The following is a 144179-nucleotide window of genomic DNA, read 5'->3' on the forward strand; positions in this document are numbered from 1 at the left end:
TTTCATAAACACCCTTACATTAAATACCCTTCTTTCATTTCACTGCTTTTGGAGGGAAGTCTGAGTGGTAAGGGACATGTTGCAAATATTTTAAAAGTTCAAACTGAGAAATTTTTAAAAATATATATTACTGGACACACTTAAATATTAATGAAAATAAAGCACATTGCAAACACAGGAACGACAACTATAGACTTTCTTCATCCAGGCAACATTGGAGAACCTTCTCAGATTCCTCCTAGATATTAACGTGGGCATCAGTTCAAGAGTGCCTCAACAGGAATTAAGCGCTTGTTAACATCATCTGTAGAGGCAGAATAATGTAGTAAAGACTACTGAATTAACAATCGAAAACCTGAAGTCTTGTGCCATATCTGTCACTAACTAGTAATGTTAGCTTCAACAAGTCTCATCATTTCTCTGGGTCTGCTCCCTAATTGTAAAATGAGTATTGGACTAAGCGATCTCTAACGCCTTGTTCCAGCTCAACATTTGCTGATCAGACTTCTGTCTGTGAAATGTTCCTGCTTCAAGGATGTTAAGCATCTTGTAAAGAATTCGGTCAGCCTGTTCATCAGGGCTAATTTCACAGCAATGAGGTTTTTTGCCATGTATTTTTGAAAACTGAACATTTTTAATTTTCTATATTAGCAACACAGGAAATATAATTCTTCAATTACATGTGCAAATTGTAGGAAAACAGGTGTCAGTACCATGAGATTTCACTGAATTTGCAATAGTTACTTTTTCATGGAAGACAGAAGATATTTATTTAAAATTAAATTCTTTCCAATAGTATGGTGACCCTGATCATCCCCAAAGCTACTGCAAATATGTTTTCCTGCAGTGAAATTTCAACAATAGTGTGTAGTAGGCTACTTTGATTTCCTACAGGTACTACTTTTAAAGTGGCCTCTACTGTATTATTTCAATCCATAAGAAAATTATTACTTAATGATGCATAAAACTAATTATTATGAAACAAGACTAAATTTGTATGGCAGTTGCTCACAATGTGGAAAATCACACTTTTTCATGCTCTATTTTCTTTTAAGATGTGTGCCCTTTCTCTATCATCTAATGTGTTCTGTATATATAAAAATAAATACTCTTCACAGCAGGGTCCTGGCTTGGAGGCTTCAGAATCCAATAAAAGAGTCCTGTAGTTTAATGGCCCTTAAATGCTCAACATCTTTTTCACTTAATGTAAAATCCATCTGATCTAATAGCTGTGACTGAATCATAGATATATAATTTTTTCTATTAAATGTTAATTTTCTGACTTGGCAGAGCAATAGGAGCTATAAATTATTAAGAAGGCAATAACCTCTATAAACTCTTTGCAGAATTCACAATATTCCCAAGGCTGCTCTTTGAAGGAAAAAAAATTGTGAACCAGCTTTAAAAATAAAATAAAAATTGGGTCCATTAAGTACAACAACTTGGTGCCAACTATCAATTATAAGAAACATTATTTTTATTGATGTTTCTTCCACTGTTTCACTGAATAGAATAAAATACACACACACACACACACACATATGTATGTATGTATATATTTGCTAAGAAAACAACCCTCACTAGTCTGGACTGTATTTTATTTACATGTGACATTTTGTGACCTTCCCTTTTTGCTTGAATTCATTCATCACTGATGTTTGTTCAGGAAGCCATAAATAATGAAAATGCCCTTTAATACATAGGTGACGCCACATACCTAATTATGCTAAATATATGCATTACTCCTGCAAAGGAAGGCTTGTTGGGATGTCACTGTCACCACAGAAGCCTGTTTTTTTTTTACACTCTGCATTCTTGATTTGAGCTAAAAGTCCAAATAGAAAGAATCAGACACTATGCAACAAGAAGCATGTGAACATTTAATTGATGAAGGTGGTTTAGACACTCCTGCACATCACTGAATCAAAGAAGAACTGAAATATCAATTTTTTTTTCTATTTTGTGGTTTCTAATGAACAAATTCTTCAGTGTACACAGTACCTGTTTCCAATTCTAACTTTCGCTTTTTCTGTCATTAATAAAGGACACTGACCCTGACTAGGAAGAGTGCATTAATTTATATCCTTCCGGGGGGGGGGGAGAAATCCATGCAAACATACAACCACAATTTTATATCAAATGATTTTAAACTCTGCAAATAGTAGCTTTCTTCCAAATTCTCTAGAGTGACTACTAGTTAATAAGATAGAACTTGGTGGGAGGAGGAGGGAAAGGAAAGAAGGAACAAATAAAAGCTTTCACAATAGAGTGTGTGTGTGTTGTGGTGTGTGTGTGTGTGTGTGTGTGTGTGTGTGTGTGTGTGTGTGTGTGTTTTAAGACATTAGGAAGTATTGGTTTTTCTCTGGCCCTGAGGTAATTTAAAATAATTAATTCAATGGTATTACTCAGTCATCAAGACCTGAGAAACCAAATCTTAAACTCTTTCTTTTTCAATATTAGAACAAATAAAATGAAGAATAGTGATGGCTTGATAGGTACATAGCTATGGATAAGGATTGTCATTAAGTCCTCATAAAGGAGCCCCTCTGAGATAGAGGGTTTTAAAAGCAGAGATAAGCAAATACATTTGGAATAACAGGAAAATTCAAACGATGTGAAACTGTCAATATACAGCAAGAAGAATAGCCCATTTTAATAAAAATTCCACCCCTAAAATGGAGCCAAATTCATTTTTAAATTAGAACAGCACTGGTAGAGTTAACACACACATTCAGCACAGTACTAGAAATTACTGTATTTTCTGATGCAGGTGTTTGATCTCTTTATTGTATCAAACCCTTCTTTTTATAACACTGGCTTGCTAACAAAGAAAATCAAATTTTTTTTCTTTCGGGTAGGAAAGGGAGGAAGAAAGACACTAGGGAAATTTTTCATGAATGTCCTAAAATAAAATGGAAATTTTGCAGCCTTTAGTGAACACTCACAAAAATCTGGTCAATGATTTATTTTACTTTTAACTCTATGCTCACAACACATGATCCCTCTAAAAGATAAGGGAGGAAAAACTAAAACCATCCATTACATGTGATCAGTTTCTTTTACAAAAAAAGAGTTTTATGTTTCAATCTTGTAAGTGGAGTTTTAAACATAAACATAAAAAAAAACAACAAAGGGAAGAAGTACAGTTGATCCAAGTACAGCAGGTACACATGTTTTCATTTTGGGTGGCTAACACTAGATCTTAAAGTTGATTCCCACTTTGTTCTAATCACTAGGAGGCTATGAGGAAGTTATTTTAATCAATCTATCTGTTACAAAGATATTAGAGCCATAATTCATTGAAAGCAGCATTTTATTGATGGATACAGGAGAAATAAAATACACAGTTTCCCAAAAATTAGGAAAATACAATTTTGAAATGTCACTTTCAGTTTAGCAACTTCTCTCTAGTAAGAGTTTCAACAAAATTACAAAAGGCAAATTAAAACTTAAATTTAACATATGCACCCTTACAATTTGTATTCTAAGAGATTCCACTTAGATGTTAGAACAGAAGAGCAGCATTAATCATGCTAATAAAAGAGTTAAATATTCCTTATGAAAAATTTAACACTACATTAATGAGTTTTTTGAAAAATACAGCTTAGAAATTCCTATTCCAGCTATAGCCCTCCATTTAGCAAATGAGGCCAGTTTTCTCTAGGCGGCAGTTTCCATTTTGATAGTTTCCATTTTGATGGCATTTGGCCCTGAGCTTTGTCAGACACCTAGACCCACAATCTGTCTCAGAAAGCACTAACCCTCTAGGGAAAGTCACATTCTCTTTAATGCAAGAAAACTTGGCTTGAAATAGTTATTCTTTTGGCCTTGTTTGGTATAAACAGGGAAACTCCCCCCCCCATTTGAAGAGTAAACAATATTAATAATAAAATTATGACAGTTAAGCTTTTTATAGTGAGATATATTAAACAGCTGGTTCTACTAGACTGTTTACTATCAGCATATCAAACTTTTTTGATATAGAGAATTCTTGCAATTTTCACCTTTAACAATTGTATTTTCCATTAAAATCACAAAGGCAAGTTTTTATGTTTAATTTGCAAAAAAGGTAGATGTCAAAATATAATCGCCTCTCGGTGCAACTTTCCTATAAATAAACTTGAAACAGTTGCAAGACACTTAATATCTATTTTAGTTATTATAGTGGCAAAATTTTAAAGTTGTTGCTAAAGATCTGACACTTTAAGGAATCTAGCACATAATTTATCAAAGAGTTCTTTAATCATCAGAGCATGAAAAATCACTATTTTAAGTAAAAATTAAGACACTGTACTGGAAATTAACAGATAATTTTGAAACTCCTGATAAGATCCAGCCCAGCTATTCCTAATCTAAATATAATCAGTTACAAAGCATTAAGGCAAAAATATCTCTGTAAAAAAAAAGCATAAAATTTATTAGTGTATGAGGAGAAAATCTGTACCTCTAGTAAAAGAAAAGGCACTTAAATTTAAGTTACTTAAATAGAAATGCAACTTGGCCAGCCAAGTTACAATACATTTCTCGACACTACATCACATCTTATTTGACACTGCTCTACTAAAGACCAGAAGGAGGTGTCTTGATTCACTCAAAAGTAGCTACCAACTTGAATGCTCTAAAAGAACTCTAAACAACCTGTTTTAGCTGGAAAAAAATTTATATGGACTCATTTATAACTGATTTCATGTTTTCTAATGGGCACCAAAGTTTTTTTTAAAGTAGTCACTATGACATCAGTAGTAGCAATCAACTGTGTCATTATTTTGACTATAAAATTTGTAATAATTTTAAATATTCTAAATTTCCTCAAAATACACAATAAATACATTTGGAATATAACATAAATTGATGATACTGTAATAGCAACAGACATCTTTCTCATTTCATTTTTTCCTACTAGAAAAAAAAAGTACATTTAATTTCAGTTATGCTAATACAGTAAGACCCATAGCAAGAAGGTAAAGCAGTTGTTCACCACATCACGACTAAGTACTCTAGCAAACAAGCCCCTGCCTCATGCGGATGATCTGTAGTAAGGCAGCTTGAACATCTTCATCCATGTGACCCTTCAAAGTAGAGCAGTAAAGCTTTAAATCACCTTCATTTCCAAAAAATGCTAAAACTGAAAAGGGCTTTAGAAGAGTGTAATATGTTGTGTGACTGATCAAAAGCCATATTCTTGGCATGAAGAGTAAACATGTAAACATGTACAGCTGTAGTATGAACATATTTGCAATAACGTAGCAATAACAGTAAGGTACTATTACTAATCACTGGAAGCAGGGGAGCAATATGAACATGAGAACAGAGACTAACAATACAGTTTCAGAATGTGGATTTTTTTCCTACCTCTAAAGAAAGAAAATTATCATTATTATCTTTTTGAGTAAGCAAAGTAAGGTGTTAGGGGCAGCACGAAGTTATAAATTAGGGGAAAAAATTAGAGAGAGAAATTTTAAATTTAAAAAGAGTTGTGTGATTAAATGCAAAAAGCCAATATGGCCTTCATCCCGTTTTAGGATTCAAAACTTAAATAGATTACAGCACAACACTTCCTATTAATATAAAAGGTTTCTCTTCCAAAATCTGTTTCTGTAACAGCAGGATGTTTAAATTTCAAACATTAGCCATAGTTGACTAAACTGAATTTCTTAGTTAACTTTATGTGCCAGAAGGCAAGATTTTTCAGACGCCAATTGCTTTTGTTTTGTGTTGCATTAGTAGTCAGCACAAGAAAAAAAAAGTTAAAAACAGAAATATAATATCTAAGATTCATTATTACTGCTTCAAAAGAAATAACCATGAAATCTGGGGTGTTAGTTTGGAAGAAACTGTTGTGTCTACTTTAGTCAATACCCAACCCAAATGACTCACTCTCCCCTCTAAAATACATGTCTTTTCACTCAATTCATACCTCTTCCTCCACATTCCCATTACAAAACCTTAGCTCACTTGTTTATCAAGCTCCTGTATCAAATACTACAATGTGTTCAACTGCCACATTTTCTGTGATTTCAAAACAGTATTACCAAAAGTATCTATCTCCTATAATATTCATTCTTCAAGTTCAAGGTCTTTCTTTTTAAGGGCTCCTTGTCATCTGCTCTGCTTGTTCTTGTTTATACTACTCACCTAGTGCCTTTTCTTTATTATCTCCATCATCACTTTTCTTCTAATCTTTCCTTCCACCTCTACTACCCATGTCTCCATGATCTGATACTGTCCATTTATGAAAACAATTCCTATTTTTTTTTCATCTAACATGTAATGGTTTTGCCTTTTTAACAAGCCTTCCTCAAAAACTATTGGGAGGAAAGGTGGAGGATATGGCAGATAAAGTATTGGTTAAAGAGTTCCTGTGGTGAATGACATACAGTATTCACATACAACCACTTTTCTGAGTATGTTATTGCAAAATGTTTTTCTCATTTTCATATTAATTTTACACAGATAGAAAATTTTTCTATCTTGGGCTTCACTGAGCTCAGTAGTAAAGAAAAAAATTTTCCAAAGTCAAATTATTCTCTTATTTAAAATCCAATGTAGTGCTGTGCACGTGCTATTTTTCAAATGATCAAAGCCCTCTGCTGAAATATACAGGACTTTTCTGAACTCCCAAGAAAAGCCTTAAGTTCTTTTGACTCCATTTTTTCAGCATAAGGAGATATGTTGATGGCAATGCATTATCTCCAGATAACACCATTAATGTGTGTCACCACTGTATGTTGCCAAACTGTCTATAAACTAAGCGATGAGCAGATGGAGACAACGCTAAATTTAATATGCTGTGTAGCCATATAGCTTTTAAAATTTCCTCCTGAACATACGCAAGCATGGCTAAAAGAAACACAATTATTTTTAAATAAGCATATGGGGTTCAGCTACTCTAAACATCAATTACTTTTACAGAGTTTATTTAACAAAAGGGGTAGGAGGAAGGGGCTACTTACCTGTGCAGCACTAAGAAGATGCGTCCTATATATTGCAATTACTTCTTGGTGCTGTCTGTCGGCATCCTATAAAAAGAAATGAGAAAATGACTAGAAAGTAATTTATTTCACTCAACTTTCCAATAGACCCTGGAACCTTACTCTAATATTGCCCTTTGACTCCATGAGGTCCTCAAGCATTTATAGTAACCAACCAACCTGGACCCACTTAATATACAATTATATAATAGGCAGAGCTCTAGCAATGGTAGGATGACCTGAACTTTGTCCCACTTCATCAAAATACAGTGTCCCAAAAGTCACAGTGCAGTTTTAAACATTAAGTAACTCAAGTAGTAGCAACACTACAACTTTTGATATACCTTGCATGCAGGAAGTGCTCACAGCATTTATATTCCTTCTAGTTAAAATAGGAAGCTCCAGATGGTACAGCTCACCTCTCTCATCCCCATACTCCATACTCGTGGCCACACTGGAGAGCAGCAACATCTCTCTTGGCCCCTCTGAAGCAGCATCCTTCCTCAACCTTCAGCAAAGGCCTTCACTGTTCCACATCTCCCCAATTCCAAATAAACTAGCCTTTAAATTTTATTTGAGAGTATCTTGTGCTGCATTGTATGAGTATTTTCTCAGGGACCAAAACTGCTAATACAGTGGATTTTTTTAACAGTATCTTATTTTTTCCAATTACATGCAAAGATAATTTTCAATATTCATTTTTTATAAATTTTGAGTTCCAAAAATTTCTCCCTCCCTCCTCATCTTCCTCCTCCCTAAGATATTAAGCAATCTGATATAGGTTATATATGTGCCATCATGTAAAACATATTTCCATATTAGTCATGTTGTAAAAGAAGAAACAAGAAAAGGGAAAAAACCATGGAAAAAAATAAGGAAAGTGAAAACAGTATTTCGATCTGCATTCATACTCCATCAGTTCTTTCTCTGGATATAGATAGCATTTTCCCATCACGAGTCTTTTGGAATTGTCTTGGATCATTGTATTGCTGAGGAGAACTAAGTCAGTCATAGTTGATCACTGCACAATGTTCTTGTTACTGTGTACAATGTTCTCCTGGGTTCTGCTCACTTTATTCAGCATCAGTTCATGTACGTCTTTCCAGGTTCTCTGAAATCTGCCTGCTCATCATTTCTTATACATAACAGTATTCCATTACATTCATATACCATAACTTGTTCAGCCATTCTCCAATTGATGGGCATCCCCTCAATTAAGGGATTATTTTATAACATCATTCCAGTATAATTTCAATAATGCTACAACTTTTTCTAAAAAACAGTAAGTAAAATATTTAAGTTTGTATTTTTAAGGAACATACATTAAAAAGAATTTCTTCTCTGACACTTTTTCTTTGACTGCCTTAACTTGAATTATTTTGTTTGAATTTAAGATACAGTGAAAATTATGTAAACTAAAGCCATGTCCTCAGCCCAAGGAAGGATTTGATTCAATTCAACAAATCTACACATATCAAATCCCTACACTATGCTTCATTACTATTGTAACCAATTCAGTCTTGGCCTTCATAACCTCACAGCTAAAATATTGTAATTCAATTCAACAAACTTTTTTTAAATTTATTTTTATTTCACTAAATATTTACCAATTACATGTAAGAAAAATTTAACAATCATTTTAAAACATTTTTAGTTCCAAATTCTCTCCCTGTCTCCCACCCTACCCCCCTCTTTGAGATGGTGAGAAATTTGATATCACTTATATATGAGGTCATGCAAAATATATTTCCATGAGTCATGCTTCAAAAGAAAAAACAAAAATTAAGAAAGTTTTTTTAAAGTATGCTTGTTTTTTGTTTGTCTTTTAATTTTATTAATTTATTTTGATTTATCAACAATCACTTCCATATGCTTTTGAGTTTAAAATTTTTCTCCCCCTTCCTCCCCACCACTCTCCCCAAGACGGTGCACAATCTGATACAGGCTATACATTTACATTCCTATTAAACATATTAGTGAGGTTCTGAGTAAAAATTAAAAGCAACAGAGGAAGCATCAGAAATAGAAAACAAAACTCAACAGAAGAGAAAAAAAAAGATGGCGATTCAACTTTCACAGTTATGATTATCTGTGTCTTCTTCTCCATCCTTTTTTCCCCGTTTATGCTTTTCTTTCTCCTCTCACACTTCCCCCCCTTACCAGTACTTTGCTTTTGACCACCGTCTCCTTCAGTTTCTCCTCCCTTCTATTATCCCCTTCCCTCCCTTCCCCTTCGCACCCCCTCCCTTTCTTTCCCCTTTTCCCTCCTACTGCCCGTAGGGCAAGTTAGATTTCCATACCTGATTATGTTATTCCCTTCTAATGAGCCAAATCTGATGAGATCAAGGTTCAAACAATGCTCACCCCCCTCCCTTCTTTCCCTCTGCTGTAATAAGATTTTCTGTCTTTTCCTGTAATGTAATTTACCCTTGTCTGCCTCCTCCTTTCTCAGTACATTTTCTAAGATCAGACTAATCCACTTACTTGGATCTCTTTAACCCATTTGATTAGATTTTTTTTTAAATCAAAGTCAACTAATATCTACCCCTTTTATGTATACTCCTTCAACATGGCATAATAACAATACAGTTCTCAAGAGCTGCAAGTGTTATCCTCCCTTGTAGGGATGTAAACAGTCCACCTTATTAACAACATTTTGTATCTTTCTGTCCCATTTACCTTTTTATGTCTTTCTGGAATCTTGTATTTGAAGATCAAATTTTTTGTTGAGCTCTGGTCTTTTTATGAGGAAGGTTTGGAAGTCCCCTATTTCGTTGAATATCTATCCCCTCCCTTGAAAAATCATGCTCATTTTTACTGGGTAGTTGATCCTTGGCTGCAATCCAAGCTCCTTTGCCTTATGGAATATCATGTTCCACGCCCTGTGGTCTTTTAATGTAGAAGCTGCAAGGTCCTGTGTAATCCTGACTGTGGTTCCATGATATTTAAATTGTTTCTTTCTGGCTGCTTGCAGCACCTTCTCTTTCATCTGGTAATTTTGGAATTTTGCTATTATATTCCTTGGCATTGTCAATTTGGGATCTCTTTCAGGTTTTGAGTGGTGTATTCTTTCTATGGTTATTTTACCTTCTGGTTCTAGGACTTCAGGGCAGTTTTCCTTTATGATTTCCTGAAAGATACTGTCCAGGCTCTTTTTTTCATCATGATTTTCAGGTAGTCCAGTGATTTTTAAATTGTCTCTCCTGGATCGATTTTCCAGGTCGGCTGTTTTACCAATGAGGTATTTTATGTTTTCATCTATTTTTTCATTTTTTTGTTTCTGTTTGACTGATTCTTGCTCTCTCATAGAGTCATTAGTTTCCATTTGTCCAATTCTAGTTTTTAACAGATTGTTTTCTTCTGTTAGTTTTTGTACTTCCTTCTTCAATTGGCCAATTGTATTTTTAAGGGATTTGTTTTCTTCAGTGTACTTTTTTTCCAGTTTGCCAATTGTGTTTTTTAGGGACTTGTTTTCTTCAGTGTACTTTTTTTCCAATTGGCCAACCTGTATTTTTTAAGGACTCTTCTACCTCTCTCATTTGACTATTAAAATCCTTCTTGAGCTCTTCTAAGAAGGCTTTTTGGGCTTCAGACCAGTTCATATTCCCTTTTGTTGTTGCAGATGTGGGTTTGTTGACAATGTTGTCCTCTTCAGAATTTCTGTCTTGATCTTCATTCTTCTCATAATATGAATCTATGGTACACTTCTTTTTACTCAGGGTGTTTCTTTATTCCCTGGCCTTTAAAAAGATTGAGCTCTCCTGCTGGGGAACAGAGGGCACTGTACCAAAGCTTCTTGTGTTGGAAGCCTAGGTCTTGGTCACTGGCTTTGTGTGCTGGAGCCTCTTACATCGGCAATTGGAGGCTGTAGGGTTTTGGCAGCTGGAATCAGCAAGGCTGGAACCTTCAGGCAATTCTAGGTTGCCTGCTTTTCCTTTCCTTTAGCTTTTTTTCAGCTCCTTTTAGATGGGTGCTGCAGGGTGTTTATCTGCCTGGGGCCCCTTACTATGCTGCCTCCCTCCTTTCTGCTAATGCAGTGGGAGATTCCTTTGAGGTATAGTGCCGAGGCACCTGGTGTTTTTCTGAGCTGGTTTCCACCGGTTCCCCTGCCCTCAGTGAGGCACTCAGAGGTCCAGGTGTTGGTATTTGCCTGCTCTTCCACCGAGGCTTCAGGATTTCCTCCTGGTTGACAGTTGGAAGCTGTATGGTTCTGACAGCTTGCCTGGTGTTGAGTTGGAATCAGCAAGGCTGGGACTTTAGGAAGACTCTAGGTTGCTTTCTTCAGCTCCTTTCAGATGAATGCTGCAGAGCGCTTATCCACCTTGGGCCCTTTGTGGTGCTGCTTCCCTTATTTTTGCTGAGGCACTGGGAGATCGGTTAGCTGGGCTGCTGCACTGTTGTTACCCATCTTCTAGTTCAGCTGTTCCAGGTTTTTTTTTTCCTAGGGTGATATTTTCTGGGTTTTCAGAGGTTGATAGGGGAGGGTGACAGCGACTACTTTTTTATTCTGCCATCTTGGCTCCCATAAAGTAAGCTTCTATCTACATTCAGAGTTCATCAGTTCTCTCTCTGGAGGTAGGTAACATTTTTCATTATGGCACCTTTAGAATTGCTTCAGAACACTCTCTTGATCAAAGCACCTAAGTCTTTCACAGTTGATCATCCTTAAAATACTGTTGTTACTATGTATAATATTCTCCTGGTTCTGCTCAATTCATTTTGTATGAGGTCACAGTCTTCCCAGGTTTGTCTGAAACCACCCTGCTCATCATTTCTTCTAGCACAGTAGTATTCTATCACAATCATATACCACAAGTTGTTTGACCATCCCCAATTCATGAGCATCCCCTTGATTTCCAATTCTTTGCCACAACAAAAAGAGATGCTATACATACTTTTGTACATATAGGTCTTTTTCCCTTTTCTTTGATCTCTTTAGCATACAGACCTAGCAGTGGTATTGGAGGGGCAAAGGGTATATGCACATTTTTATAGCCCTTTGGGCAAAGTTCCAAATTGTTCTCCAAAATGGTTAGGCCAGTTCACACTATCCAGAGTGCATTAGTATCCCAATTCTTTCACATCTCCTCCAGCATTTCTCATTTTCCTTTTCTGTCATGTTAGCTAATCTGATACATGTGAGGTAGTTACCTCTGAATTGTATTAATTTGCATTTCTCTAACAGTGATTTAGAGCACTTTTTCATGTAACTATAGATAGCTTTGATTTCTTCTTCTGAAAACTGCCTGCTCATATCCTTTGACCATTTGTCAATTGCGGAATGACACATATTCTTATACGTTTAACTCAGTTCTTTATATACTTGAGAAATGAGGCTTTTATCAGAAAAACTTGCTGTAAAATTTCCCCCAGTTTCCTGCTTTCCTTCTAATCTTGGTTACATTGCAAAACCTTTCTAATTTAAAGCAATTAAAATTATCCACTTTGCATCCTGCAATGCTCTCTATTTTGTTTGGTCATAAACTCTTGCCTTATCCATAGATTTGACAATTATGTTTTTTTATGCTCCCCTAATTTACTTCTAATATCATCCTTTATATCATTTATCCATTTAGGTGGTGTGAGATGTTGGTCTATGCCTACTTTCTGCCAAAATGCTTCCCAGTAATTTTTGTCAAATGTTCAGTTTTTACCCCAAAATCTTGGATCTTCAGATTTATCAAATGCTACATTATTATGATCATTTACTACTGTGTATTATGTACCCAATCTATTCCACTGATCCACCACTCTATTCCTTAGCCAGTACCAGACTGTTTTGATGATTACTACTTTAATATTTCTCCAATTGTTTAGATCTATTTTTATTTGTGAGAAAAGTATTTTGTGGTTGTGTTCACATAATCCCTGGGTTTGTCTTGGCAGGTAAATTCCCAAGAGTTTTATACTGTATGCAGTTATTTTGAATGGAATTTCTCTATTTCTTTTCACAGGGTTTTGTTGGTACTATACAGAAATGGTGATGATTTTTTTGTGGGTTTATTTCATATCCTGCAGCTCTGCTAAAGCTGTAATTGTTTCTATGAGTTTTTTAGGTGAAGGTCTAGGGGTCTCTAAGTATGCCATATCATCTTCTAAGAGTGATAGTTTTATTTCCTTATTGCCTATTCTAATTCCTTCAATTTCTTTTTCTTGTTTTATTGCTGTAGCTAGCATTTCTAGTACAATATTGAATAACAGTGGTGATAATGTACACTTTGCTTTACACTCCTGATCTTACTGGAAAGGCTTCAAATTTATTTCCATTATAGATAATGCTTACTCTTGGTTTTAGATGGATACTACTTATCATTTTAATAAAGGATCCATTGATTCCTATGCTTTTTTAGTTTTTTAGTGTTTTTTAACAGGAATGGATGTATTTTGTCAAAGGCTCTTTCTGCATCTATTGATATAACCTTATAATTTTTGTTACTTTTGTATTGATATGGTCAATTATGTTGATAGTTTTTCTAATATTGAACCAGCCTGATATAAATCCCACCTGTTCAAAGTATGTGATCTTTGTGAGATACTGTTATAATCTCCTTACTAGTATTTCACTGAAAAATTTTGCATCAATATTCATTAAGCAAATTGATCTATAGTTTTCTTTCTCTATTTTTGCTCTCCACGGGTTAGGTAGCAAAACCATATTTATGTGTCATAAAAGGAATCTGGTAGGATTCCTTTCAAATAGTTTATATAGTACTAGGAACAATTGTTCCATAAATGTTTGGCAAAATTCACTTGTAAATCCATCTGGTCCTGGGGACTTTTTCTTAGGGAATTCATTTATTTTTCTAAGATAGGATTATTTAAATATTTTATTTCCTCTTCCATTAACCTAGGCAGTTTATATTTTTCTAAGTATTAAACTGTCAGTTTTACTGGCATATAACTAGGTAAAATAACTCCTAATAATTGCTTTAATTTTATCTTCATTGGTGGTGTATTCACCTTGCCTTTTTTGATACTAGTAATTTGGTTTTCTTTTTTAAAAATCAAATTAACTAATGATTTTCTATTTTTTTTAAACTAGCTCTTAGTTTTATTTTAAATGGTTTTTACTTTCAATTTTATTAATCTTTTCTTTGATTTTCAGGATTTGATTTTGGGGTTTAATTTGGAGATTTTTAATTTGTTCTTCTAGTTTTTTTTAGTTGTCTGACCAATTCATCGATCTGCTCTTTTTTTAAAATTAATGTACATATTTAGAGATATAAAATTTCCCCTAAGTACTGCTCTAGCTACATCACACAAATTTTGGTATTTTGTCTAATTGTCATTCTCTTTAATGAAATTATTGTTTCCATGATTTGTTCTTTGCACCACTCATTCTTCAGGACTGAATCATTTAGTTTCCAATTAATTTTTAATCTATGCTTCTATGACCCTTTATTGAATATAAGTTTGACTGCATTTATATCTGAAAGGGGTGCATTTAACATTTCTGCTTTTCTGCATTTGGTTGTGAGGTTTTTATACCCTAATATGTGGTCAATTTTTGTGAAGGTGCCATGTGTAGCTGGCAAAAAGGTATTTATTCCCATTCAATTTTCTCCAGAGATCTGTCATATCTAACTTCTCTATGGTTCTTTTTAGCAAGATGCAATTTCTCTGCTTATTCCTTTTAATTAGGTCTATTTTTGCTTTTGCTTTGTCTGTTGAGCTGAAGCATAATATATTCTGCTCCAGACCCTTATTTTTACTGCGTGTGTGTCTATTTCAAATGTATTTCTTGTAAACAATACGTTGTTGGATTCTGGTTTCTAATCCATTCTGCTATGTGCTTCCTTTTTTATGGTGAGTTCATCCCATTCACATTCATAAATATGACTGCTAACTGTACATTTCCCTCTATCCTATCTACTTGTTTATCCTTCTCTTTTTTTCTTGTCCTTCCTCTGAACTCTGTTTTCCTCATGACCATTGCCTTCTTTTATCTGCCTTCCCTTTTATCATTCCCCTCCTCTCACATCCCCTACTTTTCCTTATCTCCTTCCCCTGCTACTTCTCTTTTGGGTAAGATAGATTTCTATTACCAACTGAATATTTATATTTTCCCTCTCTGAACCAGTTTAGATGTGAGTGAGGTTTAAGCATTGACTGCCCTTCCTGCATTATTTCCCTCTCCACTATAAAAGCTTTCTTTCATGCCTCTTTTATGCGCAATAATTTTTTCCATTCTTCCTCTCCGTTCCCCTTCTCTTGGGGATCCCTCTTTCTCACTTACCTACTTTTTTTTACATCATCCCAACATAATTGACTCATTTCCACATCCTCTTGCTATGTAGTATCCTTCTAACTGCCCTAAGAATGATAAAGTTCTTAGATGATACATGTATTATCTTCCCATATAGAAAGGTAAATTTGAGTCCCTTATAATTTCTCTTCCTTAGGGCTTGTATTTGAAAGTCAAATTTTCTATTCAGCTCTGGTCTTTTTATCAGGAATGCTTAAAAATCCTCTATTTGATTAAATATCCACTTTTTTTCCCTTGAAGGATTATATTCAGTTTTGCTGGATAGGTTATTTTGGTTGTAATCCCAGCTCTTTTGCCTTCCAGAATAGCATATTCCATACCCGCCACTCCTTTAAAATGGTAGCTGCTAAATATTGTGTAATCCTGACTGTGGCTCCACGATATCTGAATGATTTCTTTCTGACTGCTTGAAGTATTTTCTCCTTAACCTGGGAGTTCTGGAATTTGGCTGTGATATTCTTAGGAGTTTTCATTTGGGGATCTCTTTCAGGTGGTGGTCAATGGATTCTTCAAGGTCTATTTTACCTTTTGGTTCTAAAATATTGAGGCAGTTTTCCTTGATAATTTCTTGAAATAGGATACCTAACCTCTTTCTTTGATCATAGCTTCCTGATAACCGAATAATTCTTAAAATATCTTTCTTTGACGATTTTCCAAGTTATTTCTTTTTCCAATGAGACATTAAACATTTTCTATTTTTTTCATTCCTTTGACTTAGTTTTGTTTTTTGATGTCTCATGGAGTTACTAGTTTCCAGTTGCCCAATTCTAATTTTCAAGGAATTATTTTCTTCAGTGAAGTTTTGTGCTTCTTTTTCCCATTTGGTCAATTCTGGTTTTTTTTTTTAAACTATTTTGATCAGTGAATTTTTGTCCCCCTCTTTTTCCATTTGGCCCATTCTTTTTTTTAAGGCAATATTTTCTTCAGCATTTTTTGTACCTCTTTAACCAAGCTACAAATTGTCTTTTCATAATTTTCTTCCTTTGCTTTCATTTCTTCACCTAATATTTCCCCTACCACTCTTGATTTGGAAATTTTTTTTAAGCTCTTCCAGGAATTTTTGTTGAGATTATGTCTAATTTTTTTTTCTTTCAGGCTTTTCTTACAGCTGTTTTGACTTCATTGTCTTCTTCTGAATTAGTGTCTTGATCTTCCCTGTCACCATAGTAGTCTTTTGTAGTCAAGTTCTTTTTTTGTTTGTTTGCTCATTTTTCCACCCTATTTCTTGATTTGAAACTTTATGTTAATGTTGGGCCCTACTGTGGGGCAGAGGGGCACTATCTCAAGTTTCAAGACTTTTCACACAGCTATTTTCAGAGCTAGTTCTGGGAGGCTGGAAGTTTTAGGTGCTTCCAAAGTGGTGTGATCTGGGGTAATATGTGGTCATCACTCTCCTGGTCAGCACTCTGGGCCTTACCTAGGAAGGACCCCTGATCCCCGCCTGCCTATGCTTCTGACTTTCTGTGCTTCAGTACTATGCCCAGTAGTACTTTTCTTCTCACCTCCCCACTCTCAACTTTTCAGCTTCCTTTTGTATATTATCTTCCCCTGTTAGAAAGCAAGCTACTCGTGGGCAGGGATTGTCTTTTTACTTATGTTTGTATTCCCAGTCCTTAACACAGCTCCTGGAACATTGTAAGCACTTAGTGTTTATTGGTTTGCCTTGCTATACTAATAACCCCTCACATTTCCCATAAAAAGGAGAGACATGGTACAATTCTTATTCCCTAGAACCAAACTATTCATTGCAACTAATTCAATTACCTTTTAGTGTGATTTTCATTCGAATTACTGTAATCATATATAGTTCTATTGCTTCTGCTTTCTTCCAATCTACAGTAAAATGTCTTTCCTCAAAACTCACAGTATTTATTCACTTATAGTTATATAATGACATGTAATATTTCTCATGGAATTGTTTTACTTTCCACAGGATTTTGCCTTGTCTTCCTATCTAGATTACAAATGACCTGAGGACCATGTAGCATAACTCTTTGTGTCCCCCACAGAACCAAATGTAGTGTAATGAATACAGTGGGGCAAATACACCATTTTCAAGTACATATAAAGCTATAGGAACTGTCTTCTTAATAGAGAGCAGATAATTCTAGGAGTTCTCTTAACTTTAAGATACCTTAAAAGGGGACTATATTTTAAAGAAGGAAACTTAGAAAAAGATGGCAGAGTGAAAACAGTGACTTGCTTGAGCTCTTCCCCAAACCCCTCCAAATACCTATAAAAAATAGCTCTAAACAAAAGAAGGAAACTTAGAAATCTAATTAAACTTCAATATTATTGTCACCAGAGTATCTGAACAAGGCCTCAGACCTTCTGACTTCTGAATACGCTGTAAAACCCTAAAGAAGACTAGCTATATCAATATGCACCATGACTAAATTTCATATCTTATCAGGTACTTACAGCCAACTGCTGTTGCAGAGATTTCACCTGGTGCTGAAGTGTTTCTACCTGTTGGTTCTCTTTCTTTGTAGAATTCCCACTTGTGTGGGTAAGCTGTGAGAGACCATTAAGGGCCTGTTTTAGTCGTTCCACATCATTAAGCAGTTCTGTTATCTTAGAGAAAAAGTTAAGAGGAAGAAAACAGTTTCTATTATCCACTCATTAACTAAATACTCATTTAAAAATATTGCAGATCTCACACATCTGTGAAGCTTTCCTTCAACTACACTCAGAACAATTTAGAATACTAGCACTTTGGACACATTTATATGACAGGGCAGGAGTGGGGAGTGGAGGGAGGGGTTAAAGGTATGACTGCTACTCTCTGTGCTTGAGATAGATTGGAGTCAGAAAAGCAATTGAGGAACCAACAAACAAGGGTATTTGAAGGGAGCAGGGACCCAGGTAGAGAATAAGACTGTGCTTCAAGTACTGTTTATTAGGGAGAATGGAGATAAACTTGTAGGTCTGCAGATAATAGCAATAAGGATCTGGACAGACTTTAATAAACTTTTAGGGAGGTGACTGCTGAATGATGGTGGCAGAAGGGTCTGAAAGTGGCAGTGGAGAACAAGGAATATACCAATACCTTACCACTAGCATGGCACAGTGGATAGAGTGGTATACTTGAAGCCAGGAAGACCTGAGTTTAAATGTCACCTCTGATATTTAATGGTTGTATGACTATAGACAAGTCACTTAACCTCTCTGAGCTTCAGTTTCCTCATCTGTAAAATGAGACTAGATGTAATGACCTGTAAAGTCCCTTCCAATTGCATATCTGTGATCCTCCTCCTGGCTCTGTACATCATAGAATGTGAAAGAACAGCTAATATTAGAGAGTCTCAAGAGATATGGTATCTCCCACCATTTAAGAGGGAACCCAGGGAATTCACCCTATCCTTTCCCACTCAGTTATTTTCCTGGACTTCATGGTATCCAGAAACTCATCATTCTGTAAGATGAAAGTAACTCTGAAACTCACAGTTCCTCAGGACCCCCTCCCCCTGCAACCCCCCCTCCCTTTGGCTTGAGAAAGGGGGGGAGGGGTGGATTTTGAAGAGCTTCTCCCAGATGCTCAATTTGACGAGGGTACCTCAGGAATTTACCTCATTATTTCCCAGCCCAGTTACTTTGCTGGACTTTATGATCTTTAGAAACTCTTATTTCTGTAAGATGACATCAACTCTAAAACTGTTACTTTCTCAGATCGTTTCCTATCCTGGCTACAGGACTTCCATCACGCCCCTGCACAGGGTAACCTTCCCCTATCCCCCTTTTCAGCTTCTTTTTTTACATGCTGTCTTTTCCCATTAAATTTTGAGCTCTTTGAGGGCTTGGACTGTTTATTCCTTCCTTTGCATCCCCAGTACTTAACAAAGTTCATGGTACCCAGTAGGTGCTATGTTTATTGACTGACTCCAGTATCTTCAAGAGAAAACCAAGCCCGAGTGAGCAACAGTAAATGTAAGAAATTCAAGATAAAGAGAATTTATAGATCATAGATTTTCAACTAGAAAGGACCTTAGACAGTCACTGAGTTCAACATCTTACTTTTACAGATGAGAAAGAGTGATTGGCCCAAAGTCACACAGATAATAGCTGGCAGAGCCAGGATTCAAACTCAGGTGCTTTGAGTCTAAATCCAGTGATCTTTTTAAAAGAAAATTCTGAGGGCACAGTGAGAAATAAGGCAAAAAAGGTTACTGATTAGGGAAAGGTGAGATATGAGTTGCATAATAAAGGGTGTGATGTAGTGTGCTTTACAGAAGAGAGAAAGCATTCTGGAAAAGAGATGCAATATCCAAAGGACTCAGGGTGGTTGGCAGCCAGTGCTGAACAAGGGAATGAATGGGCCATTAGGGTAACTGGTGTTGGAAGGTGACAGAGGAACTGCATCCCCTTGGATGTCAGTATCTAGAGAGCAGTCCCAGTTACCTTGTGCTAATTCTAGCTGTCACCTCAGCACATAACAGCCTTCTCTTCTTCTGAACTATGAGAGTACTAAGTGTCTTTCATTTGGCACTTAAATACTATCTTCTTAGCTACAGTTTTGGAGGGGAGTAGGGGGGATGTAGATATATCTACAAAATTTCCTAAATGAGACTGCAAAAACCTGAAATCAAAGCCTTTCATATGGCTTTGCATCCTCCACAAAATGAAGCTTAGTACCTGGTTGCTGTAAAAAGTATATTTAGTGCATTTTTTTTAATTGCCCAAGACAATTAGCATTTTATGTACAAGGAGTCATCATAATAAATCTGAACTTATTATCATGACATAATACTGGGTTTCATTTTCCAACTTATAATCATGAAAATTTACTTATTGCCTACCTTATTGTCTTTTGATTCTATTTGTTTGGCAGACTCCTGCATTCTTCTTTGTAAATCAGTAATTGTTGTTAAGGATTTGTCACATCTCTCTTTCTGGTCCTTAATTTCTTGTTCAATGCTCAAGCTCCTCAACTGTATCAATTCCTTTTCATCCCTTGCAGATAGTTCTGCCTTTTTGGCACGGGCAGCCTCTTCACAAACTTCCTCATACATTTTATTCAAGGTGGTCATATTTTCTGTTATATTGGTAATTTGTGCTTCTAAGGCATTCTTCACTCTGTTATATTCTGATAAATCAATAACCTCTCTAGATTCTAATTTCTTAAATGCTTGCTTCAAATTCTGAATCTCATCCTGAAGTTTTGAGATCTTTTCTGTTTTGTCTTGACTTTCTTCTTCTTTTTCACTCAGTCTAGCTTTCATGCACCCAACTTCTTTCTCTAACGCTTCCTTTATCTGCACATGTTCCACCAGGGACATAGAAGAGTGCTTTTGATTCTCTAACATCTGTTGCCATTCAGCCACTTCCCGCTGAGCTTCCTCATGGTGCCTCTGCTTGTCCTTAAGCTCTTCTTTCAGAGCCTCAATTGTGCCATTAAGCGAGTTTTTCAGCTCTTCAACCTGCCCCAAGGGAACATGTTGTTTCTGCAAAATTGCTTTTACTGCAAGTACTTCAGAGGTCTGTTTGGCATTTTCTTCCAGAAGTTTCTCTTTCTCACTTTTTACCTCTGTGTACTTCTCAGACAAATCCTTTAGCCGTCTGTTAAGCTCTTCTGTTTTTTGGTTTAATGTTTTTTCCAATTCACGGGAATTCTTGATGAGAATATCCTTATTCTTTAAATCTTTCTGGATCATGAGGATTTCATTCTTTAACTTTTCATTTTCTTGCTGACATTTCCAAGCCTCCTCTTCCCCTACACTGCATCTTTGTGTCTGTGCCTGCAATTGATCTTTGAGTTCCTTCACAGTGGCTTTAAAGGTTTTCTCTCGCTCTTCAAAACTAACAATTGGCGCATACTTTAGCTTAATGCATTCTTGTATTGTATCAAGTTCCTTCTTCTGGGCTTCAATCTCAACAAGCAATGCTAAAATCTCTTCTTGACCCTTATTATATTTTGCAAGTACTTCAGCATTATTTTCCCGTGTTTCTTTTAGACTTTTGTTAACAGCATTCATTTTATCTTCATGCTCTTTTATGCTGATAAACTCAGCTTTCATTTGGTTCTTAGAATCTGCTAATTTTTTTTTTAATGTTCCATTCTCATCTTTTATTTGGATAAATTCTTGTTTTATACCTTCAAGTTTTCTTTTCACATCTGTCAATTCTCTGTTAGTTTTATCCAATGTACTACTTAATGCTGCTTTAATTTCTTCATGGGTTGTAACAGGCACATACTGCTCAGTTATAGCCTTTTTCAATTTTGCATTCTCAGATGTGATTACATGCAACTTTTCTTTTCCATCACCACATTTTTTATTAAGTTCTAAAAGTTCTTTTTTGAGTTCAGTGATATTGGATTTTAGAGCCATTATCTCTTTTTCATGCTTTTCTAGAGGGATATATGTAGCTTCAAGACGACTGACATTCTTACTTAAATTGGTTTTTTCCACCATCAGCTTCTCAGTTTCCATTTCTCTTTCTTTACACTTCTGTGTCACATCCATTACTTTTTTGTTCAAATCATCAACTGTCAAAGCATGTGATTTTTTCATTTCTTCATTCAATTTTAAAGGAATATAATGAGTTTTCATCTCAATTGTTAAGTTCTGCAACTGTTGGCTTAGTAGCTTATTATCTGCACAAACCTTCTCAAGTTCTTTCTGTAATGTCTGATTCTTAAAAGTTAACTCAGTGATCTTCTTTCCAAATTCACCTGACTTTTGTTCAAATTTGTCCTTAAGTTGTTCATGTTCTTCTGGCCTTACATGTTGAGAGAGTTTAGCTTTATAATTCTCAAGTTCTCTCTTTAACTGTCTAAATTCAGCCTGTGATTTTTCATATTCTCTTTCCATCTCTACAAACTTTTTTGCTTTCTCATTCACTTCATTTGATAATAAGCTCTTCATGTTTTCAAATTTTTCTGGGGGGATGGAGAGGGCCAACTTTGTTGCTAATTCTTTTAGCTGGCCTTCCATCTCCAAGGCTTTTCTTCCTCTCTTCTCTCGCTCTATTTCAGACATGCTAAATTCTTTCTGCAATCGCTTATTTTCTTCTACTAGTCTCCCTTCACCCTTTTTAAATTCCTCTACTAACATTTCATTTTGTTTGATTTGGTTCTTCAGCCTTCCCTACTTCAGCAGAAGCCCCCTCATATTTTGCTTTCATTTCTTTCAACTGCTCCCTTAGTTCTTCGGTTAATCTGTTACTTCCTGAAGCTGCTTCATTCGTCAAGTGCTCCTTCAGAGCAAGAAAATGAGTCTGCATTTGCTTTACTTTACCTTCTGAATCGTACATTCTCTTTTGCACATCTTTTAAAGCATCTTCCAATTGCTTTATCTGTTCATCAGAATCCTCCTTGACTCTTTCACATTCTAATGCCAAAGCCTTGCATTCTGCCACTTTATGGGCCAGTTCATTTTGGAGCTTAATCTTCTCTTGTTTAGCTGAATCACAAAAGGCTCTCATGGCATCTAACTCTTTCTTTAAAATCTCATTTTCAGAAATGGCAGTTTGACTGGATAAGGACAGTTCCAATGGTCTTAGCATGGACCTTGTTTGTATGTGGGCTGGCACTGGAATACCTGAAGATGTATACTAGAAGGAAAGAGAGAAAAAGATATTGATTATATAAAGCCTAAAGAAAAAGTATTAATATACTTGTTTGCTAGGTTTATAAAAGTTCATGGAACTATTTATCCAAAAAGTTACTAGTCATAACAAAAATTTATTTGAGGTGGTAAGAGAAATTTTTTGTTGTACAGTTGTTTCAGTCATTTCAGACTCTTCTGTGACCCCATTTGGAGTTCTCTTGGCAAATATACTGGAGTGAGTTGCCATTTCCTTCTCCAGATCATTTTACAGATGAGGAAACTGAGGTACACAGGGTTAAGTGACTTGCCCAGGGTCACACAGCTACTGTCTGAGGCCAGATTTGAACTCAGAGATGAATCTTCCTAACTCCATCCACTGCTCTACCTAGCTGCTCCCAAGAGAAATTCTACAGCAAAGTAGTAACAACTAATTCTATTCATTAGTCTAATATAGTGATTCTTAACCTTTTTTTCTGTCATAGGCTCCCTTTGGCAGTCTAGTGAAGCCCAACAACCACTTCTTAAAGTAACGTTTTTAAATGCATAAAGTAAAATATATAGGATTGAAAAGAAAACAATTATATTGAAATACAGTTGTCAAAAGATTTTGAAAACAAAGTTGTGGACTTTAGATTAAGAACCCATAGTCTAATACCTCACAGGGATACAAAATGGTCTTTTTTCCCTTCTGCTCCCTACCACACACCACAATTCAGTTCCATATATGAATACACAAATCATTTTTTGTTTTATATTTTACCCATTTTAAAACACAGAACATCAGGTTTGGAGTGCTTCAAGATACTGACAGAAAGAGAATCTTTATATTTATTAAATAAATTTCCAAGTATAATGTGTTAACTCAAAATTTTCATAGGACGGATGACCAAAATCTATCCTCAACTCAATTTTATTTTTTAAAAAATATCAACTATGCATGACAATTATAGTATTTTAGAAAGTAAGGTGTGTACACAGATTATAGCAGAAAGTCTGTAACCCTAAATCTAGTAAAAAGGAAGAAAATGGGGATTTTCTTAAAGAAAAGAAAAAACATATTTATTAGAAACATTAAAGGTTGTAATTAACAGTGCCCATCAACTAGAGAATGGCTGAATAAAAATGAAATGGAATATTATAACACCATAAGAAATGATGAAAGAAACGTGAGATCTATGTGAATTAGTAGTGAAATAAGTAATACAAGAAAAATAATTTATTTGAAGGATATATGTAACATAGTAAAGAAAAACAACGTTGACAGACTAGAAGTACAGAATGAGACATGTGGCCAATGGGTAGCTTTTTTTTTTTTGCTTAAGAAAGGAAAGAGTGTCTGAGTATTTTTTTAAAAATGCTCAGAACAGAGCAGAAAGAAGTTTAAAGGGAGACACAAATAGGTACAACTTTGAAACTAACATGTTGAATTAATTTAATACTTGTAAAAATAAACTTTATAAACTTATGGTTTCATATATAATCTTTTTATAATTTTTGTATATGGAAATGTTCATGTTTTATCAAATTTTTAAAAATGAAAAATAATTTTTAACCGTTTACTTTGATTTCTGTTTATGCCTGGATCTGGGTCAGTCTTGTCTCCTAGAGCTTGTGCATGGGATCATAGATTTACACCTAGTGATACCACTACTGTATGTACAACAATGAGTTAAAAGAAGAAGAAAATGGACATATATATGTATATACACACACACAAACACATATCTATATGTCAATAACTGCACTTTTATCTTTTAGCAAAAAAATGGAAACTAAAGGGGTGCCCAATGACTATGGAATGGCTGAACAAATAGTGGAATATTATCGTACCATATGAAATGACAAAAGGATGGATCATTTGTTAGGAGGGTTGTATTTATTTTTATTATTATAATTTAGGAGGTGGATGGTGATAGTGATCCAAAGAGAGAGATAAAAAGAGAAAGAGACAGAGAAGGAGAGACAGAGAGAGACAGAGAGAAAGAGAGAGAAGCTCCAATGAAGCATTTAAAAAGAACACACAGAAGAGAACAGAAGGAGATTCAGACAAGCTGAACAAGTTTCAAACTAACGTGCTGAATTTATAACATACTTTTAAAAACACAGCTTGAAACTGAAGATTCACAGTATCATATGCAATTTCCCCTTTTTATTTTTCTTTGTATATGGAAATATTCAAGTTTTTAAGTATGGTGTGTTTATAAAGTTCAGGATAACAAAATTTTTTGATGAATTAAAAAAAGAGCTATAATTTTACTTCATTAAGAGTTTTAATATATTAACATCTTACAAATATCAGTAATAGGACAGAGTACAATTATAACAAGCTGCCGATTTTATATTCCTCTATCCCCAAGAACAAGCATAAAATTGGGAGGGAAAATGGGTGTTACAGATCTATGATTTCAGCAAAAAACTTCTTTCTCCAGAAGCAGAACAGCAACTCATCCATGACTTATAGTCTTACTCAACTGCTTCATGAATTTTGAGGTTAAGTGACTTGCCTCTAATCTGTATAAGGTAGAATCGGAACTCAATACCAGGTCTTCTTGACTACAAGGCTAGCCCTCTAGAAGTTCACTATGCCACAGGGTCTCTCAATAAATATTTAATAAGTAACATGAAAATGATTTTAAGCACTTTGTTTTAATACGATTATAAATGCTAATCAATTAAATTTGAGCTATCCTCAAATAGACTAAGAGAAAGGAAGCCAACAACATAGAAGCAAACATAGCAGTAATTTTCTCCAAATGTGCTTATAAAGCAAATCTTAAGCTATGATGTCCTGGTGGAAATTTATCAGTAGCTAAAATTATTATTAAGTTCATTGACAGCATCTACACTCTAAGTATTCATTATTAAGAGTTTATGGGGGCAGCTAGGTGGCGCAGTGAATAGAGCACCAGCCCTGGATTCAGGAGGACCTGAGTTCAAATCTGGCCTCAGACACATAACATTTACTAGCTGCATGACCCTGGGCAAGTCACTTAACCCCACTGCCTAGATAGATAGATAGATAGATAGATAGATAGATAGATAGACAGACAGACAGACAGACAGACAGACAGATAGATAGATAGATAGATAGATAGATGAAAGAAGAGTTTATGCCTAAGATTCTTAAGTATGTCTCGTTGACATTTTACATTCCTTTAGAAATCATAGAACATAGCTTTCCTGTGTGTTGTCTCCCTCATCACGATGTGAGCTCTTTGAGAACAGGAGCTTTTACTTTTCTATTTACATCCGTGGCACTTAGTACAAAGCTTTATACGTTATCAAGTACTTAATAAAAGCCTTATTCATTCATTCATAAAACTTACAGCAAAGAACTTGTAGCTTACGTAATCTAACACAGTTATTTTATGGTTGAGAAAAACTGAGGCCAAGAGACATTAAATGACTTACTCAAGGTTAATGGCAAATAAAGGTCTCTTCCCATAACAAAATGTGGGGAAAGTAGAAGAATAAACAGAGAGGCATATACTTTAAAAAAAAAAAAACCTAGATCACTTTCTCACTTGAAATCTGATTTTCATTAAAGTTAAGTCTCTGGAACAGCCTTGTTTTAAAATGCAAGTAAAAAGTACACTAATTCTAAAAATAAAAGATTGTTTAAAAACTGTTCATGCCTCAGCTCCTCTTCATATGTACAAATAATTAAGAGCTGACTGAGGGGGGCAGCTAGGTGGCACAATGGATAGAGTAACAGTCTTAGAGTCAGGAGGACCTGAGTTCAAATCCAGCCTCAGACACATAACACTCAGTAGCTATGTGACTCTGGGCAAGTCAAGTCACTTAACCCCAATTGCCTCGCAAAAAAAAAAAAAGGCAAAAAAAGAGCTGGGGAGTTATTAATGAAAACATGTTAACAACAAAGAAAAAGAATCTTGACTCACTTAAGTTACTCTCAACAAAATTACTTCAGAGAGCACCAGAATGCTAAATCTTTTTAAGCCAGCCTTTGCAATGGACAACAAACCTGTTACAAAGCACTAGAACTTGTTTCTCCAGCAAGTAATTTTATAAATACATAAATTCTGTTTAACATAAAATGGCATAAAAGCATAAGTAAATAAGAGTGTATTTTTTATTTTTGTTCAAGAGAAATAGTTACCTGTGATTCTGTAACAAAAATTTGATTCTGCTTATGAAGCATATCTTCTTTTCCTAAATTAACAACAAAAAAAGTAAATTATAATCTAATCATGCAAACATAAAGTTTAAATGTTAGACTGGTTCTATAATCTCAATTTATTACATACAAAGAATAGAAAAATGAGAGAAATATAAAAATATACTTAATCCTAATAGTTTTTACATAAAATAATCTATTCTGAAAGGTAAAGATATTAAAATCACAGAATAAAAGAACCCCGAATTAGAAAGGGACATAGAAGATATTGGTGCCAAGAGTCTAGTCTATATTCTAGCTAACAAATCATCCAGCCTTTTCTTGAAGACATACAGTGAGAAGAAACCTGCTACCCCCAGGGCAGTATATTCTGCTTCATTCAACCCAATTCAGTGAGAAGTTATTAAGCACTTACATTGTGCTAGGCACTAGTGATACAAAGACAAAAATCAAATAGTTACTGCCTTCAAGAAGCTTATATTCTATTTGTTAGGAAACTTATCCCATGATCAACTCTAAATCTGTCTTTCTACAATTGCTTCTCACTCTGCCTTCTGGGACTGAGAAGAAAAAAGTTCAATTCCTCTTCCATATGACAGTCCTTCCAATATTTAAAGATCTCTAAAAGCATGATAGAGAGAAAAAATTGTTGGATTTCAAGCCTGAGAACCTGGGTTCAAATCCAAGTTCTATTATACTACATGTAGGGAAAGTCACTTGACCATTCAAATTCTTGTTTCTTCAAGTATAAAATGAGGGGCTTGTATTATATGATCTCTAAGGTCTTCTTTCAACCCTAAACTTCTAGTCTTATGTCTTTTCTTCAACAGGCTAAACATCACCACCATCCTTCAACTTATATATGGCCAGATCAGGCCTGCTCCCACCCTGGTGGCCATCCTCTTCAAACTTGGGAGATGATGTTGGCTTGTAAATGTCATTTCTAAAATGAGGTGCCTAGAACTGAAACACAATATTCATAACGTATTCTGATCAGAGGGAAAAACAGTCACACTATCACCTCTCTAGTCCTGGACACAAAAGCCTCTTGAACTCAGCCTAACACTGCTTCATTTGCCTAATAATGAGCTTCTGATTCATTAAAAAGCCCAGATCTTTTTCAGGTGTAGCTACTCCTATACAGCCTGTACTTCAAAGTTGATTGTTTGAACACGTGCTATTGGGTCTTATCTCATATTTAACTGGCTATGTAACACTGAGTAAGTCACTTCAGCTACTCCTCTCACACTAGAAGTTTTTTAATCTGTGTAATGGGGCTGATAATACTTTCACTGCACACTGCTGTGAAGAAGACAGTTTTAGTAAGCCTTAAAGTGCTATAAAATGTGTTATTATTAAAATTCATGACAAGAGGGAGTATAACTAATCATAACTAAGTTGAATTGAAATAAAAAAGGATTAAGAGACATTAAAGGTGTATTTAGCTAGAAGACTATGCAAAATAAAAGTACATCAATTTTAAATATGTATATATATGTAATTAATAACTTGGCAACAAGTTTTTTTTAAATCGATTTTTAAGGAAATGCTATCTGTCTCTAAAACCAAAATACACACTCCCTAAAGGATCAGTGTTTAGGGGACAGAACCAAGCCATTTATGAAGGAGAAAAAACAGTTCAAAAGCCACACGAAAAGTTAGAGGACTGCAGATTTAGAGCTTAGAGATCAACTAGTCTAAACTCCTCATTTTACAGATTTTACAAGAAACAACTCCAGACACTTGCCCAAGGTCACACAGGTGGTAAAAGGCAGAGCTAGAATGTGAACCCAAATTTTCTGACTCTAAATCCACCACTCTGGCTACTATGCCATTCTACCTTTCCAAAAGAAAGTAATCAAAACACTTAATAAATGAAGAAAAGCAAATCAAAACAAGCTTAAGATCCACTCTACATCACTAGAATATGCAAAATATTTTTAGATAGATAAAATCTAAGATTAGCAGGACTATGGGGAAACAGGCACTTAAATACATTATTAGTGAGTCCAAAGAATAATCCAAGACATTCTGGACAGCAAAATACCATATATAGTAAGAACACTAAAACTGATCATACTTTTTATCCAGTGGCTCATTGATTGGATTCTATCCTCCCAAAAATCATTAGGAAAGAAAACAGGTTTTATCCATACTAAAAAAAAAAATCTGCTTTAATTGTAATAACAAAATATTGGAAACTATGTATTAAAATAAATTATGGTATGTTGATATAGTGAAATATTATGTGGTATTAAAAAAACAAGAAAATTTGGACTTACATAAGTTCATGCAAAGTAGAGGAAAGAATGAGAAAAGAGAAGGGTTAGGGAGGCAGTAGACAGTAGGTTTGTGGTGGGTGGGGGTGGGAGAGAAGGAAGGAAGAAAAGAAAACAGGACCAAAAATATGGAACTTTGGGCTGTTCTAGAATGACAGACCACACAACATCATTCTCTCTTTTTAGTGAGGCATTTAATGTCCTCTGTAATATCCTCCTGCCAATCTTATTTTCACATTATACCCATCAAGCATATCCCAGAACAACTAGACTACCTCTGTTCCCTCTTGGTCCCAAAAGGCAGAATTAATAGCAGTGGGTTGAAACTACTCCCCCTATGGGGCAGCTAGGTGATGCAGTGGATAGAGCACCAGCCCCAAATTCAGGAGGGCCTGAGTTCAAATCCGACCTCAGACACATAACACTTATAAGCTGTGTGACCCTGGGCAAGTCACTTAACCCCACTGCCTAGCTTAAATGACAAAAAAAGAAATGTTTTAAAAAATGAAATTACTCCCCCTACCACCAAAAAGGGGGGGGCGGGGGCAAATTCAAGCTTGATTTAAGAAATAACTTCCCAATAATTAGTTATCCAAAAGTGGGTTTCTATGCCTTGTTTTCCTCATCTCAAAAATGAAGATGATGATGATGATGATGATGATAATAATAATAATAATAATAATAATAATAATAATAATATAATAATAATATAATAATAATAGCACCTAGATCCCAGGGTTATTACAAAAATCAAAGGAGACAACATATGTACTATGTAAATCCTAAAGCCCTATAACTGTTACCTATTGTTGTCATTATTATTGCTGCTGTTTCTTCAAAGGGCAGGAATTTGTTCGGTATATAATAAGGAGTTTTCTATTTCTATTTTCTATATTCTGTTTTCTATTTCAGGTGTGGGTTAGCCTGGAAAATCCCTGAAGTCACTTCTACCTCTGGAATTCTGTGACCTCATTGAATGTAGTCTCACAGGTTATCCCTTATGCCTGGAACAGACTTTCTATCCATTAAATTCTTTTCTCCTTTTAAAGCCCAGCTCATAGAACTTCTCTTCCAAGTTCTAGTTCCCATTCAGATAGGTCACTTACAAACTTTCTGAGACTCAGTTTTCTCATTTGTAAAACATATTTCACAGAAGTAATAATAATAACTGATATTTGTATAGTGCTTAAGGTTTGTCAAGCACTTTACATCCATTGTCTCTTTTGATCCTCACAACAGCCCTATGGGTCAGGTATTATTACTCAGTTTTCTCATCGATAAAATGGGAATCCATGACTTGCCTATTGACAGCTAATAAGTACCGGACACAAAATTCAACCACAGGCCCTCATGACTCCAAGCCTAGTCCTCTTTCTACCATACCACACTGTCTCTCTTCAATTAATCAATCAACAAGCACTGTGCTAGGTAATGGGGCTATAAATACAAAGAATGAAATAATTCCCACTCTCAACAAGGACATATATAAATATGAGAATAATTACAAAGTATTTAAATGCATGGTAGTTTGGGTAGAGGGCACCAGCAAATGGGTAAGAAATCACAAAAAGTTGCACATAGAAGATGATGCTTGAGTTGCATCTTGAAGGAAGAGACATGTCCTATGAGGCAGAGGTGAACACATTCCAGGCATGGGGGGTGGCCAGCACAAAAGCATAGAGATGGGAGACTGAGTCACATGTGAGAAACAGAGACAGGGGCAGTTTGGCTGGATTGTAGAGTATAGGAAAGGGAGTAGTAATATACAATAAGGCTGAAAAGATAAGGTGGGTCCAGGCTGTGAAAGGTATTAAAAGTTAAAAAGAGGCATTCATATTTGATCCTAGAAGGAACAGGGAGCCAAAGGAGCTTACTGAGTAGGGAAATGACATGGTTAGACCTGCACTTTAGGAAATTCACTTTGGCAACAGCATATGGGATGGACTGCAGATTAATCTGGAAGCCATTGCAATAATTAAGGTGAGAAGTGGTGTTAGCTGTGTGAGTGTACAAAATGCCTCCAACAATGTAAGAGATGGTACGAGAGGTAAAAACAGTAAGTTTTGGCAACTAATTAGATATGTTTGGGGAGAATAACTGAGGTGATGACAACAGCAACAAGGTTGTGAACTTAGGAACCTGAAGGAATGATGAGGAAATGCTCTGTTCCCTTATGAGGAAACATTCTGAAAAGCTTTAGGTGCTTTATAAATATAAGCCATACCATTACAATGAAGCATGTCCTGATTCCCCAGCAAAAATATACAGTAGATGGTTTGTTCACTTGTTAACAAAAGATGTTTGTTCATTTTCTTAAATGATCGAGTTATAGCTTGACAATCATAAAACAAAATGACTGTAAAGCTGCTTATAAATATTTTAGATTTATCCTATATAAATACTGACAATTTCTTAATATGTATTTTCTCTGTTAAATTACATACAAGTCTTTTTTTTTAATGTTACCTCTCTCTTACTATTACTTTTAGAACTTCGTTTAGAGACTTAACTTATTATTTCTTATGCCCTCCTTGAGAGGCAGGGACTGGACTACTGTTTTTCCTTTTTGTATTCCCAGCAATTAGCAAAGTAATTTGCACACAGTATGAGTTTAATACAGGTGTAGTAAGTCATAAAATATACAGAAGCGCTAATATATTATCAGAATATTAATAATTTGTGTCTCTAAATATAACTAGTTAATTCTCCATTAATTTTAATGAGGTTTTTTGTGTATAAAACGTACAATTTTATACATTAAGGTTTCAGAATTTCACTAGTATGGCTATTCCCTCCACCAATACTGATCATAACCACTTCAAAAAGCCGCTATACTAACTCTGAAAATTACTGTGGCCAAAATATTCAATTAACCTATAGCTAAATTGGGGATAAATCTCTCCAAATAGGACCTCAGAAGCCAAATTTCATCATCAAGTCGATACTCAAAGCCTTTCCAGCTTGGTGGAAAGTGTCAGAGCTTGTGCTCTGATGACAGTTATTAGAAAGCCAGGGCAACGTCCATACCAAAATGAGCCAGTTGAGAAGAACATTAGTAAACGGGAAAATGTAGGTATATGCATACTTATTGTGTATGTGTATATGTTGCATATCAGGCAGTTTAAAGTGGAGAACAATGAAAAAACTTGGAAGTTACACCATGCATGGCTTCAAGTTGTATTAGTGGTTTCTTGAAATTTCAAGAAGTTTTAAAATATTTACTCATATTTCTTACAATCATCTTCAGGAATGTATGTAATAATTTCCCCTAATATGTGAGGGAGTGTATCTTCCTTTCAGTTTAAAAGAAAAAAAGTCTCACTTCATAATCTCCAAAGTCAATATGGTAGAACAGACACTGACTATACAAAAATGTGCTTTATATAAATATAAAATGTTAAGTTAAAACCTATAAGTAACACATTTAACTCTGGTTGTTTCCATCTAGTCTTAGAGAAGTGCAATATATTGGTAATTAGATTAAATTTAACAACATCATCAAGAAGAATTACATTGAGTAAGACCAAATAACCTTTTTTCTTGTTATAGTCTAAATATGAAGTATAACTAGTATTTAGGTACTTACGATTATTGAAGGTTCCCCCATAGTCACTCTGAAATGAGAAACACAAATTATAACATTTTAAATAAGAAGCTACTTTATTTTACTCATTTCTACATTGGTATGATACCTAAACAACCACCATAAAACCTTCTTAATGTCAGTATCAAGAAAATAATAAAAATAATAGCTCACATTCATTTTAATCTTTAGAGTTCAGAGTGTTTTACTTAGGACAGTGAAATTGGTAGTTCAAGTGCACCTTCAGTCTACTTTACAGGGAAAGTAGAGCCTCAAAGAGGTTAAATGATTTGTTCCTGGTCACACAGTGAGCAAGTATCAGAACTAGGATTCAAAACCCAGGTCACTTCAGACCAAATTTAATGCTCTTTCCAAGACATTAGGCCATCTGATATACTTCACTTATTTCCACTATAAAACATTTTGCTCCAAATCCTCTAAAATTACATGTATTTAATAATTTATTAGGAATAAAGAAATTTACTGCACTTTTTTAAATAAAAGCAGACAAAATTATGAGAAATGCATATTTCTGGGCATAACTCATATACTTGCCTACCTAGAAGAAATAGACTGGAAATAACTTCAAAACATCTTTCAATATACTTGCTATTTTCGTTATCACTGTGGAGATAGAAGGGTGGAAGGCCACCTAACTTCCTATAACTTTTCATGATGAGTGACTCAATTTTGAAAACTGTCCTTCATTTCATCCAAAGCAAGAAGGCAAACGCCTAGTATTTTAAAACCTTTTCCATCCTTTGCCTTGTCACTAGACAATAATGAAATTCTTACAGCAAGGCTGAAATGCAGATAAGCCTGCCTCTAAGACTAATGCCAACGGTTATGGGGCAACTATGGGGTTATAGGGCAATACATGGAGAAAGTAGCTGGGCCAGCAGTCAAGAAGGCTGACTACTCAAATGTAACCTTAGGCACTTACTAGCTATGTGACCCTGGGCAAGACACCTGTTTTCCTTGGTTTTCTCAGCTGCAAAATGGGAATAATAATAATAGCACCTACCTCCCAGAGTTGTTATGAGAAACAAATGAGATAATATTTGTAAAGTGCTTAGCACTGTACCTGGCACACTGTAGGTGCTACATAAATGCTATTATTATGATCATTATTATTATTATTAATAGCAACTAGCTATTATTCTAAGGGGTATATAAAAATCCTTTAAGCCCTATAAAGAAGCTTCCATCTGCCTGTGTCTTAAAAAATAAAGTTTCTATTAGCCTACTCTGGACTTCACGCAATCTACTATCTCTATGTAAAAAAATGATAGGTTTTCTGAAACTTGAAAAATCAAAAACACACTTCACTTTGCAAAGAAATACTACCTAGAATTATATAGATAACAGAATTTTAAGATGGAAAGTGAACTCATAAATTTTCCAATTCAACTCCCTTATTTTACAGATGTTAAAACTGCAGCCCAAAAAGGTTAAGCAACTTGTTCAAGATCATACATTTAATTAGTGTTAAGGGCAGTACAACTACATCACGTTTTATTATATTCTAATGGAATCTCAGAGAGCCAACACTTTGTCAGTCTATTTTAGTCTATTTTAAATACTTTTATTTTAATATTTTATTTAATATTTTATATTATATTAAATATTTTATTAGCATTGTTGTTTATTATTTATTAATACTTATATTAATATAATCTTATGTATTAATTTATATTAATATTTCTATATTATTATTTTTATTATATTAAATATTTTAAATACTTTTCTAGCTAGACAAAAGTAGCTGGGAGGATGTAGACAGTCTTGAGTGGAGCCAATAAGGAGAGCTTTCGTAAGTCAAGTTGGGACTAAAAGGAGGTCATAGAGAGATTCCCAAAACTTTAAATTTCCATATATTTGAATTGTTCTTGATCCCACAAGATACAAATACATAGATATAATGTACATCTTGAAATGTTACTATAAAAATAGCATATGTGTGTGTACATGTATTTATATATACTTTTGTGGGTGAAAACACATACTAATAACACTTTCAAGTCCATATTCTGATGTGAAAATCATAAACAATATTATAACTAAATTATCAAGTACTAGCATTATTGTATTATGTGCATGAACAAGATCTTTTACTTCTAAAATTTAACACGAGTCAGAACAAGCACTGCAATATGCCTTCAAAGTAATTCAAAAAGCAAGTTTTCAAGGTAATTTATCAGCGCACTGAAGATAGTGCAAATAGCTTTTTTGGTAACACTTTATTAAAGATATTTGCAAACTAGATATTATGTCAACTTAACTGTTCATGACTGACAATCAAAAAATGGCTACTCTTCTAGATGCATAGTTCCCAGATAAATTCGGTATCATGATACGTTATAAAGGGGTAAAAAAGTTTCTCATTTAATTTGTTGAAGTTTATTAGAAGAATATTTTCTGTTAACAGGATATATATCAAAGGAGTAGATAATTACAATTTTAAGAGAGTTAAAAATCTTAGGAGCTATTCAAACATTGCTATAATGTAGGGAATAGTACTTACCTCCAAAGGTTGGTGTGAGGATCAAATGAGATATATTTGTAAAGCACTTAACACAGTGTTTGGCACGCAGTAGGTACTATATAAATACTTCCTGAAGTTAAGAATGGTTAATTGACACGCCTATAGTCATAACAGCAGGTATGAGAGGTACATGCACATAAAATATGCCAAAAGAAGTGAGGATATACTATCTCTGTATTCAAATATGACACCACACCTTCGGTTTTTGAAAATTTTTGAAGCTGTTTTCCCAGTAACAGTTATGGAAATGTCCTAAGTCGTACGTTCTCCTGTATCTCAGTGACTAATAGCATCTATCTGACATACAGCCACTTGGAGCAGGTCTGTGGTTACAGAATAAAAAAAGCTAACTTTTTAGGTCAAGCAGGTCAAGTCCAACCATGGTACTCCAAATTATGAAATAAACTTATGAAAACATATAATCCTTGAAATTTTGCTATCTACTTGTAGGAATAAGTCATTTTTAGCGAACCTACACATAGAGATATCTAACCTGCAGGAAAACAACAATTTGCAAATTTTTAAAAATAAGATAAAGTAAGTTTAAAAGTAATTAGATTTGTCTTCTAAAGTTTAATTGAACCCACGATTCAATGTTGATACCTCATAATATTTAAATCTATTTTTCAGAGCTTCAATAGTCCTTAAGCTTTCTTCATGCTGTTTTTCCTTGGCTGTTAAAAGGGATCTCAGTTTTTCTTTCTGAAATGAAAAGAAAAAAAAAACCTAAAAACTAGGAAGTCCCTACACTGATGAAACCACAGATCAGACTGACACTGCCTCCCTACCTCCTACCCTACCAAAGTCCTCCATAATGGAAAATTTCATGATATTGTGATAACACAATATTTTACCATAGCAAAACCACATTTGTTGAAAGATTAAAAAGAAATGAAAGAATTTTAGCATTAAAAGGGACTATTATGAATTATCTAGACCTGACAATTCACACTCTAGTTTTCTCTCATTACTTGACAACCACCTTTCTACCCATAAAAATCTATGCCCTCAATCCTGTTCTCCTGATTGGCAACTCCCAAACAGAAGCTACCATTTCACAAGGGGCCTTAGCTCTATTCACTTCACTCTACTCTCTGGACTTCTCTATCTCCATACCAGCTGCCTTACTTCCTTACTGCCCTCACTTTCTAGATCCTCTTTATGTATTATCCTTCCCCTTAGAATGTAAGCACTTTGAGAGTAGGGATGGTCTTGTTTATTTATATTTGCATTCCCACTTTAACATAATACCTTGGATATAGTAAGTACTTAGTTCTCTCTTTGTGTGTCTGTCTGTCTGTCTGTCTCTCTTTCTCCCTCAACTTTACAGGTAGAAGAACAACTCTTAAGTTGCATTAACTTGAGATTAACTTGCAAAAAAACCCAAAAAAACCTTCTGGCTACTTAACTGGACTTCATCATCTCTTGAATGTACTCTAGCAACTCTCTAGATCTCTAGAAACTCACCAGTCTGCAAGATGAAATCAACTGTGAAACAAACATTCTCAGATCATTTCACATCCTGGCTGCAGGACTTCATCATACCCGAGCTGGAAGCCTCACACACCAACACCACTACCACCACCACCCCCATCATATTGTGAGCTCTTTGACAGTAAGGACTACTTTACTTTTCTTTCTACACACAGAGCCTGAAACATAGTGGGCACTCAATAAGTGCTCATTGGCTCTGATAACTAGGACTAGAATCTAAGTCTCTTGATTCATAATCTAGTTCTTTATAATAGTGTTATGTAGAATTTTTACATGAGCATCTTTTCCTCCAAAAAGCTTTTTTTCTCCTACCTCATTTTCAAGGTCATCAGCAACCATTACTTCCTGAAAAAAAGAAAATTAATTTCAATATTCATAGAAAATTTTTAAAATAGATGAGCTTTGCATCCAATAAAAAGAAAAACAACTTCATATTTAAAAAAATATATCACCAATGACAGGGATACAAAGATAAGAACGAGTACATACTAAAATTATTTATGGCAATAAATTTGTGATCCTATATGGGCTTATGAGTTATTTTCATACAGTTATCTTGCTGGTGTAGTAGACAGAAAAGACTTAACTTCAAAGCTAGGATGTCCTGGGTTCGAATTACAAGCTGAATAAAACTGGGCAAGTCATAACTCCTCAGTGCTCTAGGTTATATTCTTTAAGACCAGATTGGACTGAGGAGGTCCCGATATCAATGAAATCACAAGTCCAGTCTCTATCTCTATCCTCCTTCTGCTTTCACCCAAGTTCATTTTCTGTTATCTCTGACTCCTCTACTTCTTGCATACAGAATCAAGTCAAGTTTCATCAGTTTTTCACATCCCTCCCAATTCTTCTTTTCTATTTCTACTGCCACTTTCACTCAGGCCATTATCACACTTACTACTTATATGACTTTATATGACTTCTGGTAATGCACTTAAGCTCTCTGGCCTCAGTTTCCTGACCTGTAAAATAAGGGGTTGGCATATATGGCCTCTGAACTACATGTCCATTCAAGTTCTAAATCTTTAAGTTAAAATTAATTTTCAAACAAAGATCAGCCTTCTGAGTAGGTGGTACATTGGAAAGAGTACTGGGTCTGGAATCAGCAAGACTTCAGTTCAAATCTAGCCTCAGATACTTACTATGTGACCTTAGCTAAATCATTTAACTTAACTTAACTAAAATTAGGCTACATCACCAGCTATCTCACAGGACTGTTGTGATAATCAAATGAGACAGATACAAAGTGCTTAGCACACTGCTTGGTACATGGTAGGTGCTGTATATGCTAGCTATTACAATGATGATCATTTTTTCTCTTCTACTTCCCTCCCTCTCTCACTCTGAGAAAGCAAGAAAAGCAAAACCCCTGTTACAAGCACATATAATTAAGGAAAATAAAATTTCTCATTGGCCATGTCTTTAAAAAAATTATGTCTCAATCCTCAATCTGTGCTCTGTGTCCAGCTATCCAGTCCTATCCCACCCTTACCATGTGGGCTAAGAACTCCAGAAGCTGCTGCTGCAATTCTTTTGCTCCCATTACCTGGTACAGTCTTGCCCGGACACTGCCTGAGCTGAACGGTGCTCCACTCTCACCCCAGTGTGACAGACCTTTCCTGCCAACCTTCTACATTGTCTTGGGCTGAAAAATTGTTTCATTCTGTCCTTTTGTGGCTTCTGCCACTCCAGAATTCATTTTGAGATGTTATTTAAAGTTGTTAGAATGGAATTTGTGAGGTCAGGTGAGTCCCTGCCTTCTCTCCACCATCTTGGCTCCACCCTCCTCAACTGGCTTTTTAATTAGTCATTTTGCTTCTAATATTTCTTTCCTCCAGCCCATCTGGCACACTGCCCCTAAATCAATCTACTTAAAATGATATTTTTAACATGTTTAGAAACTTTCCAGTTCAAAATTCTCAATATGGCATTCAACTTTGTCCACAATTTAGTCCCAAGCTACTTTGTGATTTTATCACTAACAACATTCTCCTCCACTCTTTATTCCAACACTCTCGATTCAAATAACACTGATCTAATCATAATACTCTAAACAGAACATGAGTTCACTGTTGCCTCCAACTCTCTACACATACTAATTTCCTGTAGCCTACTAGACAGCTTCTAAGATTTCTCCAACTCTAAAATCTATATCCCTATGTTTTCTAGGCCAATCTAAATCTGACCCATCATTCAAAGTCAGCTCAAGTCACATCTTTTCCTTAAGCCTTCTCTCAACACAGCAGTTCACAAGGTCTCTTCCTCCTCTCAGTTCTTATTAAAAACAAATCTTCTTCAGCTTCTCTTCTGTTTGGACAAATCTTGCCTGCCTAGGTCACTGGAAGCTCCCCGAAGGCAAGGACCGTTTTTCATTTTGTCAGGCACATAAAGACACAAAAAGCTAAAAATACTGATGATTGCCAAGAGAACTGTGTGAGTTTTTAAAGTATGTACTTCTGGTAACTATACAGTTTGAAATACTATTTTTACCAGGTTTAATTATTTTATTTTCTGTTATACTATACTTTGAACATAGTTGATGATAAATAAGTCCTTAGTAAAATTGTTAGATCCTCAAAGGCAGGGCAAATGACTTATATTCCTTGTTTGCCTTACAGATATTAATATAATGAATGACACAGTGAATACTAAAAATTTTTGGTAAGAACACTAAACTTATTTGCTGTCTGTTTCTTCATAATTATGCTATATGTTTATAACTATTAGCAAAAAAAATTTATTATGCCAAAAATATATCTGAAAATGTTTATATGCTTATTTAATACTATAGTAATTAATTCCTTTAAAATTATTTTATTTTTTGTTGGAGAGGATGTGGGAAAATTGGAACGCTAATACATTGTTGGTGGAGTTGCAAAATGATCCAACCATTTTGGAGAACAATTTGGAACTATGCCCAAAGGGCTACAAAAATGTGCATACCCTTTGATCCAGCAATAGCACTTCTAGGGCTGTATCCCAAAGAGATCAGACAAATGGGAAAAGGACCCACATGTACAAAAATATACATAGCAGCTCTTTTTGTGGTCGCAAAGAACTGGAAATTGAGAGGATGCCCATTAATTGGGGAATAGCTGAGCAAGTTGTGGTATATGAATGTAATGGGATACTATTGCGCTATAAGAAATGATGAACAGGCTGACTTCAGAAAAACCTGGAAAGACTTATATGGCCTGATGCTGAGTGAAGTGAGCAGAACCAAAAAGGACTTTGTACACAATAACAGCCACGTTATGCAATGACTAAGATTGTTAAACTGAAACTTTCTCAGCATTATGAGGATCTAAGACATTTCCAGAGGCCTCGGGATGGATAATGCTGTTCACATTCAAAGAAAGAACTATGGAAGTCGAATCGCTCTCACTTATTTTTACCTTCTGTTGAGTTTTGTTTCATCTTTCTGATGGTTCCTCCTATTGGTTTTAATTTTTACTTACAGCTTCACTAATGAGAAAATATGTTTAATGGGTATGTAAATGTAAAGCCTATATCAGATTGTGCGCCGTCTTGGGGAGGGTGGGTGGGAGGAAAAGGGAGAAAAATTTTCAACTCAAAAGCATATGGAAAAAATAAAAAAATTTAAATTAAAAAAAAATTAAAATAAAATAAAATTATTTTATTTTCCACAATTACTAAAGAAAAATGCTCTTCAATGCATAGTTAAATATTAGCATAAACAAATATATTAATAATCCTACATGTGTATTTAACCCTCAAATTTCTTACTCATCAGGGTGGCTTTTTATTTCATTAGTTTAAATTTTTTTCCTAGAAATTGTATTTATATTACATTCAGTAATGACTGAAACTAAACTAGACATTTGTATGATAGGTTGCAAATTAATTTGTTAGAACCAAAGTATCCCAGAATTGTTTGTATGAAAAATATCTATTACAAAAAACTTTAAAAGTTCAAATACCACACCCTATACTTCCATCTTCAAAAAAAAATGCAAAAAATACTCCGGTATTTTTCTTGTCATTATTCAAGATCCATAAATACCACAAGCTATAAAAATAAAACTCTTGGTTAACATTTTAATAGACATTGTTTTTGTAGATAGCTGAGTAAACTAAAGCAACTCCATTTTGTCTGTATTTCTTCTATTTTGCCTCTAACCATATTTGCACTGCAGTCTCTGCCTCTGTCTTTGACCTTTCTTACTGATGAAACAGCAAGGACAGTCCTTATCTATTAAGGAGGGATTACAAGAGATCACTAACCTGAAGAAGAACCTTTCCTGTTACAAGTCTCTACAACAGACCCTGTCTAATCAATAAAGGGATACTATATCCCCTAGTCCTACTGTGTAAGCCCCCAGCAACAAGCCATCTCCAATCCAGAGGTACACTCTACCTAATTCACTTCCTGCCTAAAATCAAACCCATATAAGCCTTGTCATTTTGGTTTTCAGGGAGTCTCCCCTTCATCCACGTGTGGGTAGGGCTCCCTTGCAAATGAATTCAATAAACCCTCATTGGTTCCTAAATTTCTGGTTTGGGTTTTAGTTCTGGCTCTGATTAGTTTTGGCACCAAGAATGTTATCCACAGTCTCTATTTTGTAACTGAAAATCCTGAGATTTCTTTTTAAAGTTTTCTTTTCACAAGTAAGAGAAAATGCTCCAAGTAGATAGAAATTGTATATTAACTGCTACATTTCTACATAATTTCTGAATTAAACTGCAAAGATATCAAGTCTCTATGAATTGTATTTTAGATTATGTAATCATCTATATCACACCTACTAACAGTGGATGTACCCCAAAACTCTGTCTTACGTCCTTCTTCTCTTTCCTTTCTATACTCTCCACTTGGTGGTCTTATCAGCTGCCATGCCTTAATTATCAGCAATATACAAATTACAGATATTTAAGCCAAGTCTCTTCCCTGAGCTTCAGACCAACCTCACTAATTATAGTGGGCATTTCTAGCAGGATTTCTGGCAAGCATCTCAAAAATCAACATATCCAAAATACAATTCATCATCACCCCCTCTGTGCCCCATCTCCCCTCTTCCAAACTTCCCTCTTACTAGCAAGAGTATCACAAATCTTCCAAGTCACCCAGGTTAAAAAACCTGGCATCATCTCCAACTTTCCATTCTCACTCTAGACAATAGTCAATCAAACCTTCCCACCTCTGCTACTGTACAAATTTTACTCATCCTTCAAGGATGATATCTCAAGTCCTACCATGTCCCTTAAGCTTTCCTAACCATATCAGTCTATATTAAAGCTCCTTTGTCTAAAGTTCTACAGCACTTAATGCATATGCTTCTTTGTACTCTAACTCATCTTTCTGCATATTCGTCTTCACTCCTCAACTAAACCACGAGCTCCATAAGGGTACAGAGGCCATAAGGCTAGCACAATGCCTCACACTAAGAAGTGGGAGCCTCATAAATATTTCTTAATGATGGAGATTACTTGGGGTCATTTTTTTTAACATCAACATGTATTATACACAGACTATACCTCATTTAGCTGTAGTTGCAACCCATTGACTTTATCTAATAATATTCTTTGTTCTTGTTGAATGTTTCTCAACTTTTCTTTCAAATCTTCATTTTCAGCCTCTAGATCCTTAAAAACACATTGGAAAATAATAATAGGTAAAGGGGCAATTTAAAAAGAAAATTTCTTGTTAATACAACCATAAATACATTTTCTCAGTCTCTTAAGTCAGACACAAAATAACTACTGAAATGCCAACCAAGTTAAAAAATTAACTTTTAAGAAAATAAATACAGGTAATAACAGTAATTAACATTACCTAGGAGTTCAAAGTTTACAAAAAACTTTATATTTTAGCTGCAGTCCTCAAACTGTGCACCATGGCAAATTCACAGGGGCATAATGAGATATTTAAATTTTCAAGAAAAACACAATGATAAACATCTGTTGACCCCTGAATGAACCACTACCTTCATTGTGGTTCACTGTTTCAACGTTAGAAAAGACTACATTTCCTCTTTCAATGATATTCTACTTGAGATAGGTTTTGTTCACTTCTACTTTCCAGCTATGCCAACTACTTCTCTAACTTTCTCATTTGTAACATGTTATCTTTGCAAAATTGGGTTTTCAGCAGTTACTATGATAAAAAGCAAGTACCATGCAAAAATCAACATAAAATAAAAAGGAAATGAGGATATTGGTGTCCAATCTGATTCCAAGGTTTGAGAGGATGTGCAATGCCTAAAAGGTACACACACTTCATTAGTAAGTAACTGTGGTTAAGAATGAAATAAAAATAATACTTCTTCTTTTACTCTATATGTATTGTTTTTTAATTAGCTATTAAGTAATGAGGACATACTTATTCAGTTGTCTTGACCTAACTAATCAATAAATTGAACTTGTGGGTATTTCTTTTGGACTCAGTGCACTGTGAAAAAATTACTGACACACACTAATGTTTGGGAACCTCTGCACTGTCTCATTTGAATCTCACAACAACCTTGTCAGGTGGGTACTAAAGGGATTATTATCCCCATTTTAGAAATGAAAAAACTGAGGCTCAGGGATGAGTCAATGTCAAGTGTTAGAGGCAAGATTTTCATGCTCAGGTCTTTCAGACTCTAATGCTAACATTCTACCTATTCTACCACGCTGCCATTGTAACACAATAATAACAACAATAAATACTAGTATTTAAAAATCAGCATATGAAGGATACCGTTTCTGACAAAAACAAGGTAAAAAGAGTATTAACCAAATGAATCAGAACTATTTTTAGTTTTAAGCCTCCAAAATCTGTAATGAGATCATCCTTCATAATATTTTACTGTCAATAAACAGTAAAACACTTAGGTCATCTGGTAAAAACAAATGAACAATATTAAAAAGTATTTATTACAACATCTATAACCATCTTTTCCCAAGGACAATACATGACAGAAAACGCACAAGAATATGAAAACCAACTGTGTTCTTGTCTTATCAGATAAAAGCTGCTACTGGTATTTACATATAAATTACTTTTTCATGTGTTTCAGCGTTTCAACTATATAAACCACACAGTCACTGTTTCTACTCCAATAACAGGTTTTTTTTAATAAATATTATTTTTTTTCCCTCAACCAGAAGCTACAGGATATCACTATTTTGAGTAAGTCTAAACAAGGCAAACCAAACAAACCCAGCTCAATCAAAAAAGTAGATAGCTATTATGCTGAGATTTTTTTTCCTGGCTAGTGTTTTGAAGTAAAGACCTGTGTTTATGTCTTTCTTCTGACACAGACATGATATGTGGCAAGTGATGTAACTTTACCATATGAAAGGCAACTCTCAAAGACAATATATTACAGAAAAAGTGTCAATCAGAACTGATATCTCAATGTGTATACATATACAGATACACACATATACATATTCACACACGTACAAGTATATATAAGTGTGTTGTGTGTGTGTGTTTGAACTGGACCTGTGATTTTATTGATACAAAAACTCCCAGTGAAAAACTTACTGTGCTTTCAAATGCTATGTAAACTAAATGGTGTCAACTGAGAAAGGTTGGAAAATTTATTTTTCTTTTAAAAGAGAATCAAGCAATAATAGAGACTCCACAATAACAGAAACAAACCTATCCAAATACTTTTGATTTTACTGTTCAAAGGAACATACCATTTCTTTGAGTGTGCCTGCTTCCTGGAGCACTACCTGAACATTTTTCTGCTCCCTCTGATATGATTTTATATTTACTTCATCTTGCATAGGCAACAGATTCCACTTCGATGGAACATGAGATACCTATGTTATTACATTAAAATGTAACAAGGTAAAGTTATGAAAGAATAAAAAGCCTTTAAAAAACCTAATTTGAAGAAAACATTAAACCTAGCATATTTTGATTTATGATCTAGGTTAAGCTTTGCTCTATATTACACAAGGTGGCAGTATTTCTATCTATAAAACCAAAAAGTCCATCTCACTGAAAATAGAACTCACTTTCCAATAACTGTCATTTAAATAATTTTAACCTAGTATTTGAAAACCTCAAAATACTAAACTACTTGAGTAGCAAAGCCATTTGAAAGCACAATATCTTACTTAAATGTATCAAATTCAAATCAATATAATAATTTCAACAAATGTATTCAAAGAAATGATCATATAACTCCAAAACTAAAAATCATCAAAAGAATGTGTTCAAGCCAAGTGACATTTGAGGATTATAATACAAAAAAACAGGAGCCAAATCCATACTGATTTTTCTTTTTGTATTCCTATCACTTAGCACACTGTAGACACTTAATAAATGCTTGTTGAATGAATGACAGTAAAGTAAGCATTTCTCTGGTTGACAAGGGGAAATAAAACTTGTAAGCTTTCTTTCATTCCTAAGTACATGCATGTGTGTGTGTGTGTGTGTGTGTGTGTGTGTGTGTGTGTGTGTGTGTGTGTGTGTAGAGATATATATAGATATATATCTATATCTTTTGAAGTGGGATGACAAGACTTTACAACAAATGGATGGGATAAGGTATCAGCAAAATTCATCCCAAAAATGATTTATTATAACCTAAAACATGATTCATAAATGTGTCAGGGGAGAAGTTTTTGCAGATTCTAAATTTTATCAGCAAGTCAGCAATCTAAAACTAATATATAACTAATAACATAACAGATTATGTTCCTATAACATTGGGAATACAAAAATATATAAATATACACTTACCCCCATTTTAGAAATTAGAAAAATGAGGATTAGAGATAAATTAAATAGCATACTGAAAAAAATTTAGATTAAAGACTCTCAGTGTTCAGGCAGAAATGACCAGGAAAATAGGCCTTGAACCTGAAAATCCTTCAACAAGTCATTACAAAAACCACAACCTATTTAGATCTTTTAAGACATTCAATTTATGTCAATTTGGTAGCATTTGTCTTTTCAATCTAGTAACCCATGGGGAGTTTTTCTGTATTTTGAAATGAGGGCTTACCTGCTGGAAAGATGGTCCTTTCTTTGAAGGTTCTCTTCCTAAAGAACAAAAAAGGAAGGGATGAAAACAACTAACAATAAATTATGTTAGATTGGATATACATTATTCACAGAATCACAGAATTTTAGATTTAGAGGAGACCTTAGAAAGCATGTGGTCCAGTCTCCTGTCACAAACCAGGGCTAAAAGGTAAAGTGACTTCACCTGGGTCACACAGTTATAGTGGCAGACAGGAGGCCCCAACATATATCTCTATACTGCTTTTCCCTATCTATAATTCACTGCTCCTTTATCTTTATTATTTTTTTATCTAAGCTGATTTACTTATTTTATTCATTATAATTTTATTTCCCTCAAAAGAAAAAGTTCAAGAATTTTTAACCTAACAGGGACAAAACCATTTCCCTACAAACAGTAATATTATGACTCCACTTCAGGTTTCTTCAGGTTTCTAAATTACTTCCCAATGGATTAGATTTGCCACAATAATCAAGTTCTCTAAATTCTACTCTAAGGGATCTAAATTAACCAAGTAAAAAAACATTCTACATATCTGTATAAAATATAATATATAAGGAAATAGATATTTAAGACATTTACTAATTGAGACAAACATTTCTTTCAGCAAAGTTTTCTGTTCTCAAAAGTTCAAATATTAAAATTTCTATATGTACTGTTTTGCTGATTTTAACTTGGCTTGCCCAAATTAAGATAATATATCCTAACGAATCATTCACCCTGGACATCTCCTTGCCAGCGTTGCTGCTACAGCATGCATACCACAATACTCTCCACTCCAATGCTTAGAAAACAGTAATCAAACCAATACTACCATTGATTCTGGAAAGGGCATGTCTTTGGCAGGCACTATCTTGTTTTTGTATTTCTATCCTCAAAATTTAGCACAATGCTTGACACATAGCATTTAATAAATGCTTTTTATTCATTCATTCATCCATCAATCCGTTCATTTATTCATTCAAACTTAAGGAAATTTCTGGGTACCTTTATTTGCATTTTCAACTGCAGTCTTCATTAAAGTTAGAATATCCAGATTATCACCAATTCTTGCATAGTAAGAACTATCATGACCAAGGGCATCCAACAAGCTGACATCTGCACCATTTTTAATTAAAACTTCTACAGCATCCTTACAGCCATACTCACAACCTAACATAAGGGCAGTCCTAAAACAAGACACAACCACAATAATGAATCATTGTAAGGAAACATTTGATAGAATTCAAGAAAATTATGGACTGCAATCCCCCTATGATTCATTAGATAAATCCTAAAGAGTTGCCTGAAGAATGATACAGTGGATAAATGACTTGCCTAGTCATACAGCTACTAAGTGTCAAAGGTGGGATTTTAATTTAGGTCTTACCAACTCTATTTAATACACATCAACATCGTTTCAAATAAATTAGGAAATTTGGGTATTGTTTTGATGATAGTTGACTTTGTTATAAAACAACACAGGTTTGTTTCAGGAGGTCTGATGAACTGAGGTATCACAAAAGTCATCATTTCTTTCTCCTCTTTCCCTCTTTTATCTCACTGAAGAAATTTAAACAATTGATATAATTGAAACAGAGTTCCTTTTCATTTTAATTAATTCACATACTTAAATTACACTATTTACATATTTAAATTCCACTGTTTTATAATGAGTCAGAAAATTACATCAGATATCAGAAAGTCAAATTATAAATTCAACCAATACACCTAAAATGTTATTTTTTTTCAGGTATCTTAAGTAAACTAACAATTCAATTTGTTGAATGTTAGTTTTGAGTAGCTTTCATGTAGCTATTGAATAAGTCTCTGGTTTACCTTATGCATCTTACCTAGCTTGCTATTTTTTAATGAAATTATGTTTAAAAGAATTTAATTTTCATAGTCTTAAATCATTGGTTTAAGGTCGCCCCAGTTCTGGATAAATCTGCCATGAAAATATATTTACAAAAAAGAAAGAAAGGAGAAAAGATAATAATAAAATTGATTAACCACTATTTGTTTTACAAAAGATTCACCATAACAGTCAGTCCTCATAGTTAACTCCTGCTTTAATTCAATTTATATAGAACTTTTCATGAATATACATCTATTGCATAAAATGAGGCAGGCATTTTCCAGTTGGCAAAGCCCACATAAACATGAAACTAAATTTAAAAGAATTAGTCACTTAATTACTGACTTAACATTACCTGTTTTGTTTGTCTCTGGCATTAACATCTGCACCTCTATCAATAAGAAGTTGACATATTGCTGGTCTACACATCTGAGTGGCCAGTATCAGTGGTGTCCGCCCATCCTATACAGTAATAAGAAGACAAACTGAAAAGCCAACAAGCATTTATTAAGCACCCACCATGCAGCAATCACTTTGCTAGGTTCTGGGGATACACAGAAAGGCCAAAAATAGTCCCTTCCCTCAAGCAGCTCACAGTGTAATCAAGAAGAAATAGAGAAAAGCAGTTATCACCTACATTATATGAATACATATATATGAATATAAGTTAACTTACCACATCTCTGGCATTTACTGAGGCTCCATGGTCACAAAGTAGCTGTATGCTAGAAGTACAATCTGCCATAGCTGCACATTGGAAAGAAAACATATGCTGATGAGATATTTAAAGTTCTCCTATCAAGATAATACATGAACTGTTTCTAACTTTTAAAAGCTTCACAACCTCCAATACATTGGTCTTAATGATACAGACTATCACATTTCTATTTTAAGAATTATTCGACTAGATCATTTAAAAAATATTGTCTTAATTCACTTTGACTAAACAAATTACTTTTCTCTAATACAAGAAAACTTCCTTGGTCGTGAAGAGAATGTGCTACCATGCATAGAAGAACGTGGATAATTAAGATCAAATTTAAATTTGCTTATTCTCCACTTTTGTACGTGGTAATTAACTGGCCTGCATCTCCATATGTCACCTTAACTTAAAAAAAAAGTCAAATATATTTCATAAGGTTGTCTTAAATAAATGTGTTTCATCTGTCTGCTGATTTCTTTCTAATGTTTTTAGCGCCAGGGTCAGATATTCTAATCTTTACTAAAAGCTTTTTAAAAAACAAACTGGCTATTTTTAACATCTAAAATAGAGGAAAAATAAATAGTATATTCATGAATCAGAGGAATTTATAATCTTGTGGGAAAAAAACTGAATTTGCTAATCCCTCTGAAGTATCAAGATGAAAAGAACACTGGCTTAGCAGTGTCTGTATTGTGAAATTCAGTCATACTTTCATTTCTGAATGTCTTTTGATCAATGCAAAATATTTTACTCAAAACATTCATTGCAAGCATAAACAAAACCTTAATTCATAAAATTCTTTAGTATAAAACCATCTTTCTATTTTTGTTATATATTTTAAAAAGTAAAATATCCTTAATATATTACATTAAAGTGTCATTTGACTAAATTAAACTATGACATTAAACAAGTGAAATGTGATCCAAAGAAATAATTATCTATTAGATACATGATAATATTTAGTTTTATCAATTTTGCGCTTTGAATATATCATAAAGCATAGTTTCAGAAACCGTCTTAAAAGAATGAAAAATAAAGAGAAAATCTTAAAGAAACTAAAATATATACCTTTTAGAAGTAACAATAAAACAAAAACTGGACTATTTTTATGTTAAAAGTTAATTTCTTAGTCCTACTATATTGTTTCTCATACTGATAATAACTGTATCTTTCTATTAAATAAAACTATAGACAGGAAAACTGGTTAAACTGTTTAAGAATTCATTGAATGAAGTAACAGCAAACTAATATAGTATAGTGGAAAGAGGCAAAGAGACTGAGACTGGAGTTACATCTTTGCCATTATATTCTCTATGAACCTGGGGAAATTACTTTACCTTCTAGAGCTCACTTATTCATCTATAAAATGAAAGAATGGACATGTTTTCTAAAGTTCCTTCCTGCTCTAAAATTCTGTGGTTCTATGATTCTCTGTGTGTATGTGTATTTACATATATATATATATATATATATAGCTAACTTCTTGTATTTCAGTCCTATTTTCATCCTTCCTTTTTTTCGATATTTAGAGAGAACCTTCAAAATGATAACTCAGTCACACAAGTACTAACTATACTATTGTAAAATTATTAGTGCAGGGGCATCTAGGTAGTGCAGTGGATAGAACTCTGACCTTGGAGTCAGGAGGACATGAGTTCAAATCCAGTCTCAGACACATGACAGTAGCTGTGTTACCCTAGACAAGTCATTTAACCCTGATTGCCTCACCAAAAACAAAAAGCAAAAAAGCAAAATAAAAAAATTATTGGTGCAAAACCTTAATAAAAGCAAGAAAATAGTGCAAAGATAGAAGACTCGCCCACAACACTGCTCAACCTTTTTTTTTTAATGAAAATACTTTTTAAGAACCAAAGGAAAACTGGCCAACATTCTAAAAGAACACAATATGTCAAATATGCATTTTAAATACATAGCATTTTTAAAAATCTTAAAGTAATTTTAAAAAATTTTAAAAGAAACATTAATAAATAATCTCTTACCACTAGTGAAATTTTTGCTCACCTGCATCATGAAGTGCAGTTCTACCTTGCAGGTCTGAATGTTCAGTGGGGCAGTTATACTATCAACAAATTAATAAATAAACTATTTACTAGGGTTCTATATTAAAAATCAGATCTTAAAATATTTAGCTTTACTCAATGTTCAGTAAAAGTCAATCTATTTACATTTTTCCTTGTTTCATTATCTAGTTTGACAGAATGCCCAAACAAATTATACAAAGTAAATGTGTAATAAGATTTCACTAAAGATGAAAAAAATGATTTATTAAATAACACAGAATATAAGGTATCTTCATGAGTTTTTAAATCAGAAGACAAACTATGCTTAAATTTCAACAACCAGAAAAAGTCTCAACCTGTATTATTAATGTAATAACTTACTAATTTTAAAAAACAAAAAACGTTTACAGAAATGTCCATTTGACCAACCCTTAAAACATTTAATTCAAGGAATCTCAAATTCAGTAAAAACCACCACCATCATAACAAAATTACTCCTTGACATTAAATAATCAGTTGAATAACTGAATTTTTCACTGGTTGTTGTAAGGCTCTATAAACAATGCTTGCTGGCTGACAGACTCAAGCCAATAATGTATAAAAAGTCTTTTAAATGGAAAGAAAACAAAGGAGTACTATATGTTGAATTATCTTAATTTTAAATTAGGTCATAAACATATAAATTAAAATGCCAAAAATTTCTAATCTCAGCTAATGTCAACAGGAAGGTAGTCTTCATAGTTTATTTTTAATACACTAAGTTATGCAAATCATTTTCCCCATAATTTTCTTTAGCATTCCTCCATCCAAAAAAAAAATTAATTCAGGACTGAATTAATCCAAAGTTTGAAGAACACATTAAAACAATCCTTAGCATATAATTAAAAGAATTTTTTAAAATCAGTTTAATTTTCACTACCTGTAAAAGCTTTTGTAAGCACAAAGCATGTCCATATTTTGCAGCAAGGTGAAGGGCATTTCTCCCTATGAATAAAAGTGTAATTAATATGAATATATTTGAATAAGTATACACATAAACAGAAAACTAAGAATTTTTTATAACCTTGGTCACTAGAAATGGATGACCCAATAAGATTTTCTTAAGTAACAACTAAAAGTAGAATACAACCAAAGAAAATACAATAAAAGAAGATCACACATACTAATATCCACATGTTGGTATCTTAAGTACCTGGTATTTTTTTTTCCCCTTAGTAAAAAGTTACCAAATGTCCTGGAGAAGGTGGTGTGGAAAGGGGACAACGAAAAAAGTTTGACAGCAGCCAAAGCAGCAACATCCCCTGACTAATTCCCACTAATCTCCCATATTAAGGAGCGTTTCCAATTAATGAGGATCTTCTCGTATATAATTCATGTAAAACTGTGTGATTATAGAGATCTTGGGGGCATGAGTGCGATTAAAGTATGAAGTCTCTCCTTTATAATACATTCTTCACACAGCTATCAAAATAATTTTGTTAAGTAAGGCACACATATGTTCAGGTCCTCAGCTCAAAAACTTTCCTGGTTCCCTAATGCCTCAAAATAAAATACAAACTCTTTAGCCCTTCCAATCTGGCTTTCACCTACCAGTTTTATTTCACATTACTCTATTTGATGCATTCTTACATTCCAGTCAAATCAGAATACTAACCTTTTCCTTCACTCATTCTGCCATTGTTCCTGTGTATTTTGTCCCAGTGTAGAGCCTCCTTCTTTTTGGTCTCTTTGCCTCAAATCTCCCTCTATTCCAGTACATCTTCAATTTTTCTATCAAAATGATCTTAAAGCACAGGTCTGACCATGTGACACCTACACCCACCTGCCACTCCGCATTCAGTGTATTCAAGGGGCTTCCTATTACCTCCAAGATGAAACTTAAAATCCTCTGTTTGGCTTCTAAAGCCTTTCATGACCTGACCCCTTCTTCCCAATCTTTTTACACTTTATTCTGCTCCACATAACTATGATTCAGCAACACCAGCCTCTGCTGTTCCTCACACACAACAATTCATCTCCCACACCTCTGTGCCTTTTCACTGTCAGTCCCCCACGTGTGGAGTGCTCTCCTTTCTTGTCTTTGCCTCTTAGATTCCCTGACTGCTTTTAAATCTCAGATAAAATCCCATCTTCTATAAGAAGGCTTTCCAGGTTCCCCTTAATGCTAGTGGCTTCCCTCTGAGATTACCTCCAATGCATCTTGTTTGTACATAGTCGTTTGCATATTGTCTCTCCGGTTAGATTTTGGGCTCTAGTTTTTTCCTTTCTTTGTAACCTCAGTTCTTAGCACAGTGCCTGCCACACAGTAAGCATTTAATAAATGTTTTGTCAACTGTCTCCCATTCCTGGGATATACTTCTTCCACTTCATCTTTCAGAATTCTTTTCTTCTTTCAAAGCTCAGCTCAGGTACCATCTCCTCCATGAAACCTTTCTTGATCTTCATCCCCCTCTTTTCTTCCTCTTCAAATCTTCCTAGGGCACAGTCTCAATCTCACACTGCTCTCAACACACTTTGTTATGCCTTTCCATTTCTAAATATAATATAAATATTGATTTGTATATCTGTATTTACAACATTTTTCCAGTCATTTAAAGCTAGAAAGTTGTCCCTCTTCTAAAAAGCTTGAATGAGACAATTAGTGCCTTACAAATTATTCTGTGTTCTACAAGTAAATTTTAAAGAAAACTTAATACCTGCAGCATCACTCGCAGTAATGTCAACTCCATGTACAAGAATGGCATTCAAACACTCCAAATTTCCCTTTGATGCAACAACATGGAATCTAAACAAAAAAGAAAAATTACAATATCGTACAAGAAATGCCAAATAAAAACTAAAATATATTGAAATCATATTTCATCATATCATATATCCAAAACATATCAAAGATAATCCTATAAATTTTTTACTGTAAAGTCTATATTAAACTTGCTTATTTTTAATTAAGTTGAAAAGTTCCCTAAAATGAAATTTTAAAAGAAATAAAATTTTAAACAAATTCCGCATAATTCAGAAAACACAAAAAGAATCTAATCTCAGGACTTAAGTCCTTTTCACCAGCTGAAGTACTTTCTCTGACTTTCATATACCTAAGTCAAGCACAAGGCTGGCAAATACTATTGCCTTACAAATACAAAGTGTATCAACACAGACAATAGACAATATCATACCCATGTGGAATTCTTTTTGTAAGCGAGAAGAAAAAGGGAAAAAAAGGAAAGAGACCTTAGACTTATTCTCAATTATAATTTTTTTTTAAATTCTGAGGAAGCATGTTATAATAGATATCTGGATTTGTTTGTGAGAACTTGGGTTCAATTTCCAGTTTTGCTACTTCCCACCTATAACCCTTAAAGGAAGTCACATTATTTTCATAGGCTTCAGTTTCCTCCATCTATAAAATAAGAGAATGGAATTAGACATTCTCTAGACTCTAAATCCTATGATCCTAAATGGCTTGGTATATGTGACAGGAATTAAATACCTGGGATGGGAAGGAAGGAAAGAAGACATGGGAAGTAGCCTGACAGTTTTGCCATAGGCTCAGAAACATATGGGGCAAGACCAAGTGATTTCTTGGACCTGTGATTTCATTTGTACAGGAAGCTCCCAGATAAAAAAATCATACAGATAGGGACCTTCTCTGTATAGTCTTATAAAGCTGCCTAGAATACAGAAAGCAAGTAGGATCACTTCATTAGTATGTGTCAAAAGGAAGAAAAAGAATGAAGAATTAGGAGGAGTAAGAAGGGAGAAGAGGAGAATGAAAAAGAGAGGGAGGGAAAAAGGAAAGAGGGAAGGGGAAGGAGAAAAAGGAAGGAAAAAGAAAATAGAAGAAGGGGGAAGAGGAGGAGGAAAAGAAGTATTTATATAGGGTTTTATGATTTGGAAAGTGCTTTATATGTTAGCACTTTACAGACGAGGAAACTGAGGCTAAAGAGATTAAGTGACTTGCAAAATGTCAAGGCAAAAAATGAAGAACTCTAATATATCCTTTAACATAGGGAAGTTTTAGGACTGTCTTTAGTTCCTCAAACAGTAAGAATCCGAGACAAGATTTGAACTTAAGTAGAGTCCCTGAGGGAGCCCGGAGGGGGTGGGGGGCGGGGGGGAAGAAACATATATGTTGGGAGTCAGGAATCTATATGAAAATTCCAAGAAACTTTCAGGAAATCCTCAAATTAGCAATCCTGCAAACATCCCATCCTGATTGCTGACAACCTGTTCTAATGAATGGGTCTCTTTTTTTCCATCTTTTTTTTTAAAAGAAAATGTCTACTTTCTTTAAAGATATTTCAGTTATTTTTTAATTAAATTTGTTGTGTTTTTTTTTATGCAAGAGAAATCTATTTTCTTTCCCTGCCAATCCCCACCTAACTGAAGAGGGAAAAGAAGAAACAAATTCCTTGTAACAAACGAGCACATTCAAGGAAAACAAATTCATTCAGTGGACTAGTTTTCTTTTTTTTGCTAGGCGGTGGGGTTAAGTGATTTGCCCAGGGTCACACAGCTAGTGAATGTTATGTGTCTGAGGCCGCATTTGAACTCAGATTCTCTTGACTCCAGGGCCGGTGCTCTATCCACTATGGCACTTAGCTGCCCCCTAGTTTTCTTTTATTTAAAGCCTTGTTCTACATCCTGAATCCCAGCACCTTTCAGTCACAAGATGGATAGCAAGCTTCATCATCAGTCCTCTGGAATCATGGACTGTCACTGTGTTGCTAAGAGTTTTCATAGCTTTTTAAGTTGTTTGTTTGTGGTGGTGGTGTTATTATATAAATTCTTTGTTAGTTTATGTGTCCTCAAAATTGTTCACTTTTATACTATTAATGTTACAGTGAAAACTGTTCTGGTTCTGGTCATTTCACACTGTATCAGTTCATACAAAGCTTTTCTTGTCTCATTGAAATCATATTTCTTCATTTCTTACATCACAATAGTATTTCACATTATAATTTGTTGTACATGTATACATATCAATTTATTCAAATACTGAGGAGATCAAAACTAATCCTGTATCACTACCTTACTGATCCTATCCACAATGGTTCTCTGCCTCTAAACTTAGTTCAGAATTCAGCTGACCTGTAATGGGTTAAATTTAGAAATCCAGTTCTCTTGCTAATCACTGATCTATTCTTGCCTCAAGGAATTCTGCTAACCTTGGGGGATGTCACTTGCCACAAGGGAGCTAGGCCTAATATTTTTACATCACCAAACCATCCTTCAAAGGCGTCCGGTTTGCTATCCAAAGAAGTCTGGACCACTATCTTGCAGGTAGACTCAAACAACAAACACTTCTTAGTCACAGCAAGGAAAAAGGGGGGTTTGTTGCTAGCCTCCATTCCCAACTTCCAACCAATCATATTGTTCCCCACACCTCAGCTACGTAACCAATCATGTTTTCCCACAACCCCATTCTTGTTCTATACTCCCCAAAACCTATATAAGGGGAGCTGTCTTTTTGCTCAAGGTCTTTAGCTAGAAACTTAGGCAGAGACTGACCCATCTTATTTTCAGGTTATTAGCCCTAATAATAAAATGTTATCTTGCTTGGAGAAGCATGGCTCAGTTTGTTTTATTTCACTCGCAACATATATACTATATTTTGCTTCAGTCTTCCCCAATTGATGGGCATCCCATTAATTTCCAGTTTCTTACCAATACAAAAAGAGATGCCAAAATATTTTTGTACATTTAGGATCTTTTCCTTTTCCGTGGAACTCCTTTGGGCGTTGGCCTAGCAGCATTTAGTGCATTATTCCAAATTACTTTTCAGAATGGCTGGACCCATTCACATGTCCACCAACAATGCATCAATGTGCCTGTTTTCCCAGACCCCTCAACAACTGTCATTTTCTCTTTTTTTGTCATTTTTGTCAAGCTGATGGATGTGAGACAGAATTTCAGAATTTAACTTTTTTTTTTCTATCAGTGATTTGGAGCATTTTTTTAATATGCCTATAGATGGCCTGGGTTTCTTCCACTTACCTATTCAATCCTTAGACTACTTATCAATGGGGAAATGGCTCTTATTCTTATAAATTTGAATCAGTTCCTTAAATATATAATCTTGGAAATGAGACTTTATTGGCAAGACTTGCTGCAAAGACTCTTTTCCCAGTTAACTGTTTCCTTTTTTGTGACAGGACCAATATTTTCCAGATACAGCTTCCCTGATTTCTCTGACACAGCTTTCTCCTCCCCATGTAACCTGATTGGTCTAACTTCCCTGATTCAGCTTCCTACTCAGGAAGCATAAAAGATCCCAACCAAGAGGCTCATACTAGGTGGGTGCCTGAAATCATGCCAGTCTCTAGCCTGATGACTTATTGACCAAACAGTCTCCAGATGGAGACCAGGAGGAGCTGGGGGGGAAGGGGGGGGACCACCTCTACACTCCAAGAAGTTAAGTGTCACTGCATCCTTTTTGTATATTCTTGCTATTTTAGGACAAAGTAAACCTTCTCCTTTGTTAAATGTTCAGTGACTTGTGAGTGCCTCATTTCATCTCAACACTGAATCTGAACTAAGATGGTTCTGGCTTTATAACAGTACCTAAGACATGTTTTAATCTTAGCTCTTCTATATTTATTTATGCAAAACCTTTTTATTTTCATATAATCGAAATTATCCTTCATGTAATCAAAATTTATATTCTATGACCCTCTCTATATCCCTTGTTTGGTAATGAAATTTTCTTCTAACCATAGATGTAATGGGTAATGTTTTCCACATTTCTCTAATTTATTTATGATGTGACCTCTTATGTCTGTATCTTAGATCAATGTGCAACTTATCTTGGTATAAGGTATGAAATGCTGGTAAAAAAACTAATTTCTTCCATATCGCTGTCCAGTTTTCCCAGAAATTTTTTTTCAAACAGAATCCTTGCTTCTGTTATATTGCATAAACTAATCTATTCTACAGTTCTATCTTTATTTTTTAACCTGTACCAAACTGTTTTGAAAATTAATGCTCTGTAATATAGTTTGAGATCTGGTACTAGGCTCCCCTCTTTCCACTTTTTTTCCCATTATTTCCTCTTAGTCCATCTTAAGGGTACTATTTGCAGCTGGGCTGGTGGGGATTGGGTAATGTAGTAAAGAAACCTAGATAGCAAAAAAATGGAAACAAAATGGTTGTCTATTGGTTGGGGAATAGATTGTGCTATGTGAATGTAATGTAGTATTTTATTACCATTAGAAATTATGAATATGAGAAATTCAAAGAAACATAGAAAAATTTTTCTTGAACTCCTGTAAAGAACCAGGGGAATGACTATGATGTTATAAATAAAATCAACACTAAAACTCAGCTGAACTCATAGATGATGAAGCACTTCTCCCCTCTGGTTAGAAATAAAGGGCTATATATGAAGAATATATCTTGCTAGACAGGTTGTCAGTAGATTTTGCTTAACTTTTTCTTTGTTACAAGGGAGGGTTCAATGGAGAGGGGGAGTATCAGGAAATGAATAGAATATTAAATATCAAAAGGCATCAAAAAACTGTTTTTAAACAATAAAGACCAATAGACTCTCAGGAGACCCAGACTCTAGTCTGGACTCAAAAGGCAAATATAAACTATGTAACTTTGGGCAAGTCACATCTCCAGGGCTTAACTTCCTAATCCATAAAATGAGAATATTAAACTGAATTATTTCTAAGGCTTCTTTTAGCTTTAAAATTCCCTCTTTCTATGAAAAGGCATTTGTATGTTTCATAGATAGTAAAGATTATGTATTCAAACTTCTATTCCACTCCTCCTTTTTCCCTCTCATTACCCTCCGCAGCCACAGCCAAAGAGCTACCTGATGGCTATGAAAAGATCTTATTCCTTTCATCTTTTGCCCCTAGGGTTAAACACAAACTCTTCTTTGGCATTTAAAGGCCTTCACAATCTGGTTTAAACCTATCTTTCAAGACTTTAATACCTGTTGCTATGCTTCTTTCATTGACTCTATACAATCTAAGTTCTAGTCAAATTAGGCTAACTGTCCTTCCCACTACAAGAAACTGTACCTTTGCAAAGGCTGTCCCTCCTGCCTAGAATGCAGTCCCTCTTTATGACCTTCCTAGTGGAATCTCCAGCTCCATTCAAGGCTCACCTCAAGGGCCATCTCCTACAAAGGCTTTCTCTGTCTGATTCCTTCCTCACCCTCCACCTACTTCCTCCCTACTCCACACCCAACATTACTTTTGCTCATACATACATGCTTCCCCAGGAGAATGTTAAGTTCTTTGACAGCAAAGTTTATTTCCTTTTAGCTTTGCATCCCCAGTTCCTAGCACAGTAAGTTGCACACAGTAGGAATTTAATAAATCTTTGATTCATGTATTCACCACATTAAATTGTTTTTACTACTACTATGCTAAAATTTTCAGGCCAGTAGGAACTGATACTCCCTGATCATTCTCCTCCAAAGACAAATTGATAAACACTAAATTTGATGGCAGCGGTTCAGAAACTTTTCTGGGGAAAAAAAGGAGGTGAACAGGTAGTTTACCTAGATAGTACATAAAGCAGACATGGCAATCTATTAAACAATTTGTTTAATTTCAGATGTCTCATGGGACACCAGCTCACCTAAGCAATGCTATCAACTGTTCCATGTGAATTTTTAAAGAAAACAAAATACAGTGTTTCCAAAACAGAGAAGTAAATTTTGAGTTCAAAGATACACATTTTCCTCAGAGTAATCCAATTTAATTTCCTGTGTAAATTTGGTCAAACAAGTTCTCTGACACCCTAATTTAGTAAACTACTGTTAAGATACATTTTAACTGTGTTCTCAGAAATCATGAAGGCAGATTCTTTTTCAATATCTTAGTAATCAAAATTTGAAAAATCTCCCCATATTTAAGCAATGCCACAATAATATATTTGTTTGATAACACAGGCATGTTTTGAGCAGTAGATAATTTCCTGAAAACTGGATGTTACTAAAACCATTTAAATGCATTAGGGAGCTGCTATATGAGGAACATCTGCCAAGAATCCTGCTGTAAAAACCCTTTTTGTAGTGCAAAAAAAAAAATCACACAACTTCCTATACCTGTTTTATAAATTTAGATTTCCACATGTTCCAGTTTCTTTTAAAGCAAGGCACAGCAGTACTATGGATCATAACTAATTTTTTACAGTAAAATTCTTCCTTACTGATTTATTTTCAACCTAATTACCTGGATACACACTAAGATAGAATGGTTACTCAAAATAAGCCAGTTCAAAACAATATTCTGCTCCTATAATTTTAGCTAAGACAGGAAGTACATCCTTGTGTGTCTAAAATACAACCCAACTACATGATGTTTTCATTAAAGAAAAGAATATGCACATGTGAGTAAAGGGTGGAGAAAGGGAATTCTTATCTATGCACTTCTAAATGCCAAAAGCATACTGATGAATTCCACAAAAGATAAACTTTCTAGCTTCAAATTTATAGCCAACAACTATCATTTTTTTTCCAACTTAAAGTTCAAAGTTCACCACAATGCACTTTTACAATAACCATAAAACTAATGACCTTAAGTTTCAAAACCTAACAGAACAATGGAGAAAACTTTTTAAGGCAAATCACATTACTCCAAACACCATTCTTTCACACACACATACACTCTCTCTCTCTCTCTCTCTCTCTCTCTCTCTCTCTCTCTCTCTCTCTCTCTCTCTCTCTCTCTGTCAATTTAAGAAGCACAAGTTTCACTGCACCTCTAATCCCAAATATAATTAGCCTTCAAATTCTTCCTACTTGAGTTCCGGAAGAAAAAAAAAACAACATGTGGAAACCACTAGCAAGAATTAGATTATGTCAGTGTTTCCCTTCCTGAGTCCTATTGTTCCATGGCTTGAAACTCAGGAAAACTAGAAAGAAGAAAAAGATTTAAAATTGATGACATTATCATTATAGAATTACCTATTTGATGTTCCCCTAGAATACTTGTTTGGAACACAGTTCAGACCTTTAACAGGTAAGTCAAACTATCATTCCTAAAAGTGTAAAAAAATAAATATAGCCTATATTGAAATGGTTATATTTTAGTACTATGAGGAAAAATACATCCTGCCTAAAATGCATTCTTAAAGAATGTTGTTTTTACACTGCATTTTCCTTCTCTCTTTAAAATGAATTTGTATTTACTTGCACACATATTTTATATTTACATAGCTTTGACTATACTATGTCAGTACCCTTTCTTCCAGTAGAATACAAGCTTACAAGCTCCTTTAGGGCGGGACTGCTTCCTTTCATTTTTTGTCTTTGTATTCCCAGTACCTCATATAACTGGAACATATCAAACCTTTAGTAAATGCTTACTGGACTGAATCGAAGTCATATAATGATATCCTAAATTAAATAGATACTTAAAATTATAGCATGGGACCTATAATTGAAAATAAAACGTTAGGTCTTAAAATACTAAGAAGTCCTTTTGAAAGCTCCTTCTTTAGAGTTCTGATTTCAAGTCCCTTATTTTTTAAAGCTTTGTCTTCTGATGCCATGAAAAAAAATAATGAAATCCAGGGCTGAAAAGTTTTCTTTCTTTTTTTTTAAAGTAAATTAGCATGTTATTGAAAATTGTTTAGAAATAAGAATAAAAGACATTTTGCGGTAAGGATTTTCTGTTACATGGTCAAATTCCTAGATACCAGTTTTGTAGACACCTCATTTTAAAAATTGCTATTTCTCTTGTGGGACTAACCCTACTCTTTTCTAATTGCTGTTTCTTTTTTTATCCCAGTCCTTTCATTATTCCAAATCCTAATTCTCTAAATCTTTACATTTCTTCTACCTATTTTTACCACCATTTTTATTTGATCTCTTTGGGATACAGACCTAGTAGTAATATTGTTGGATCAAAGGTTATGCACAACAAAAAGAGCTGTTATAAATATTTTTGTACACATAGATCCTTTTCCTCTTTTTATTTTTTTTTTGGGGGGGGTGGAAGAATGTCTTTGACCCAGGAATAGCAGTACTACATTGGTGTCCCAAAGTGATCAAAAAACAAATTTTTTTAAAGGAAAAGGATCTATATGTACAAAAACATTTATAGCTGCTCTTTTTACAGTGGCAAAGAACTGAAAATTGAAGAGATGCCCATCAATTGGAGGAATGGCTGAATAAGCTGCAGTTTATGATTGTGATGGAATGCTGTTGTGCTAGAAGAAATATAAGCAGGAGGATTTCAGAAAAACCTGGCAAGACTTATATGAACTGATGCAAAGTGAAGTGAGCAGAATCAGGAAAACATTGTACACAGTAACAGCAATGTTGAATGACAATCAACTGTGAATGACTTAGCTATTCTCAGCTATACAATGATCCAAGACAATTCCAAAGAACTTCTGATGAAAAATGCCATCCACATCCAGAGAAAGAACAGATGGAATCTGAATGCAGATTGAAGTATACTTTTTTAAACTTTCTTTATTTTTCTTGTTTTGTTGTTGTTATGTTTTTGTTTTTTGGTTTGTTTGGGTTTTTTTGGTCTGTGTTTTCTTTCACAACATGGCTAATATGGAAATATGTTTTGCATGACAGCACATGTCTAATCTATATCAAATTGCTTGCATTCTGAAGCAGCAAGGCACACAGAGAGGGAGGCAGGCAAAGAATTCAGAACTCAAAAAAAATTCTTTTAAAACAATTTTACATATTGTTTTTATATGTAATTAGAAAAAAACAAAATGGACACTTTTAAAACAAGGTAAAATTTTAAAAATAGTTAAAAAAAAAAAAAGATAATTGGGATCTTCGTGCTGCTCCTAAATAGCTGTGACCCAAGCAAGTCATTTAACTTCTCTAGGTCTTAGTTTCCTCATCCCCAAAGGAAATGGGCTTTTGGATATTAATGCGATCATGCTAAAGCAGTGATTCCTAATGTGTGAGCCACAATCCTGATACAATCTTTAAACATCTGAGCCCTTGAAATGAGCTAGACACTCTACAGAAACACATAACTATCAATATTATTCAGGTTATATTCTTACAGGGTTTTATACACATCAATAACAAAAAAGTTCACTTCCTATTATTTTTATATTTATTATTTGCTTTATAGCTTTAGATCCCTGGTAAACTTAAATAAAGGTAAGTCATAGAAGGATTTGGGGGAAATTAAAATCTAACCTTTGCCTCATCTTGGACATTTGAGTTGGAAGGCTGGGAAGGATTCCCAAATAATGTCTGTATTAGTACAAATAGAAGTTAATAGGATTTTGAGCTTAAAAGGTATTTAGAGACCATCTAATTTCTTCATTTTACAACTGAGAAAAGTTAGATCCAATAGTGTTAAAATGACTTTATCACTTATAAGCAATAAGTCATACAAGCAGGAAGAAGTAGCACCAGAAGTGGCACCCAGGGCTACGAATGGGAAGGGGGGAGACAGCACTCAGGTAGTTGGCTGCCTCCAAGCCCAACACCAAACTGCAATTCAGAAAAACAGTGGCTAAAAGCGGAACTAGTGAAGGAAAAAGGTCTGAGGCTCATGTACCTATATTTAGCACATAAACTATCTTCACCATCACGAAGATGAAGCAATAGGACTATCAGTCCCTTCTCCAAGCACTTAACAGGCCTTTTATGACTTCTTCCCATCTTTAAGGCTGCCCTTAAGGTTTATTTTAATGTACTCAATCACACTAAAAAATATAGACTGGGTAAAGGGACAGGGCCATAACCAGGCAGATTCGATTAGAGGAAGCATTTATTAAACTTACTACTTGCCAAGTGAAGCTAGGTGGCATAATGGATAGAGAGCCAGGGTTGGAGTCAAGACTTACTTTCCTGAGTTAAAATCTGGCCTCAGACACTAACTAGCTGTGTGAGCAAGACACTTAAACCTGTTTGCCTCAGTTTCCTCATCTATAAAATGGGCTGAAGAAGGAAATGGCAAACCACTCTAGTACCTTTGCCAAAAAACCCCAAAATGGGGTTATAAAGAGTCAAACATGACTGAAACAAGTGAACAACAAAAAATACTTGCCAGGCACATGGTAAACTTTGGGAATACAAATACAAGCAAAGTTAAAGTCGTTACCCTCAAAATATTTACATTCTAATAGGGAAGACGGGAGTGCACTACAATATATAAAATGGAGCTGAAGAGGGGGAACAGAAGAAGAAGGTAAGAGCTATATGCAAGCAAGATTAGGAGTGAGCATGACTGATGTGGGTTTTTCCTTAAGTGAAGATTCCAAGAAAGAACTCACCAATCAGAGGAAGAAACAGGAGTACAGGCATCTCTGGAGTAATGCAGAGTAGGTCTTTGCTGACAAATTTATTAAGTGCTTAATTTAGTGGGCTCCTCCCAAAAACTAACACTCCCAAACCCAAGTAGGTATAGCTTACAGGACCACTCCAGGAAGGTGGTACAAGGAAATGTTACAGCACAAACTACTTTTCTATTCCCTGGCAAACGAAGTTGCCAATTATGGGCTAACTCTGAAGTAATCTGGAGGCTGCCAACACCCTTTACCTGGGTCTTGAGAAATTGTAGACAGGCATTTCCTCTTCCCAATATCTTGAGTATCTCTGAAACAACTTAAGGCAAGGGGGAGGAGGAGTGGCTAAAGAATGGGAAAGGTAAACAGCCCCCAAATTATTAAACCATCATGCTGGTGTCATATTAGGTAACTGGACATGGCAGGGGGGTGGGAAACCTTGACACTACCAAGTACAGGGTTTAAGAGGTATCCTGCCTGAATTACCCTAGCTAGGGATCACCCTTGAAATGGATGGGAGACTAGGACTAGAACACTTAAGGCATCTCATACCTAACTGCCATGGGGCAGTGGATGACAAAGCATTTTACTAATATTGGAGGATCTACAGTCATACCCTCCCACCTTGTTAGCATACCTGGGAATGCATATTGGCACAGGCAGGTATGTATATATGAAAGAGACTCCTCTTTCTGCCACTTCCTACCCTCCCCCGACCCAGAAACACACACATAGAGGGAGTAAGACTACTCAGCCAACCTTCATTTGAGTTGGAAACACCACTGCCATGACATTCCCCTCTGACTGCCTTCAAGTCTGAGCTTCAGCAGATCACTGACATCCCTTTCCAGGGGCCAGAAAACTATTGAAGAGAAACTCCCTTTAACAATGCATATCACCAACTATTCTGCCACTTTCAGACTTAGGCACTGACCTGACAGGGTTATACTGTCAGAGGTGGGATATGAAGCCAAATCTTCCTGACTCTAAGGCTAGCTAGCCCTCTATCCATTATACTAAGGGTATCAAACTCATAGTCCGCAGGCTGCACACAGCCTGCAAAACTCTCCATGCCCAGGGCAGGAATTTGATTAAAATGTAATCGGGAAATGTTTAACAAAATAAAAAAAATACCATACAACATAGTGTTAATTTGTGGTTTTCTAATTCAATATGTAGCCAGCAAGAATCTGTTTATAACTGAATTTGACATTATTGCACTACCCCATGCAGGCTCTTGGCACCCAATTAGCAAGAATACTTAGTAAAAATAGGAAGTTACTAGATGGTCTACAGATAGGTAGGGAAGAGTAAAAGGGGACATACCCCAGACCTTAGGTATCTTATGGTTTCTTTTCTCTTTCCCTACTCCCCACCATTATGGCACCCTTCCTGCCTCTTGCACCAGATACAAAAATTCCTAATTATGACTCTGGAAAAGAGGCTTGGACTCATCCTAGCCAGAACCCTAAGTATTGTTGTATATCTAGATGATACCTTCATTTTGAGAAAATCCATTAGTCAAACAAGAAGGAACATGACATAATGGGTGTGGGTGGGTGGAGGTGTGTGTATGTGTGTGTGTGTGTGTGTGTGTCTTTGGAGTCAGGAAGACCTAGTTTCAAATACCGCCCCTGAAATATACTATTCCTATGACCATGGACAAATCCTTAAACCACCCCATCACTCCACCCCCCCCCACCCCAGGCAGCTCTCTAAGACTAAACTACAGATACATTGTTGATCTGCATCAGTTTAAGTAGTTCCCAAGCAGGGAGTTCCACAAAATGATGAAATTACACATCTAGAGCAAAAGAAAATATAACAGCCAAACATCTTTTTGAAGACTATATAAAAGTGTAGAAAGATTGATTAAAATAACAACCAAGGCACACAGAAAAGTTAATAAATGCAACTCCCTTATTAACTTTGCCTACTTAAAGCATAGCCCAAATTCACCTAAAATGTAGTTGGATCATTAGATACTTACACAGATCTGCCTTCCACATCTAGTTTACCAGGATTGATTCCCTTTTTAGCAAGGACAGAGGACACTTTTTCTACATCTCCCCTTTCAGCTGCTTTCATTAGTCGGTCATCATATTTGTTCCAATCTGTTGCTTGCTACAAAAATGAAAAATAAAAGTTAGTATATGGCACGTTAGCAATGAGAAAATTTTCACAGGACACAAGGAAAGTGAGACAGCAGTACAGATATACCACCTATACCACCTGAACTAAGATTCCCTTTGATTTAACATTGTTAAGATATGGTAAATCCAAGGCTGGGAATCATGAGAGACCTGGATTTGATTCCACCTCTGACGTTTGCTTTGTGACCATGGAAAAACCACCGAATTTCTCTGAGTCACACCTTTATTCCTTTGTAAAATAAGAATATTATGGCCCGTGGCACCTACCTCACAGAGTTATAAGTATCAAATGAGATCATGTATATAAAGGGATTTCCCTTATGTAAAATGCTTTACAAATATCAGATATTTATAATTCTCCATGATGTTCACCTCCACTAATTACTACCAATTCTAGTTCTACTCAGTTCTCTTCCTAATGTTATTTTGTCTAAAGTCACGATTTTTTGGAACCAAATGATCACGTTAGGTAATGTATTCTGGTACAGTATATTGAATTAAATTTCCCAAGCACATCAAATATGCACCATTTTCTATATGTTTTTGTATGAACATTTCTATGCTATCAGTAAGTTGAAAAGTTCACTGGGACTACAAATAATAAAAGCCTATTCCTATTAGACAAATGATATTACACTAAAAAGTCTTTAATTTGTAGGAACATAACATGTTTTTACATATTCTTTGCCAGTAACATAAAGAATGGCACTTAAAGCATTTGTAAATATCAACATATCTTCTCAAAGGAAAACAGCTTAGAAACATTAAAGTTTAAAGGAAATCACTAAACCCAAAAGATCTGGGTCAAACGCAACAAAATTCAGTAACACATTAAAGTTTTCAATTTTTTTTGTTTGTTACATAGTTTCAAAAATATTTGCAACAAGCAGCAGTGTACATTTCAAGATGGCATTTTTCTTATGATAAAAATCAAGGTAAATTAATAGTGCTCACAACAGTTACTCAAGCCATTTTATTTCATTTTTCTTTATGCATTAAGTTGACACAAATATGAATCCATTATATCTACATACTAAAAAAAAAAAATCAAAAGAATCCCACTTAGGCACATTAATTTTAAAAGGAGAACAAAGGAAAAGTTTTGTTATTTATAGAGAATTCCAGTAAAGGCTTGAGCCTCATATTTTCATTATTTAGTGACATTATTAGTTATGGTTGGAGAAAAACATTAAGATAATTATTCTTAAGTTAAACCTTTGATCTTTCACCATCAAATGGAACCTACCAGGAGATGGAACTATTCTCGACATGTTGGTCAAATCAGCCTTCTAAATTTTAATAAATGTAAACTATAACACTGCTACATGCCCCACTAAATACAGTGCTGTTTCTCTAATCCATCTAGATATTTTCCCCATCTCTAAACTTGATTAAGAACAGTTCCAATACAAGTAAAGCTGTTAGGTTCTTTAAAGATACAAATTAAATCCAGTAACCACAAATTCCTTAACACTGCACATTTACAGATAATAAAAAGACTTCTAGTTTCAGCTCATGAATCCACGAATTATTTCTCCAAAAATAAGCCCCAAGGAAGGGTAAACAGTAGGTTGAAGTTAGCTCCCTTCTTTCATAGTACCTAAATGCCCTCAAAGAGTAAGTATGGTTTTGCCCCCTACCAAAAAAAAAATCTGCTTTAAATAGGGAAGATTATTTTAACAAATTTAAACTAATAAATATCAACATTATAATAAAACTGCTTGGATATGAAGTAGGGGTTTCTAAATTATTAAGCAGGTTAATCAGAATTATTTTTCTAAATCAAAATGTAGCATTCTCCATTTACAACTGAATTTAGTACTAGGATATTATTTCATTATATCGATTTCTACTCATCAACTAAGTAAAATGTGAATTATTGGTAATGATTACAAAACAATTCATTTTTGGCAAGTGATTACTGTATTAAGTCTCTAGTACCTACACAAACACAAAAACTTTTGCTAGTAAGGCTATTATCAGCTAAATCAGATTGAAAACAATAAAACAAGCTAATAAGCATTCATAATGCAGTTATCAAATAAATTAGACAGGAAAATCTTACCAAGAAGCTTTTGTTACACTAAATCATAGGGATACCTACTCTGGTTTTAGAAGAACAGGAAAACCAACAGCTCATCATAAAGAAGACTTGGAACTCCTTGTTGCCAGCAGCAAACTACATACAAGGCATTAAGTTACAAACCTCAGTCATTCACACAAAACAAATACTCAGCCAAAACTTTTAACCAAAAGCTTGGAACCTTTGTTTATAATGTTTCCCATTCGACATTCATCTTGCTGCATTATATGCTTAGCTTGGATCCCTAACAATATTTTCTTCGTCCTCAGGATCTTCCTCTGACTTCATAACGCTTGAAAAATATCTTTCCCCTGACTCCGCTTGATTAAGAACAGGCCTAAGGCAGGTACCTTAACTCCTCCTCTTATTCTCTATTTGCTGCCTTTCAGGCAATCCCTTTCAGGAAGGAACTTGGTGGAAAATCCTACACACAACAAACTCTGCATCCAGCTGCTTTCAGTCAGCAACAAAGACACAGGAATGACCAGGCAGTAATGACCAGATCTGAATGACCCTGTTAACAGAATGTAGTCTGTCCCACAATGGTACAATTCTGTTTTGGATTCTACAGTACTTGACAGCTGAGCGCTAGAAAGAAATGGCTAAATACATACATGTGTATATATTTGTATATTGATATACATGTGCATTTTTTCCTGTAACACATTTTAGATACTAGTGGGAGCAAATAAGTCAAGCATATGTAAGAATTTGCTACTGAGTAATATGTCAAAACACCTCAAGTGGTAGCCTGAGTATCACACTTGTCTTCTAGATGTCAATATTATTTAAAAAAAAGAAAAGAAAAAGAACTCTTAGATTACATCATATACCACAATTAGCTTAAAATGGATATGTAACCTGAATATTAAAGGACACACTATAAAAAACTTTCAAAAGAACCTGATCAACTATTAAGAGAAATCTTAATTAAATAAGAGATAAAGATGATCACAACATAAAATAGAAAACTTCAATTTCAAAGTTGAAAAATTTTTTCATGAATACAACTCAATGCCACTAGGATAAGGGAAGGTGTTAATCGGGCAGGGGAATTTTTGAATCAAATATCTGACCAGGATCTGCTATCCAAGATATCTTACATAAACTCAACACATTTTATATATGTGGGGCAGCAAGGTGAAGCAGTGGACAGAATGCCAAACCTCAAATCAGGAAAACTTATCTTCCTGAGTTCAAATTTGGCCTCACACAGCTGTGCAAGCCACTTAACCCTGTTTGTCTCAGTTTTCTCATCTGTAAAATGAGCTGGAGAAGAAAATGGCAAACCACTCTTTACCAAGAATATCCCAAATGGGGTCATGAAGAGTTGGACGTGACTGAAAACAACAAAATTTTATAAATGTATACTGTTATGTATCACATATCTTATAAAAACTCAACATATATAGCTTATGTGTATGTGTTTTATTATATATACATACATACACACATAGGCAACTAACACACACACACACACACACACACACACACACACACACACACACACACACACACACACAGGCAACTAACACAAATACAGCAAGAGCCATTCCCCAATAAGTGGTTAACGGACATGAACAAACAGTTCTCAATCAACAAGTAATAAATACTTGATGACTGAACAGTTCTCAAAGGAAGAAATGTAAACTATAAACCATATGAAAATCAGTTCCAAATAATAAGAGAAATGTAAATCAAAACAACCTTAAGGTTTCACCCCACAGCCAGAAAATTGTCTTGAAGACAAAAGATGGAAATAGTCAGCTGAAGGGAATATCAAAGGACAGATACAGGAATACAATTTTGGTAAAACTGAATTGGTCCAAGTTTTCTGGAAAGCAGTTTGGAATTATGCTAACAAAGTGACTACAAAAGCCACACCCTTTAACTCAGAGATCTCTCTGACAGGCAAATGTCCCAAGGAGATCAAAGACAGAAAGCAAAGGTAACACTCAACAAAATACTTATCGCTGCACTTTTTGTAGTAGCAAAGAACTGGAAACAAAACAGATGGCCATAAACTGGGAAACAAATAGCTATACAAATCATGGTACATTAATGTATTATTGTATTATTTGTACTATATTATTATACCGTAAAAGAACAAATATGAAGAATATAGAGATGCATGGACACTTATAACTGATACAAAATCAAGTCAAATAAATAAGCATTTATTAAATGTTTAGCTCACTATATGCCAGGCACTGGCATATGGTAGAAATATTAACAGTCCCTGCCTTCAAGAAACCTATATTCTAATGGAGGAAAATGAAGTATAGTAATAATTCCACAAAGAAGTAGAAAAAACAAATATATCTCCTCTGTGATAGGAGGGTGATAATGTAGCAGTGACTGAACTGTCTTTTTTCTTTCTTTTTTTTACTTTCTTCTTTGAAATTATTTTATTCGATATTATTGATTTACTTCTTCATTGAAATGAAGGTGATATAAAAACAAAAGATATCAATATTTTTTAAAAGAAATGAATTCAGCTATTCCACAGAATGATGTTAACAATAAGTCCCAGTATGATGATCACATGTCTTTAAATTTACAGAGACCTAAAAACAAAGCATGAAGTTCTATTTTAACCAAAATGTGTCAGACTTTAATTTAGAAAAAACACATGCTTGCACTTCCAATTTTTTTCCCTTCCAAGTATGAATCTCATTCTGTATACAACCAGGTTTCAGCTTACTACTGCTGCCAGTCTGTCTCCCAACATGTTAAATGAGAAGAGCCAGAAGTACTGTCAAAACATTAAATAGAACTCATCACGATGAACAGTTTTAAACAAATAGGGTACTCTTTCAAGCAATTTAAATTTAACTTAGTACTCAAGCTCCACTTTTCTTGCCTTAGCTGATTATCACAACCCCTAAGTAGTTTATCTGTGGAAAGTCAATGTCTTCTATTCAATTGAGAAAATAGAATAAGCTAAATGAACACCAAGAATTCCATTAAACATTATACATATGAACAAGACTATAAATAAAATGTTTTAGGAAAAATAAAAGATCTCTATACTCCCACCCAAACCAAATATATCAGCAACATTAAATGAGAATTAAGTCCTCTGTCTCAGGCATTATTTGTTCTAACCAAACTTTGGGTCCTAATGGGTTGACTAATAAGCCTACTGCCATTCAGACATGAAGACCCTAAACGTGAAGAATCTTGACCACTGTCACAAAGATGAGTATAATTCTTCAGACCTGATAGACTTTTTATTGTCATGGGATTATTGGTTGTGAACTAGGTGTATCCTCCCCCATAGGTATAATCTAGAGAGCCTTACCCATCCATGTATTTTCCTACTGGGTGTTTTTGTTTAGTAAGAGAGCACATTTTTAAAAACTGCTATCTCTCTAAATCCTGACCCTAAACTTGGATCTAGCACATATTCTGATCTGAATACCTTCAGACTACTTCTTATCTTATAAAGCACTGTATAATAGTAAATTTTTAAAAGTTCAATCTTGCTGTTTTTTAAATTTTTTTCCACACTACTGTTTCCACAATAGTATGATAGTAATTTATATATTCTCAAAAAGCTGAAGTTCCAGGGGACAGCTAGGTGGCACAGTGGATAGCACAGGCCCTGTATTCAGGAGGACCTGAGTTCAAATCCAACCTCAGACACACAACATTTACTAGCTGTGTGACCCTGGGCAAGTCACTGAATCTCACTGCGCAGCCAAAAAAAAAAAAAGGCTGAAGTTGCATTCAAAGTTTCCATTACAGAATCATAAATGTCTATAGAAAGAGGCAAATAGGGACAGCTAGGTGGAGCAGTGGATAGAGCTCCAGCCTTGGAGTCAGGAGGACCTGAGCTCAAAACTGACCTGAGACACTTGACACATAAGTAGCTGTGTGACCCTGGGGAGGGAGGGAGGGAAGGAAGGAAGGAAGGAAGGAAGGAAGGAAGGAAGGAAGGAAGGAAGGAAGGAAGGAAGGAAGGAAGGAAGGCAGGCAAATAATCATTATGCTACAGGAGTATATAATGTGAATTAAAAGTTGTATTTTCACCAAAAATAATTCCTACCATTCATTATTTAAGGGGTAGGTAAGGCTATATCCAGACTGAAAAGACAGGGATACACAAAGTATTATTTTTAAAGGATGATTATAAACCCAAGGGAGAAACCAAAATGAATTAGCTTTGTCTGAACTAAAAGATGAAACTATTTCACTCAGGACTATTTGATTGTTCTTCAGAGAAAATCTGGGAGAGTTTAAGGTATCTTTTTTCTTTAGTCCACAAAACATAGACAAGTTCTTCCAGAAATAGGAGTTAGGGTAAAGCAAAGGCAACCTACAGGTCTATGAAACAACAACTAAACACCATAAAAGAATCTACACATACAAAGAAAGGCACTCTAAGGGAATGTTTTCTTTGCATTGTATATAAAGCTTTACATTTCTAACATTCTGTGAATATCCAGATTGGATATAAACAGCTTAGGAAATATTGGAGCTGAAGTAGAGAGCAGCTAGATTGAATAAGAAAGGGGAGAGGGCAGGTACCTCTGAGGAGTTAAGGAAATAAATTGAGGGAGCAGAACAAAATTTGCTATCAAGATTTAGAAGCAGGATCAAGTCTCCAGAAAGCCTTTGCTCTTCTTCTTCCCTTGACCCATCCTGAGTAATCACTTAAAATGGCTAGGTATTCTCTTGATCCAGAGCACCCCACAAAATCATGCAAGTCAAGGGGTTCAAATCTCCGGGTCCACTTCAAGAACACCGTGAAACAGCCCAAGCTATCAAGGGCATGCATATGCGAAAAGTTACCAAGTATTTGAAAGATGACACACTGAAGAAACAATGTGTTCCCTTCAGGCAGTATAATGCTGGAGTTGGCAGGTGTGCCCAGGCTAAGCAGTTGGGTTAGACACAGGGTCATTGGCCCAAAGAGTGCTGAATTCTTGCTACATATGCTTAAAAATGCAGAGAGTAATGCAGAACTTAAGGGTTTGGATGTGGATTCTCTTGTCATTGAGTATATCCAGGTGAACAAGGCTCCCAAAATGCAACAGCAGACTTACAGGGCTCATGGTCAAATCAACCCATACATGAGTTGTCCTTGACATATTGAGATGATACTTACTGAAAAGGAACAAATTGTTCCTAAATCAGAAGAGGAAGTTGCTCAAAAGTAAAAGATATCCCAGAAGAAATTGAAGAAACAAAAGCTTATGGCACGGGAGTAAATATGACATCAGAATGCAAATAAAAGTGAAATGAAAACATTTGTTACAGTAAAAAAAAATATTTATGAGCAGAATGATATGGTTGTTTATTGTCAAGTAATTAGTTATTTAGGTTGGTATTCTTTCTTCTGTACAAAAAAATCTCACTCTCAAAGTGCTTATAATCTATTTGGAAAAACCACTAATGAAGGTCTGGTTACAAGATCAATAAGATGGAGTACTGGACATTTTCTCCAGTCTGCATTAACTCTTAAAAAAAAAAAAGGACTACACACCAGAGGTAGAATAATTATAGCTGTTTCCATAAGACTATAAAGGAAAAAGGTCCAATAAGGTAAAAACAGCCTTATGATTTAACAGTGGAGAGAGCGACCAGCTTCCACACTCTAGGAGGGCACACAAACTGCAGCACTTGCTTGTGCTCTGGAACCCACTCTACTGATGCCCTCCCCCCATCATCTTATTGTAGCAACACAAAGACACAACTCTTCCCAGATTTATGGAGGGTGGAGGGAGACTGGAGAAAGAGAGAGTATACCATGACTTCCCATCTTCCCCACAGGTGAATCAATGTATTTTGTGGGTCTAAATTGCAGAAAAGAATGACAAAGGGAGAGACGAGAGGTGGAAGATAGAAGGAAATACATGATAATACTCTAATCAAATCCATATTTAAAAAAAATAAAGCAATAAGAGGACCTACAAGAGAACAGATGAGATAACAAGGGGGGGGGAGTAACTAAAATAGGAGCAAAGAAAGGGTGAGAATTCAAGTAATTGGAGAGGGAGGGAGTGCTGTCCCACAGAGGGAGAGATATTCCCAACGGAAGGAGGGGACCTTACGATTTGTCTAATGGGAAAGAGTCATTGCACAAATAGTTCACTTTTGAGAAAGTGATGTGCTTTCCATAGACAACATCTTGTCTCAAGGGAAGGGAAATCTGACCTACTGGAAATAACTAGCTACCAGCACTCAGAGAGGAGTTTCACATGGGTAGAGTTGAGGGTAGAATCAGACCAAACAAATTGGGACTCAGGAAAATTTCTACTTTGGAGCAATACTTCTATCCTCATTATCTCCCCCAGGAATTGATACTTCTAGGAGTGAGACATGATACACAAAAAGAATGAAGAGGTAAGATCTACAAGACAATAGCACAGAAACTGGTCAGAAGAGGAAACTCAAACTTGGTCCTTTAGAAGTTTTAATTCATGAAGAATACAAAAAGGCTAAATAAGTAATAAATATGTATATAGAACATGAATCAAAGCATAGAAATTCAGAAGAGACAGGAAGAATTGGTGAAGAGAACACGGTAAAGAAATATTTAGAAAAAAGTTCAGAGAAACTACTTCAAATTATTAACAACTTTAGCAAAGCTGCAGGATACAATAAACCCACATAAATCATCAGCATTTTTATATATTACCAACAAAGTCTAACAGCAAGATGTAGAAAGAGAAATTCCATTTAAAATAACTATAGATGGGGCAGCTGGGTGGCACAGTAGATAGAGCTCTGCCCTTGGAGTCAGGAGGACATAAGTTCAAATCCAGTCTCAGACACATGACACTTAATAGCTGTGTGACCCTGGGCAAGTCACTTAACCCCAATTGCCTCACCAAAAAAAAAAGGCAAAAAATAAATAAATTAAATAACTATAGACAATATAAAATACTTAGGAGTCTACCTGCCAAGACAAACCCAGGAACTATATGAACACAACTATAAAACACTTTTCATACAAATGAAGGCAGATCAAAACAACCGGAAAAATATTAACTGCTCATGGGTAGTCTGAGCCAATATAATAAAAAAGACAGTTATATCTAAATTAATCTATTTATCCAGTGCCATCAAACTATCAAAAATTATTTTATAGAGCTAGAAAAAATAGTAACAAAATTCATCTGGGAAAACAAAAGCCCAAGGATATCAAGGAATCAATGAAAAAAAAATGCAAAAAAAAAAGTGGTCTAGCCGTAACACATCTCAAACTGTATTATAAAGCAATAATTATCAAAACAATATGGTACTGGCTAAGAAATAGAGTGGTGGATGAGTGGAATAGATTAGGTACAAATTACATTATAATAAATTTATCATAATTATGTTATAAGAAATAAAAAAAATAAAAAGCAAGTATATGATAAATCTAAAGATCTAAGCCCTTGGAACAAAAAACTCATTATATGACAAAAATTGCTGGGAAAACTGGAAAACAGTATGGCAGAAATTAGGTATAGACCAATATCTCACACCCTTTTGTTCTAAAAGCTTGGATATAAGAGCATTACAAATGTAAAATAGATAATTTTATTATATAAAGTTAAAAAGGTTTTGCACAAACAAAGCCAATACAACCAAGATTAGAAGGGAAGCAGAAAGACAGGAAATAATTTTTACAACCAGTGTCTCAGATAAAGGCCTCATTTCTAAAATGTATAGAGAACTGAGTCAAATTTATAAGAATATAAGTCATTCCCCAAATGATAAACAGCCAGAGGATATGAACAGCCAGTTTTCAGATGAAGAAATTAAAGCTATTTGTAGTCATATGAAAAAATGCTCTAAGTCACTGATTAGAGAAATGCAAATGAAAACAATCACATCTACCTGGCTAATATGACAAAAAAAGGAAAATGTTGTTTTTGGGAGGGGATGTGGGAAAGCTGAGACACTAAAGCCCTGTTGGTGGAGTTGTGAACTGATCCAACCAATCTGGAGATCAATTTGGAACTATGCCCAAAGGACTATAGAACTGTGCATACCTTTTGATCCACCAACACTAGGTCCATATCCCAAAGACATTCAAAAAAGGGGAAAGGACCTATTTGTACAAAACTATTTATAGCAGCTCTTTTTGTGGTGGCTAAGAATTGGAAATTGAGGCAATGCCATCAACTGAGCAATGGCTAAACAAGCTGTGGTATATGACTGTAATGGAACAGAATATTATTGTGCTATAAAAAATGACAAGCAGGATGATTTCAGAAAAACCTGGAAAGATACACATGAACTGATGCATAGTGAAGTGAACCGAACCAGGAGAATGTTGTACACAGTAACAGCCATGTTGTACGACGACTGATATTGATAAACCTAACCCTTCTGAGCAATGCAAGGATCTAAGACATCTCCACAGACCTAGTGATGGAAAATGCTATCCACATCCAAAGAAAGAACTATGGAAGTTGAATTGTGATCTTTTTTTTTCTCTTCTGTTGAGTTTTGTTTCCTCTTTCTGATGGTTCCTCCTATTGGTTTTAATTTTTACTTACAAATTCACTAATGTGAAAATAATGTATAGCCTATATCAGATTGTGCCCTGTCTTGGGGATGGTGGTAGGGAGGAAGGGGGAGAAAAATTTTAAACTCAAAAGCATATGGCAGTGAGTGTTGATAAATCAAAATAAATTAATAAAATTTTAAAAATTAAAAAAGAAATGCTTGTTGACTTGACATATTGATATCCCCTCTCAAATGCCTTAATGTCACAGTTCCTCAAGCTACTCTATTCCCATAACCTATTATTTCCCTTTATCTCAGTTATACAAAGATTTCCATACCCTTGACCTTGCCATCATCTCAAAGTATTCCATTTCCACGTTCATGAACTTTGAGATTCCTTTATTTGATCATAATCTCCTATTGTCCATCTTTCGCCATGACTTATGACTCTTAAATCTGTCCTTCATACCTATCATGACTTCTACTCTCTCCACCCCTCATAGTTCTTCCCCAGACTGTCACATCTGTACTTGATTACATTTTTTTCCATTCCCTACCTCAGCTATGGATGAACTCAACTCAATTCTACATTATCCTTCATCCTCAATCTTCTATTCTCTTGTCCTATCACCAATCATACCTTTGCCCAGCCCCAACCCTAGATTACATCCACCATCTGCCTCCTTTGCTATTTATATCCTACTGAACAGAACTGGAGGAAATCACAAAACAATACTGATTGGGCCCTCACTTTCAACAAAGCAAACATTCTACTCCTTCCTAACCAATTCACTATTTCACTCTCCAAAGCAGCTGTTCCAAATTTTCACCTCTCTCCTTAAGTTTTCCTTGGAATATCATCCCCTGTCCTCTCAGCTGAGGGCCCTTCTTTATACTTTACTGAAAAAACTGAGATCTTTCACTAAGTGCTCCTTCTTCCCCTCCTCTTCATCTCATATCACTAAGATATCCCTCTATTACATCCTGACTTAAGCTAGTTTCAGTTTAAGAGGTAGCCCTTCTTCTTGCCAAGGCAAATCCCTTTACATGTGCCCTAGAATCCCATCACCACACCTCCCCAGCTTCTTGAGTAAATTGCCCCCACTATTATCCTTATTTTCTTATCTTCATTCTCTCCCTATCTATCGACTCCTTCCCTAGTGCCTACAAATATGCCCACATCACCCTTCACTTGATTTAACCATTCTTGCATCTTATATCTGCATTCCTCCTTTGTGACTAAACTTGAGAAAGCAGTCTACAATCAGTGTTCCTCCTTCCTTTCCTCTCATTCTCTTCTTAACCCTCTTCAATCTAGTCTCTAAACTCATCATTCAACTGGCACTGCCCTCTCCAAGTGATCTCTTACCAGTGATCTCTTAAATGTTAAATCAAACGGCCTTTTCTTATTCTTGATCCTTCTTGATCCATGTATAGCACCTGATATTGTCAACCACCTTCTCCCTCTGAATACTCTCCTCCAGAGTTTTTCACGACAGTGCTCTCATGGCTCTAATCCTATAAATCTGACTTCTCCTTCTCTGTCTCTTGCTGATTCTTCTTCTCCTAACTGTTGATCTTCCAAGGTAAGGCTCTGTCCTAGTCCCTCTTCTCTTTTCTTTCAATACTATCTTAGTTGATCACCTCATCAGTTCCAATTATCTCCATTCAGATGATTCCCAGAATAACATCTAATCCTAATCTCTGCTGAAATATAGTAACAAATCTCCAAATTTCTCTTGGACATAGGCAACAGAAACTCAACATGCCCTGTCAAAAGCCATTCATTATCTTTCCCCTCAAATCATTCCTCATTCACAATCTTCCCAGTCACCTAGGTTCACAACCTTGATGTAATACTGGACTCCATGTTCTAACTCAATCTAACTCACTCACATATATCCAAACCAGATGTAGGGAAACAAATTAGAAGGATCCTGCTATAGCTCAGGTCATGAGAGCCTAAACTAGAGTAGTAGCTGTGTAAATGGAAAAGAGGGATGTATATGACAAATACTGTGGAAGGAGAACCTAAGACTTGGCAACTAATTGTATATGTGGGGTGAAAGAAAGTGAGGAACTCAAGATGACATGGACTTTGTGAACCCGGGTGACTGGAAAGATTGTGGTGCCTAGGCTGGGTAATCTTTGGGGAAAAGTGAATGAGTTCTTTTTTGGACAGTTTGAGATGTCAAGGGGACATCCTACTTAAAATATCCTATAGGTAGTTGGTGGTATGTAGATCAAGAAAGAGAGCAGGGCTGAATGAATACTCATACATATATTTGTATCTTTAAGTCTATCTGCAGAAAGATGGTAGCTGTATAGAGATAGTAAGTAGCTAATGAGTTCACAAAGTGATACATTATAGAGAGAGGAGCTCAGGATAGAACCTTGGGATTTTCCCAAAGTAAGAGGACAGGACATGGATAAGGATCCAACAAAGGAGACTGGGGAGTGATCAATTTCCCAGGTAAATAGGAGGAATGGAGTCAGAAAAACTCAAGGAAATAGTAGCAAGAAAAGAAAGAGCAGTCAGCAGTGTCAAATGTTTTAGAAGCCAAGAGGGATGAAGTCTATTAAATAGAACTTTCAAAGAACTTGGCCCTTTTAGCATTATTGTACAAAGAGGCATGAATTTTAGAGTTATGGTACTTTCATAAGAGGAAATATGGTCTGGTGGTTAGAAAGCCACAAAAATATCTAGATTGAAGTCCTGCCTTTGAAACATACTCTGAGGGGCAGCTAGGTGGCGCAGTGGATACAGCACCGGCCCTGAAGTCAGGAGGACCTGAGTTCAAATCCAGCCTCAGACCAACCACTTGACACTTCTTAGCTGTGTGACCCTGGGCAAATCACTTAACCTCAACTGCCTAAAAAAAAGGAAAAGAAAGAAATACACTCTGAACAATTTAATTATCCTTTCAGTGTCCCCAATCAACTCTCTAAATTATAGAATGACTGTGGATCTGCACTGATGATTCACATTGGAATAGAAAGTTTTCATAAAAATCATAAAATTTTCCATATACTTTCCATAAAATCAGAGGTACAGTTCCCCCCAAAAAATTATTTTAATAGAAGATATAATATCAGGGCTTGAGATTGCAGTGATAACTCTTATGGTCTTTGGACTTAAGGAGCTTAGTTTTTACGGCACTTAGCAGAACAGCTGCTATGTGTTAGTAGTGCTGACTGCTTTATTCTCCAAAGAGACAACTTAAATATATTTTGTAAATTAATTTAGAAGCTTTAGCTTGCAGCAGTTTTAGATTAAAAGTAGATGAATGTCTCCATTTCAGAGAAACCCAGAGAGTGAATTTAGAAATGTGTTTGCATTAAGAATACTGTTTAGTAAATCAAGTTAATACTTAAAGACTTCTGCCTTGCTTTAGAATCCTATGCCATTTTAAAGTAACTATTAAATGTGTTATTTATGTAACATATGATTCAAGATATCTTGTAATGATAACAGCTTCTTCCTACAGCAGTCAGGTTAAGTTTAGTTAAGTGATTTGTTATTATAGATGCATTTATTTGGTTTTTTGCTTCCTGCCATATTCATTAATTAGTATTCATGGAAAACAAGGAGGCTAGTGTCACTGGATCAAGGAGCATTATGTTTGGGGGTTGCTGTGTAAGGTATAGAGGCTGGAAAGACATTGGGGTGAGCTAGGTTATGAATGGTTTGAACTAATACAGGATTTTGTATTTGATCCTAGAGGTGGTAGGGAGCCTTTGGAGTTTATTGAATAGGGGTATGACATAGTCAGACCTGTGCCTTAGGAAAATATCAGAACAGAGGATTTGGGAAAGCTACTTCGGAAGGGATGGATCAGTCTATTGATTCATCTCTTGGCTCTGGGCATTTTCTCTGGCTCTCCTACATGTCTGGAATGCTTTTCCTCCACCTCTGGGTTTCACTGACTTCCTTCAAATTCCAACTAAAGTCCCAATTAAAATTCTACCTTCTATAGGAAGTCTTTACCCAACCCCTCTTAATTCTAGCTTTTTATCTGTCAATTAAATTTTATTAATCCTATGTATATAGGTGGTGTGTACATAGCATTGCATCAACAGACTTAATCCAATAGCAGTATTATAGATTTAGAGCTTTACTAACCACTGAATATCTCAAATTAGATGCCCTGTCAATGCTTCAAATTCAAATACATAAAAAAATCAAATGCTGCTTATAAACCCTACAATCTTACCTATAATCCAGCTCCTCTTCCCTCCGACTTTCCTCTTAAGTTACTACATCATCATCCATCACTCATGCTATAAACCATCAAGTCATCTTTGAATCCCTCCAACATTCAGTTACCAAATTCTCTCCATCCTACCTCTGATGAATGCAGTTTCTTTCATCTTCCCTACCACTCTCACAGAATTTCAGAACTGAAAGAATTGCAAGGATTTCTGAAAGAGCAAATCTCTACAACAAGCAATCATCTAGCCCTTGCTTGAAGCCCTCCAGTAAAAAAGCAACCACTATTTTTCCAAGGAAAGCCATTCCACTTCTGGATCACTCTAATCGTTAGGAATGTATTCCTTACAAAAAACCTAAGTTTGCCTCTTCACAATTTGCTACCACTGCTCCTAAATTCTACCTTTTACAGCCAAGCAAAATCAATTTAATCCTTTTTCCACAAAAAGGCTCTTTAAAAACCTCAAGACAACTGACATATTCTCTCCTTTTTCTAGTTACACACTTTCATCTCAGTTGGTACTGCCACCACCCTACTTCAGGCCCTCATTATCCCTTGAGTGGGTTATTACCTGGTCTTAGAATTATACATTTAGAGTTAGAAGGATCCTTAAAGGTCCTTTGGTCCAATTTTACAGATGAGGAAACTGAGACCCAGAGAAGATAAAAATCTTGTTGAAGGTCACAAAGATATGTAAGATATAGATCTGGTATTTGGATCAGATTCTAACTCCAAATCCAACACTTTCTTTAATCCACCAGTAACCCTGAATTTAATTTCTCCCCCACCCAACACACCACCAGCTAGTGGTACAGTAAATAGAACCCTGGATCTGGAATCAGAAAAACTTGAGTTCAATTACAGCCTCAGAGGGGGCAGAGCCAAGATAGTGGAGTGAAAGCAGTGACTTGCTTGAGCTCTCCCCCAAACCCCTCCAAATACTCAAAAAAATTGCTCTAAACAAATTCTGAAGGAGCAGAACCCACAAAAGACAGAGTGAAACAAATTTCCAGCCCAAGACAACCTGGATGATTGATCAGAAAGGTGTATCGCGCTGGGTTGGGAGCATGGGAGCGCAGGCCACAGCGAACCTGGAGCAGGCCTCAGAGGACTGAATCATCGGCAGCTGTGGAGGTTTCCAGACTCCTCAATCCACCAATGCCAAAGACAACTTAGAAGGTCAGTGGGAAAAGTCTGTTTCTGTCGGTGGTCAGAAAGGAAGGCGGGGTTTCAGCTCCATTCACCAAGGGGGGGGCGGGGCTACGGCAGCTGCTTCCCAAGCTTCAGGCCCACAGACTGAGGAGGAATCCAGTGGCTGATCAGAGAGGGATTGCAGGGATCTCTTTGCCAGTGCTGAGGCAGGAATTTCTTGCTTTGCCCGTGTTTGGATCTGGGTCACAGTTCTGGGCAGCAGTGCTGGGGTGAGGAGGAGCGCTGGCATGGTGGAGCTTGTAGTGGCTGTGGAGAGGAACCCCTCCTCACAGTTACAGGACAGAAAGGAATACTTGTGGTCACAGGCCAGGAAAGGAGTAAACACCTCGCCCCTTATCATACCACCTTGGAAGAACTGAAAATTTACAGGTCCCTACAAGTATCTCTGAAAACAGCTACACAAACCCCTGAAGCTTGGGACAGTAAACTCTCCACATTGGAAGCAGACTCTTACCTTAACAAAGACTTTAAAACTCAAGTAATTGGCTGGGATCATGAACAAGCAGCACAAAAAGAGTCAGACTATATTATCTTACTTTGGTGAAAAAGAAGATCAAAATATACAACCAGAAGAAGACAACAAAGTCAAAGCTCCTACATCCAAAGCCTCCAAAAAAAATATGAATCAGTCCCAGGCCTTGGAAGAGCTCAAAAGGGATTTTGAGAAGCAAGTAAGGGAAGTAGAGGAAAAACTGGGAAGAGAAATGAGAGTGATGCAAGAAAATCATGAAAAACAAGTCAACAGCTTGCTAAAGGAGACCCAAAAAAATACTGAAGAAAATAACACCTTAAAAAATAGCCTAACCCAAATGGCAAAAGAGGTCCAAAAAGCCAATGAGGAGAAAAATGCCCTAAAAAGAAAAATTGGCCAAATGGAAAAGGAAGTCCAAAAGATTACTGAAGAAAATACTTCCTTAAAAATTAGGATAGAGCAATTGGAAGCTAGTGACTTTATGAGAAATCAAGACACTGTAAAATAAATCCAAAAGAATGAAAAATTAGAAAACAATTACAGCCTCAGACACTTTTTAACTGTGTAATCCTGAGCAAGTCATAATCTCTGTCTGACTCAGGCTATTTCATCTGTAAAATGGGGATGATAATAATAACACCAACCTCCCAGGGTTGTTATATGGGTAAAATTAGGTATTTATAAAGCATTTTGTAATGAGAAGGGCTATATAAAAGCCATTATATAAATTACAAATTATACTATCATATATTAGGAGCTGAAAGTGACCTTAGGGAATACCTAAAAGCCATGTTGCCCCTCCTTCAAGCCTCCTCTTTTGTTGCCTCCCACCAGGACTCAGTCTTCCACCTCTTCATTCCTTAGCCATGACCAGTCAAGCTTAGACCTACTTTAGTCAGGCTCGAGCCAACCATAACTTTCTCTGCCTCCCTTTCCAATTTTTACTCCAGTATTTGTGTTGTCTCTTATAATATAAGTGCCTAATGGGCAGAGATAGTCTTGCTTATGATTTATTTGTATCCCCAGCACTTAGCAAGATTCCCATGTACATTAAGTGCTTACAAATGCTATTTTCATTCACTCACTAATCCATCTAGGTAACCCCCCTCGTCTAATAAATGAGGTAACTGAGGTTCAGAGAGGTAAAGTGACTTGCCCAAGGTCACATAAGGAATAAGTAGAGAGATCAGCTGGGCTTAGAGTAAGACCAGAGCTAAAATTTGGCCTTGAACACTTAAAACCTGTGTGATCCCAGGTAAGTCACTTAAACTTTGTCTTAGTTTCCCAGTCTATATAATGGGAGTAATGGTGGCACCTCAAGGTTGTAGTGAAGATATAAAGAGTTTTGCAAAATGAGATATAAAGTGTTTTGCAAACCTTAAAGCAATATATAAATGCTAGCATTTATTAAGTAACAGAACCATGATATATACCTAAATATTCTGACTCCAAACTCAGACTACTTCCACCACTCTGTAGTAATGGCTTTGATTCTCTTTGCTATCAATCACCTCCCCAACTTCCACCCACTCAAAAATGTTGACATCCAAGATCCTCAATGGTTTGATCCCAACATATCCTTTTAGTAGCTAATACTCACTGTAACGTCCAATGGTCTTTATACCCTAAATTCTATTGGCTGACTGTGTGGAGGAACACTTTTTAGAATATGTGGGCAGGAACAAGAGAAATAAAAAGATACAATATCAGACTTTAGGGAGCTTACAGCCTAGCCAGGATATCCAGCTGAACTTATAAAATGGCATAGATCGAAATAGTGCAAAATAACATAGTAAAAGAATAGGAAATAGGGGCAGCTAGGTGGTGCAGTGAACAAAGCACTGGCCCTGGAGTCAGGACGGCCTGAGTTCAAATCCGGCCTCAAATACATAACCCTCTCTGGGCAAGTCACTTAACCATTGCTTGGCAGAAAGAAAGAAAAAAAGAATAAGAAATAAAGAACTACTCAGAATGGGATGGAGACAATTAGAGAAGACTTCTTGGGAAAAGGTAAATTTTGGGAAAAGGTAAATTTTGAACCAGCCCTTGAAGAAAATGATGGATATAGACTGGCAGAGAGATGGAGAGGTCACTTTTAAGTGGGAGTGATAACAAAGACAAGGGGACAGTAGTGGGAATTAACATGCTTTCAAAAGAACATCTATTAGACACCTCTCACTCAAATATAACTCAATTCACCAAATATTTCTTGAGTATCCACTTAATCTGTAAGGCACTGTGCTGGAAGCTACAGCAGATTCAAATAAAACATTGTTAAATTCTTTGAGGGAAAGATCTTCCTAGGAAGAGGAATCTGACAAAACACAAAAAAAAAACTACCACAGAATATGTGCCAAATGAAGGAGATGATAAGGAAATATCAGGTTGTGAAGGACACAGCATTTGAACAGGCCTTGAAAGATGAACAGAATTTCAATAAGTAGAGATTCAGAACAGAAATTAATATACTGTGTTGGAAAACAATCAGAGAAGTTATGAAAGATAATACAGACACTGGAACAGTTCAAGGAGAGGCAAAAGTCACTAAACTTTTGACCCTCTACTGGGTATGTACCACCTTTCACCCTTCACAGAAGTCAAAAGGAGAAAAGTTTTATATACACCAGTCAGGCAATCAATAAACATTTGCTAAATGTCCACTGATACGGAACACTCTGCTAAGTGCTGGGGATACAAACGGGGGTGGGAGTGGAGAGGATAGGTTATGAAAGGCTTTGAATGCTAGGAGATTATATATTTGAGTCTGGAAGTGATAGAGATTCACTGGAGTTTATTGAGTGGGGTGAGGGGAAAGGGACAGAATCAGACCTGTGCTTTCAGAAGCACATTCTGACACCTGAGAGGAAGATGGACTTAAATGGGAAATGACTTACGGCAAGAAAATGACTTGTGATCTATTATTACAATGGTCCAGGCATGAATTGATGAAGATTTGGGCCAAGATGGTGGCAATGTCAGAGGAGAGAAGGGGACATATACAAGGAATGTCAATGAGGTAAAATCAATAGGACTTAGCAACAGACTGGATATGGCTGGTGAGAGAGTGAGGAGTTAAGCATGATACTTAGGTTGCAAGCCTGAGGACCTGGAGGATAGTGGTACATTCGACATTAAGTGAGAAGTTAGGAGGAGAGAAGGGTTTGGGGAGCAGGGGAATAATGAATTCAGTTTTAGATATATTAAGTTTAAGATGGAATAAGAATATTCACAGGAGCACTTTCTATAATAGCAAAAAAATAAAAAAGATGGAAACAAAATAGGTACCCATAATTTGGGAAATGATTAAACAAATTAACAAATTTAGGTATATGAGTATTATGGAATATTACCATGACTTCAGAAATGACAAATTTGAGGAATTCAGAGAAACACAGGAAGACTTATATCAACTAATGCAGAATGAAGCAAAACCAGCAAAATAATCTATACAATGATTATAATAACATAAATGACAAAAAATGCTGAATAGTTCTAATGATCAATATTGGCCTCAGAGGAGCAATGAGGAAATGAATTCTCCTCCTTTCAAGAGAAAAAGGGGTCACCAAGACTAATTCACTGCCAGATTATCCTTTGTTTATGAAAAAAAAGAAAAATTATTCTAACAGCTAGAACATATTAGTTAAGAACAAGTGGAAGAGAGGCTAACTAGGAAACTCTTGCAATTATCTATATATTAGATGACTAGTTGTAGACTATTGAGCTATGAAAATTGTAAAAGAATAGATGATTCTAAAATATATCAATCAGAATTGAATGTGGGATATGAAAGAACAAGATTCAAAACAACTCTAAAGTTCTGAATCTAGAGAAGAGGGAGAATGACAACATGAAGCAATATATTTCTTCATATTTTATTATCCTGAAAAATCAAAAGACTCCATCAGATAAATTAAATCTACTCTGAAAGGTAGCATAACAAATTTTGTAAGTGCTTTTCTATTAGTGTATATATATAATCCATAATACTGTGAAATCAAACTCATAAACCAAGTCTGAGATTTTAATAGAAGATGAGTAACAAGTTTATTTGTAAGACACAGACAAACTATTCCTAAACACTAATAGTAGTTCAGTAAAGTGCCAGTATGTGGCAAAGGAAATGGAATCCGCACTGAAGTCAGGGAGACCTAATTTTAGTCCAGCCTCTGACACAGGTAACAATGGGCAAGTTACTTGACTTCTCAGTGTCTCAGGCAGAATTGGCAGTTTGTACAAACAACTCATAAAATCACAAGACAAAAAAAATAAAACAACTCCGTATTTTTAATAGATCTATGACCTCACTGATGTGGGTATTCTGATGATTCATCAATGTCTCAACATAAATCTTGCACACAGGGGTCCAACTACATGTTAGGTAGGGTCTTCCTCTACATCTCTCAATTATATGGATAGCAATATGGAATTTCAGTTATTCAAATATTAAACAATCAATAAATATTTATTAAGTGTCTACTATTTCCTAAGTGCTAGAGATTAAAAAAAAGCAAAAGACAGTTCTTATTCTCAAGGAGTTTACAATTTAATGGGGGAGAAAATATGCAAGCAAAAACATACAAAGAAAGCTATACAGAGTATAAATAGGAAATAAGTAGCAGAGGGGAGGCACTAGAATTAAGACTGGTTGGGAAAGGCTTTCCAGTAAAAGGCGGGATTTTAGTTGGGACTTAAAGGAAACCAGAGAGGTAAGTAGGCAGAGAACAAGAGAGAGAGACAGAGAGCATAACAGGCACGCAGTCCAGAGGAAATGCCCTAACCTGAAAGATGCAGAACCTTGTTCACGGAACAGGAGAAGAGGCCAGTATAATTGGACTGAAATGTTGTGGAGTAGGGTATAAGAAGACTGGAAAACTGAAGGGCTTTGAACGCCAAACAGAGCATTTTGTATTTGATCCTGGAAGTAATAGACAGCTTACCAAGTGGGGAGTGACATGATTGGAACTTACACTTAAGCAAAAATCACTTTAGTGGCTGAATGGAAGATGGACTGGAGTGGGGAAAGACTTGAGGCAGGAAGACCCATTGTGTAAAAGCATGGAAACAAAAGACAGAAAGTAGTGTGTGAGAAACAGCAAGCGGGTTTGTTTTGGCTTGATTGTAGAATTAACAAATATTGTTCCCCTCCTTTTGTAATAACACAGTTTCTCTTATTAGTGGACATGACTGCAGTAGCCCAGGCATGTAGTGATGAAGGACTACACTACAGCAGTAGCAGTGTCAGAGCAGAGAAGGGGACACATTTAAGAGATGTTGCGAAGGTAAAATTGACAGGCCTTGGCAACAGACTGGGTATGGGGGGGGGGTGAAGTGTGGATTCAGTCAAAGAGCCTCACTTGAGGACTTAGCAGGCCACATGTGGCCTTGAGGCTAGAGGTTCCCCAAGGATGGTACTGCCCTCTAGCCCTCTACAGTAATAGGGAAAGTGGGAGACAGGAAGAATTTAAGGGGAAAGACAATGATTTTCATTTTGGACACAATGAGTTTAATACATCTACTATACAGCCAATTCAAGATATCTGAAAGACAGTTGGAGAAGCAAGACTGGAGGTTAACAGAGTTTTTCTGATTTCCAAAGTCTAAAATGCTATTTTTATAATCAGTATAAGCTGACTCTTACACAACTCTGAATTTATCTTGAGTGAATTTCATCATATTAGATTCAGCCCAATGCTAGCCTATCAAGATCCTTTTGAAGCATGATGTCATCCACTATGTTAGATATGCCTCCTAGACTTGTGTCACGTCTTTTATACATTTACCATTTTTTTAGGATCAATAGTTTGTTTAAAGAAGCCAGACTGGAGCTGATTTAACTGTACATCATAACTTCAGCTGATTTTTATTTCCTCTAATTTGATGTTGATATTTATCTTTGCTCTGAGAAACTGATCTCACTCTACAAAAATTACAGATATATAGATTTTGCTCTAATGGCCACTAATAGGAGACACTTTATTACAAAAGGAAGGTAACATATTTGTTGATTCTACAACCAAGCCAAAATAGCCTGCTTGCTGTTCTTCACACATTACTTTGTATCTCCAGTTTCCATGCCTTTACATAAGCTGTGTCTATATTCCTATAATGAACTCCTCACCTAATCTCTGTTACTATCCCAATCTTACTTCAAGGTACCTCCTACATGAGTCCTAGATGATAGCACTTCTCCCTTACCTAATAAAATTCTTATATTTTCTTTGCAAATATTTTAAGTTTATCTACATGTGTACATGTTATTTCCAATAATGCATGCTCCTTAAGGACAGAGAAGATTTCATCTATATCTTCATATATCTAGAATCTAGTAAGGTGCCTGGCACATGGGGTGCTTGTGAAGCACAGAGAGAGAGGACTGAGAGACTAAGTTAACAGTCAGGAAAAATTTCTTAAAAGACATTTTAAGGTTCTACACTTAATTTTTATTTTGTGAGGAGCCATTATAAAGAAAATTCCTGAGATGTGAATTATCATCATGGGAGAACAGTGTACCTAAAGGTGAGAAGTCAATGAAAGTATTTATGACTATTTAATTCCATGTCTTCTGCTTCTGACGAGTACAGAAGTAACTCTGGCTATAAATTTTTTTTCAGACACTGTAAAAAATTATTTATGTCTTTGATTATCAACAACAACAACAACAATGTGATAAGAAGTACGAGCAGTATGTGTACCACAGACTACCAATATTCTATGATTGAGTGTCATCCCTAAACCCTATTACACTGATGTAACGTAGAGGGTGGGAGGTCAAATTGCAAAATAGAAGAACTGGAAACTGGGGGGAGGGGGAAGAAGCCAGATTATGAAAGACATTAAAGGACCAAACATGGGATTTCATATCTGTTCCTGGAGGTGAGAGGGAGCCACTAGTGTTTATTGAGTGGGGGAGGGGAGAAGACATGGTCAGACCAGACTTTAAGAAGATCACTTTGAGGATGGACTAGAGAGGGGAATGACTTATGGCAGGAAGACTAACCAGAAAGCTATTACAGGAGTGAGATGATGATTAGAGTGGGAGCAGTATCAGAAGAGAGAAGAGAATGTATTTAAGGGAACAGAGGGAAGGCTAGAAGGAATCACAGACAAGTAGGACAGTCTTGAAAGTTATATGTTGAATTTATTATATACTTGAAAAGGAAGTTGTATAATAGATGCTCAGTTTCATGAACAATCCTCTTATTCTGTTCTTCCATGTGAAAAACCCATCATTTGGTGTCTATTTTTAAAAAAATCAAATCTCTTTTTCTCCCCCACTGACTATTCAAAGTCACTTACCTATCCTACCCTGAGTTCCTACCTAACTTATCTTGAAACATTAACTTTATCAACAACAAATTCCCTCCACCCCATCCCCTCTCCTAAGTATCAGGCCCAGGGTAATTGCTCTGATTCACTAGCTGCTTTGCCCCATAAAGCTAGTTTGTATTTTTTTCTTCTCACTCTGCCCTGCCCCCAACAAAATGGACAAATTCTTTGAGGTTTGGAATGATTTAATAGAAATTCAAATTAAGCCCCAAATTAATCCCAAAACAATTCTGAAAATATAATTTAAGTTTTCATAGGACAAATCAAAATTATCTAAGTATACAATTGTGCATTATCTCAGACCCTACATTTCAAAGTGACTCCCCTCCATTTTTTACCAATTACAAGAGTTCTTTGGGGGGGGGGAAGATGCTTAGAAGATTAAGGGGGAGGGAAAGCACTCTCTATTTCAATTAAAAAGATGACTTTTCAAAAGCTTATTTCATATTCAACCAGCATTTTACCATTCAAGTTTGAAATAGGCAAGAATTTTTTTTTGCATTGTAACTATCTTACATTGATGCTATCGTGTTAGAAAGAGAATAGAAATGCCTAATTCAAATTCAATGGCAAAAGTCAGAAGAGGAATACACTTTTCTAAAAGCTCAGCAGTTCTAAAGAAAGCATTCCATCTGCTAAGACACCACATCTGGTTTAATAGGTTGTATAAGAAAAATGAGTTTGTATGTTCTAGACAGAAAACTTAAGCCTAAAATATCAAGATATAACTAACCACTTTAGAATACAGCTTCCACAGAAAGCCATGGCATTTAACATATGAATGATTGTTCTTAATGTGAATAAACAAAAATGTTACTTAACATTTGGAAATCCAACACAGAGAAAAATTTTAGAACAATAACAGTCAAGGATTAGATAAAGCAGGAAAGACATACAATATCAATCTTTCTACCTCCCTCTAGTGGGTAACCAAAAAATGCTATTCTACTTAATTTCATCTTGAGGAATTGGAGGGGAGTGGGGAAATTCCACAGTACAAAGAAGTACAAACCTTATCATTATCATGAACACTCATTAAACACATTGAGAATGTTGCTGGGAACTGTACAATGCTGGTTAAAAAAGGTCTTGTAGAACATCACTATGACCAAATTGTTGTTACATAGTTTAAGAAATAGAGTATTACTGGGGGCAGCTACCTGACACAGTGGATAGAGCACTGGCCCTGAATTCAGAAGGACCTGAGTTCAAATCTGACCTCAGACACATAGCACTACTAACTGTGTGACCCTGGGCAAGTCACTTAACCCCACACTGCCTAGCCAAAAAAAACAAAACAAAACAAAGAACTAGAGTATTACTGATATAGGTGTCATTAAATTCCCTTGGATTGTCTAGAATTTACAACTACTTAAAGGATTCTCTACTACTTCAAAACTTAATTATTCTAAATAACAATTCGTTATAGAAAATGAAAAATAAAACTCCAAGCTGGACATGTGACTAGTGATAGAAAATAAAAAACATAAATGTTTTTACATCATAATTCACAGAAAAGTCCTACAACTAGAATACAAATACTCTTGTTAAAAAGAAAAGAGTAGTGGCAACTAGGTGGTGCAGTGGATAGAGTACCAACCCTGGAGTCAGGAGGACCTGAGTTCAAATATGGCCTCAGACACTTGACACTTAGTAGCTGTGTGACCCTGGGCAAGTCATTTAAGTCCATTGCTCAGCCAAAAAAAAAAAAAGAAAGAAAGAAAAAAATAGAAAAGAGTAATTTTTAACCCACTCTTATATAGTCTCAGGTTTATAAAACTTCTCACTATATACATCACAGATTAGTGTTCTTAGAAAAGTATTTAAAATTAACTCTGTAAAGCAGTGACATTTACAAATGCTTGTAAACTATAAATATATTGGTAGAACTGGGACTTTAAAGGAAATCTTTAGTGAGTTATTTTGTAGATAAAAGAAAAATCACTCTCAAACTGAGCTGTCCAGTACATCTGAAATTTTATATATTGAGCTTTTATACAATAATACACCAAAAAGATTAAGTCTTTATATGAGTAGGTAAAAAAAAAAAGCTATTTCCATACAATGGAAACATTTCTCAATCCTACTGTATCATGTGCCCCAAAAATGTTTTTCCCATCCTTCATTTTATTTGACTACACAAAGACAAGACAAAATGCAACAAAAGTAGGGGCAGTTAGGTGGTGCAGTGACTAGAGCTCTGGCCTTGGAGTCAGGGGGACCCGAGTTCAAATCCAGCCTCAGACACTTAACACTTACTAGTTGTGTGACCCTGGGCAAGTCGCTTAACCCCATCACCTCACCAAAAAAAAAAAAAAGCAACAAAAGCCAAAGACATTTCTTTTTAATTCCTGTTAAGTCAAAATTAATGTAACATTTAACCAGGGTATCTTTACATCTATTCCTACAGGACATTTAATTTCTTCACAATTCTTGTTTGATGTGAAGAAATTATCCAAAGAGAAAACGACTTTATCAGTGTTAATATAATCTGATTTTTTTTCAATTCAGACTTTAAGTTCATATATAGCTATATTTTACTTCACAGGAAGGAGTAGCAGGAGATAAATACCAAGTACCACTTTAATAAGCCGAGTCTATATTCTATGGCAAAGAGGATAATTTTAAATATTACATAAGCCATTTGTTGGCATCATCTCCTCCTCATTTAGAAGTATGGAAAGGGTATATATTCCTTCCCTGTGATAAGTAAACAAGCTTCCCACAACATCTTACTATCCTCTATAAAGGTTGCCAGCCCCATCTATAAAATAAATCTAAGCTCTTTGGTAATGTATCCTTAACCTTGAGACTGATCATCCCCGAGTAAATATACCCTCTCACAAAACACCCCTGTAGATGAGCATAGGAGTGACAAGAGAGACTATTTCTTATATTATTAATGTTAATCAAGAAATATGAACCAAGTTTCAAAGCTGCATTCCCTGAATAACGGAGACCACTGTCACTGATATCATGGAAGGGAAGGGAAAAAAGAAAAGGAGGAAAGTGAATGAGGGAGAGGAGAGGAGAGGAGAGGGGAGGGAGGGGAGGGGAGGGGAGGGGAGGAGAAGGGAGGAAAAGGGAGGAGGGGATGGTAGAAGAGGGGAGGGGAGAGGAGGGGAGGGGAAGGGAAGGGAGGGGAAAGGAGGGGAGGGGAGGGGAAAGGAGGGGAGGGGAAGGAAAGGAAAGCAAAGGAGAAGTTTGGAGCTACCATTAAAAGAACTGCTATAAATATTTTTTTTTATACACAGATCTCTTCAATTGCTTTAATTTCTTTGGGGTATAGGCCCAACAGTGGTTTATCAGTGTCGAAGGACATGAATGGTTTGGGAACTTTGGACATATTTTGGACAATTCATTCGGGAATATCTCCACCAAGAGCAAACTACTATGCACCTGTTTTCCTTCAGCCTCTCCAATAGTGGTCATTTTTCTCTTTTGTCATCTCTGCCAGTTTAATAAGGGAGAGGTTACTTTACTTTAATTTGAATTTATCTAATTAGTAATGATTTGGAGCAGTTTCATATAATTATTGATAGCTTGGACTTCTTTCACAAACATGACCATTTATCAACTGGGAAACGGCTTTGAGTCTTATGAATTTGAACTGGTTCCTTGTACATCTTAGAAGTGAAACCTTTATTGAAGATACTTATTGCTGAGATTTTCCCCCAAGTATCTGTTTCCCTTCTAATTAATGCTATATTAAAATTATGGTGAAAAGGTTCAGAGAAAGGACAGTTTCAAAAAAATTTTTTACACAAAGGTTAAATTTGCCTCTCCCAATAAATAGTACAATTGGTCTCAGAGACAAGGGTAGAAGCAACTCTTAAGAACTATTCTTTTGGGGCAGCTAGGTGGCGCAGTGGATAGAGCACCGACCCTGAAGTCAGGAGGACCTGAGTTCAAATGCGGCCTCAGACCAAACACTTGACACTTACTAGCTGTGTGACCCTGGGCAAGTCACTTAACCCCAATTACCTAAAAAAGTAAAAAATAAAAACTATTCATTCCTTAAAATACCAACCTTGATTTAAATACATATACATTTTATTAGTGCCTTCTATCTTTACATCATAGTCATTTTTCCACCCACTCCAAAAATTAAAAAAGTTGAGCAAAACATCTGATTCAGAGTCTGTGTCTGACAAAGAGTACAATATTCTGTCCTAGTAGTTGTCTACCTTTCTACCCTGAGGAAGCAAATATGTATTATCTGTTCACTGGAACAACTTTGGTGAAATAGTCCCTGTTTACTCAACCAGCAAAGATAATGGCATAGAAGAAAGCAGTACAGCCCAGCTCTCTCCCAGAATTATTCAAAGACAGACTGAAGAAGAATATCAGACTGGTTCATGACTGAGAAATCCAAGAAGAAAATGGAATGGATCATTCTTCCATAAAAGCTCAGATTAGAAGCCAGTGAGAAGCTTGCAGGCATTAAGGAGGGAAGACCAAGAAGGTCTGTACAGATGGGAATTGGGATGTGGCCTACGACTGTGCACCATTATTTTGTAATTGTACTTGTTGCTTATTTGCCTAACAGTCATACTTTAATGTTAAAAGGAGAGGGGAACAGAAATATGCTTTTACATCGTAAGCAGAGAATAATTACGTCTGAAAACCATGGAGTCAGGAAAGATGGCAGTTTTGAGCATGGTGGTAAAACAGCCAGAAACAGCAGAAGGTATGAGAGAAGTCAAACAAGACTAGAAAGGAAGTACACAGAAGTGTAGAGGACAGGTATTAACTAATTACTGAACTATACTTTTTCCTGTATATTTTGGTCCCAAAATAATACAAGGACAAATATTATGCATGTACATATAGCTTGTTTTAAATGAAACAACATAATAAACAAAGTAAAAAAGAGATGGTCTATTTCCAGTTATCTTATGTCAATATAGATCTCTATACAGTCAAATAAGTTTATAACCCCCATCAGTAAACAGTGAGTTGGGTCCAGCATCCAACAGGAGGAAAACAGGCTGGATTGGCTACAGAAAACTGCCAAAAATTTTAACGACCTCAAGCTTTTCTCTGAAATGAAAAGTTTATCTTTTTCATACCAATATCTTTTTGGTGATGGTATATGGTTTCAAGTCATAGAACACTAAAATCTTCCCAAAAATGAAGTTAACAATCACTCAAAAAAGCAATAAAGAAGCACACAGCAGGATGAGATGTGATACATCACAAAAGAAGAATTACAAAAGAAAAATGTTATAAAAGCATAATAAGAAATAAACATATAATCAAAAAAGATAGTATGGTCATAAGACAAGAGCAAAGGATAAATGCTTAAAAAGTCCACATGGTAGAGCGGTATCCTCAAGATGTCAAGAAAAAATGAAAAAAGTCTCTATTACATTCAGTGAATATCACATGGAGAACTTATGGGAAGAAATGAAAATAGACAACAGTTGAAAAGGAAGGAAAGGTATGAATGGGTTACAATATTCTTCTAAATCATCTGCAAACTGATTTTCAACTCTGCAATATGGTTTGTCATATCATCACTGAACTGAAACTGCTCTTTCCAAAACCCCAGTTACTTGCCACATCTAATGGCCTCTTCTCAATCCTCATCCTTCTTGACCTTTTTGCATCATTTGACACTGTTGGCCACCCTCTTTACTCTCTAGGTTTTCATGATATTGTTCTCCCTTGGTTCTCCACCTACCCCTCTAACCACTTCTTTGCTGGCTCTTCATCCATGTATATCCCCACAGGACTGACCTCCCCTCTTCTCTTTACTCTTTAATTTGGCAGTCTGATCAGCTCTCATATGGCATAAGTAATCTGTGGGGATCTATATATCATCCCCCCAATCTCTCTTTTCTGAGTTCCAGCCCTGCATCACCAGCTGCCTATTGGACATTTCCAAGGGGATGTTCCAGAGGCATTTCTAAAAGTCAACACATCCAAAAGAGAGCTCATTATCTTTCTCCTAAAACCCATCCCTCTTCCAAAATTCCCCATTACTTTAAAGCACCACCATCCTCCCAGTCACCAAGTCTGTAATACTGGTATCATCCTCAACTCTTCATTCACTCTCACTCCACACATCCAATCAATTGCCAATTCTTGTTACTTCTTTCCCCACAACATCTCAGACATTCCTGTCTCCCCATTCACATAAACACCACCCTAGAACAGGCTCTTATCACTTCTTGCTCTGATGACTACAATAGACTTCTAATTCATCTCCCTCCCTCCAGTCTCTCCCTACTCCAATCCAACCACCACACAGTTGCCAAAGTGATTTTCCTAAAGCACAAAATTTTTCTGTAGGAGTAGGATCATACCCTTACTTAATAAATTCCAGTGATTCCCTATACCTCCAGAATCAAATATAAAGTCCTCTGGCATTTTAAATTCTTAACAATCTAGCCTAATCCTACATTGTAGGATTTATTATTATGCATTTATTACTATGCATTAGTTCTCAGTATGCAATGTACAGTCTAGCCATACTGGCTTAGCTGCTGTCTCCCATACATGATGACATTCTACCTCCCATGCCTTTCTGTATGGCTGTGTTGCATGTCTAGAATGTTCTCCATCTTTACTTTTGTCTCTTTGTATCTTTGGCTTCCTTTAAGACTCAGCTCATATGTCACCTTGTGCCCGAGGCCTTTACTGTCCTTCCCAGCTACTAATTACTTCCAGTTTAATATTACCTTCTGTCTACTCTGTATGTATCCAGCATATATTTATTTACGTACATGTTGTCTCCCCTATTAGAATGTAAGCTCTTTGTGATAGGGACTGTTTTTGCTTTTTCTTTGTATCCACAACTGTTAGAATAAAACCTGATATATACTGTGATATTACTTACACTTCAATGCTTAACTGATTGGAAAGAATGCCTACATAAATGAAATCATAGAATCAATAAATTCTAGAGTTAGAAGGGATCTCAGTGGCCATCTAGACCAGTGGTATCAAACTCAAATAGAAACATGGCCACTAAAGCATACATAAGGATCCCTAGTCACATTTTGACTTAAAAGACTTATCTATGTTTTATTGTATTTTAAATTTTTTAAAATATTTCTCAATTACATTTTAATCTGGGTGGGTTTCAAGCAGGGGTGTTACAGGTGACAACTCTAATCTAGAACAAACCATACCTTAAAAAGCATCCCCACTACAATAAGCCTCTGCTAGAGTATTTCCAGTGAGGAGGGAGCCCTACATCTTAAGGCAGTCCACTCCATATTGGAAATGTTTACAGACAGGAAGCCTAAATTAGTATCTTTGCAGATTCTACTCAGTGCTCCCAGTTCTGCCCTCACAAGCTAAATACAACAGAATCCTTGTTTCAAAGGCCAACCTTTCAGCATATGAAGGCAGCTATTATTTTCCCCCAGTAGGCCTTCTAGTATTCTCCAGGCTAAATATCTCCAGTTCCTTCAAATGATCTTTATATGTCATGGATTACAAGCCTTTCAGCATCCTGTTGTCTTCCACTAGACATTCTTCAGCTTAGCAATGTTTTCTCTAAAATGTGTTGTCCAGAAATAAACACAATAATCTAGATATGGTCTGACCAAGGTAAAATATGACAAAACTGACACCTCCTTTTTCACAGAAGCTAAGCCTTTTTAGGCAGCCTAAGAACTAAGATAAGCTTTTTTGCCTGCCATTAACACACTACTGCCTGATATGGAACTTGTAGTCCACCTGAGGTGCATATTGGAGTAAGAGAGCAGCAAGTCTTTCTAGGGATAGGGGGAGTCAGGAAGATCTGCTTCTGATATATGGTTGTTGTTATTCATCCTTTGTTTTTTAAGAGGACCAATGATGTGTGTGTGAATTGCATTTAAGTGAAGCAGACCCTCAGCCTCACTCTCTTCCTTTGTCATTAAAATCCAGTGGCAGAGCAAAAGTCAACACTGGAGATGCCCTAGGATGCAGTGGATGACTTTGGCAGCTCCAAATGCCTGACTAAGTTCTAAGCTCTTCTACAGTACTACTTCAGCCATCTCTATGGCCATTGAAATAAATCATTCTCATTTGCCCATTCTATGTGAACATGGGCAAGTCAACGCCCAGGGCAATTCTCTAAGACTATAAATCACAGTGGAAATCTCAATGTGCATAGGTGGTAGAAGTTTCCATAGGAAAGAATTCTTTACATCAATGAAAAATCAGTCCTCCAGAAACATGCTGGGTAAGACAAACAAGAAAATGACAACTTATCTGTTACAGATGAATTTTAGGGTATTCAATTTTACATATAGATTCTGTACAATAACTTCTTGGTGAAAATAAAACTAATCAAACACTGAGTAGATAGAGATACATATACATACAAATAACACACTTAATTTCATTCTTTGAACATCTAAATCTTTACTCAAGAAATTTGTGGACTTCCAGGACACATGATGGTAGAATAAGAAGGAAATCACCTGAATTCTCCCAATTTCACCTTCAACAACTATAAAATAGCACCTCAAAATGAATTCAAAAAAGGCAAAACCAACAAAAATATGAGGTAAAACAGTTTTCCAGCCTAAGGCAACTTGAAACGTCAGCAGGAAAGGTACGAGTCAGGTAAAAAAAAAAAAAAGGGCGGTGGGGGGTAGAGATCGAGCACAGTTCAGGACAAGCAGTGTCCTGCCGAGCTAGCAGAAAGCCCCATTTCCAAAAGCCAATGGGAGACCCAGAGCCTCAGCACAGGTCAGCGAACAAGGCCTTGCAGACCCAGTGCAGCAGCAGGAGAAAGGCCAACCTCCGCCCCTACCCCTTTGGCCCCAGTAGCAGGATCAGGTCCCCCCCCAACTCTGGGACTCAGCACAACACTAGGTGAATGGCCAGACCCCCAACCCCAAATACAAGCTAGGGCCTGCAATCCTATATGGAAGCTTGACTCCTTCCATCCCAGAAGCAGAGCTCAACTTTAAAAGTAATCAAATAGGGAAGAAAAAATCAGCCGAAAAAACAACCCGACCATGAAAGGTTATCATAGGGACAGGGAAGATCAAAACACAAACTCGTTAAAAAGCCTACATTCAAAGCCTCAAAGAAAAACGAGCATTAGTCTCAGGCCCAAAAAGAACTCCTAGAAGAGCTCAAAAAGGACTTTAAAAATCAAACAAGAAACATAGGGGAAAAAATGGGAAAAGAAATGAGAATGATGTAAGAGAATCATGAAAAAAAGAGTCAACAGTTTGATAAAGCACCAAAAATGAGAAAAGTTGTACAAAAACTTACTGAAGAAACAACTCCTGAAAAAGTAGAATTAGCCAAGTGGAAAATGAGGTTTAAAAAAAGCTGACTGGAGAAAATAACTCCTTAAAAATTAGAATTGGAAAACTGGAATCTAATGACTCTATGAGACATCAAAAATCAATAAAACAAAATCAAAAAAATGAAAATATAGAAGAAAATGTAAAATATCTCACTGGAAAAACTGGAAAATAGATCCAAGCGAGATAATTTAAGAAACACTGGACTACCTGAAAGCCATGATAAAAAAAAAAAAAGGGCCTGGACATCATACTTGAAGAAACTATCTAAGAAAATAGCCCAGACATCCTAGAAACAGAGGTTAAAATAGAAATTGGAAGAATCCACTAATCACTTCCTGAAAGAGATCCCAAAATGAAAACCCCCAGTAACATTACAGCCAAATTCCAGAATTCCCAGGTCAAGGAGAAAATACTGCAAGCAGCAAGAAAGAAACAATTCAAATATCATGGAGCCACAGTTAGGATTAATATAGGATTTAGCAGCTTCTACATTAAAGGCTCAGAGGGCATGGAATACAATATTCTAGAAGGCAAAGGAGCTAGGATTGCAACCAAGAATCACCTTCCCAACAAAACTGAGCATAATCCTTCAGGACAAAAAAAAATGGTCATTCCATGAAAGGGGACTTCCAGTCTTTCTTGATGAAAAGACCAGAGCTGAACAAAAAATCTGATCCTCAAGTACAAGACTCAAAAGAAGCACAAAAAGGTAAAAAAGGAAAGAGAACGCATAAGGGATTCCATAAGGTTAAACTGTTTGCATCCCTACATTGGAAGATGATTCTTGTAACTCTTAAGAACTGTATCACTATTAGAGCAGTTAGCAACACACACAGACAGAGGGTATGGACAGAGACTTTGATGGGATGACAACCAAAAAAAAAATTAAGGGGTGAGAAAGAGTATTACACTGGAAGCAGAAGGAAGGAAGAGGTAGAATGGGGTAAATTATCTCACGTGAAGAGGTGCAAAAGAAGTATTACAATGGAGAGGAAGATGGGGGCCAGGACGGTGGACATCACTTGAACATTATTCTCACTGGAACTGGCTCAAAGAGTTAATAACATATGCAATCAGTTAGGGATAGAAATTTATCTTACCCTATAGGGAAGCAGGAGAGGAAGAGGTTAAAGGGGAGGACTGACAGAAGGTAGGACAGTGGGAAAAGCAGTGGTCAGAAGCAAAATACTGGTGAGAAGGGAAAGTGTAAAAAGAGAGAGAAAAGGATAAACAGGAAGAAAAATAGAATGGAGGGAAATACAGTTAGTAATCATAACTGTGAATGTGAATGGGATGAACTTACCCATAAAACAGTAACAAAGAGCAAAGCAGATTAAAAACCAGAATCCTGGACTATGTTGTTTACAAGAAACATACTTGAAGCAAAGAGACACACACAGGGTAAAGGGGAGGAGCTAGAGCAGACTATATTATGTTTCAGGTAAAGCTAAAAAAGCAGGAGTAGCAATCATGATCTCAGACAAACCAAAAACAAAATCTAATCAAAAGAGGAAAAGAAGGAAACTATATCTTGCTAAAAGGTACCAATAGGCAATGAAGTAATATCAATACCAAACATATACGTACCAAGTAGTACAGCATCCAAACTCTTAAAAGGGAAAATTAAGTAAGTGATAAGAAGAAATAGATAGTAAAACTATACTAGTGGGGGACCCTCCACTTTTTTCCCTCTCAGAACTAGATAAATCTAACCACAAAATAAACAAGAAAGAAGGAGGTGAACAGAATTTTAGAAAAGTTAGATATGATAAACCTCTGGAGAAAATTGAATGGGGATAGAAAAAAAAATACTTTTTTTTCCTCAGTGATACATGGCACTCACACAAAAATTGACCATGTATTAGGGCAAAAAATCTGGCAAATGTAGAAAGGCAGAAATATTAAATGTATCCTTTTCAGATCAAAATGCAATAAAAATTACATTCAATAAACAGCAGTGGAAAGATAGATTAAAATTAATTAGAAACTAAATCTAATCCTAAAGAATGAGTGGATCAAAGAACAAATCACAGAAACCATCACCAATTGCATTAACAAGAATAATAACAATAGGGGTAGCTAGTGGCACAGTGGATAGAGAGATCATCAGCCCTGGAGTCAGGAGTACCTGAATCCAAATTTGGCCTCAGACACTTACTAACTGTCTGACCCTGGGCAAGGCACTTAACCCCAATTGCTAAAAAATAAATAATGAATGAATGAATGAATGAATGAATAAGTAAATAAATAAATAAATAGATAGATAGATAAAGATGATAACAATAAGGCAACACATCAAAAGTTATGGGATGCAGCCACAGCAGTATTTAGAGGAAACTTTCTATCTCTAAACTCTTACTTATATTAATAAAACAGAGAAAGAGCAGATCAATGAATTGGACATGCAACTAAAAAAAAACCTAAAAAAAGAACAAAGTTTAAAAAGCCCAATTAAACACCAAGTTGGAAATTCTGAAAACCAAAGGTGAGATTAATAAAATTGAAAGTAAGAAAACTACTGAATTAATAAATAAAAGTAGGAGCTGGTTTTGAAAAGAAATAATTCATCACCAATGAGGAGGATATTAAAGCAATTACTTGGAACTATTTTGCTCAATTATATGCCAATAAATCTGACAATCTAAGTGAAATGAATGAATATTTACAACAATATAAACTGTCCAGATTAACAGAAGAGGAAACAGAATACTTAAATAACTCTATCCTAGAAAAAGAAACTGAATAAGCCATCAATGAACTCCCTAAGAAAAAATCCCCAGTACCAGATAGGGTCACAAGTGAATTCTACAAAACATTTAAAGAACAGTTCATTCCAATACTATATAAACTGTTTGGAAAAATAGGTGAAAGAGTGCTACTAAATTCCTTTTATGACAGAAATATGGTGCTAATACCTAAACCAGGAAGAATGCAAAACAAAGAGAAAAAACAACAGACCAATTCCTAATGAATATTGATGCAAAAAAAATTAAATACTAGCAAGAAGATTACAGTAATTTATCACCAGGATACTACACTATGAACAAGTGGGATTTTTCCCAGGAATGCAGGGCTGACTCAATATTAGGAAACTATCAGGATAACTGATAGTCAATAACCACATTAATACCATATCAATAATAATACAAACAAATCATATTATTTCAATAGGTACAGAAAAAGCTTTTGACAAAACACAGCACTCATTACTATTAAAAACACCAGAGAGCATAAGAATAAAGGGATTTTTCCTTAAAATGATAAATAATTTCTATATAAAACCATCAATAAGCATTATCTGTAATGGGGATAAGCTAGAGGTCTTCCCAAAAAGATGAATGGTGAAGCAAGGACGTCCATTATCGCCACTGTTATTCACTATTGTACTAGAAATGTTAGCTACAGCAATAAGATGAGAAAAAAAATTGAAGAAATAGGCAATGAAGTAATAAACTGTCACTTTGCAGATATGATGGCATGCTTAGAGAATCTTAGAGAATCAACTAAAAAACTACTTGAAATAATTAACAACTTTAGCACAGTTGCAGGATATAAAATAAACCCATATAAAATCATCAGCATTTCTATATATAACCAACAAGGACCCAGCAGAGCAAGAGAGAAAGAGAAATCCCATTTAAAATATCTATAGGGTACAGCTAAGTTGCTGTGGATAGAGCACCAGCCATGGAGTTAGCAGGACCTGAGTTCAAATCCGGCCTCAGGCACATAACACTCACAAGCTGTGAGACCCTGGGCAAGTCACTTAATCCTATTGCCTAGCAAATAAAATAAAAATAAAATAAAAAAGCTGTAGACAATATAAAACACTTTGGAGTCAAGTTGCCAAGACAAACCCAAACACTATGGAATATAATTACAAAACACTTTTCACACAAAGTCAGATCTAAACAATTGGAAAAATATCAATTGCTTATGGATAGGCCAAGCCAATATAATAAAAATGACAGTTCTACCTAAATTAATTTACTTATTCGGGGTCATATCAAACTACCAAAAAATTATGTTATAGAGCCAGAAAAAATTATAAAATTCATATGGAAGAACAAAAAAAATCAAGAATATTAAGGGAATTCATGAAAAAAAAATGCAAAGGAAGGTGAACTAGCCATGCCAGATCTCATATTATAAAGCAGTAATCATCAAAACTTTCGTTTTGCCTAAGAAAGAGTGGTAGATCAAGTGCACAAGACACAGTAATAAAGGAACATGGTAATCTAGTAGTGTTTGATAAACCCAAAGACCCCAGCTTCTAGGACAAAAACTCATATTTAACAAAAACTGCTGCGAAAACTGGAAAACAATATGGCAGAAACTAGGTATAGACCAACATCTTACACCATATACCAAGATAAGGTCAAAATGGGTAAATGATTTAAACTTAAAGGGTGACATCATAAACAAATTAGAAGAGCAAGGAATAGTCTACCTGTCAAATCTATGGAGAAGGGAAGAATTTATGACCAAACAAAAGATAAAGAGCATTACAAAATATAAAATGGATAATTTTGATTATATTAAATTTAAAAGTTTTTGTGCAAACAAATCAATGCAACCAAGATTAGAAGGAAAGCAGAAAGCTGGGAAACAATTTTTATAGCCAGTACCTCTGATAAAAGCCTCATTTCTCAAATATATAGAGAACTGAGTCAAATTCATAAGAATACAAGTCATTCTCCAACTGATAAATGGTCAAAGGATATGAACAGGCAGTTTTTAGGTAAAGAGATTAAAGCTAACTATAATCATCTGAAAACTGTGCTCTAAATCACTATTAAAGAAATGCAAATTAAAACAACTTGGGAGGTACCACCTCACACCTTTCAAATTGGTCAATATGACAGAAAAGGGAAACGATAGATGTTGGAGAGGATGTGGGAAAACTGGGACACTAATGCACTGTCAGTGGAGCTGTGAACTGATCCAACCATTCTGCAGAGCAATTTGGAATTATGCCCATCCAGCAATACCACTACTAGGTCTGTATCCCAAAGAGATAATAAAAAAGGGGAAAGGACCTATTTGTACAAAAATATTTAGAGCAGCTCTTTTTGTGGTGGCTAAGAAATGGAAATTGAGGGGATGCCTATCAATTGGGGGATGACTGAATAAGCTGTAGTATATAAATGTAATGGAATACTATTGTGCTATAAGAAATGACAAGCAGGATGCTTTCAGAAAAATTGCAAAAACTTATATGAACTGATGCAAAGTGAAGTGAGCAGAAACAGAAGAACACTTTAACAGCAACTTTATGCTATGAACAACTATGAATGACTTAGCTATTCTCAGCAATACAATGACCCAAACCATTTCAAGACTCATGATAAAAAAAAAAAAAAGAAAGTATCAGGGCAGCTGGTGGCACAGTGGGTAAAGCACCAGACCTGAAATCAGGAGGACCTGAGTTCAAATCTGGCCTCAGACCAAACACTTGACACTTACTGGCTGTGTGACCCTGGGTAAGTCACTTAACCCCAATTGACTAAAGAAAAATTTTTTTTTAATTTAAAAAAAATTTTTTTTAAAGTACCATCTACCTCCAGAGAAAGAATACAGCCTAAATGCAGATCGAAGCATACTATTTTCACTTTCTTTTATTTTTCATATTCTTTCACAACATGCCTAAATACGGAAAATGTTTTACATGATTGCACAGATATAACCTATATCAAATTGTTTACCATCTGAGGGAAGGAGATAAAGAGAAAAAATCTGAAATTCAAATATTTTTTAAATGAAGATTAAAATTTGTCTTTACAGGTTACTGGAAAAAAAGAAAATTTTAATAGAATTTTTTTTTAATTATGTCATTTATCAAGTTTCTCCCACATCAAACCAATACCATCTTCCTTGGATGATTCATACAAAGCACAACAAACTGATCTAAGGACTGAACAAAAAATCTAAATTTATAATTAACAATAATTTCTAATAAAAACATGCAGATATTGGTTCAGACATTGCCATCATTTTTCCTTCTGTCTATTCCCTTTCCACACTAAAAAAATATGGTACTTTAGGATTTAAAATGCTACAATAGCTTCATATAGCTGGCATTTACTCATTAAACACGCACGCACGCACAACCACACACACACACACACACACACACACACACACAGAGTAATTTAGTAGTTAACTCTTTAAGTCAAATTTAACAAATTTTTTTCTAGTGATTTACATTTTGCCCAGTGTTACTTCTTATCAAACTACTTCTAATTACTCTGCTTTTTAAATTTAATTATACTACAGCACTATAATGTGATTTTTTTTATTACAAAAATGTCATCAATATGTCTTTCAGGACAAATCTATTCAGATGGACCTAAGGATTAACTTTTTGACCAACCAAAAAAGGTCCTATCTCTCTCTTCTTTTAGAAGATAATGAAAAAAAAAAAAGAGATACTACAAGGGGCCTAGCAGCATCAATGTAATCTCACGGGCAGCTAGGTGGCACAGTGGATAGAGCACCAGCCCTAGATTCAGGAGGATCTGAGTTCAAATACAGCCTCAGACACATAATAACACTTATTAGCTGTGTGCCCCTGGGCAAGTCACTTAATCCCATTGCCTAGCCAAAAAAAAAAAAAAAGAAGAAAATGGCTTTTGACATTTACCTGCCTAAAGGAAAGGGAATAGTCATTTTCTCATTTAAGATCCATGAATCTATAAAATAATATAACCTAATCCATTCTTCATCATGATGCTTGCTTGACTAATGTAATCACATTTCTGTTCTTCAACTCTGCATCACTTGAGTTTATGCCAACTGAAAATAAGATTATTCAAATTTTAAAATATTCAAGAAGGAAGGGAGGGGTCAGGGTCAGGTCTATTTCCAGAATGAGATAATCAATCTGCCTTACCATTTAAACCAATTCAGACTCAGTGCCACTGTTTCTCTATACTTAAGCCTGGAAATGGTATGAAAACTATTCACAACCCACATAAAAGAGCTGTAAATGCTGTGTGATCCCCAGATGTGTTATCTAATTAATTGTGCATTATAAGTATACAGCATATAAGTATACAGCACGTTGCTGCTTTTCTTTTCATTTTATATAGATTCACATACTACAAAAGTCAATTTAACCTCTCACCTAGGCCAAGTTAATACAGACAATAGTTACAAAATATAACAATAAAGATTACCAATCTAAGTGCCATGAAATTCAAAGGTTTACATCTTGCATAACCTGTAGCAAAGCAGTAAAAGTTGACATAAAGGACGTATGAAACAGATGCAAAGCCCAAAGGTTATAGTTCTTAAGCAATAGTACTTAAGTCTAAATTCCTGCCCCACCTGAAACCCAATATTAGAGTTAGTAGGGAAAAAGATGAGGGGTCCAGACCTATGACAGCATTCATGTAGAGAACTTCACTCCTGATGAGGAAAACTCCTTCTGAAATGAGTTTCTCTTCCTCATTTTCCCATATTCCCACAGTTCCCTTCAAGACTCAATTCAAATGCAATCTCCTTTAAGAGGCCTTTCCTGCTTGTCCTCCCCAATAATTTTGTACTATTTATTTTGTATATATTCTGCCTTTAGCCTTCACTTATCTAGAAATAAGCTGTATCCCTCCAGTTGAAAAAAAGCTCTTTAAGCTTTACGAGACTTAAAAGAACTGCCCCACTCTTGTATTTGTCTCTCTTGCACCTCGTACAGCATCTGGCACATAGAAGTCACTTAATATATGCTTGTTCAGTTACTTACAGGAGAGTTGCTGGGGCACAGAGAATTTCTTTTGCCAGTAAATATTAAGGATGAGTCTTAAATAAGTAAATCTTCCTGACTCTTTTATCTGCTCAGGCAGACTGCGTCTACATTAGATATAACCTGACAAAATTATAAACTGAGTCAATAAAGATTAATAAAATACAATCATGCTGGCAACTGAAGTCACAATAAATCCTGCCAACCAATCAAGATGAAAACTTTGCCTCCTAATGAAGCTATTCTCCCTTCATTAACTATAGACTAAATCTTTAACAGGAATCAATAAACATATTGAAGAAAATTGTTCAACTCAAACTCCCCAGGCAATCTATGTGAGTTCAAATACTGTAGCTTTTAAACACCATAAAGTTTGTCTATAGCTTTTCGTTCTCGTTCTCTCTCTCTCTCTCTCTCTCTCTCTCTCTCTCTCTCTCTCTCTCTCTCTCTCTCTCTCTCTTTTGGTTAGGCAATAGGGTTAAGTGACTTGCCCAGGGTCACACAGCTATTAAGTGTTATGTGTCTGAGGTTGGATTTGAACTCAGGTCCTCCTGAATCCAGGGCTGGTCTCTATCCACTGCACCACCTAGCTGCCCCATTATAGCTTTTCTTTCTTTATCGCAGAGGCAAATACTGAGGAATACCTAAAACATAAAATTCTGATTTTTAAAAATAATATTTTAAATATGATATTCAAGATATGCAATCCTCAATCACTCTTTGCTCATTACTTAGGCTCACCTTCAGAAGACAACTGCCAAAGAAATTCACCGTAAAATACTCTAATTCAAAACACATTAGTCCATGGCAATGCAGCAGTTGAAGTTCTGACAGTAAAAAAACAGAGCTCCTACTCTTGTACTTTTGTTAAGTAACCCAGGATCTACAATGAAAGAAGATCCTAGAGAAATAATGCAGACTAAAGTTTTAATTAACATGTAGTTTTGATTTAAAGTTTACACATTTAATTAATGTAAGTAAACAGTACTTCATTAGATTTCAAAAGTTGAAACTAAACATAACAATTGTGGTTTTAATTATTTAAGACATTACATAAAAGTCATAGTTATGATAAAAATCAATTTTTTCAAATGTATACAAATTACCTCTCTGTGGAAGGAACACAATCCACTTTTCAAAAATAAAATAAAACAAAATATGTATATTTGTGTCTGTGTGTGTATACATAAATATATAGATGTATAGCTATATCTATTATACATATTGCCTTGTGTTCTAAATGATTCAAATCTCTGCTAAATGTTAAAATTATTTTCCCCCAAGGTAACTAAGAATGCCACATCAAGCAGCTTTGAATTCCTATTTGGAAAGCAGATGCCAGCAATTTTTCTAGGTGCCAAAATATTAGCAAGATTCTGCATGATATAGTAATAACTGGTTCATGGAGCACAGTGTTTGACCTCCAAAAGAAGCTGTGGTACAACTAAGTGTACCATTTACTTAGCCATGCAATAGCAGCTTTCAGAAAGAAAGAAAAGGAAATACCTGAAGCAAGACCACCTAAAGCAAGAGACTGGATTACTGTTATATTTAATGCAAAACTTTAATAATCTGAGATTTTGGTGGTGTGAAACTTTTTCCCACCAACACACATCACAACCTCTCAACAACTTTTCAAAAGCTACTATGGTCAATATATTCATCTGCTTGCAACCAATCTGATGATAAGCTTTCCAAACCTGAGCTAAGCTTGAAATACTTTATTATGAAGTATTTTACAGCTTGATGGGAAACAGATTTAAACAAATCTTAGAATCCCCAATTTCACTCTGCTCATATACCTTCATGATGCTTTTCCCAATTCCCCCAAGCTACTAGTGCCTTGCCCCCTAAAAATTACATTGTTATTTATCGTGTATGTAAAAATATGTGTTAAATAAATATGCAGCTAGGTGGCAAAGTGGATAGAGTTTGGGGCTTAGAGTCAGAAAGATTCATCTTCCTGAGTGCAAATCTGGCCTCAGACACTTAATAGCTCTGTGACCCTGGGCAAGTCACTTAACCCCATTTGCCACAGTTTCCTCAACTATAAATAAATGAGCTGTGGAAGGACGTGACAAACCACTTCTACACACATACACACACTAACATATATACATGTTGTCTCCCCTCATTAAATGTAAGCATCTTGAGACCAGTGACTGAGGGACTATCTCATTTTTGTCCTATTCTGAGAAGCTAGGACAGTGCCTGTGACAAAGTAGGGATTTAATAAATGCTTAGTATTTAATTGATTGCTCTTACATAATATTCTCTTTGAATTCCAAATTGGTGACAGAACAACATACAAATACCAGTAAGACAGATGCAATAAATATAAAAGAATGTATATCTCAATTATGGAGGGCAATTCTTTAATCCTTCATTCCTTTCCAGGCTCCACCATGCCAAAGAAGCCTTCTCAGCCTGCAAGTTCACTCCACCCCTGAATCTCTCACCCTAGAACTACTCTCCATGTCTGCAGCCCCTTCTTCTGATTGGCTGATTCCTCCCAGGCCCTCCATTTTAATGAAAAATGCCCAGGCCAGCCATATCTGTTCAAAGATTTTCTTTAAAAAAGCATTACATGTAATTTAAAAAAGCTGAAGATACCTAAATGTCCAACAATAAAGGAATTCTCAAACAAACTGTGGTATATTAATACGTAAGCAAGTCCAGCATGGAGTACCAGGTCCAGCACGTATTGGCAGTAATGTGGGTGGTATAATGACTTGTTTACAATACAATACTATATGGTTACATGATACAATATTATGTCATCAAAATTTCAATGCAGGAAAAAACCCACAAATTTACAATAAATTATTAAATTTAAGATGCATTTTTTTATTTTATATTTTTTGAAATAATGCAATTTTTTTTTTTGAAAAACCATTAAAGGGTTAAAGAAAATAGACTTCCAGGAGGGCACTGAGTATTTTTTATAAAGGGGGCTATAGGCCAAATAAGTTTGGGAACATCTGGTCTAACACTACATTTCCACATATATTCAAACTAATGAGTATACAACAACCACAATACTTCTTTTAAATGTAATCTTTCAAAATTTCTCAAGCCAAATGAACAAGCTAATTTTTGTTATTATTGTGCTTTAAGAAATGACAAAAGGGATGGCTTCAGAGGAACCAAAGAAGGCTTGAATGAACTGATACAAAGTGAAGTAAGCAAAACTAGGAGAACAGTGATCATCGTAATTATAATGAAATTGATCATGTGTCAAGAATTTGGGGTTTTTAAACCAAAAAAAGGGAAATGTCTCCTTTTTGTGAATTTTCTAAAAATCAAATTAACCAATTATATAATTAATCATCACTCCCATATAATTTTAAACCTTTTGGAATTTTTTACTTTAACTCAGGCATTTCTTAATACATTTAGGGAATTTTTCTTCACCTTTAATTCCTTCATTTTGAGAGACTTAAAAGTACAGTTAAGTTTCAGAAAATTGTCCCTGAGCTTGCAAGTTTGTAAAATGCAAAACATCAACTGATAATTTTTTAAAATCCCAAACATCTCATGGGCTTTTGGAGGGATTAGTATGAAATTATGCAGAGTGTTTTATCATGTTTGTGTAAACTTCTTGTGATGAACTCTCTGGTCTAAGTAATCTGGAATCTAATGAAGTAAGATGTTTATAGAAGAATAACATTATGACTTTCTCTGATACTAGTAACATTTTCCCAGTTCTTAAGAACAATAACATAGATAGGCAGACTCCCCATTCAGAAAGATGGAATTTAAGTCCCAACAAAGGTATTCAGGCTGTATGACCCTAAGCAAGGTACTAAAAGTCTCAGTGGCCCATGAGGGAGGGAAAGAAGGAGGGGAAGAAAGGAATTAAGGAAGAGAAGGACAGAGGACAGGAGAAAAGAAGAGAAGAGAGGGCAGGCGATGGGGAGGGGAGGGAAGGAGAGGGGAAGAGAGGAGATAATTTCTCACTAGTTTAACAATTTTTTTCTTTCTTTTTTGTTTCAAACCTGTGATTTCATTGGGTAGAGAGAGGTCCTAGTGAGAGAATTCCCTCTACCAATGAAGATCCACAACTGTTCAGTAATTTAGTCTTACACAGTTGCCTGGTAGAGGCTGGATTTACCCAGGTATGACTTGAACCTAGGTCAATACTGCCTCTCACAAAATTCTTTTTTAATCATTCAATCAACAAACACTTATTAGCTGCCAACTCAGTTCAAGGTATTGTCCTTGGTTACAATACAAAGGGACATGAATACCAATATGAAAAACTGCCAGCCCTAAAGGTGCTTCCATTTTACTGAGGAAAACAGCATGTTTACATAATTTAATACAAAATAAGTATAAGGAAAAGGGGTTTGGGGGGGCGGGAGGGGAACAAAGGAGGTCTTAACATAAGGCTATCAGGAAAAAGCAAGAGATTCTGTTTAAACTGAGGCAGAGGTGAAAAGGAATTCATTCTAGATACAGGGTACTGCTGGGGGGTGCTAAGGCAGAGAGGGGGAGAGATGGTCTTGTAATGAGGTGCAGTAAATAGGCCAGTTTGACTGAAGTTTAACAGTACTTGAAAGGTTGGTATATCTGAGTCTGGAAGGGCAAGCTGGAGCCAAATTTCAAAGGCCATAAGGGGCATGTCTCCTCAAATGTTCATACTATTCAAAATCAGCATATCTTTTAAAAAATCTGGGGTACAGACCCTGGTCCTCACACAACTTTCATTTATAAGTTAACTGATCCTAGGGGGGGGAAATTTTATTAAGCGCAACAAAAATGTAAAATGAAGAGAAAATGGCATTTTAAGGTTTGCAAAATCATTTTTACATAAAATTTCTCATTTGATCCTTTCAACAACCTGTAAATCGGGTGCTGTTCTTACCCTCATTGTACAGAAGAGGAAACTAAATGGGTAAGTATCTAAGGCAGGATTTTGAGGTCAGATCTTCCTAACTTCAAGTCCAGCACTCTATCCACCCTATCAGGAATTATATAGTGACTTGAATAATCCCTAGAAGTTTTGGGAGGCGATCGATTTTTCAGTAAGATGGGGAAGATCCTGTTTTGAGCATTCTAGGAAAATAAGAAATGAGACTAGTCTCGAGATTCTATCTTCTACAGGTTTCTGGTTGAACAAGACCTTGTTCTTTTTTTTTTTTTTGCATCGTGGGGTTTAGATCACATTTCCATTACCTTAAATTGTCAAAATTATCAAGTCTCAGGAAGTTCCCTAACGATACCCAGGAGTTCCCTTTGAGCTTCTGTGTCGAGTCTCCGTACTGTCTACACATTACAGTGAAGTATCGAGGATTTCGCCACGGCATAAACTTTCCAGGAGCCTGCCCAAGCCCACGGTGTCTCCCCCGACCTCCCAACACCATCCCAGCTTCCGTTTCCATCCTCTGCACTGTATGTACTCTGCCTCCGGCAAAGCTGGAAAGCCAAACTCCGACTTTGCAAATCTCACGCGCAATGAGCGCAACGTTGCGCCCCCGAGCCCGGCCGCCCCCTCCTCCCTGCAGGGGTCCCTCCGGACATCATCCCCGCAACGTGGCCCAGACCCTCGAGCGGCTTCAATAAAGGGGGGCGCCGGGCGAGGGCCGGGGGTGGGCGGCCCTTCCGCGCCTAGCCCGAGGGCGACACCCCCACCCGACCCGCCCCAGCTGCACTTTCTCCGGGAGTCTCGCTCGCCCCGTCTGGCCCCCGGCTTTCGTTCCGTCAGTCGCCAAGAACCAGTCTCTCCGGCCCCCGGCCTTCGTCTCCTCCGTCCCCCGGGGCCAGAGTCTCGCTCGTCCCGTCAGTCCCCCAGGGTCGGAGTCTCGCTCGCCCCGTCCGGCCCCGGGCTTTCGTCCCGTCGGTCCCCCAGGGACGGACCCTCGCCCCTGGAGGGTCCCCGGAAGAGGCCGGGGGAGGGAGATCGGAGGGTTCAGAAGCAAACTGGCCCCGGGGATGGGAGCGAAGGGAGAGCAGAGCGTAAGCCGGGGCCCCCGAGGCTGGGACGCCGGCGGTGCGGGCGCCACTTACCGAGCAGGCTGCCCCGCTGGCAGGGGCTGGGGCGGGCCCCTCTTGCCTCTTGAGGCGAGACTTGAGGCTCTTCATGGTCTCCAGCGCTCGGCCCGGCTGGCGCGAGGGCGCAGAGGCTCCCGGACTGCGGGAAACCGGAACGCTCCTTCCCCGCCCCACCTGCCACCTGGGGAGGGGGAGGGGCGGCCGGGGAGGACCCCGCCACGGGGAGCCGCCTCGGGGGTTCCCGCCCCATCTCCCAGCCAATCCTCCGGCGGCCCTGGAGAGGGAGGGGAGCCGGCCCGGACCAATAGGGATTCGTGAAAGGGGAGGGACTTCCCCTTTAAATTTCTTCTCCGCCCCCATCCCCTTCTTTTCCGAAGAAAGTTTGTTGGGATGCTAACCTGCCGAGATTTCCAGGGAAGGGGCTGAAGAGGTGGGGGCTGAGTGCGTTGGAGGCGGCTTTGGGACCCCAGGAGCGTGCTGCGGGGTCCCAATACTCTGGCCAAGGCTTCCTACTGGGGCTGTGACTACCCACATGAGCTTTCCCATATAAGCTGGGTTAGGTTCAAGTCAATTCAGTAAACATGTATTAAGGGCCTACTACGTGCTACACACTGCGCTAAGCTCTGAGGATACAAAAAGAGGCAAAAGACAGCCCCTACCTCAAAGGTTATTAACAAAGCAACATTGAACCAGAAAAATTAAAGTTTTCACAGTTGTTTAGAGAAGATGCTGGAATTTTCTCCTCATTGATCCTATTTAATATTTCAGGACTCATTTTGTCAAATGAGTTATCTCTGGCTACTTGTCCTTTTTTTTCTTTTGACTAGGTAATGGGGTTAAGTGACTTACCCAGGGTTACACAGCTAGTGTCAAGTGTCTGGTCTGAGAACGGATTTGAACTCAGGTCTTCCTGACTTCAGGGCCTGTGCTCTATCCACTGCGCAACCTTGCTGCCCCTACTTGTCTCTTTCAAGCATTGTATCCAATCAAATATCCAGTTCTGTTAATTCTTGGTTCATCATCTTTCCAGATTTGTTTCCCATTACTTGCCCTCACACATTCTACTTTCTAGTCAAAAGGGCTACTTGCTCCTTTACATTCCAATGTATCCCCGGGTCTGGAATTCTCTCTTTCCTAGCCTCACTCATTCCTGTCTTTTGAATCCAATTGTTAGCACTGGATAGCATTAGGGGGAAAGGGGAAGGTGGTATTTCAGTCAGTTCTCCTATAATGTGAAATATGAGTTCCTAAAAATCATTAAGCTATGCAAAATCAAGCAATAAAAATCTTATGGGGTAAAATTTATTGGGAAGTTAAAAAAAACACATGGAGAAATGTAGTTAGAGGCAAAACACTCAAAACCTTTGTCAGTGGCATAAAAAAAGGAACCTAATGAAAACAGTAGCATAGTTTTACACATTAAATGGTTAAGAAATACATGAATACTACAATAAATGGTGTCAGCCTCCTAGCCTTCGGCTGCTGTTTGACCTGCATCTTGTTCCCATGGGTCCAAGCTGGCAAAGCCTATGGTGCAGGCAAGAGGATGGCCTCAGCAGGCCACAACTCCAGGGCACAGGCGCCAAGAGCTGCTGCCATAAGGGATAGGTGAGCATTAGTCCTCCTCTGCCTACAGCTCCAACTGTACCAGAAGATATGCAATAATTTTGGCAGTTTACTTTGAAAAAGACCTCCAGCTTGCGAAAGTAGGCATCAGAAGGGTTGTAGCTTGTGACTTATTGTAGGGTAGTTTTCTGTATTCTGCCTATTTCTCGAGGATGAAATAATGTATAAACAAATATAAATTTTTTGAAATTTGTTATCTCAAATTGTTGCCTAATATATCAATTGAGTTGAAACAAATTCATGATTTCACAATAAGCATTACAGCATAACTGACTGTAATGCCTACTCTTACACACGCGCACACACACACACACACACACACACACACACACCCTACACAGCTACCAACTACTTACAATTGGATTAGGAAACCTGTAATTAGGGAATTTGTTGAATGGGGGTAGAAAAAGAGGAGAATGATGGAGTTCATGTCTGATTTCTTCATTGACATAGGGAACTCTGAGTGAGGAAAGTGCCCATATCAATGTGGATCACCCATCCTGCAACTTATAGTGTCAACTTTGGAGACACTTAGAGAATTGCCTAGGACACAGAGGTTAAATTACCTTCCTAGGTTCACACAAGTAATATGTGTAGTATATCTCAGAGGTCTTACTAACTCCCAAGGTAAAAGCCAGCTCTCTCCACTACTAAGCTGACTCTCATACTTTGTGTTTCTTTTTGCATTAAGGGGAAAGACTACAAATTTACTGGCAGGTAAGAAACAAAACTATCCTGGGTAAAAATTCCTCCAATGGGTACCTCCAATACACAGAGTAGTCCAACCAAAGGCTCTGATTCATACCATGCAAAAACAAATAGTATGACTCAAAAAGAAATCAAATACATGCATGAATAAAAAAAAAAAGCACATTCTTTGTGCCAAGCACTGTTGGTTAAGAGCTAGGATACAAATAGGAAAAGCTGGGGCAGCTAGGTGGCACAGTGTATAGAGCTCTGGCTGGCCTTGGAGTTAGGAGGACGTGAGTTCAAATCCAGTCTCAGACACATGACACTTACTAGCTATGTGACCCTGGGCAAGTCACTTAACCCTGATTGCCTCACCAAAAAGCAAAATAAAAATAGGAAAAGCCAGACAAGTCCTTGCTCTCAATGAGCTTACACTCTAATGAGGGGAGCCAACAAATAAAAGAGAGTTGAGGATTGATGACAAGACTCAGAGGTATTTAGGTTATTAAAATGGTTAACAAGACAGCTCTGGAGGACAGCAGGTCATAGAGGCAGGGCAGATCATAAGGCTTGGTGGTCCTCCACGTAATCAGAAATAATTGGGTTATTGGCTTTCTTCTCATTCAAATTCTGCAAGCAACCCAAGGAAGGAGGAACACAAGGAACAGATCACTCTGGTGATGACATTCTTCCTGCCTGGCAGCTTAAAAACAGTCCCTTCTCTCCTCAGTGGTCATGCTGGGGGAGGGGGGGTCCTTGGAGTCAGAAGCTATTTAAGTCCATGTATCCTCAGTGCCTAGTACAGTGCTTAGCACATAATAGATGCTTAATAAATGCTTGTTGGATTGAATTTAATTGAATTGGTCTCTCTTACATTAGTCACTTCCTTTCCCATGCCATTTACCACCTTCTTAATTTAGGTTATTATACTTAGACTGTTGAAATAAACTCTTAAATGGTTTGCCCAGTCACCAGTGGCTCACCCCTCTAATGTAACCTGCCCACTATCCACAGCTTAATTTTCCTCATATGGTACAAGGATCATGTCATTGCCCTACTCAAAAATCTCCAATAACTATTTAGCTTGGTGTTAAAATCTCAGTTTATTTTGCCAGCCTTTTTGCTGCCTACTCCCCTATTTAAACCCCACAGTGCCAGCTAAACTGGTCTCAACATTCCCCAAATATACCACATACCCTTCTGCCTCCAGGCCTTTTCTCATGCTGTTCTCTCCTTCTGGAATGACTATCTCTGTCCCTGCCAATCTCCACTTATTGAAATCCTACCCATCTTTCAAAGCCCAGCTCAAATATCACCTATTCCATAAAGCTTTCTCTGATCACCCAGCCTGAAATGATCTCATGCTACTCTGAATTCCGCTGTACTATTTTTATGGTATATATTTGCATCAAATCTGTACTGCATATTATTTATATACATATCATCTTCCCTACTCAATTGTAAGCTCTTTGAGGCCAAGGGTTGTATATCACGTGTGTTGTCCTATTCCCTATGTATGTACTTAGTACATACTCTATAAATATTTGTTGAATGAATGAATGAGTGAATATATTTTTCTATTTTGTTATTATTGTGTACTACTATTTCTCTTTGTGTGTCTTAGTGTCCAGGGAAAACAAAATTATGAGCATTATGAGGATGGAAGGGGGAGTCCTCCCACCCCACCCCAATGACTATCTAACTTGCCCCCCCCTAATTTAGGTTATTACATTTGGACTATTAAAAGACTCCCAAATGGTTTGCCCTGTCACCAGTGCTCACCCCTCTAATCTAACTTGTCAACTGTTGTCAGCCTAATTTTCCTAAAGTAGTGCAAGGATCATGTCATTCTCTTGCTCAAAAATCTCCAATACCTCCCTTTTGCCCACCAAAAAAGGCACTTTGGGTTATTGGAGCAATCTGTCTGTTCCTCTGGTTCAACACAGTTGTCTCAGAGACAACACAAGGCTCCAAATAAGCTCCCCCTGCTTGGCTCATGGTAGCACTCTCTCGGATGTAATTAGCAATTCCGTTTATAACTGGGCTTTAAGTTACACTTTCTTGTGTCCTGGGAACTGCAAGAATTATTGTGACCTTGAGTGCTAGTTTCTTCCTTTCTGCTGTGAATTTGATAAAGCCAAGGAACCAGACAGAGTTGCAAATAGAGAGTGTATCAGTCTCCAGAAATGTTAGGCAAGTTATTTTTGTGAGACAAATGCACAAAATCCCCATGAAGTCTGTGTCCAGGAGCATTTATGGATTTCCCAGACTAGACACTCAATAGCCAATGTCTGCTTATCCTTGCTTGAATGCAGCTAAGTTAATAACTCTAGCTTAAATAAACAATAATGTGTTTTGATACTGGTTTTGAAGCCCCTGAATGAAGATGTTTTCAATTGCTATCATTACTATCCCTTATGCTATTTTTACTATTATCACAACTTTTTGCATCACCTTTCCCTGAGGGAATCCAAGAGATTTAATAAGCCCTTTTATGATTATTCTTTTTGTTGTTGTTGTTGTTGTTGTTGTTTTAGGCAATGGGGTTAAGTGACTTGCCCAGGGTCACACAGCTAGTAAGTGTTATGTGTCTGAGGCCAGATTTGAACTCAGGTCCTCCTGAATCCAGGGACGGTGCTCTGTTCACTGGGCCAGCTAGCTGCCCCATATGATTATTCTTAAAACTTCATTTTACCACCTTGTTCAAAAGTCCATTTTATTGCCATGGTTCTTCACTCCTTTTCAGTGATTTACTGGAGTCAGTTCTTGCTGTTGAGAGCCGATTGTTAAATTTTCAACGTGAGCACTTATACCTTGGAAAATGGCAGGTGTTCCAAATCAGGTCAGACATGACTGAATCATTGAATAACAAGGCACTTTCTGAGTCTGTCTTTGAAACTATTATTAACCAATATTTATTGAGTACCAGCAAAGTGCTAAGCACCGAATGGGAAATATAAGAAGACATGGTACTTGCCCTCAAAAAGCTTAACTGAGGAAACAACTCTAATATGCATGAAACAATTAGAGAACAATATAGTAGCATACTATATGGTCCTTATTGCAGATGCAATAGTTCAGAGAAGAAAGAAATCAGGGTGGATGGAATAAGTCAGATAGGACTTCACAGAAGAGATGGGTCTGGAGCTAGATCGTAAAGAATAGGTAGAATTTGGGCTAGTGAAGTGAGGAAGAAGGAAATTTTTTGCAGGGCATGAGCAAAAGCTCAGAGACAAGAGTGAGAATAAAGTGTGGAGGGGACAGGGAGTGGCCTTTTTAATCAGATTAAAGGGTGTATGTTGAGAGGAGTGGAAAATTAGCTTGGACTGCAAAGAAGGCTAGATAGCACAGGATTTATTTAAATGATATGCATATAGTCCTTTGACTCTGATGGGGTGAAGTTTACCTTTATGCCAGGGCCCAGACCTTTCCCCCACTTTCCAGTCCACTAGACAGCATGCCACAGCATGAACACCCTTCCTAGATCTCTTTTATATATTATATATAATAGGGACAGCCAGGTGGTATAGTGATTAGAAAGCTGGGCCAGGAGTCAGGAAGATTTGAGTTCAAATCTAGCCATACACACTAGCTGCATGACCTTGGGCAAGTCACTTAATCTCTGTTTGTATTGATTTTCTCATAGGTAAAATGGGAATAATAGGGGGCAGCTAGGTGGTACAGTGGATAGAGCACTGGCCCTGAAGTCAGGAGGACCTGAGTTCAAATCCAGCCTCAGACCAAACACTTGATACTTACTAACTATGTGATCCTGGGCAAGTCACTTAACCCCAATTGCCTAAAAATAAAAAATAAATAAAACGGGAATAATAAGAGCACCTACCTCCTAGGGTTGATGTGAGGATCAGATGAGATAATAATTGTAAAAGACCTAGCACAATGTAATTATTAGCTGTTACTATTATTATTATTGTCTTCCCTCCATTAGAATGTAAGCTCCATGAGAGCAGGGACCATCTTGCTTGTTCATATTTATGTCCCCAGTACTTAGGACCGTGCCTGGCACATAATGAGCATTTAATAAATTATCTATCTATAAAGTCTATTTAATTAGATATTAGTATAGTGATATAGTATACAGTAGAAACTCCATGGGCAGCTAGACTGCACAGTGAATAGAGTGCCAAGCCTGGCATCAGGAAGGCTCATCTTCCTGAGATTAAATCCAGCCTCAGACATTTACTAGCTATGTGACCCTGGGCAAGTCACTTAACTCTGCCTCAGTTTCCTCATGTGTAAAATGAGCCAGAGAAGGAAATGGCAAACCACTGCAGTATCTTTGCCAAGAAAACCCCAGATAGGGTCATGGAGAGTGGGACATGACTGACGTGACTGAAGAGCAGCAACAGCAAACTCCGTAAAAAGCAATTAGGAAAAATGGAAAGAGCGCTGGATCTGGGTTCAAAATCTGATTCTGCCACTTCCTGTCCCTTCCACACACTGTCTTACTATTGTCTCTGTGCCTTTGCTCACACCCCATTAAGAAAAACCACTTGCACAAACCATTTCCCATCTTTGTGCCTTAATTCCTCATCCGTAAATCAGATGTTTGGACTAACTAGCCTTTAGAAGGACTTTCCATGTCTAAAACTTATAATAATGATGATCATGAAGGAGATGAACAAAGATACATGTAGATATAAAAATATAAAATTGCACAAGTAAAATGATTGCTTTTGAGAGTGGGAGAACTTCAAGTTAAATCACAGATTCCATTTCCAAAGAGTCTTTTCCCCCTCCTTTCTATTCAAGTGAACTGAATGGAAGTGATTATGGGAGTTGGTCACTTCTACCTATCTTGATCGTCCAAATTAAGTGAGCCAACAGTAAATCTCCATTATACAATGAAATGACAGGAGCAGTCAACCACTCCCTCCCAAAGTGGATGCCAATGCAGTTAGCTGGCTAAAGTACTTATTCAACAAAGCTCATCTGGATGAGCACCCCACTGTAACTTTAACCCCAAGTATGAGAGACTAGAGGCAATACTCACACCCTCCTCTATTGTCAAATGCAAGCCTGAAACAGGTTGCCTAATAATTTTTTTTAAAAAAAGATAAAGTCTTTCTATCTCCAAAGTTGCTTTGACTTTCAAACCATCTTCATTTTTTTCAAGATCTAAGTCCAGTGCCACCTCTTCCATGCAGCTTTTCCTAATCTTTCTATTTAGGCTATCATAGACTCATAGTCATAGGCTGAAAGGAAATTTAGAGGTCATCTAGTCAATCCCCTCATTTGACCAATAAGGAAATTGAGGCCCTGAGAGGTTAAATGATCTGCCCAAAGTCACAATGGTAATAAAGAGAAGAGTTGGACTTTGAACTCTGGGCTTCAGACTCCAAACCTATCATTTTTTCCATGAAGTGACTCTTCCCTCTTAAGAGTTTCTTGTTCTGCTTTTTACACACTGTCACAGGCTAGCTTAAATTTTAACTTTTGCAATATATTAATGTACATGTTTAATCCCCAACCCCTGCTCCCAAGCCAGGTTATAAATTCCTTGAGGGGAATACTATAATTTTAGATATTTGTATCCTCAGTCCTAGCATAATTCTATCTGCATAATAGATATTTAATAAATATTTGTTGAAATCTAAGTAGAAAGAACAAAAATCTAAAATTAAATGTTATATATTTAAGTGACCTCATATATTTAAAATGACCTCTATAATGTAAATAAGGTGGTAAGGTTTACAGTAAGCTTTACTTGTACCATGGTCATAAATTAAATGCAATTCTTGTCATAAAGCTGTTTTCACACAACTTGTTTTATAGGAAAGAAGCATGTGGGATTTGTACAGATTTACCTGTAAGTATTGGATTGGATATTTTTGTGTAAATTTTCTGAAATAAAGTTTAGAGGAAACCAAAAAAAAAAAAAAGATGGGTTTTTGGAAAATGTACCATACTTCCTTCTTTGAAAAAGTGGGAGACTGTAAGTGTGCAAGTAACATTGTCACATTCAGTTATGTTGATTAGATTTGATGAGTCACTTTTTCCCTCTCCTCTTCTCCCTCTCCTCCTCCACTCTCTTCTCCCCTTCCTCCATCTCTCTCTCTCTTTTTTTCTCTTTTCTATTCCTCTCCCTTTCCTCCTCCTCCTTCTCTTTCTCCTCCTCTTCCTCCTCCTCCTCCTCCTCCTATTACTTCCCTGATATTATCCTCCCTATTAAGGCCCACTCCCATCCACACTTGTTTCTCTGTTAAATTAGATGTATTTCTATACTAAACTCTGGATGTCTGTGTTCAACCCTCCTTTATCCAATCCAGAAAAGTGAGGATCACCTAATGCCTGGTCTTACCACTTCTTTGACCATGGTTGTACCATAAAGTACCATAGGCATGTAAGCATTATCTGTGTTTAGTCCCTCATGAGAGAGTACTAGGAAAGAAATCAGGAGACCTGGATTATAGTACTCACTCCACCACTAACTCCTATGTGACTTTGAACAAATGACCTCAGAACCATGTCAACAAGAGAAAATTTGAGAATCATTTGAGTCACTGAAAATCATTATTTTAAAATGTTCCTGATACTATATTTCAAGAAAGCATAAAGGAAAATTGCTCAGATAATTTACAAATAAAGGACAAAGCAAAGTATGTGTGTGTCAGGGGCTGGGGGGGGGGAAGAAGGTGGGGGAGAGATCAACCAGTCATTTCATGAAAGGAAGCCAAAAAGGAAAATTCTCAGGAATGTTATTATTAAAATTGAGAGCTCCCATGTCAAAGAAAACTACTGTAAGATCCAGATAGGAGTTCAAGTACCAAGGAGCCACAGTTAGGATTCCACAAGACTTACAAACTTCTACTATAAATGAGAGAAGATCTTGGTACACAATATTCCAAAAAGCAAAAGATATAGGCTGATGATCAAAAATAACTTAACTCAGCAAAGCAGAGTATAATCTTATGAGGGAAAAATGAACTTCTTTTGGAATAGATGACTTTCAAGCATCTCTCATGAAAAGTTCAGGATTGTTTAGGAACTTTGAAATGCAAACACAAGAATCTAGAGAAATGTAGAAAGGTCAATATATTTAAGCAATTGGAAGGAACTGTATCATATGGTAGTGCTAAGATTCTACCAGATGGGAAAAAATATGTGTCTCTTTAGAATCTTGATGTCTTCAAAGGATATTGAGGGAATTAAATAAGAAAAACAGGAGAACTCAAGAAGGAGAGAGATTGGTTCTGTTCTGAGGGTTTTAAAAGAAGGGAGAGAAGAATTAATACACTAATATGGAAAGGAAGAAAAAAGGGGTACAATAGTATGGAGATACACATAAGAGTGTGGAGGGGGTACATTGTGGTATGAGAGAAGTCATAGTCAAACATAGTTAAAGAGGTGGTAAGACCAGGTAAGAGCAGGCATTAGATGACCCTCACTCTTCTGGAGGGTTGAACACATACACTCAGAGTTTAGTATAGAAATACATCAAACTCAACAGAGAAACAAATAGGGATGGGAGTGGGCATTAATAGGTAGGATAATGTCCTAAGCAAAAAAAACTTCCTGGTCAGGAAGGGTAGGGAAGGGAAGAGAAGGGAAGGGACGGGGATGGGAGGGGGATGAGAAAGGAGGAATCTAAGGAGGTTGCCCATCAATTGAGGAAAAACTAAACAAATTGTGGTATATGAATGTAATAAAATATTACTGCTCCATAAGAAATAATGCTAGAGACAGTTTCAGAGAATCCTGGGTAGTAGCCCTCTTCACTGGCACAGAGTGAAGTGAGTAGAAGAACCAGGACAACAATTTATACAAAGATAAGAGCAGCATAAACAACTCTGAAAGAGTTAAGAACTGTGATCCATGCAATGAACAACCATATCACAAGGAGACCTGTGATGAAATATGATACCCACTTCCTGGCAGAAGATGATTCACTCAAGGTACAGAAAGAAACATACATTTTGGGGTAAGACCCCTGTATGGATTCATCTTGTGTGTGACTATGCTTATTTGCTGGGAGGATTTTACTTTCTTCCTCTTAGTTTTTAATCGGGAATGGGGATGAGGGTGGGGGCAGGATTAGCAATAGTGGTATAAATAGGGGGCCATTGAAGCATTTATTTTAAATATATAGAAGAGAACAAAAGGAAATTCAGAAGAAATCACAGAGAAGCAGGATGGGTAATGTAATGGATAGGGTTTATTAGTACTTCTTAAAAAAAACAAGCAATATGAAACAGAGATTCATGGTTTCATATACAATCCTCTTTTGCATTCTGGTGTGTGAGGTTTTGTGTGTGTGTGTTAAAAAATTTAAACTGGCTGAATAGCTGTTCCTGAATAGAGAAAATTCCATCTCCCACCTCCATGTCTTTGTACAAATGGTCCCCCATGTCTAGTTTACACTTCTTTCTTCAAAGTGCACTTCAGATGCCACCCCTTCTACATGAAGCCTTTTTCTGAGCTCCCTAAATCCCTAACTCTTTCCTTGAAATACCTTAGTTTTTACTTTCTTGTTTATATTATCATATCTCTCACTACTACCACTATCCCCAGTTTACTAGCTTCTGGATTGAAGGGTTTATTTCAGTTTTGTCTTGGTATTCGATGACTTATTTGTAGTAGAAGTTTTTAAATTGTTTATCGAATTGAATTGAATCGATTCTGTGAAATGAGGGGTTAGGCCAGATGATCTCTGAGGTCCTTTCTATCCATAACATTCTATGATTCTATATTATTATGAAATGACTCCATGCTGGAAAACTAAAGATCTTTGTGTTGATAATCTTTTCTTATATAGCCAGACAAGTTTTTTGTTTGTTTTGTAAAAATAAAACAAAAATATTGATGGATGGGTGATAATTCTCCCCCTTAAGGAAATACTGTTTTTAGTCTTCTTTCTTTTCTCTGTTTCTTTATAGAAATTAGCAGATTTTCTTCTACCTTGAAGATTATTTAGCAACTATGAAACAGCAGTTTTCTATTTATCTGCAAATCTCTTGAGAATTCTAACCTATCTTTCCATCAATATTAATATTTAAAATACCAGTCACTGGTGATACCTCAAGTTTGGCATTAGTTTTATAAAACTGATTTGTGGTTTGTGGTTTGTATGATGGTGGTGTGTATGGTGGGATTAGGGGTGGGATGAAGGGATGAAGTATGATCTAATTAGACTTCATTGATCCAATTAAGCCTCAAGGCTAATAACAATTTAGACCAGGGGTGGGGAACCTATGGCCTCAGGGCTACACGTGGCCCTCTAGGTCCTCAAGTGCAACCCTTTGACTGAATCCAAAGTGCAGGTTCCCCAGTCCTGGTCTAAACACACACACACACACACACACACACACACACACACCCACCACTATTCCTTCTTTGAGTTCAGGCATGAAGCCAAGAGAAGGTCCCTTGTTTTTGCTTGTGGAAAGTAACCTTTGTTACTAAGCCTTAGGTACCTGACTATTTCTACAATTTTGATTTATCTTTTATGACTAAACTATATGGTGATAAATGTCACTGAATGCAGATAGTTCAAAGGCTGGAAATGTTAACTGCCTCCTTTAAAAGGGGCAACATAGGCTGGCGCCTAGATAAATTCCACAGGTCTCTTTCATGGAGGAGTAAATGTTAGAGTTGGACATTACTGTTAAGGACCTTTAGAGTCTTCTTATCTCACCTTTTTTCTCAGGATATACACAAAGAATATAAATACCTGAATGGTTCCCAAAAGCAAAACTTGGGCCCTTAAATTGAACATGGAAGTGTCTTATTTTTTAGTCTAGATGTTGTCAAGTAAAAGATTTTTATTAAAAAGTTAACTCATGTTTCTTGAGTGCTTATCACTCAATTCCATTTAATTCATCAAACTTTTCTTAAGCACTTACTATTTATAAGCACTGTGTTAAGTTCTGGACATCCAAGGATGAAATGAAATAGTTCCTGAGCTCAAAGAGCTTAGCAAAGGAGAGAAGACATGTATACAAATAACAATAACCCAAGTTAAAACATTATATATACATGTGAGGTCACAGAGGCATGGGAGATTTGAGGAAGAAGAGATGACACAGCTGGGGAAATTAGGTCTCATGAGAGAGCAGGGCTTTGAAGAAAGGGAAAAGTTTCAACAAGGGCCACTGGATATAAAAGAGTCCATTCCACTTATGGGGATAGTGCGCTCAAGGGCATGGAGACAGGAGAACAGCTGTAGTTTGGCAATAACATATAGTACATGAAAAAGAAAACACAGTGAGCCTAGAGTCTGGAGCCAGATTGTGGAGATCCTAGAATGTCAAGCTTAAAAAATTCATATTTTATCTGGTAAGCAGTGGAGTGTCACTGATGGCTTTGAAGTAGAGAAATAATTGGTAAGATTTGCACATTAGGAAAACTATTTTGACAGTAGAGTGAAAGATAGGTTGCAAAGAGAATATAGAAACATGGAGATCAAGTTAAGTGGCTTTGGCAATAATCCTGGTGAGAGCTAATGAAGACCTGAACAAGAATGTTGGCAATATAAGTGAAGGCGAGGCAGATATGACAGATATTGTAAGGTATAATTGGATGTTGTTGTTTGTTTGTTTGTTTGTTTTGCAAGGTAAAATTGACAAGATTTGACAACTGATTGAACCTGAGGACTGAGAGAGAGGAAAACGTTTTCAAATGTTTCAAGACTTTAGATTTAGAATACATTAGAAATATGGGACTGGAGCTTGGGTGAAAGGAGATAGAGATTTAACAGCCATTTACATTGCATGATAAAGAAAAAGAGTGTAAAGTAAGAAGTAAAAAAGGCTAAGGACAGAAGACCTATAACTTCATTGGTGTAGAGAACTCCTAGTAAGGAAACTCTCTCTACCATCAATTTATCTTATGCCATGTATAATCTTATAGAATTGCCCAAGACTGAGAGATTAAGTGATTTGCCTAATGACACACACCTAGCCTGTGTCAGACAGAAGGCCTTGAAGATTTTAAACCTAAGATTTCCTGACTCTGTGGCTTCCATGGGCAAGGTCTCTATTAAACTGCCTCTGAACAAACAGAAGAAAAAAATCTTATTTTCTGTCTTATAATTTGGAATTGACTTGAGGTATGTAGTGTATATCTGACAATACAAGATCATAGGATGAGAGATTTAGAGATGGAAGAGACTAAAGAGGCCATCTAGTCAGACAACATTTTACGTACGTGGAACCTGAGGTCCAGAGAGATTAAATCCCTGAACCAAAGTCACTGAAGAAGAAAGTGGTAGAGGGAGGCCTCCAACCTACGTTCTAGACTCCAAATCCAACATGTTTTCCAGTCCACCATGCTGCCTCTCATGCTTAAAGTCATTTCAATTTCAATCATTAAATTAGAATAGAAATAGTTTGGTTATGCCACAAGATAGGAGCAGTATGTCAGTGATCTTGGTATTCCTTACAGTTTCCTAGAGACTAAATTAAATCAAATCATTTTAGGTACAAAGTGAATTGATTATACTGTCATTTCTTAGTGGAATGAAGAATTCTTTCGTATAGCAAACATTGACCTCCTCATTTATCTTGTATAGAAATTCTGATTTTCCTATTTAAGGTTTGTTTAAATTGAAGTGTACCTATAGAAGTAGAAATATTAAATACTATTAAAAGCAAACTATTCACAGGGAAAAATAAAACAAGTGTCAGGTTTTATTTTCTTTTTGTTAAATTTGGTCCAAAAAATGTTCTAACTTTGATTTCCTGGAAAAGAACTATTTATTGGGGAGTGTTCCTTGCAAACGACTTCCTGAAAAATAGTCACACCCATGATGAAGTTATCAGTAATATTAAAAATACGATCTTGTGGCTAATTGCTAGGGAACACATTTAAGAGAGGAGCAAAAACAGCCTATTTAGGATAACAGTTCTATAGATTGTTGTTCTACATTGTAGGCAACTATCGGAACTACTTTCAAAGCAGACTTTAAATGCCTGAAGAAGCTGGCACACTTGTGTGTCATCTTAAAATGATTATTCAACCATTCCCTGCATTATTCATGAATACATTTATTTAGTACTAATGTTACAGGATTACTGGGTTTTCTGTAAAAAAACTAACCAGCTCAATATTGCTACATTCCTACTGCTGTTTTAAGAATCTTGTCACCACAAGCAAAATCTGTAAAGTTAATTATCAACAAGTTTTTATACATATGATTACATACAAGACTTCAAACAACATTCATTTAAAATCTATCCTTTCCAGATGAAAGGTAAAGAAATTATTTCCCTATAAACTTCAAAACTATCCTCAGATGCAAAATAACAATTAAAGGTTGTTCCTTTGAACTTAGGAATAATATAGCCTATGAATTAGCTTAGGAATGTAATCCTAAGACTGTGTTAGGTGTGTTTCTCAGCATCAGTGTATAAAGTACTAAGCAGCCTGAATTAGAAAGAATATGGTGAACATTATCCTGTCAGTCAAATCCAGAGATAAGTTAGGCTAAACACAGGAAATACTTCAAGGATCTATAATATATTTCTGGTTAATCCTGTTTTCCACAAATGCTGATCAAAACCTCTCCATGTCAGCATAGTTTTTTTTTAAGACTTAAATACTAAAACCTAAATATATAATAAGAAAAGAAAAAGAAGCATATTATAAACTTCAATATTAAAACTTAACTACAAAATAAGAAAAGAAAAAAGTCATATGTTTTCATTCAAAATATGTAGCAATAAATTTCAATTTCTAGAAAGCCTATATGATAAATACTATGCATTGTGTTGAGAGCTGTCCATCTTTTCTTTGCTTCCTTGTAAGTTTTCTTTTGTTCTCTGCTGTGTACTTTTTACTTTGTTCTTTTTCCCCTCACCCCAGTAGGCTGCAGTTAAGCATGGATATATTTATATATAGATATATACATACACATGTACATATACGTACATACATACATTAACATATACTTTTCCTAAGAGATTGTACTCCTGATCTTTGTTTTTGAATGTTTGTGGGCATCTCTTATTTCATATCCCTCCTGACTCCTCTACTTTACATCTGCCTGCCACCTTGCCCTCCTATTACTTAACCTACCCACCTACCCACCCACCCCTGCCAAGGATCTCTCTCTTATCCTCCCATTCCCATTAATCTAAACACTTTTCTATACCCCCCTTTAACTTATTCCCTCACCCTCCCATCTAAAGATCCCTCCCTTATCCTCTCCCCTTTTCCTATCCCCATAGCATTTTATTTCTTTCTAAATTTAGAAGACTTTTATACTCTTCTAGGTGTGTATGTATTGTTCCCTCTTGAACCCATTCCCAATGAAAGTAGGTTTCCAAAACTAACAGCCCTCCTCCCTCATCTAATTCCTCTGTATTGGTTCTTCCTCTTGCACCTCATTTGTATAAGATAATTACTCTTTTTAGCTGCTCCTGAATGGTTTTACTTTTTAAAGTCATATCATACTCAGGTCTACCCCAATCTTTCTTATGAACTACCCAATTACTAATAACAATCTTAGTTTTATATTTTACATACATAAGATGTAAACAGTCTATCCTTATTGAGTCCCTTATAATTGGTCATTCATATGTACCTTATCTTTCTCTTGGCTCTTGTATGCAAAATCTTCTATTAATTTCAGGTTTTGGTTTTGGTTTTGGTTTTTTTAACAAAGTCCTGAAAGTCTGACAATTCATTAAATATCCATTCTTTTTTTCACTGAGAATTATATTTACCTTTGCTGGGTATGATATTTTGGCTGGTATCCCAGTTCTTTTGCTCTTTGATATATAGTATTCTGAGACCTGCGGTCTTTTAGTGTCATCACTGCTAGGTCTCGTGTGATTCTAATTGTGGCTCCATCATATTTAAATTGTTTTTTTTCTTGCTGCTCATAACATTTTATACTTAAGCTGGGGGTTTCAGAATTTGACTATAATATTCCTGTGGGTTTTCCTCGTAGGATCTCTTTCAGATGGTGGTAGGTGTTTTTTTTTTTTCTATTTCTACTTTCCTCTCTTATTCTAATGCTTCAGGACAATTTTCTTTAATTATTTCTTGTGTTTTGTATCAAGATTCTTTTTTTGATCATAGCCTTTGGGTAGTCCAATTATTCTTATGTTTTCTCTTCTTGATCTATTCTCCAGATCAGTTGTTTTTCTTATGAGATGTTTCACATTCTCTTCTATTTTTTCATTCTTTATATTTTGTTTTATTATTTCTTGATCTCTTGCTTCCCCTTGCCCAATTCAGATTTTCAAGGACTCATTTTCTTCCTTAAGATTCTGGATTTCCTTTTCTAATTGGTTGACTTTCTTTTCATAATCCAATTGGTTTTTTTAATTGTTCTTAATTTTTTTTTTTTAGTTTTTCCTCGGTCTCTCTCATTTAATTTTCAAAGTCTTTTTGAAGTTCTTCTATGAATTCTTTTTGGGCAGGTGATCATTTGACATTAGTCTTTTATGTAGAAGAGGGTTTCTTTGCTTTGGTATCCTCTTGTGAAGATGAACCCAGGTCTTCTCTATTCCCATAGCAACTCTCTATGGGTGGATTTTTTCTCCTTTGCCTGTGCATTTTCTTTTGTAGCAGTTTTTGTAATCACCTCTAGTCTTATGGTATGGGAGGCGGGGTACCTCTGGCCTCAGATTCTCCTTCAGTTCTCCCTTCTGGCCTGGAACTGAAACCAAGACCTCCAGCCTCCTGGAAGTGCCCACAGCCAGTGACATCCCAGCCCCACTGCTTCTACGTTCACTGGGCATGTGCTGGTTCTTTCTCTCCTCTGACGGTCTTTGCAGCCCAGCTGGGTCTGGCATTCCTTGCCAGCAGAGGTTCCCTCAGTCTTCCCTGGCTCAGATGCCCAATTCTCCTCACTGTCCCAGGGGTAAAAGTTCCTGTGGTTGAGGCTGAGGCAGCCTCCCAACCCAGCTAACCCCAGGGCTTGCCACTTGTTTAAGCAGTCCCTAGCCTGGGGTTTACTCTTCACAGGGGCTAAAACTCCCCCTGGAATTTTTCTTCATATCTCCAATGTCCCAGGAGGACCATTGTTCTGCCCCTACTCTTATTTATTTTTTACCACAATGTTTGCCCTGAGGTGCTATTTTATCTCTTTTGTTGGGGGGGAATCTCGAGAGCTTGGAATTTTCTGACCTACTCCGCCATCTTCCCAGAATCCTCTCCCATGTCACCACAGTTTGGTGAGTGTCTAAGGAAGGAAGGAAGGAAGGAAGGAAGGAAGGAAGGAAGGAAGGGAAGGAAGGAAGGAAGGAAGGAAGGAAGGAAGGAGAAAGGAGAGGAAAAGAGAAAAGAAAGAAGGGAGGGAAGGAGGTAGGAAAGAAGGGAAGGAAGAAGAAAAAAGAGAGAAAGAAAAAAGAGAGGGAGGAAGGAACAAAGGAAGAAGGAAATCAGCATTCTGTGGTCAAGCCTCATCTCTGAACTTAGTGAGGTCAGTATTTGGACAATAGGCATACAGTTCATTGCCCAGTCCATACTTTCCACATGATTAGACCTTTCAAAGTTTGTACTCTACAGGCATAGCTTTGGAAACCACTAAATAGCCTCTATCCAATGATAAGGCATTACAGGAAGTTTTTTGTAAAACATATGCAAATAATCCTGAAAACTATGATACTGGAGGACTGGAATATCATTAAATTAGAAAGCAAGTAGTTCTAACCCTAATTACAAATAACCTCAGGGATGCAGCTAGACATAGCCAATTAAGAGTTACTTCAGAGCACTTAGCAGGAGAATAAATAAGGTTGCAACAATACCCCTTATGCAACCTTAGTTTCTATAGTTCATGGAAGGAGACCTAAAATCTCTTCATGTTTTCCACAATCAAAATATCATCTTGTAAAGGCAGATATACTTGGTCTGTCTTTAACCAAAGCAAAACAGAGTTCAGATATGAAGCTATGAACAAGATCTCTTACTTCCTGTCTACCAGAGAAATGGTTGCTTTGATCTAGAGTCCCATCTCCTGAGTCATTCCTGCTACCTGCTTTGGTGAGCTTGTGTCTCTGAATCCCCAGCCAAACCCCATGCATGCAATCTCTGACCGTGTAGCTACTACTCCAGGCAGTGGCCGCAGTGGGTGGGTGGTCCATTGAGAGTAAAACTGTGTGTTATACTATTTTGAATTCTCCTAGGTATTTGGCACAGTGCCTTTTGCAAAGTAGGTTGATTCATTAAAGGTAAAGTGCCTGAAGTTTTCTGTTTCAAAACAATGCCCTAAGATCCATCCCAGTGCCACCTCAGGCAAAAGATACATTGAACTCCCAGTGTTGGAGTTCAACAGTGGAATTGTTCACATAATGTAATACATTTAAAATGTCATGGTTGACATTATAAAGAAAAAAAACTTGGAAGGACTTAAGTACTCTGATCAATGCAATGGTCACCCATGATTCCAGAGAAGTGATGCTCATTTCCCTATAGAGAAGTGATGGACTAAAGGTGCAGACTGAGATGTATATTTTTACACATGGTCAGTGTGGGATTTTGTTTTGCATTTGCTTGCCTATGAATATTTGTTACAAGGTTGTTGAGGTTTTTTTTTGGGGGGGGTGTCCTTCAATAGAAGGAGAGGAAGGGAAGGAAAGAAAAATAAATATTCGTTGAGAAAAAAAATCAATGGCTGATTGTTATGTCAACTTTCTTCCATATATATTTTCAGGTTCATGTCTGATTCATGTCAGGGCAGTACAAGTTAGAGCCTGGGGTTGAAATCAGTTTATTAGCAGGGTTCCAGAGCCAGGATTGCTGCCAGTTTTGTCCCTTACAAAGATATTTTGGGTGTCAGCTTCCTCAGAGTTGGCAGGAATCAAGCTATCTCTTGAATTCTTCCTGCTGATTCTGGGAACTTTAAACAGAAACCTGGCCAACTCCTGACCAAAATCGAAATACCAGAGAAATCCCTTGAAAAACAAGCCCAAAATGGGACAGCATGGAGCAGTTTTAAACAGTGAAAATAAAACACCACAAGAAATCAAATCAGAGGAAATCCTGCTTCCAAAGAAATTAAATACACATACCTTGGCTATTTCAGTGAGTTGCTCATAAAGAGCAGGGTGTTTCCACCAGGTTTTTCTTTGGTCTAATAATGTTCCCTCCCATCTAATGATATCTGACATCTTTAAGGCAAATGGAGCAGGAAAAATATGTGAGCAGGATTGGCAACAAAATTAAGATTTTGTTTGGCTTCAGTGTCACATCCTGGAGTCTGCGGCATGGCTGAGGGAGTGAGCTTGGGATGGTGGAATTCGATACACTGATCATAGGCTGACTCTGTGACAGAGCTCATCCTCTCTCAATCCCTTCTCTGATATACATTGTGTACCAAACACTGGAACAGAACAATCCCCTGACCTTGGAACCACAGAGATGTCTTGGAAACTGTTACTCACCTCCCCCATAGGATGGTGGGGTCATAAATCATAGATTTAGAGCTGGGAGGGGACTTAGAGACCATCTGGTCCAAGCCTCTTATCTTACAAATATGGAAACGGAGGCCCAGAAAGATTAAGTGATTTTCCCAAAGTCACAAGCAGTAAATACCAGAGTCAGGATTGAAACCCAGATCTTCTAACTCCAAAGACAACCCTCTTTCCATGATACCATGATGTCTCCCCAGTTATCTGTTCCAGGGTGTGGCCAGGTACACACCCACAAGGAAGGCACAAAGTAGGACTTAGGCATCCCAAACCTCAAAGATTACACTGTTACTCCACTCCTATAAACTTTATCTGGCCTTTGCTCCCAAACACCCCCCACTCATTGTGCTCTATGTGCCATTTTCAGCCATTTGAAAGAAACACCAGCACTAACTAAATCTTCAACAAGACCTGTATCTAGTTATTTTCCCCTAGGTTCAAGTGGAACCTGTCAAGATTCATCTCAGGAACTTGGCACCCAGTCATATTTGTCCACCTGAACAGCCACGGCTCTATGCTAGCATTCAGGCCCCCAGCTCTTTTTTCTTTACCATAAAAATGTCAGATTAGAGGATCAAAATTTAGAGCTGGGAAGAACCTTAGCAGTTGTCTAGTCTAACTCCTTTACTGAGTCACAGATTTTTGATCTAGAAGGGATTTCAGAGGCCATTTGACAAATGAAGAAACTGAGTCCTAGAAAGATTAAATGACTTGTCCATGTCACACAGGCAATGAGTGGCAAAGTTTATAATCAAAGCCCGGTCTTCTGACTCCAAATCCAACATTCTTTCCATGGTACCCCACTCTCTCCCTCTTTCTCCTTTTTAGCATCCCCTTTCTTCTATCTTACTTGAACATTCCCCCTTCTCTCATGTTACCAGATCCTCCTGCCAGTGTAAATGATGAAATTTATTCACACTAACATATACCGTTCCTCAGGAGAAATTGAATTGGTCTCCCTGCTTCTGTTCTCTCCCTTCTCCAATCCTTCCCTCATAGCTGTGAAATTGATATTGCTCTATCACAGATTTAACCCTTCTATTCAAAGATCTTCAGTGGCTCCCACTTGTCTTTAGGATAAAAAGCAAAATCTTCAGCATAACACTTAAAACTCCCCAAAACATTTTTCCAGTCTTATTTCATATTACTTCCCTTTATGTACTCTTTTTTTTTTAAACTGTTCTTTGTACACAGCATTCCATCACCTTACTCCATATCTTTGCTCAGGTGGTAATCCTCCAAGGCTTCCATCTCTTAGTAAGCTCCTTCAAAGCACAACTCAGATGCCATTTCCTACACAAGAGCTTTCGTGATTTTCCCCTTTCTCTCCAATTGTTAGTGTGATCTCCTTCTTGAAATTATCTTGAATTTATTTATTAGTATACACATTATAGTCTCCCAAGTGAATGTAAGTTAACTGAGAACAAGGAAAGTACATTTTTAAAAAAAAATTTCCAGTGCCTTACATATAGTAGGTGTTGAATTGAATGCAATGCTTAATCCCAATAAGTTACTAATTAATGATAGAATTTCAGACATTTGTGAAAAGAATATTTTAGGAGGAGGATTTTGTTGGTGCCCTTCCACAAAACATACTGCATCCATTCTGCCTACACTTAAGGCTGACTCTGTGAGAGATGACAACAAGAGCTGCAAAGCCAGTATACCTGCAGGGCAGGTGTGAGGTATGAGGGGAAATCCTGTATCTGGGGGGAAATTTATATCTTCCAAATTTGGATCTAAGCAAGGGTGAGGAATTTGAGTTTGATAACAAAAGCCTAAGGGATGAAGCAGGAATGGGAAGCTGGGAGTTGCAGCTGAGACATGCAAGGAAATTAGGAGGTGTGATATCAGAAGTATTGGTGAAATGATTATGAATCAATCTTCCTCCTCAAAAACCTATTGTTCATTCTCTCTTCTTTCTTTCTTTCTTTCTTTCTTTCTTTTTTTGCCTGCAATTTATTTATTAATTATTTAAATGCAATTTTTGAGGATGCTGGTTTTAGATCTTATTGAAGGCAGCAACATCCATGGATTGCGCACAATCTTCAAAAGCAGTTATCTTTTCCTCTAGTGTATCTGTCCCAACTTTATCATCTTCCACTACACCATGTATCTGAAGCTTCTTGATGCTGTATCCAACTGGAATTAGTTTGGAAGATCCCCAGACCAAGCCATCTTACTGAATGCTTCTGACACATTCCTCCAATTTGCCATATCTGCCTCATCATCCTAAGGTTTTACAACCAGTAAGATAGAAGACTTGGCAACAATTGCAGTTTTTTTTTAATTTCTTTGATTCATACTGAACAAGGCATTCTTCCCTTAGCTTCTCTGCTTCTTCACTTTCCTCAACATCATCAGACCCAAAGAGATCAATGTCATCATCATCTTGGCTATCTGTAGCTCCACCACTTCCTGTGCTATCTTCTACATCAGCAGGCCCATACTTGCCCGAAGTCTTCTTCATTCCTGGAAAGCTTGCCTTCTGCTTCTCATAGGGTTTAATGTGGTTATACCAACGGAGAGCATGGTACAAGTTGGCAGGTGGTGGGCCTGAGACTGCTTCAAATAGTGCAATGTCAGCCTGGGATGGCACATACCCTTTGATGTAGGGCTTGTCCGCCAGGAAGTCGTTGAGGTGCTACAGGCCCGCGGGTATCTTGAGATCTCCGAAGCCCGTGATGGTGGTAGAAGAGATGTGGAAGAGGCGGCGTTGTTGTTTGCAGAGGGAGAAAAACTGAGCGCGGGGCAGGAAAGGAGCACAATGTGCAAACACTCTAACGCTGGGCGCCGAGCCTTTTTTTTTTCTTTTTTTAATCATCATTGTGTGTGTGCACTCCACCTCTTTCTTGTTCTGATGTGGGAATGGGAAGAAGCCACCTAAATACAGCAGAGGAAAGAAACTACTAATGACTCTCAAATATGTCAAATTCAATACGTCCCAAGCAGAATCTTTTATCTTTTCCCAAAACATATCCTTTTTTCCTAACTTCCCTATTCCTCTTGAAAGTACTACCATCGTTCAAGTCAGCCAGATTGGCAACCTAGGAATCATCATCCTTAACCCTTTTTTATGGAGGGATAGGGAAATGAGAAGTAATATAGGCAGTAAAATAATAAATAAACATCCTTCAAGACATTCTTTATTATTGACTCTTTTAGTCCCCATATCTAATCAGTTGCCAAGTCCTGATTTTTCTACCTCTGCAAGAGCCCTGCAATCTTCCGGTTTCTCTCCACTCACTTATCCACACCCTAGTTCAGATATTCTCTCACCTTACTTAGCCTAGGAGACTGCAATAGTCTCCTAAATGTTCTAACTCCATTCTCTCTCCTTTCCAATCCATCTTCCACACAGCTGAGCAAATCAGATTCCTAAGAGACATATATTACCATACCATCAAGAAATTCTAGTGACATCTACTTTCCTCTAAATAAGAGATTCTTAACCTGAGGTCTGTGAACTTGCTTTATTAATATTTTGATAGCTATATTTCAATATATTTCTTTTATTATTGTACATATTTTATCTTATGTTCTTAAAAACATATTCTGAAAAGGGGTACATAAATTTATTTCACAGACTGCCAAAGGAGTCCAAAATATTTAAAAATTAAGAACCCTCTGCTCTAAAATAAAATCTTCATCCTTAGAGGAAAATTTATATTTCTAAACATTTTCATTGGCAAAAGAGAGAAAGAGTAGATTGATAAATTGGGCATACAACTAAAAAAAAACCCTAGAAGACCAACATATTTAAAAAATCCAATATCAAAATAGAAATTCTAAAAATCAAAGAAGTGATTAACAAAATTGAAAGAAAAAAAGCACATTGAATTGGTAAGTAAGACTATTAGCTGGTTGTTTCAAGAAAAAAAAAACCAAAATAGATAAACCTATATAGCTAGTCAGATTAGAGAAAATATAGAGGCAAACCAAATTGCCAATATTAAAAAAAAAGGAGAAATAACAAATAAAGAATAAAAGAAATTATTTGAAACATTTGCCCAATTATATGCAAAAAACCTGACAACTTAAATGAAAGAGATGCAAAATTACAAAAATCAAACTACCCAAGAAATGACATGTTTAAACAACTCCGTTTCAAGTTTTTGTTAGAGTAGATATGTGGGAACTAGGAAACTTATCTCTGTTGTCCAGGCCTCAAGGCCACAGGTTCCCTACCCGTCGTTTAGCCAGAAGTCCCCATAATCCAATCTCTGAAGAAGAAACCAAACAAGAAATGAACTCCCAAGGGGGATGAAACCCCAGAACCAGATGGATTTAAAAGTGAATTCTAGCAAACATTTAAAGAAAAATGAATTCCAACATTACAGATACATTGTAAAAATAGAAAAGAAAGTACCTTGTCAAATTCCTTCTATGATACAAATATGGTCTTGAAAAATAAACCTACGAGAGACAAAAAAGAGAAAGAAAACTACAGACCAATATCCCTAATGGTTATCTATGCAAGATTTTAAAATAAAACATTAACAAAGAGGCTAGCATTGCATATGTTAAAAAGTATAAATTGTGTAGGGCAGCTAGGTGGGGCAGTGGATAGAGTACCGGCCCTGGAGTCACAAAGAACTGAGTTCAAATTCATCCTCAGACACATGACACATACTAGCTGTGTGACCCTAAGCAAGTCACTTCACCCTGATTGTCTCACCAAAAAAAAAAAAGGAAAAAAAAAACACTAAAATGTATTGTATTAAATGGACCTTCCCTTAATATGATAAATATCTATCTTAAGCCAAAAACCAGTATTATATATGACAGAGATAAACTAGAGGCCTTTCCCAATAAGACTAGGGGATAAAACAAGGTTGCTCATTATCATCACCATTATTTGACATAGTGCTAAAAATTCTAGCTGTAGTAATAAGACAAAAAAAATGACAGGAATAAATATGGGTAAAGAAGATACAAAGTTATTGCTTTTGCTGATGACATAATATTATACATAACCTAGAGAGTCAGCTAAAATTAATTGAAAGAATTAATAATTTCTACAAAATAGTAGAATGTGGCTAATAGGACAGAAAAGGTAAGAGATATTAATGCGTTGGTGGTGGAGTTGTGAACTAATTCAACCATTCTGTAGAGCAATTTGGAACTATGCCCAAAGGGCTATAAAACTATGCATATTCTTTGACCTAGCAATACCACTACTAGGTCTGTATCCCAAAAGAGATTTAAAAAAAGGAAAAAAAACTATACATTTATATTATATTTATATTTTCTGGGGACAAAGAATTTGAAATTGAGGGAATGCTCATCTATTGGGGAATGGCTGAACAAGTTGTGGTATATGATTATCATGGAATAGTATTGTACCATAAGAAATGATGAGCAAGATGCTCTCACAAAAACCTGGAAAAACTTGTATGGGCTGATGCAAAGTAAAATGTACTGTGTACAAAGTGACAGCAATATTTTAAGATGATCAGCTATGAATGACTTAGCTTTTCTGAACAATACAATGATTCAAGACAACTCTGAAGGACTTATGATGAAAAATGCTATATATTCTCAGAGAAAGAACTGATGGTGGCTGAATACTTGAAGCATACTTTTTTTAACTTTATTTTTCTTGAAGCATACTTTTTTAACTTTGTTTATTTTTCTTGAATTTTTTTTGGTCTATTTTCTTTCACAACAGGCTATTATGGATATGTTTTGCATGACTACACATGTATAACCTATATTGAATTGCTTGCCTTCTCAATGGGGGGTGAGGAGAGGAAGAAAGGGAGAGAATTTGGAACTCAAAGTTTAAAAATGAATATTAAAAATTGTTTTACGTGTAACTGGGGTCAAATAAAATGCTAATAAAATGGTAGGATACAGGATAAACACACACAAATCATTAGCCTTTCTATATATTATCTACAAAACCTGGCAGGAAAAGATAGAAAGAGAAATTCCAGTCAAAATAACCACAATATGTGTAAAATATTTAGAAGTCCATTTACCAAAGTGCATATAAGGAACTATATGAAAATAATCACAAAACACTCCAAATAGAAACAGAAACAGAGCTAAATGAGTGGAAAAATATACATGGTTCATGATTGGGTATAATAAAAAAGACAATATTTTTAATTTACTTATTCAATGACATATTACTCAATCTACCAAAGTATTATTTTATAGGGATAGAAAAATAATAATAGAAATTCATTTGGAAGGACAAAAGGTCAGGAAATTCAAGGGAAATACAGAAAAAAGAGTAGAAGTGAGGAAGACCTAGCAATACTAAATCTCAAACAATATTACAGATCAGTAATCATTAAAACTACTTGGTATTGGTTAAAATAAATTTTTTAAGTTGATCAATGAAATAAATTTGGCACACAACATACAAAATCACCTTGTTTCAAATACAATGAAATCAAGTACTGATTCCATACTTAGGATATAGTGTATGATCCCATGCTCAAAATTAGTCATCTCCTCAATTAGATTGTTAAATTCCCTCCCCCCTTCTTGTTAAATCGCGTCTGACTCTTTGTGACCCTATTTGGGGTTTTCTTGGCAAAGATACCATTTCCTTCCCCACCTCATTTTATAGATGAGGAAACTGAGGCAAATGGGGTTAAGTGACTTTCACAAGGTCACACAGCTAGTAAGTATTTGAGGGCACATTTGAACTCATGAAGAGGAGTCTTCCTGACTCCAGGCCTGGCACTCTATCCACTGTGCCACCTAGCTGCCCTTTACTGCCCCTAGGCAGAACATATTTTTTTAGCATAATGTAAAATTCTTGAAGAACTTTATATAATAAGTATAATATACAATACACATATGTAATATATCTATATGATATAGATCACAAATATATAATTATATCGTAATATAATATAGTATAAATGTATTTGTAATATATATTATAAAATAATAAAATAGTATATACCATAGAACAATGTAAAATTTTTGAAGAAAATCTCAGTTTTTGAATTTGTTCCTAAAGAATCCACCTCACTCACTTAAGCACACACATCAAGTACCTATAACTACATTGGTATGTTAACTCCCTCTATCAAGGCAGATTGCAACAAACTGCATAAAAATTAACATCTTAGAGGGTTGGTTAAGGCTCAGAGAGGTTAAATAACCTTCCCAAGCTTACACAATCCTCACCTGTTAGAAGATGGGTCAGAACCCAGGTTTCCTGATTCTAAGCTCATCATTTTATCCACTACCTCATGCTGCCTTGCACTTAATAGGTACTTTATGTATGTTTGTTGAAATGAATGAAACAAAATTTTTCAGTAACCCCCACAGCAAACAGCACTCAATAAACGTTTGTTGATTAGTGGGTTAATTAACTGCTATGTCTTGGGAAGTCTTCTGTGCAACCTGTATATATGGGAGACTGGAACTTCACCTCAATTATAGGATGTCTAGAGTGAAGGGGAAGAAAAGGAAGAAGATATTTAGGGAAAGGAAGGTTTATTGTAAAGTCCTTCAAAGGCTAGGGCTTACTCTGTATTATTGAAGCCCTTTTTAGAATTGAAAATGTAGATAGACTGTTACTGGAAGGATTCTGTATATCACTGTTAAAATACTGGTCCAGAATTTAAATCTTGCTATAGGTATCTCAGGTCAAGTTTCTTGCTATTCTCATACTTACCCAACCATTCTGAGTAAGCATCTACTTCACTTCTAAACTTCATTCTCAGGACACAGTATGGCTCAACCCTTCCTTCAGAACCAATTTTCTGAGTGACATTTCATTTCTTCCTTCACTCACAGTATGTCAAGTGTCAAAGATTGTAGCAGACACACAGGGATCACCTGAGGCACTTAGCTTAGCAGGGGCATGTTTGTTCCCTTGATCTTAACTATTTATACAATCCATTTAAGCTTCTTGCTGCATTCTTCACGGATTTTGATTAAACAATTTGTAGAACAAAAGTTTAAATATTATAGCCCTATTCTACAGCAGTTAAGCCTCTTACCGATGACTGCAAAATTGCACAGAGTTTTAGCCTCACTCTCTCTTCCAGAGTCATTGAAGTCCAGGGGCAAGGCAAAGGTCAAGACAATCAGTGAGGCAGTGGGTGACCTTGGTGCCTTCAATGTCTGCCCAAGCTCTAAGTGTTCCACAGTGACTGCTTCAGCTTCCTTCGTGGCCTTTGGAATAAATTATTCTTATCTGCCCACCATCTTCCAACAGAGAAAGTCTTCACATGCTTGGGGTAAATATCCCCCTAACTCACAAGGACAGGTTTGAGGCCTGTTGGTTATCCTGGTTTAGTCCATCTGCCAAGAAAGTTTTACTAGAGTGTAGCTACTGCACATGCTACAGCTTCTTGGAGACACAGGTGAGAGTTGGATGAAGGTGGACACCAAAGTGGATAAGCAGCCCTGAAAAGGCCTCAGCAAGCCCTCATACCAGAGGTGCTAGTCCTCCCTGAACGTCCCACATACCCTTTATAGTATTATAGCTGAATACCATTATGCTGTAAGAGATTATAAATGAGATAGTTTTAGAAGGGAAGACTTGTATGGACTGATTTAGAGTGAAATGAGCAGAACCAGGGGTGTAATTTATACATTTGTTTTGCTATAACCTGATATGTGTTCCCAAAAAACAGTGAGCTATGCAAAATCATATAATTAAAAACCATGGGGCTTATAGAGGAAATGGACTCAGGGGTACAATGCTCAAACATATCTTCAGTGACACATTAAAAAAAAGAGGCCTAATAAGAAAATAGCACAGTTGTATACATGTTAAATGGTTAAGAAATACTATAATAAATAGTGCAACCTAAGGCTCTCTGAAGCCTCAGAATACTACTCCTCCTTGTGCTCAGGTTCCCAGTAGTCCTAAACTGGCAAAGTCTCAAGCAGCTTGGGCAAGCCACAACTCCTGGCCTGGGGATTGCAACTCTGGGCCCCATAGCCCAATGCCATGGTAGAAGGGGTGGGGGTGGGCAGGAGCACGGGTTAGCCATCTTCTAGCCACAGCTTCTCTTGCACTAGAAAATATATAATAAATATGGCACTTTACCAAGATAAGAATTTGTCTTGCTTAACTATATTTATTTACTTACAAGGGGTTTTCTTTTTTTTTCTTTTTCAGTAGGAGGCAGAAGTAGAAGGGAGGAAAAACTAAATGCTTGATAATTGGAAAAAAATTACGCTTTTTTTTAAAGAGAGACTCACTGTTGGTGATACAAGTCAAAGTTTATAACCTGCTACGTGAAATCCATTGTGCATCATTTTCATTGAGGAAAAATAGTTTTAAGCATATTAAGAAATGTAAATAACTGAATTTATAGACTAATGTTATACATGTCTATTATCTAGACTATAGTTAATAGTATTGTCAAAATAGTATCAGAGGTGTACCTCAGTACTTGGCATTAGATTAAAATGTAATTGGGAAATATTTAACAAAATAAGTAAAAATACAATAGAGCATAGATAATGCTACATTTAGAAACTAAGTCACTTTGAGGCCTGAAGGGATCTTTACATGTGAATTAGAGGCCCTCATTTCTATTTAACTTTTCAGCCCAAGTCTCAAGTCCCTTCCCAATCTGGGACAATCTCCCTTTCCAGCTTTATCTATGACTAATGCTATATCATACAATTTAATTCAATAAACATTTAAAAAATACAAACTATGTCATATTAAGGCATTGTGCTAAGTGTTGAAGGCATGAAGACAAAACATAAAACAAAACAGTCAGTGGCCTTAAGAAGCTCATTTCTATTGATAAGGTGCCACAGGTACTCAGATAAGTAATACAGGAAGAAGAAAGAACACTAAGGTAAGTGGATATGGAAAGTCTTCATTAGTTCTTTTTTGTTTTTTTGTTTGTTTGTTTTTGGTTTTTTGCGAGGCAGTTGGAGTTAAGTGACTTGCCCAGGGCCACACAGCTAGTATCCAGTGTCTGAGGCCAGATTTAATCTCAGGTCCTCCTGACTCCAGGGCTGGTACTCTATCCACTGCACTGCCTACCTGCCCCCCACCTTTCTGTACTTAGACTGGCCCTTTCTTTTTTTGGGGGGGCAACTGGGGTTAAATGACTTGCCCAGGGTCACACAGCTAATAAGTGTCAAGTGTTTGGTCTGAGGCTGGATTTGAACTCAGGTCCTCCTGACTTTAGGGCCAGTGCTCTATCCACTGCGCCTCCTAGCTGCCACCTAGACTGGCCCTTTCATAGTCTAAGCAGATAGTTGGCAGAATTTTATTACTAGGATCATAAATAGATAGGATCATAGGTCAGAGCTAGAAGAGAACATAGAATTCCTTACAATATCTCTTTTCTAAGCTTCCTTCTCTGCTTTTATACTGCCATTACCAGTTCAGTCCCTCATCATCTCTCAACTAGACTTTTGTAATAGCTTTCAGGTTGGTCTCCCTGTCTGAACTCTCTCTCCACTCCAGTCTATCCTTCATAGCTGCTGAAGTGATTTTCCTAAAGCACAGGTCCAACCAATGGCATTTCCTTCCCCTACTCAATAAACTCCCTATTATCTTCAGGATCAAATATAAAAATCTTCTTTTTTGCTTTTAAAGCCCTTCGCAAATTGATCTCTTTCTGTTTGTCCAGTCTTTTTATACTTTACTTCCCTCCATGCATTCTACAACCCAACAACATTGGCTTCCCTGCTCATCCTTGAATACAACATAGCACCTACTGACTCTTTACTTTTCACTAGCCCATCCCCTATGTCTGGAATGCTCTCTCTGTCTCTGTCTGTCTCTGTCTGTCTCTGTCTCTGTCTCTGTCTCTCTGTCTCTCTGTCTCTATCTCTTTCTGTCTCTCTGTCTCTCTCTTTCTCTGTCTCTGTCTCTTTCTCTCTCTGTATCTCTTTCTCTCTTCTAGTCTTAGCCTCCTAGCTTCCTTCACAACCCAGATAAAATATTACCTTGTGAAAGAAGCTTTTCTTGGTTCCCCTGCCTTCCCTCTGTTGGTTATCTCTGATTTATCTGTATGTATTTTGTTTGTACATATTTATTTTCATGTTGTCTCCCCCATTAAAGTGTGAGCTTAAATCCTTCAGGGTAAAACCTATTTCTGCATTTCTTTGTATCTCTAACATTCAGCGTAGTGCCTGACATGTAGTAGGTGTTTAACAAATGCTTACTGACTTTCTTTAGAAGAGAGAGTGAGCACAGTTGTACCCCAGCACTCGTGTGCCCAGTAGCTTTCCATAATTCTTATATAACACAAACCCAGTTGAAGGGCAAGGCTCATGTCTTTATACTTCTCATATTTCCCACAGCACATAGACAGGGCTGGGCATATAGTGACTATTCACTAAATACTTGTTGAATCAAACTGCATTGAATTTAAGCTGCAGTGAATTCTGCATTAAGAATGTATGCATGCTAACATGAGTATAAGCCACTCACTGCAGAGAAAACAGTCCAGTTTGTTCAGGGTGAGAAAAAATTAGCTGCTGTAGTTTTTAATTCCTGACTTCCATATTTCTTTGATACATTCAAAAAAAGGCAGCTACGCCTCATTGCTCTGAACTGGCTGTCAGTACATCTCTGCTAAGTTTGTGTTAATCTATCTCCAACTGGTTTAAAGTGTGATCCTTTCCAGGGGTATATGTATCATTTTAGGGGGCTCTTGAAGATAGAAAAGCCTTTGAAAATGTAGTTATTCTTTCTTTTGAAATCTTTGTTACAAGGGATGACTTACTCGGTAGGAGAGGGGAAGGGGATATTTAGCAATGAATATGCCATATAAAAACAATGATATCAATAAAAACAATATAGAAGATAACGTACACATTTTTAAATGGAGCTATGATGGTGGAACAATAGGCATTTTTAAAATTGAGACAGCAGGGTTTGGGGGTAGGAGTAGTGATAATTTTGGGAAATGAGTCCTTCCAAGCACCCCTTAAATCACACTGAATCCCTGTTAGTAGGGTGGTTGAAACTGAGAAATCCCTTGAACTCTGGAATTCTGAGCTGCGAT

At 36.3% G+C, this 144179-nt stretch overlaps 1 protein-coding gene and 1 pseudogene across 1 annotated transcript; both read right to left on the minus strand.

The window, feature by feature from the left end:
- Positions 1–3295: 3295 nt before the first annotated feature.
- Positions 3296–112741, minus strand: UACA (uveal autoantigen with coiled-coil domains and ankyrin repeats). The gene is given in 20 exon segments (XM_020982095.2): positions 3296–5069; positions 6954–7019; positions 17659–17811; positions 20034–22316; positions 22318–22788; positions 26905–26957; positions 32788–32815; positions 35933–36031; positions 37136–37168; positions 42320–42427; positions 44474–44599; positions 45793–45830; positions 46798–46979; positions 48003–48109; positions 48324–48394; positions 50373–50430; positions 51291–51355; positions 53068–53156; positions 65598–65731; positions 112532–112741. Coding segments are annotated over 20 exon segments (4311 nt in total). The 5' UTR covers positions 112607–112741; the 3' UTR covers positions 3296–4997.
- Positions 112742–134215: 21474 nt separating this feature from the next.
- On the minus strand, positions 134216–135235 carry LOC110191992 (elongation factor 1-beta pseudogene; annotated as a pseudogene).
- Between the last annotated feature and the right edge of the window lie 8944 nt (positions 135236–144179).

This window comes from Phascolarctos cinereus, unplaced genomic scaffold, assembly GCF_003287225.1.
Source record: "Phascolarctos cinereus isolate Bilbo 61053 unplaced genomic scaffold, phaCin_HiC Scaffold_3;HRSCAF=262, whole genome shotgun sequence".
Lineage (NCBI taxonomy): Eukaryota > Metazoa > Chordata > Mammalia > Diprotodontia > Phascolarctidae > Phascolarctos > Phascolarctos cinereus.